The 144,179-nt window shown below is 43.7% G+C and overlaps 2 protein-coding genes across 10 annotated transcripts in view; both read right to left on the reverse strand.

The window, feature by feature from the left end:
• Positions 1-11,413: 11,413 nt before the first annotated feature.
• Positions 11,414-67,905, reverse strand: HTRA1 (HtrA serine peptidase 1). The gene is made up of 9 exons (XM_036828738.1): positions 67,326-67,905; positions 35,869-35,968; positions 35,251-35,455; positions 18,247-18,441; positions 17,178-17,210; positions 15,690-15,804; positions 15,025-15,082; positions 13,448-13,543; positions 11,414-12,130 (listed from the first exon to the last, which is right to left on the reverse strand). Exons 1-9 carry the CDS (start codon positions 67,888-67,890, stop codon positions 11,962-11,964), a joined length of 1,536 nt encoding a protein of 511 aa, XP_036684633.1. The 5' UTR covers positions 67,891-67,905; the 3' UTR covers positions 11,414-11,961.
• Positions 67,906-86,109: 18,204 nt separating this feature from the next.
• PLEKHA1 (pleckstrin homology domain containing A1) overlaps positions 86,110-144,179 on the reverse strand; it is a 58,176-nt gene continuing 106 nt past the window's right edge. Inside the window, exons 1-13 of one of the 9 annotated variants that reach the window (XM_036828338.1) lie at positions 143,996-144,179; positions 130,430-130,590; positions 118,010-118,066; positions 115,732-115,777; positions 109,597-109,694; positions 103,648-103,773; positions 98,783-98,926; positions 97,155-97,223; positions 93,616-93,680; positions 92,944-93,007; positions 91,179-91,268; positions 89,863-89,933; positions 86,110-88,563 (exon numbers count right to left, since the gene is read on the reverse strand). The exon at positions 143,996-144,179 is cut by the window's right edge and continues 103 nt beyond it. In XM_036828338.1, the coding sequence (XP_036684233.1) occupies positions 88,353-88,563; positions 89,863-89,933; positions 91,179-91,268; positions 92,944-93,007; positions 93,616-93,680; positions 97,155-97,223; positions 98,783-98,926; positions 103,648-103,773; positions 109,597-109,694; positions 115,732-115,777; positions 118,010-118,066; positions 130,430-130,570 (1,182 nt within the window). In that variant the 5' untranslated portion in view covers positions 130,571-130,590; positions 143,996-144,179 and the 3' untranslated portion in view covers positions 86,110-88,352. Of the gene's footprint in view, positions 88,564-89,862; positions 89,934-91,178; positions 91,269-92,943; positions 93,008-93,615; positions 93,681-97,154; positions 97,224-98,782; positions 98,927-103,647; positions 103,774-109,596; positions 109,695-115,731; positions 115,778-118,009; positions 118,067-130,429; positions 130,591-142,377; positions 142,399-143,418; positions 143,496-143,995 lie in introns of those variants that run through there. The other 8 variants (XM_036828339.1, XM_036828334.1, XM_036828336.1 and 5 more) reach the window with 8 other exon arrangements.

The following is a 144,179-nucleotide window of genomic DNA, read 5'->3' on the forward strand; positions in this document are numbered from 1 at the left end:
TGCCAGCAACTCTCTAATTTGCATCTGCTCCTTTAAAGAGACCCACAACCTTAACCCAGAATCTCTTAGTTCCAACCTAAAAAGCCAACAAATTGGAAAGCAGAGCTTGACACTGCATTTGTATGGCAATTTATAGAAGGCTGAATCAATTGCCTAAAATGAAGAATGGGTGTCCTCAGCAATGAACATCAGGGGACTTGGGAGGGAGGGTTGTGAAAGGCTTAGCCACTTCTCAGAGCTTCCAGGGCCCTGGTCCCTTCACTGTGCCAGGAGGCTGCTTGGATGCCAACTGCACTTTCCATGTGAATTGGGTGAAGAGATAGTTCCGAGAAAAGTTGTGGATGGGGGAGGGCCCTGAGCAGAAAAAACAATAGATGCTCAGTACAAAGTTGTTTATACTTAAGGCAGAAAGCATCCAGAGAGTGTACGCCATACTCGTTTCTGGCATACACTACAGTCCCAAACGTTTCAGCAGAAACTCAGCTCACCAGGAATCTCTCATCTGAGGCTGGAAACAGGAACACATTCAGAGGATGACCAGGATGGCGAAGGGATGGAAGAATGCATCCCAGGAAGGCCGCATCTCCCTCTTAAATTCTGGGTGGTTAGCCTAGACGATGAAAGGAGTAAGGATGGGCGTAGCTGCTGCCCTTAAATGTGCAGTGTGCTGGGGCTCACGGAGGGGTGGGATGGCCTATATGACCCCTTCAGGCAGAACTGGGGCAAAAAAGTAGAACTTAGCAGGACACAGATTTTTGACCCGATTTAAGATAGAGCTGCCTTTTAGGGTTCGGAAGGAATGGACAGCCCATGGTGGTAACTTGTGAAGGAAATTGGGTTAGAGGACTCATAAAATTCTTTCCAGTCATAGAGAGGAGCCCCCAGGGCTGACCCTGTTCACTGGGCCACAAGCCCTCCTTTTATGAGGCCTACCAGAAAGGTTGCCTTCGCTGGACATTGGGGAAGATACTGGACACAGTGTGTCCTGCAACAGGACTCATCCTGGGGGCTGGAAAACCACTCCCTGTAGGTCTTAAGAAGATTCTGTGGCCAAGGGCCATGTGAGATGCCTTCACCTGTGTCCCCTCACATAGGCTCCACAATGTGTGAGAAAGGTATAATGATTCCCACTTTACAGATCAAGACACTGAACCTTTTCACCATAAAGGTCCATCAATCAGGAAATAGAAAAGTTAATCCTGGCATATTCATATGATGGAGTACTACAATGGAGAAATAGATGCAGATATAGATATAGATATAGATATAGACCTATCAGGACCGGATAAATCTCAAAAAACAAAGTTGTATAAAAACAGTTATAGAAAAATACACACTATGATACCGTTAATGAAATTCTAAAAGCCTGTATGAAACAATACATATTGCCCATAGATATATATGCAATATACAAATGTATGAAAAAGTGACACATCAAATTAACAACAACAGTTGCCCCTGGGGTGAGGAGGCAGGAAGGATGGGATTGGGCAAAGGTGGTCAAAGGGAAGTTCCGATGTGTTTGTAAGGCATTTCCTTTTTATTCGTAAAAAAGCAAATATAGCAAAGTGGGAGCAATTATTAAACCTGGTCCAATGGAAGATGGGTGCTTGCTATACTGAGAGACAGAGACAGGAACAAACTGAGGCCCCAAGAGACTAAATAACTTCCAACATCACCTGGGACGTGGCCTGAAATGCACTTTCCAGGCTGTGCACCCAGCAGCGGGTGGATTCTGACCCAGTTCTGCTCAGTTCCCGCTCTGCCTCACGTTGGGCTGGAACCATCATGCTTGACGGCCCCCCTGTCTCCCCCCTATTCATTGTCCGGAACCCCAGCAGCCTCAACCTTTAACAACAGGGAAGCCTCAAAAGGTCCAGAGTGTGAATCACTGGCTCAGCATCCCTGCAAGGAGTAAGTAGCTCACATCAGAGCCTGAGAAAACATGAGTGCTGGGAGAGGCCCGGAGGCCCGGTGGGTGTGGGAACAGAGGAGGGCAGAAACGGCTGTAAATAAATGTTCTCAGCCTGACAATTTGCCACCCTGGAGAAGACCAGCTTATCATCTCCGTTCCCAGTATTTCTTGCTGGGAGGAAGAGGGCCCAGCATGAGGTGGAAACAGATCTGATCTCCCAGGCAGGGTTTCGCAGCTGCGGGGCCTGTTAGCATGCAGGTTCCCAAGCTCAGCTCCGGGTGGGTCTAGGGGTCATGAATCCAGGGTGGAGGGGATCCTCAGACCAGGTGTGTCCCTGTGAACAGATACACAGCAGTTTACACCAGGTCACAGCCCAGTGCCACGGGGGACACTAAGTCCTGCTGATCTTCAAAAATGGGAGAGATGCTTAGAAGTAAAGAGAACTATGACCAGAGGAGATAAATACAGCAGGAGAGGAAACCAGCTCCCCAAGCTGAAGATCAGAGAGGTGCTCCCACTGGTACTCCCTTGCCCCTTAGGTCTAACTGTCCCAAATTTCAAAGTACGGGAAGCCAGAGGCAGCAGGATGCTTCCCATTGGCCAGGAGGGACACAGCAAATGCCTGAGAGTGTGGCAGACGTTTCTCTACTGCAGCTCATTTTTTCACCACTCCTCAGCTGTTCATTTCCTACTCCTTGCCCCACTGGAGACGCTGTGCATAAGGTCCTTGCTGTCAGGGGGCTCGTATTAATATTTTAGCAGGAGAAACAGATAATAAAGAAGCAGACAAGTAAATGAGATCGGTGTGTGCGCACACGGAAGAGAAGGGGGCTGCTCTGGCTGGATCACAGAAGGGAACCGGGGGGGGGTCAGAGCTGCCCCCCTAGGCCTGGCGATGCTGCCCAGTCATGGCTGGGGGCAGGTGCCCACTTCCGCCCGCAGGCTCGCCGGCCGGTCCTCCCGGTTGCTTCCTCCAGGCACCCCTCCCTTTCACAGCCAAGTCCTCTGACACCTCCCTGGACTTTCATGAGGTCAGTTCACCCCCTAGTGGACACACCTACTCCGTCATCCCAGCCGTGATGTTGAATGGGACCTTTTCTCCTCTCCCAGCCGAGTAATGAATAGTTTAGGGGTTCTGGAGCTCAGATGTGATATGCCTGCTTCATAGGTAGAGAGGAGGTGATAAAATGATGCGGGAGGAGAAGAGGAACCCTGCGTGAGCAGGGACCAGGTGGTCCCAGACCTAGTAGCCCAACACTCCTAAAGGGGCTTGGCGGGGGCATTCATGGAGGGAAGAGAGCACATTAGCCGGACAGGGGCACCTGGGGCGGGTAGAAAATGCAAGAGGCCAAAGGCACTGCCCGAGAGCCCAGGAGGGAGGTGACGGTGGCTTCATGGAGTAGAGGCAGCTGTGGTCATCAAAAACCTCCTTGGTCCTGATTGGGCTCTGAGGGATTTTGTCACAAGGACAGGTGACTGCCACAGGAGAGGGGTGGCACCTAGGGGGTAGAAACGCACACAGAAGTGGCCTGCCTGGCGCACCTCACAGAGCCCCCAGCCCAAGGCACAGCGTCCCCCCTGCCCCCGGCCTCATTAGTCAAGAACAGACTTTCTCCCATCAGAACATGTGTTTCTGTCGCAGACAAAGGACGCGTCAGGAAGCCCTGGCAGAGCAGGTTGCCAGGAAGCGGGCTTGGAGCTACGTGGGAGCCACGTGGGGGCCAGCAGCGACACTCCCAGCACTTGCGATTGGGGTTTTCACTTTTATTTCAGGGATAACTCAGCAGGCTTGAGCCTGCTGGGGAATCTCTTCCTTGGGAGGCTCTAAAAGGCACCCTCCTCTCACCTTTGCCCAGAATGCCTGTCTTGGGTCTGCAGTCTGGGCGAAAGGAAGCAGAACGGGGCCAACGCTAGAAGCCAGTGTGGGTGAGCAGAATCTGGTCACTTTCTGGGTCAGGCATGTGCTTCCTTTGGCCCTAGGGCTTGATGGTGAGTTCATCTCGTTCAGATGTTTGTTTTTAAACTTTAATTAATGGACTATTTTTGAGAGCAGTTTTAGGTTGGCAGCAAAATCGAGGAGAAAGTGAAGTTCCCATACACCCCCTGCCCCACCCCACCCACAGGCTCCCCCCATCACCATCCCCCCCCCCCGACGGTACGTTCGTTACAGCTGGTGAACCTACAAGACACGTCCTTATCACCCAGAGTTCACAGTTTGTACTAGGGTTCACTCTGTGTCGTACATTCTATGGGTTTGGACAAATGTATGTGACCATCATTATAGCATCATACAGAATAGTTTCATTGCCCTAAAAATGCTCTATGCTTCACCCATTCATCCGTCTCCCCCCTAACTCCTGGCAGCCACTGATTTTTTTTTTTTTTTTTACCGTCTCCATTGTTTTGCCTGTCGCAGAATGTCACATGGTTGGAATCATACGGTAAGTAGCCTTTGCAAATTGGCATTTAAATAAGCATTTAAAGTTCCCCCGTGGCTTTTCAGGGTTTGATAGCTCATTTATTTTTAGCATTGGGTCATATTCCATTGCCTGGATGTTTACTCATTCATTCAACTACCGAAGAACACCTTGGTTGCTTCTAAGTCTTGGCAATTACGAATAAAGCTGCTAAAACCTCCATGTGTCGGTTTTTGTGTGGAAGTAATTGTTCTTTCTAGATGCTTTTGCTTTCACTCTTTGTGGCTTTTCAGCTTCAAGTAATTTGACTGGTGAGAAAGCTGTGCTGACAAATGTTTACCCCTTTTCCCACCCAAATCCAGGATAGGGACTGGGCGTGGGGCTCCAGACCACTAAGCCAGCCAGTATGGAAGATCCTCTGGGGCCGCCGCCGTGGGAGCCAGCACACGGGTTCAGTAGGCAAAAAGCCTGGTTTCGACCCTCTGCTCTGACTTTAGTGTGTCATCCAATGAGGAACGCTGCCCCTCGGAGCTTCAGTTTCCTCCCGTCAAAAGGGAGGCAGCACGGTTGACTAGGGTGCCATCAGAATTCCCCGGGACGGTGGCTGTGGAGCCTGAGCAGTGCAGGGCACAGAAACAGTGCGGGATAAAAGGTCGCAGGAGTGGGTGCGTGACCAAGATCAAAAGTAGAAACTGATGTGGTAAGCCCCTACCTCAGCTGCCCTGCCTTGAGAGGACACTCCCTCGAAACCCCCATTCACTTGGATCTACTTTCATTAGTGCAGGAGAGCAGCTCAGACTCTTTCATACCCACTCCACCTTTCTCAATTTCAGTCATTAAATGTCAGTGCAATTAACTCATGAGGGAAAGGGCAAGGATGATAAACCAGAAAACAGCTAAAAATGTTGAGGATTCTAATGAAAAAGAATGTAGGGCTTCCCTGGTGGCGCAGTGGTTGAGAATCCGCCTGCCAATGCAGGGGACACGGGTTCGAGCCCTGGTCTGGGAAGATCCCACATGCCGCGGAGCAACTGGGCCCGTGAGCCACAACTACTGAGCCTGCGCGTCTGGAGCTCGTGCTCCGCAACAAGAGAGGCCGCGATAGTGAAAGTCCCGCGCACCGCGATGAAGAGTGGCCCCCGCTTGCCACAACTAGAGAAAGCCCTCGCACAGAAACGAAGACCCAGCACAGCCATAAATAAATAAATTAAAAAAAAAAAAGAATGTATATATACGTATCACTGACTCACTTTGCTGTATAGCGGAATTTAACCCAACATTGTAAATCAACTATACTTCGATAAAATTAGTTTTTTTAAAAATGTTGAGGATTCTTGGTTGTCAGGATTTTTGATGAAGTTTGAGGTCAGTGCAAGTGTTTTACTGATCTTCTCTTCCTGGAGGTTTTAGGACGTGTTCTTTGGGCTCAGCGTCAGTGCCAGGCCTTCAAAGATGAAGCACGCTGCTTACCCTGGGTATGGTTTCAGACTTCGTGTTCCAGATCTAATGACTCATCAGAAGACAGCACAACAGAAAAGGCACGAAGGCAGACAGGCAGCTGGGAGATGATGCCCGGATCATCTGTGAACGAACGCGAGACAGGTGTGCCTCGGGCTCTCCCTTACTGCCCACAGCATTTATGACCCTTTCTGGGGGGCAATGCCCATGAGACCATGTGAGCTTTCCTGTTTTGCAAAGTCATTCTCACAAAACAGCCACGAACATCATTACTGCTTCAAGATGGGTGAAGTGAAAATTATACCACACTGGAAATGTGGGTCTTCAGTTACAAATGTCACTGGGCAGCATCAGCCAAAGGGGATAATGGCCGAGTGGTTAAGGGAGGGCTTGAAGCTCATGCAGCTCAATATCAAAAAAACAAACAACCCAATCTAAAAATGGGCAGAAGACCTAAATAGACATTTCTCCAAAGAAGATATACAGATTGCCAACAAACACATGAAAGGATGCTCAACATCATTAATCATTAGAGAAATGCAAATCAAAACTACAATGAGGTATCACCTCACACCAGTCAGAATGGCCATCATCAAAAAATCTACAAACAATAAATGCTGGAGAGGGTGTGGAGAAAAGGGAACCCTCTTGCACTGTTGGTGGGAATGTAAATTGATACAGCCACTATGGAGAACAGTATGGAGGTTCCTTAAAAAACTAAAAATAGAATTACCATATGACCCAGCAATCCCACTACTGGGCATATACCCTGAGAAAACCATAATTCAAAAAGAGTCATGTACCACAATGTTCATTGCAGCTCTATTTACAATAGCCAGGACATGGAAGCAACCTAAGTGTCCATCAACAGATGAATGGATAAAGAAGATGTGGCACATATATACAATGGAATATTACTCAGCCATAAAAAGAAACGAAATTGAGTTATTTGTAGTGAGGTGGATGGACCTAGAGTCTGTCATACAGAGTGAAGTAAGCCAGAAAGAGAAAAACAAATACCGTATGCTAACACATAGATATGGAATCTAAAAAAAAAAAGGTCATGAAGAACCTAGGGGCAAGACGGGAATAAAGACACAGACCTACTAGAGCATGGACTTGAGGACACGGGGAGGGGGAAGGGTAAGCTGGGACGAAGTGAGAGAGTGGCATGGACATATATACACTACCAAACGTAAAATAGATAGCTAGTGGGAAGCAGCCGCATAGCACAGGGAAATCAGCTCCGTGCTTTGTGACCACCCAGAGGGGTAGGATAGGGAGGGTGGGAGGGAGGGAGACGCATGAGGGAAGAGATATGGGGACATATGTATATGTATAACTGATTCACTTTGTTATAAAGCAGAAACTAACACACCATTGTAAAGCAATTATACTCCAATAAAGATGTTAAAAAAAAAAAAAAGGCACTTGAGTTCCAATGAAGAAGGTTTACCTTCCTTCTTGCTGTGTGACTTCAGGCTGGTTACTAAACTGCTCTGTGCCTCACTATCCTCATCAGTAAAATGGGGATCCTACAATGGTGGTGGAGGAGGAAGAGGAGATGGGGTGAAAGAGGATCAGGCAGCTCATGTACAAAAGCTTACCTGACCCAATGAGACACATGTAACAATACTATTTTCATAAAGCATCTGAACCACTTTTCAATTTTATTTTTTTGACTAATAATGCATTTGTCAGTGTTTATTTCATTTGATGTTTGCTGATTCTTGGCAGGCACCACACGGAGGCAACTTTTAAAGTTCTAAATAAAACAACTGCCTAATGGCAGGAAGACCTCTGCTCTCTGCATGCTCCACCCACATTTTGACGGAAACACCAGAGGACCATTGGCTCCGGGTGGGAGCCAGCGTGGACAGCAGTGCGTCAGCCCAGCTGGGCCCCAGAAGCAGGACACAGATGGGTTTGGAGGGCCAGGTAGCCAGGCCCAAGGTCTCCTGCAAAGACCGTGGCCCTTGCGATGTGGGCTTCCCACACACGGGCACTATTTGATTCCAGGAACGGGCCTTGTGCTTGGCAGGCAGACTCCTTCGTGTGAGCTGTGGTTCAGTGCATCCTGGGGGTGCGGGGGGACACATGCTCACAAGTGTCACCAACAACGCTTGTTTCAAAACAGGGGTGGCTTTTCAAGTGAGTATCCTGATGGTCCGCTCATATCCAGGTGGCCAACAGTCACATCCCATAGGCCAGTCCTGGTGACAGTTCTTTAGAACCACGTGGGGTCCCTGCAGGAGAGGTGGGCAGTGGCATGTGAACATGGCTCTGGAGAGCTACAGGAAGCGCTGTGGAGCGGGTGAGACACGGCAGCCAGGTGGACAGGCAATGGGGAAGAGGAAATGGCCCAGAGGGCAGGGGCCGTGTGACAGCAGGCCGCCCGCTGCGGCCCGCCTGTCAGTTCCATCATCAGAATGGCTCAGAGTGAACCCCCAACATCAGTTCTTTTTTAAAACACCTTTGCGCTGAGTCTTACAACTGGCTCAGCCCGGAGGACCCAGTAGAAACCTATTTGCCATCGTGGCACAAAGCCACTCTGGTGCTGCCATACCCCTGACCTACCTATCACCACCTTCAGAGGAGAAGGCAGCTTTCGTCGTAACCCGGAACCCGCGCCGGCTCACTCGCCCAGACACGGGCCCCCTTCCGCACAACCTCAGCGAGCCCGGCCCCGACTTGAGTGGCATTTACCAAAATGGGCGCAGCACCCTTGCCGGCCAATCAAACACCACCGTCGGAGGCTCGGGCCTGTCTAAAGCATTAACCAGGTGGAGACAAGCACTGAGCAAGTTCTCGTAAACACACGCTGCCCTTCACCCCGTCCACCAGACATGGGCATTCTTCCAAATTTTCACACAGAAAAGAGCGTGACCCTGTACAGAGCTGCTGGCGTGACACCCACTCAGCTGGGCCCGGAAAGCACAGCAAAGGAACTCTTGCGCTCAGAGCCTCTCCTGGCCAGAGCATCTCGTAAAGCATCCCGCAGGGCTGGATGGGGACTGGCAAGTGACGCAGATCTGCTGGCGAAATCCAGCCCCTGTGACTGGCAGCGTCGCTTGACGTTTCGCAAAAGCTGGCAGCAGAGGACTGGGGCTGGGGGCCGAGATTGGAAGATGTGTGCGTAAGCGGAAGGAGCTTTGCAGGAGACAGAGAAGAGGCGCAGCTGCTGATCTACCAGCCAGTGGGGCTGTTGAGAGACCTGAAAGGGCCAGGATGAGTCACCAACCCAGCAGTCCGCACGCCCCCATGACCACCTTCTAGAAGTGGTGATGGACCTAGGCTACACAGAGATGAAGGGGCCAGAAGGCTTGGTTCTAAGAAGGTAAAGATGGGCTGGGTGGCACCGTACAAAAGCCATGAACTCAGACCTCCTGGGCTTAAATCACAGCTCCCGCTTATTAGCTCTGTGGCTTGATCAAGATGCCGAATTTCTGAAGAGCCATTTCTTTACCTGTCAAAGGGGATAAATGTGGCATCCATCTCAGGGCTGATCTGAGGACTGAACTACTAGCTAATAAATGTAAGATGCTCAGCATGGTGTCTGTCACACAGCAAGCATCCAACAGACGTCTGCTACTGTGAGTGTCATTAAAGACCAGAACAATGGCAGGCTAATAACAACAAAAACACTAGCAGCTGTATTGACCTAGTGGCACGTGCCATCATGGTTAACCCTCACAACTCCAGTACAAGGGGGACATTATTATTGTTCCACATTTTACACAGGGGGAAACTGAGGCTCAAAGACAGCTAACATATATGTCGCTAGTATTTATGGAGTGCTTACCGTGTGCCATGTATTAGTTCATTTAATCCCCACAACAGCCATAGGACGTATTATTATTATCCCCATCTTACAGATGGGAAACAGGCACAGAGAGGTTACGTAACTCTTCAAATGTCACACAGCCAGTACAATGTAGACAGTAGAGTGAACCCAAGTCCATCTAACTTCGAAAGCCATGCTCTTTCAACTCAGCTCTGCCTCCCAGGTTTTAAGGCTAATTCGGGCTGCAAAAACCTCCGTCACAGCCCAAAGGAAGAAAAAGAAATATCTGTTCTGAGAAGTTCTGTGAAAGCTTAAAGGATGAGTATGGGGTGCTAGGATGAGCAGCTCCCACAGGACACAGGGCCCCACAGGTCAGTGCAGCCTTGTGACCAAACACATCATGTGCCTACAGAGTGCCAAGCGGTCCTTTCTGCAGCCTTGTATGTAGGCCTAAAAACCAAACATATGCAGGCAAAACTCCAACCCCACCCAGAGCCCTGTGGATCTTCGGGAGATACTGCTGAGTGTTTACAGACAATTCAGGCCCATCAGGCGCCAGGCCGATTCCTTCCAGAGGAACCATCTGTGATCTCCCGAGTGGACGACAGGCTGAAGACAGATGGGCTGGGGGCCGGGCGGGCTCTGACCTCAATGCCACCCAGCACATCCTCCCCACCTGTGGCAGCACCTCGGCCCCGGGGACCACCAGAGGAGCAGGCCCACGGGCAAAACATCTGAGGATGAACCCCTGAAGCCACAGGCCATTCTCTGAGTCACCACCTTTAACGAGAGGAAGGGAACGCAAAACACATTCCAGGAGGGAAAGCGTTTACTGGTTCCTTCCTGACTCTACAAGGTCGTCTAAGCAGAGAGCAAAGGAACGCACTGCGCTCAACAGAGCCCAAGCTGCTCGGCCGCCGAGCGCCAATACTGATGAGGGCTTGGCTTTGCTGCGCCTCCATTTCCCTGCGGCCTTTCACCTTCCACAGCCTCTCCAGTTACGAATTGCTCATAGAGATCTCGTGGTCGAGGAAGGATTAAGCTCTCAATCTACAGAACTGAACCTCCCTCCTGTCCGAGGCCCCTCTCTTGACTGCTGACACTTAGAAAGCCTTCAGGCTCTGCTCTGGGTGTAAGCAGGGTCCTCTGTGGTGGGTGCTTCCCTGCAGACACTCAGGCCTGTGCAAACTTCCAAGCTAAAGTTTGGCCGCCGTATTCATGGGTCCAGCTTCCCAAACTCCTGGAAGCTTTCATGGAGCTAAAAGTGCCCACAGCTGCTTAAGGCCGCATCTGTTCAAGGACACATCGAGGGGAGCCCTGCTCCAAACCCCACAAGGTTTAAGATCTATTTCAGAGCCCCAGGCAGCTGGAATCAGCTTCAACCTGTGCTTTCTAAAGACTCAGGACTGTTCTTGGGTCGCATCCTGGTCTCCTGAACCATCTCCCTTTCAGAAAGAGACCTCGTTTCTCAACGGAAGCTCTGGGGTCCCACTCTGCATTCACCTCTCTACCCGCGGCCCTGTGCCTTGCCTGGCACACAGCAGAGGTCCAGAAAATCTTTGCTGACTTATTGCACGATGTGCGGAGTTAACAGCCTCTCTTTAGTTTGAAAAGCTCCAGGTTCGAGGGCAACTGACCTCAGGCCTCTTTCATGAAGCCAGGGTGGCAAGGCACGGTGTTCTCAGCACTGGTAAACCCCCGGGATGATTTTGAAATAACTGGTGCGACCTCAAGCTCAACCCGCACGGACAACACCGTGTAATGAGCAGGCCGTTGACATTATCATCAATTCAAAGAGACTCCAGCCAGCCGTTCCCCGCAAAGAAGGACGCCAGAAAGCAAAGTATGAGAAGTATTTTAATAGCTCACACTCCAAGACACTGTGCTCCAAGTTCTGAAGAGATTCCTAAAAGAGGCAACTTTGGCCATTTTGGAAGCCAGCGTTCACCCTCCCGTGGTCTCGGCATCTCCCTCCTCTGGATGCTGACTCGGAGGAAAGCATAAACACGCCTGGTACCATCCTGGCTCCCATGGGACCTTCCTCTTACCTACACGTTATAGCAACAGCCTTAGCGGGACTAAGATGATGACTCGGTTAAAGAAGGAGACAAACGTTGACTGTCCGAGCAGGGGCAGTCCAAGCTGGCAAGAAAAAGCGCACTGTGTACATACGATACAGAAGGGCGAGCTTCTGCCTGCGGGTTTGCAACGTTACACTGGCTTTGCCTACGACCTATCAAGAGGGATTCTGCTGGCCAGTGTTTCTGCTGAACAAGCAACATGGCGGTCAAGAGTCTTGGGCATCCAGTGCCACCAGCCCAGAGTCATCATGCATCGTCCACTGGAGAGTCTTTGAGGGAAACATGAAGTCCAGCTCATGCCTCTGCCTACGGGTCGATTTCTTCGGGAATCACGGTGATCATAATGTCTTCATTGCCCCTGCGGACAACCATGTTCAGGGTGCTTTCCTTCTTAATGACGTCGCTGACGTCATTGGCGGAGACCACCGACTGTCCATTGATGCTAATGATGACATCATTTTCCTTGAGCCCACCACTGCAACACAAAGGGAAATGCTATTGTAATGTTTCCATTCCTCCTGGTCTAACTGCCACGAAAGGTGATCGACTTTACGTCGACAGAGGCACAGTTTAGGACCTAAAAGCCCAGAGCAAACAGGGTGGGGTAATAGTTAACTTATGTGAGACTGGCTTAAACAACCAATGGGTTGCATTATTTCCTTTTGAGGTTTTTAGGCCACATCATCAATCATGTCCATTGTAGAAATGCCTACCAGCACTTGTATGATCTTATCATAGATGGACCCCAAAGGAGATGAGGATGTACCATCTACCATGTACCAGGACCATGGCCAACTTGCTTGTAATGGGTGTTACAACTCAGAGAGCAGCTCCTATGGGGATGAGTTGATGGCTCTACTGTGAGACACGTGCTTTGTGCTCTTGCTGGAGCTGTAGCTCTTCTGTATGACAGTGTCCAACAAGCGGTTATGGTTCTTAATGGTCTAGCACAGGAGTCAGCACACTTTTTCTGTACGTGGCCAGATAGGAAATATTTTAGGCTTTGCAGGCCAGATGGTCTCCATCACAACAACTCAACTCTGCCGTGGTAGTCCAAAAGCCACCAGAGACAATGTATAATCTATTGGGCATGGCCGTGACCCAGTAAAACTTCATTTACATAACACTGAAATTTGAATTTCACATCACTTTCATGTGTCCTAAAATACTGTTCTCATTTAAAGTTTTTCAACCACTTAAAAATGCAAAATCTATTATTCCAGATCTGGTCCCCAGGAAACAGTTTGCTGGCCCCTCCCTGGTCTAGCACCTCTCTCTGGATATTTCGTCGATACAGGTAACAGACCCTGATTGTTAGTTGACCTACTTCTTTTCATGTTATTTTGACGTTCCCTGGGTTATTTTTCTAGAGGTGTGGATAAGTACGGCCTGATTGATAACAGACATAATTAGCGAAGGCTTCAGGAGGAGATGCATCCAGCAGCCTAGGACAGGACCACTGCTTGAGGTCTCCGGGACATTGCTCCTTCAAGCCCCTTTCCCCAGCCAGGCCTGTTCTGGAGACTCATAACAAGTCCGATATCACTCTTTCCATCTGATACCCCTCCTCAAGAGGACTTCTGAAGATCGGAAGCAGCCTTTTGCTGATGAGTCCTGAGCTGAACCGGGTTGGAAGTCCTGACTGGCAGGATGGACCAAGGACGTCCGACCATTTTGTCAAGGATTCTCACAATCACCTGAGCTGATACGAAAAGAACAGCCCCCTGCCCCCTGCCCCCTACCTTCAGGAAACACAAGGATATTAGGAAAAGGGAAAATCATTCTAACTCACGCTTCTGCGGGGGTATCAGGAATTACTTCGATAATATACGCTCCTGAAAGCACATCTGGGAAGTCTCGGTGGCGATCCTTCAGCTCTTTGGCCTTGCTGCTCAGGACAAACAGCACCTGTATTAATGTTAAGTAACAACGGGGCTCCTGCCCGGCTTCCCCTCCTTCCCTGATTCTAACGTAAAATTCCTCCAGGGGTTTTGATTCTGCTTCAAATTGCCTCTTTCCTAGAGTTACTGGATAACAGCAAGGGAAGTGTTTTATCATTATTATTATTAACTGATAGTAGCTATCACTTAAGGAGTCAGTACAATATAGTGGTTGGCCTGCTTTGGAGCCCCAGCTCTGCCGCTTCCTGACTGTGTGATCTTGGGCAGTTGCTTAACCTCTCTGCGCCTTAGTTTTCTCACCTGTAAAACAGGGATAACGACATGGGGTTGTCGTGAGAACCCGATGAGACCATCTAGGTCCAGCACCTGGCCCAGTGCCAAGCACGTGATAAAGAGTGGGCGGGGTCGCCGTGGCTAGTGACCACTGCCACCACCCATTCATCCAAGTTTTGATACGCATGAAATCACTCAGTCCTCACCACATACCAACATGCCTGCACAGCTATCCTCATTCCAGAGAGGAGGAAATTGAGGCACTCAGGGGTCAAGTCATCCCAAGGTCACAAACCAGGAAAACAGTAGAGCTGGGACAAGAACCCAGGAAGCTGGACCCCAGGGCCCATATTCCTTCCTTACACCTTCATCTCTCAGAGTTCCCAAACAAGACCTGATGCACATTTTAGTCTTGGCAAGCCAGCTGAGAAAGGTACCACCATTTATTACATGTGTCTAAACTATAGTCGTGTGTTCACAATTAATAGCTAATTAACTACAATAATTAATATATTAATATATAATATTACATTAATATTATATTATATTATTATATTATATTAATATTAATATATTAATATTTATATCAATATGTTCTGCTCTTTGCCAACTTTACCTACAAGAGTTTCAACCAAGCCATTAGGTACCAGGACTCCTACGATTACACCAGATTTTTTCATCAAGGTTAAAATACCAGTATGTTATGAGTCTGGCAGCCACATACCACAACGTCCACCAGCTCGGGAAAAACAAGCCCATCAGTCATGCTGGGCCTGACTGGCATTCCAGGAGCCTCAGGCCACAGGCGGCAGAGCTAAGGAAAGGCAGGGCGTTCTGGGGCTGAGGGAGGTGTTTGGGGCACTCCTGGAATGTGAGTTTCAACAGAGCAAGTGGTAAAAGGAAGGCATGGGGGAGTGACGAACACCCTGGCTCTTCAGGCCTGCTTTCAAAGAAGAGTGGTATCTTCCAGAAGGAAGGACCTGCTCAGAACCCAGAAACAAACATGAAGGATAAAACAAGAGGCCAAGGCTAATGGCCCTCCTCTCTTTCCTAATGTTACTTAACTTTAACCAGAAACTGAGCTGTCTTGAAGCAGAGTAAGGTTTCCCTTTTAGGGGTGCCAGTAAGAGTCTTCTGAAGTTCAGGTTTGTTTTAAATTTAAGACACAGACAGACACAGACATTCTGTTACCCACCTGGATGTCAGTGACATCATTCGGATGCCAATATACTTCTTCTTGGTGATGGCTTTGCCTGGTGTGACAACAAAAGGACAACAGAAGGTCAGCCCAGTTGGCGGCTGTGCCGGGTACACCACGAGCCATGGGGTTCAATCCCCCAGTTTGCCGTGTAGAGTCAGGACCATAGGGGGATGCGCTCGGCTTGTGGTTCAAATCCTGATTGGGACCCTACCTGCCTCCTCTCTTCCCCAGGTGGAAGGTAAACATCACCCCTGCAAGGGACCCTGTTGAGCCTCAAACCCCCAGCCTGACTCGAGCAGAAGGATCAATAAACGTTTGTGGAATGAATGAGCTCCAGAAATCTCAGTTTTCTCATCAGTAAGATGGGACTAATAATTCCCACCTGATCAAGCAAAGGAATTAAATGACATAATGAATAATGAAGTGAAATGATGTACAGAAATCACCCAGGATCATGCCTGGTACATAACAGATTGAACCATATGACACATTCATGATCATAGGTCGAAAATAGTCCAACACCTATGACCTAATACCACGGGCTTAATAGCGTGCATTCCATTCCCCTCTGACCTTCAGGGTGTCGTTTTCCCTGACCCAAGTCCCCCCGGGGCACCCCAGGCCTAAATCTCCCGAGGGCTGCCTGGGCCTTGCTCTACCTTTGGCTTGTCGGTCGTGGGATTCCGTTAGGAACTTTTTAATCTTATCAGATGGAATTGCAAAGGAGATACCAGCTGTCACTTTCAGTGTGTTAATTCCAATCACTTCACCATCCTGAAAAGCAAGATGGAAACAGCTTACTGAATCCATGAAGGTTCACCTGAAGATATGCACTAGAGAGTGGAGAATTTGCAAGAAAGGAGCCTTGGAGCTTCTTCAGAGAAATGTGTGAGGTGGGGGGAGCTGGAGGAAGGGGGCTCCTGGGTCATAGAGGGAGAGGCCTGACTTGGGCAGCGTAAGCCAATCTCAGCAACGGAAGAATCAACACCCACTCGACTCAGAGCTGAGTGATCACCACGCCGAAAGCACAGCAACAGACAGTTTCAAAATGCACATTTGCTCCTTTGGCATGGAATACGTTTCCAAAAGCCCCGGAGTCCTTTAGATGGCTGCCCACACCTTCCTGCTTCCCCCATTTCCAGTGATCTTAAGATTCCTCTGCTGACGTCAGGGAGAAACAACCTTAGCGCTTAGGGCGGACAGACTTCATCATCAGGAAAACAAAGCCTCACCTCCGAGCAGACTCGGGGGCACTCGGGGGAGGCAGAGGGCTCACAGTTGCATCTCACTGCCTCTGCTTGTCACAGACTAGCTTTAAATCATGGAGGAAGCCAGTCTACGGGGTGTGCTTCAATTCAAGATAAATTCACAGTTCAGTGAACGCCACACCATAGGAAACAATCCTGGTATAACGGTCTTGCCTCACACCATCCAACCATTATTCTGAACACTATCGTTAAAGGGTCGTTCAACTCGGACTTAGAAGGGAAAACTGCCAGGAGAGTTTAAGTCACTTCTTGCACATTTCCCGAAGCACTGAGAATTCAGTCCCCGACTCAGAGGGACCATCAAGAAGGCACTGCCATCCTACGCTTTGCTAAACAAGGCCTCGATTTCATCACCTGTAAATAAGAGTTGGGATGGGTGACCCTGAGCTGCACCTTGGCTCTGACTGTCTTATTCTAAGGCTTCCCTTTTCTGCTTAAATAAAATATAAACTTAGGTGACATCTTTATGAGTGGGGTAACTCCTCATTCCAGCCTGGTCTTAGAGGAGGGCCCCTGGCCAAGACAAACCTTGTGGATGAGCCACGCCAGCTCCTTAGGCAGCGTAGGGACAGGCCAGAACTGTTGACACCTTCAAAATAAAGACCCACTCCTTTAACCACTCCTGGATTGGACCTGAATTCCAATGCCCTTTACTTGTAACTTTGAAACATAAGCATGTCTGCTGGCATTGCAGTTCCAATCCAAACTCCCATCATGCTTTACTCTTTCCAGAAAAGATAAGAAGAGTAATTTGCAAGGTACAGTACAGTCACAGATTTCACTTTAAAAGAATTAGATAATGTGCTTTGGAAAGTTCATGTCTGAAAAGAAACCAAAAGGAAAAAAAAGACATGTACACAGATTTTTAAAAGGCCTTACCAGGTTTACTAATGGGCCTCCGGAGTTTCCATACTGAAATTAAGCAAAAATTAAAAGGTTATGAGTTTATGTCATTACATGGTCCAATCTACTTCCCTGCCTGGCCGGTCCCTGAGTGCAAGTTCTTGCCAGAGTTTTTTTCCTGTCTACCTAATATTTTTCTGGGAAAAAAAGGACCTTAAACAATTTTCAGAAAGTTTTAGATGTGCCATAAATGGGATATATATATAGATATAGATAGATAGGTAGATGGATAGATTTTTTTTTTTTTGCTCTGAGGCCAGAGGCCAACTACAAATTCCCAAAACACCCAACACATCTTCCTTGTCTTGGCAATAGGCTGGCTGCCCACTTGCTCCAGTATCACAGTATTTCAAATCTTCAAAGCCGCCCCCCCCCCCTACATCTATGTGACCCCTACTTTGCTGCTTGGTCTGGAAATCCACATGGTTTGCTCTATTTCCATTACTTCATGAAGATCACAAGAAAGTTTGGGAATAAAGCCTACCAGAGGCAGCGAGTGCACAAAACACGCTGTGTTTCTTATTTATTAGATAGATGTAGGGGAAAATGCTTTTTAGAAACGTTAATCCTATAGGGAAACAGCTGAAGTGGAAAAATGTGACTTAAAAAAGATTCCATTGATGAGATTGTGTGTGATAATCCCTTGACCTCATTAGACATCGAATGGGTCAGCCTGATGCACAGACTGCACTCCCCCCCCCCCACACAAGGCAATGCAAACTCCTCTGGGGGCTACAGAGCCTGTGCTGAGGTGAGCACCCCTCCTGCCACAAAGTTGAACAAGCAGCTCCATCCAGGGGTGGCTGACCCTGGGGCAAGGCGGCAGGGGGCATGGAGAGCTCCTCCGGGCTGCAGACTTCGGTAAATCTCAAGTTCCCGTCACAGGAGTCCCCGGAGATTGCCAACAGGCTGAGGACCAGCCCTCTGCCTCACCTGCTTTAGGGGCTCCTTGAAAGCACCTTGAGGATCCTGACTCCAGCCCTGGTTCCTAAGCCCAGCCCAGCTCTCCAAAACCCCACCCGACCCTGCAGCGGAGAGGGCTCACGTTGATGATGGCGTCTGTCTGGATGTAGTCCATGTCTGAGTTCCGGAGCCCCAGCTCTTTGCCGCCTCGCTGGGTGGTGCTGACGATCCCCGTGGTGACAGTGTTTTGAAGGGAAAACGGGCTTCCAATGGCCACCACGAACTCCCCGGGCCGCAGCTCCGAGGAGCGGCCGAGCAGTAGCACGGGCAGTTTCCCCTGGAAACACAAGGTTGGCACTGCGGCATGTGGTTAAGTGAACAGAACGGACAAACGCACAGATGTCGTGGAATGCCAAGCAAGAGACACCGCTCATACTCACCAGGCCTTGCAGGAAACCGAGGGCAGGCCTAGCATCCCTTGCCGGCTGAGGACCATCTTCCCTCCCACCCAAGAAAATCAGTGCCTCCTCGTAAGCTGCTGCAAGTCAAGTGCGCACTGCCGCTGCCACACGCCAAGGAAGACGTGGGACGGATACTGGAGGCCAACTCAGGGTCTCAGCACATCTTGAAGCTATCAGCACAGACTTGCTCTGAAAGCCGGAGGCCAGGAGACAGAGGGGGACAAGTTTAGGACTGGGGGCAAGCCTGACTGCAGCACTCTTAGAGAGCCACAGAGAAGGATCCAGAGCCCACACCCCTGGGGGGAGGGAAAAGGGTGGATCTGCCCCCACTTATCACAGGCACATCCCTCCTGGGTTCTGAAGAATCAGGAGCTCTGTGGGCTTGCAGCTGCCCTGACTCCGTCCGGTGCATCTCTGTGCTAAGCACATGCAATCCTGGGGAGAGGCAGGGGTGGGGCTGGGGGCAACAAGGCATCCAGGGCCCCGAAATGCCAAGACCCAAGAGGTGGGCTCTCTCCTTGCCCGGAAAGGCCTTCCATCAACCCCCTCTGCTCCCATCCCTGGCGGGCTGATAAACCCAACAAAGCCTGGTTGATCCCCAGTGCCCTGTGAAGGCCAGGCAGAGTCAGAAGCCCCAAACTACTCTTCAAACCCAAACTGGACAAAATAAAGCCAGCTCTTGTCACTAGGGCTGAGAGCTGGGCTTCCGTCTGAGAAGGCTCTAAGCTCTCTTCGCTCCGTTTCTCCCTGGAGCCAGGCAAACCGCCGAGTTCCTTTCTCCTTTGTTTCCTGAGACAAAATGAGCAGCTGCTCTGAACAGTGTGGACCAGCCCAGAAGGCAAAGAGCTGGCCCAGGCCTAGTGCTAATTGCGAGGTAAGAGCCCTCATGTTCGTCCACCTCGAAAAAGAAGGAAAGAGGAGAGGAGGCTGGGAGGGTGCAGGGGGTGGAAACCAGCGGTTACTTAGCACTTCCTTCGCCAGGGATGAAGCAGACACCAGCTGATGAGATGGGGAGATCACTGGGCCCATTTAACAGATGAAGAAACTGAGACACCAAGCAACTGGGTGACTTGAGACCGGCCAGGGATTTAAAAGTGCAACCCCGAACCCAGACTCTCATCCACCACAAGGTACTGAGTCACAAAGAACCCCCTCTGACCCCAAATAAGGAAGATGCTGGTCAGGAACAAGCTGGCTCAGAAAACTCAAGGAGGAAGAAGGGATACTGAAGAAGGGATCCAAGACCTAAAACTTTAAGGGGCTGCATGAGAAAGGATGCCCCTCAGATCACAGGTACTGAGAAGCCTAGAAGAGCACCACAGTGAAGAGCACAGACCTGGGACCAGGCGGCCTGATAAGATCCTGGTCCGAGCTTACAGCCACTCTGGTCCTCAGTGTTCTCATCTGGAAAATGGGAATAACGCAGCACACTCATCTCATTGGTGTGTTGTGAGAATTAAGTGACTTGAGACCTGAACGGCTCTTTGAAGAGCACCTGGCTCAGTTAAGCATCATATAATTGGGACACGTAAGCATCAGATGTATTGGTTATTGTTATTAATATCAGGGTCTGTGCAGACTCAGTGCGGGAAACCCCACCAATGAAACTCCCACAAAGTAGCGTGTGTCACCTAGCCCTCCACCTAGGAGGAGGCTGGTGGCACAGGCCTGCCCTGACAGTGACACTTTGCCCTTGTGGTCGCCTGAGGCTGGCGTGTGTGGTACTGCTCTGGAGGGGGCAGCCTGCAGTCCCCACTCCCCGAGCTCATCCAGAAGCACGCCAACGAGCTCAGCATGGCCTGTTTACCCTGGGCCCGTGCCAGCCGCCCCTGCCAGGAATGACTTCATCCAGTAGCCACAGCGGGTGGGTGGGCAGGAGTCAGGGCCCGTGATGGCCACTCTGGGGGAGGCCCGCCAGGGACACTACCACTGCTTCAGGGCCCAGGGACTGCTTTCAGGGCTGGGCTTGGGGGGTGGGCAAGGGGACACAGTGGCGAAGGCTCCTGGGCTGGGTTTGCCAGGCTGCCCAAGATTACAGTTGCTTTTCACCAGCTTCAAGGCAAGAGTTCAAGTTCAAGCACAGAAAGGCGGGCCCAGCCCACATCAGCTCAGCCACAATCCGAGAACCACATCAGAAAGTTACAGGGCAGGACTCACTGCGGAGGTCTGAATTAGCACTTGCTCATCCCCCACCCCTGCTCCTCCACCTCCACCCCCTAGGAAGGGGGCCAGATCCAGGTCCCTGCGTCTCAGGGGGTTTAGAAGGCACAGGGGCCCAAAGACAGCGCTCCCTGGAACTCCCCTCTTCCAAGTCTGAGCTCAGGCCCAGGGGATGGGAAAAGGAGGCACACGCTCTTGGGGGGCAGAAGCTGTGAGGACGGAGGGGAGAGACCCCCAGGAGGGAAGGAGAACACCCAGGGCCTGTCGCTCGCCTGGCTGCACTCACTGGGGAGGAACAGGCCTGTGGCCAGTAACGGGGCCCAGAGAAGCCTGTGGATGAGCTTGGCTCCAGCGCAGTGAAGTCACCACGCTGTAGTGACCATGCAGGCTTGGACAAGTGGACACCAGTGATAGGAGCCCAGAGTCTCCCCGAGGACCAATCCTCACTTCAACACAAGGGGAAGAAATTCAGATCACAAGTGGTCATTAAGCCACACCTGCACCAATGGCAACACCAAGTATCACCTTGTTTAAGTTTTTATTATTATATTATAAACATAAAATATTATGTTTATATTTATAAACATCTCCTAGATTCTAAAGGACAATCATAAGACAGAAATAAGCAAGTGGACACATATCAAGGGGGATTCTTAGACTATGAAGCTTGGACTGATGTGAAAGGAATGACACAGGTGACATTTTACCTCCCAGGTGACAAAGCACTTTCATGACACCTTTGGCAGTTAGAGCATGTTTCCTCCCATCTTACAGATGTGGAAACTGCGGCTCAGAGAGGGAGTGACTCCTCACAGCTCACGAGCAGCCTGGCTAAACGAGAGAACAGGTCTCCCACCTCCCCGACCTTCACTCCTTGTAGGTGTTAACGTGAATTCTAATCGCAGGCAGAAATCTTTGCAAGAGAGTGACGTGGGGCAGAGATGTGGGCCAGGCCAGATTTACAGCCCTTCATGAGGTCAAAATGCCTTTTGGGGGCCATTTGGCTCCTGTTTCCCGCAGGTGCCAGCGGGCCGCACAAGCATCAGGCTCTCCGGCCTGCTCCAGACCCAAGTGGGGCTCATTCTCAGCCTCCCTCCTCACCTTGGGCCTGTCTGCTCGGCGCAGCTATACCTCTGCTGGCCAAATTCCTATTTGGCAATTGAGCGTTTTATTCCACAGCTGTCTAGACACACGCTCCACGGGGGGACTCGGGGGGGAGATGAAAAGCAGATACGGCTGGAAGCGCCAAGGCACGCCTCGGCCTTGACCTGCGAGTGGGAAACCCTGGGGCCACCCGTTCCTGGTTTAACCCCGCGCTGCTGTCCGCAGGCTGGTTCCCAGGCCGCCCACATCAAAGCCGGCTCCAGGCTCCCTGCGGCAGACACTCCATCTGAGCCTCCCTGTGAAGCGGCCCAGCCACAGGCGATCTTGGAGACGCCCGACCCTCTCCTAACAGCCCACATCTCAGCATCCCGCAGGAGCCTCGCAACACGCCTACGAAGTAAAGGCGCAGACCTCCATCCTCCACTTGGCCGCCGGGAGGAGCAAGAGTGGGAAGGAGGAAGAATGGGGCGTGCGGCTCCTGTTCCTTGTCTCCAGATTCTCCAACCACTGGCGGGGAGGGAAGGTGACATGCAAGTCGGGTACACAGCAAAGCCGGGATGGGGAGCTTGAACGTGGCAGAAGCTCAACCCCGAGGCCCCGGATCAGAGCTGAGCAGGAGCCCTCGGGCCCCACCAGGAGAGCGTGTAGCTCACGTTGTCCCGATCCCTCCAGGACGAGGGGCGTCCCAAAGTGAGTCCATCACACTGCCCGTTCTCAAGGTCATGCTCTTGTTCACGAGAGGGAGGAGCCTGGGAGGCCAGTGGGAAAGAGGGGACGTCCAGGTTGAAAGGCACATCATCCTCGGTTCGCAAGTGACTCACTTGTGCTACATGCCGGCCTCACAGCAGAGTCAACAAGAGGGGCTGGAAGGGAACGCGGATCCCGAGAACAACCGGGTCGTCGGCCATGCCAGCCAGGTCGATGGAGACAGCCCAGACGAGGGTGTCAGAGTCCTGAGTGGGGACTCCATGTCCGAGTTAAACCACTAACTACGAGCCGTAGGCAGGATACTAATTGTGTGACAGATTTACTGCTAAAACCTGGAAGAGGCTGGTGAGTAGCATGATTAAAGAAGGCTCTTACCGTTCGTTTAGATGCCAACAAACAAACAACAACCAGCAGGCCTGGCATCACCGCTCCCACAAAACGCTGCCTACATGAAAGAGAACTTTCTCAACAAGCATTCACTGAGGACGGGCCTGGCACAGGGAACATGAAAGATCAACGAAACCCACCCGTGCCCTCCAGACTTACTGTCTGATGGTGGGGGGGAAACACACAAGCCAGCAGAACACACAGCAGTAAAAAGAGATAAAATCCATCTCCCTCCCCAAGGGCAGCTCAGCCTAGAATCTTCCATAAAGGCTAAATATAGATCAACACTAAAAATGATTTGGGTGCATCAATTAGGGTTTGTTTTTTTTTTTTTTTTTCAGCTGCAAGTAACAAAAAACCCAATGTAAAATGGAGTAAACATCCACCTGCCCAAGGGCGTGATGGCAGGGCTGATCACTTCAAAGGCTCAAGGACAACGTCAAGAAGAAGCTCCTGCCTTCTTTCCATCTGATCAACGGCAGCCTGGGCTCATGGTCACAGGAGGGCCACCATCATTCCAGGCATGACATAAAGATGCAGCAATGCCCACTGTAAGTGATAGACTCTTTTCTCCCTTGTGTGTCTCTTCAGAAGAGCTAAGGATCCAGAAGGGCCCAGCACATTCTTCCTCGTGGGTCATCAACCACTGTCTGGTCGTAACGTTATCCTCAACCACCCTTAGGCGGGGGGGATCGTAGCCCTGGTGACTGCCTTAGCCCCTCAGGATTTGCCTGAGTTAGGAATGGGGGGGTCAGGAGTGGACCTAAAACAAACTCAGGGCTGTGCCAGCAGGGAGGAGAAGGGCTGCGTGCTGGGCCACCATCAGAGTCCACCGAAGCTTCGGAAAAAATGGTTCCTTTTACAGTGGTGATCCTAATACGTGTCTGGAAACAGCTGTAGGTGTATATTCCTTCAGGCAGGTTTTATTTTTTTGGCAGTGGGGAGCAAGAAGAGCAGTCCGCTTCAAAGGAAAGCAATGGTCACACATTTCCAGGGCAGTCAGCGTGAAATACAAGTGGTCCGAGCAGAGCCTCATCAGTGTAGACAAACCTCCCTCTTATTCGCATGCCCTACATGCCTTGTGCTCTGTCCCATGGGCAGATGGGACGGGCATAGTGCCCGTTCCGCTCACCAGGGGACCGACGGTCCTGCAGCTGGTGGTGCTGGTACCGAGAGCCCAAGTGTTCTCACCAGTGCTCACTGCCCAGATGCTCAGGGTGCACAGCCAGCCACCAAAAAAGAGCCTCTCTGTGCCACACCTCGCCACGGGGCAGGGGCAGGAGACAGGAGCAGAGATGACACACAACAGGGCCAGGGAGCTGAAGGAAATCAGAGCAGAGGCCAGCCAGAGGAAGCCAAGGTCACACGTGCTCAGGGTGAGGGCCCAGGCCACGGTGTTATCCTCAGACAAGCCCCGGCTGTGTGGCGCTGCCTGCTTCACGGGCTCGCTGTGTGGCCTGGGCTCCCCCTGAAGGGGCATCACAACTGCTGATTCCCACAGGGAGGAAAAGGCCTGTGCTGAGTAAGGGCCCTGGCTGATGACTTGCTATGGGCTTATCCTCCAGCATCCCAGAGGGTGGTGCAGAGTGAAGACACAGACAAAACACACACACAGCACCACCTCAGCCTCCGCATAGACTGGGAGCACACAGCCCCAGGGAGCAGGACATCTGTATTAACTCACTCTGACCTTGGGCCACTTGACAGACTTCTCTGGGTCTCAGTTTTATCACTTCTAAAATAAGGGAGTCGAGCCTGGTGATGTCCAAAGTCATCCCAGCTCTGACAATTTAGGGATCTTTCCAGAAGACCTGGTAGATTTCAAAAAAAAAAAAAAAAAAACCTATTAGCAGACAATGGTTAAATTGGTGAGATCAAAATAAGCACCAGACGTACTTCCCTGGTGGCGCAGTGGTTAAGAATCCGCCTGCCAATGCAGGAGACACGGGTTCGAGCCCTGGTCCGGGAAGATCTCACATGCCGCAAAGCAACTAAGCCCGTGCGCCACAACTACTGAAGCCTGCGCTCTAGAGCCCACGAGCCACAACTACTGAAGCCCGCGCGCCTAGAGCCGGTGCTCCGCAACAAAGAGAAGCCGCCACAGTGAGAAGCCCGCGCACCGCATCAAAGAGTAGCCCCTGCTCACCACAACTAGAGAAAGCCTGTGCGCAGCAACGAAGACCCAACACAGCCCCAAATAAATACAAATAAATAAATAAATAAATTTATTTTTTAAAAGAGAAAAAAAACAAGCACCAGAGTCCTTAATAAATCTCTTTTCATACAACTTCACAAAGAGGTCAGATGATCCCTGCAAACTCTTACAGCCGCAAGAGGAAAGGGGATTCCTGGAATTCTCCAGACGCTGGCTCAGCCAGAAATCATCTAGAGCGGACCTAAAAACAATGATCCATCAACTTTTCAGCTTCTGGCCACCCTGGGTTTGGCCTAAAAGCCCTTGAGCGCTCCTCTCATTGCAACCTCATTCACTAAAGCTTGGAGAGAAGAGCAATAAAACGAACAAATAAAACTAAAAGAAAAATTGGCAACTTTCTTTTAACCTCATGAGGCAAGTCAACTACTTCTTTCTCTTCCTTGCAAAGTATAAACTGCTCCTGTTACAAAAATATTTTTGTTGCTGAATCTGCAGAAGCCACTGTATCCGCCAGCTGCCGAGCACACCGCTTTCAAGAGGCTGGGGCTTGCAGGCTGGTGTTGTGTGTTGGATGAAGTTTGCTTCAAAGGTTAATGTTGTAGCAACTGGCTGAGACTCAACTAAGTGATTCAATGTGTCTCCTGGAAACAGTTATGCTAACCTTTCATTTTCTTTAAAAAATATGCAATGGGGGAAAAGAGCACGTCTCCCGTGCGCGTCCCCCATACACAGCAAGAAGCAGTGCCATTGAACTTGCGTGCTTCCTAAGGAACAGCAAACTAGAACACAGAGTTCAGGGGGATGTTAGCAGCTAAGACTTGCCTGAGACACAGGGATCCCGCCTGGGAAAGGAGGGAAGTGAGCCCACGAGGGGCTGAGGGACAGGGAAATGTGAGCAGCTGGGTGGACCCAGATGAACCACAGATCTGCTACATAATTTGCAGGGCCCAGGACAAAATAAACATGGAGACCCCTTGTTCATAAAGTGCATAGAAAGTGCCATTAAAGGTACTAAAATATAAAGCCTTTTTTTTCCTTCTATATTCTCTCTCTCTCTTCATCTGTTCCGATGTTTTTATTTGCTGTTTAGTGTCACGCTCCCTGGGGCACAAAGATTTTCATGGGGTGAGTGCAGACCCAGGAGACTCAGACTCAGTGCTCTGCTCACCAGCTACTGGACAGACCCATGCACTGTGCCCGACCAGGGACAGGGTAGTAGAGCCAGGCCTCTCCCCATCCCAAGAACTCACTGCCCCAAGCCACAGAGGATGGACCACCCCCAAGGGCACCGCAACTTCCTTCGGCACCAGGATGCACTAGGTACCTGGATGGGGTGGAAAAGGCTTAGTTAGCCCTGCCTCGCTGCCGGCAGAATGACCTGTGGCATCATACACCCGCTGCCCAAGATGCTGTGGGGTGTATGTACCCCATGCCTGTACTCCCTGGGGGAAGGAGGGTGGCAGTGATTGCTGTGCGGGGTCAGAGGTCCCAGGGGCCAGAGGAGCAGGGAAGCCAAGAACCCATCCTGGGGAGGTAGGAAGGCAACAGGAAAAGGAACAGTGCGAGGCCAAGGCTCTAAGCCCCAGCACATACTCCACTGTCCCATCAGACTTCACTTACAAAGCACAAATTCAAAGATAAAATTAAAACAAAGACCTCAGAGCAGTAAACCCTCAAGCGGGGTTCCGTTCTGAGCATAGGGTCTGTAAGGGCACAGGTCACATGCCCATAAAGCAGCTGCGCAGGGGGAGGAGGAGGTGGACCAAGACTGAGATGCTTGGGATTCAGATTAGAGCGCGTAGAGGTTATCAGTGATGACAAGGTCAAGGGTACCACCCAGGGAGGGTGGCTGCAGTGAGCAGGTGAGCCGAGAGGCCGGGCCAGGAAGGATCTGCTACACAGCACCGAGATCACAACACGCGCAGAACTCGGAAGGACGGTGTAATCAAGTTACCCCCATCCGCTTCCCCAGATTGACATATTATCGTTGCTATACAGGGAGGGGAGGAGGGGAAGAGGTGGGATGAGTGGGAGGGTGGCCAGGGCGGGGGGATGTTCAGGTGGGACAGACAAGAGAAGTGGGGGAGATGGAGGGAAAGAGAGAAAAGGAACAGAGGATGGTTACGAAAAAACGAAACAGAGAAAGGGCTAATGAAGCAAACTTCCCCCTCACTGTTTATGCACACCACCATGATATTTAGACTCCTTTAAGCTACATCAAGAAACGCTGGCAATTTCAAATATTCCCATATAGAAATGTCAACATTTCTATACGGGAGCCCAACAGCCAGTGACTGTATATAGTCTGTGGCATGGAGGGTACGAGGAACACCATCTCATCAAGTGTAACTCTTGTCTTCTCATCTATCAGCCCCTCCGCTTTTATCTGGCGACTTCAAGTTAGCCACTGCTGCTACAACGTTGTTTGGCCAATAAATATTTATGAAAATCATTGGATGTGAAAGTGAATATATGAACAAATAAACAAATCAGATCTTAAAAGATCCATCAGGATCTTAAAATTGGGATTAGTCCAATGTTTGGACTAACCTTGGGGTTAGCCAGGGCCTGGCATATCAGTTTGGGTAAGGACTCCAGATGCAGCCTGGTTTTCAGCCGTCTATATGGTGGCAGGCTCAGGGCTCAGGTGGGTAAAGGGACAACTTATACCCACCAGCTCCGCAAAGGGAAGGGCTGTGGTCTCACTCTGTTTGGTAGGTTCAGTGCTCAACACACAGCAGCCACTCGGTAACTGCTGTACTGAATTGAAGGCACAGTGACCATTACCCATGACCACTCAGAGCTCATGTGGCTCCATATGCAGGATATATCATTCTTGTAAAATTTATTCTAAAAAATTCTTAAAGACATATAACCTCCTCTAGATAAAAATAATTTGAGATGGTCAATGACACAGGGCTTACTACAATAAGTTAATTCATATCTCTTTATGACATAAAATGGTGGCATAGGAAATATTCTAGCCAAAGGGCCAATGGTTTCTATGAGCTGCCCGGCAGCCAAAGCAAAAAGGGAAATACCCTGAGTCATATGTTCTCGTTATCAGATTCTGGTGCCTTATTTAACAAAAGTGACTTGTTGCTCAGCACATTTATTAGAATAATCAGTCCTCAGTTCACCAGAATGTCTTATTTCTGCCTTGCCATAGAAAGTAGTTGGTTTTAGGAAACCAGTTTTGGGAAACTGCCTCCATCCTGCCATGAATAAGAGGTGACCAGCTCATTATGAACCCTTTGCACTTCTAGACCCTCAGGAGATTGACTACATAAGAAATTGGAGCTTTCCAGAGTACGATCAGGAACCCCGAAGAACCAAGGCCAATAAGGTACATGGACAATATGCAGAGGAACCAACTAACCAGAAGCACTGGCTTGTGTTCTGGAGGCTCTAAAAAACTCACCGGGAAATAAGTTTGCACTGGGCCCCAGGTCCAGGTCCTCAGGATGGGCAGAAAAGGAAATCTAAGCAACTCTAGGTACCCCACTCTTCCCCTTGGCTGGCTCTGTCTGTCCTCCACGTCTCAGCTTGGATGTTACCGCCTCAGATAAGCTTCTCTGCCTATACTACCTTCAGGGTCTCCCCAGCCCCAGTGCCTTCTCCTGCGTCTTCTATCTGTTACTTCATTGTACCAACCACCATATTTATTCCAGTTTACCTGTTTCCCACACTAGACCGTAAGCTCCATGGCTTTTGCCCATTGCTGTTACATCCTCAGCACCTAACACAGTGTTTGGTCAAACAGATGCTCAATAAATATTTATAGACTCCGTGAATGAATAAGGAATAACTGAAAGAATGAACCAACGAGACCTTAAAAGATCATTAGGATTTAAAATTGAATAATAATTTGGAAAACATCTTCAAATTCACAAAATTCCTCTCTACCTATATTACAGAGAAATGGTCAACACTAAGGTCTCTCTCTGCTTAATCCGGCAAGACCGAAGCATCTTCTTCAGCAAAGAAGCACAGTCCCCACAAGAGCAAATGAGATCAACTTCTCTGCCCTTTCCCCTGTAGTGACCTTGTGCTTCACCCCACTTGGGTCTTAAGAGCATATTTTGGTCCAAGCACATTTCACTCCTTTAGAACGAGGTGTTAATCATCTCACACTGGGGTTGGCAAACTTTTTCTGTGAAAGGCCAAAGAGTAACTACTTTTGGCTTCACGGGCCATGTGGTCTCCATCCCAACTACTCTACTCTGCTGCCATCCAGCAAAAGCAGCTGTAGACTCTGCTGATACATAAGCAAATGGGCATGGCTGTGTTTCAATAAAACTTTATTTACAAAAGCAGATGGAGGGCCGGATTTGGACTGCAGGCCACAGCTGGCCAACCCTGGGCCCCAACACACTGCTACACACTCACTAAACTGGCAATGGATGCCCTCCCTCCTCAGTGAAGGGGACATTCCCGATGAGGCACCTACAAATTCAGTCCCGACAACCCAACTGCTTTGTCAGAACCATAAATAATAATCTTGGTCGAATACCCTGAGGAGAGTCTGCCAAAGTGAAAAAAAGCATTACCATATTAAGAGAAAAACATAGCCAAAGAATTTCCTTAACAATCAGCTAAGCTCTTGAAATGGGGCCAGAGAACACACAAGGGCTCCAGCTTTGACGGTTTGGGGAACTGAAATATTTTCACATTCCACGAGTAGCTGCAGTCAGAACAAGGAGAAGCCTCGTCCCCATGAGCCTCTGGACAAAGGCTGGCCCAGAGCAAAAACGCCGGCTTCCACGCCAGCCTCTGGATTGACATCACCTAATGCAATAGTGATTTGCATCCCCCTAAAAGTGGTAAAAATCAATACAGTAACAGAAGCCTCGTTACAGCGACAGGATCTGGGGCCTCTTTAACGAATGCAATGCAGGCCTCTCAGTTCAGGGAGAAAAAGAGGAGAGACCACAAAACGACCAGGACGGAGGGAGTGGGGAAAAGAATGCAAATGGAAAAACACAGAAGCAAAATACGAGGGTAACTATGGTAGGGCAAGCAGCATTCCAGCTCTTGGTTACTTTACAAGGATGAGTGACAGACTCCAGAAGATGGGGAGCTGGTCCAGCACAGGCTCTGTGTTATCTGATTCACTTTTGGACAAGCTCAGGCGGCTGAGTCAGCGCCTTCTGACAATCAGGTTGTCTGAGGGGAACTGGCTGAAGGCTGGGCGCAGGGTGGGGGAGTAGAGGGGCATGAGTCACACCCGGCACCCGCCACTCCCCTCCCCCACCATCGTCCCCAGGCCACCTGGACCCTCCTCACTCAGAGAAGTCGGGGCAGATCCACTGCAAGCAGGCCACGTTCCAGGAGACAGGCCCGGAGAGACCAGAGCCAGCTCAGCAGGAAAAGGACCCTCTGCCCACAAAGCAGCCCCCGTGCCCAGGGGTGTCACTCTTCAGCCACTTCAAACAGGGCCATAGGTGGCATCTGGCCCAAAGGTGGCCAAGGACGGATGCAGGTCTGGGAGTGAGGGAAGAAAACCACCTCACAAGCCTCGACCAGCTTGCTTCCAAATATTCCCCTGGGTGTTGGCGTCAGGGAAAAGCGCCCACAGGAAAACTCACCACCTCACCAGGGCTCTGAGTTACCAAATACCGCAGAGCGACGGGGGCCCCAGCAAAGCAACACGCCGTCCAAACCCCAGGCAGCCGTTGGGATCAGATGAGAACTGGCCTCGGACTCTGGGCGCTGCCGCTCTGCGACCAGCCTGCTGCGTGGTCACCTCCTCGCCGGAAAGGGGGCAGCGGACCAGCGCAGGAGACCCGGTGCCTTCCTGCTCCCCCAGCCCTCAGGGCAGCCGGCCTTGCCTGCTGCTGAGCGGAGGGCTTGCGATTCATACCCAGGACACTGCCGTTGAGCCTCTACCTCCTCACAAGTGACTAAGACAGGTGTGCCCCTCACACTCCAGCAGCAGAGAGAAACTGAAATCCACAAGGAAGTAAGACAATTGTGAGTTACGATGAGGAGGCGAGAAGGGAAAAATGAATGATGAGATGTGACCACCTCCGGGGTTCTGCATCCCCAGAGTGACGAGGGGAGGTTGGGACATGGGGCGCTCCCCGGGGTAGGGGGTCAGGGAAGGGCCGTCTGGGGCAGAGGCAGAATTTAACCCAAGGCCTGAAGGACAAGGAAGGTCACCTATGGAGGAGCTGGATGGGGACACCCCAGGGAGGGAAGGCCAAGGCCCCAGGAGAACAGCCCTGCATGGGGGGCGGGGGGGGGGGTGGGCAGCAGAGAGGGGGAGGGGCAGAGGGAGGAGTGCGGGGTAAAGTGGGGCGCCCGTCAGGCTGGGTGGCCCTCCAAGGCCCTGTAAGCAGTTACGATCTCTCTGTAAGAACAGAGAGCGTGTGAAGGGGTTTACACAGGGCAGACAGGACCCGATCTGAAAGTTGCAATCATCAAGGCGGGAGGACAGATGATCTTCTCCTGCCTGTTTTCTAATCAACACAGCGGAAAAGCAGCTGGGACAAAAGTAACTTTCCTCTCTCACCTTCTTCAGTATATCCCCAGGATTTCTGTCCTGCACTCTGGCCTAAAGAAACCAAATATTTCTCTCTCTCTCTCTCTCTCTCTCTCTCTCTCCCTGAACTACTCAGCAAAAAAACTGCAGAGACAAAATGCTGCCTTTGGAGAAAATTTTTAAATGTTCTGCAAACACGGCCGGTGTCATGTTCAGCACATTTGGAAACCGTTTTTATGTAAGGCTGAACTAGTCTGCCCTCAAAGCTGCTTTCTATTAAACCGTTTGCATGCACGCTGTCCTTCCTTCCTGCAGCTGGCATCCCCTCCCCTGACGAACGCTGGTCCCAGCCATGGTCCTGAGGAAAGGGGAGCTGCAAATCCTAGGACAGAAGCCCAGAAAGAGATGCCCGGGCCGGCTGTGGCTGGAGGGGATAGGCCTGCAGGGGGAGAGCCTCCTTCTCCAGCTTGGTGGGAGCAGCAGACCAGGGTAAGGCAGCCGCTCTGCTCAGTGAGCTTTCTTCCAAAGGTTCTCCCCGGCTCAAATCTCAGCGGGGAAAGTGAGTGCATATGTGTCTGCTCAGCAGTGAGAAGCAAAAATTCCTTTGGTCGCAAGCCCAGAAACGTCTCTGGCAACTTCAAGCCGAGGCAGGTGGACGGAAGATGCGAGGTGGGGCTTGCAAAATGGAAGGGAAAGGAGGCAGATCAGGCTCAGAAAGGGCAGGAACTCAGAGGGCAGCGGGGTCCCGGCAGCAGAGGCTACACCAGCTTCCCCCATGTTGTTTTTCTGTGGGTGGCATCCAGCTGCTGCTCCAAGCTGAAGATCTGCTCGGTCTGATGGGTCCTGTGTCCACCTGGCCCCGGAGGGTGGGGTGCCATGACTGGTGGCCCCCCCAAGACTTGCCAGTGCGGGAGAAATGGACCCCGAGGGAGATGCTGGCCTCTGCTCCCAGAAGAAGGGGGAACGGGGTGGGTGAGAAGTGGGCAGTGACAACAGATGTCCATGGTAATTTCCATTCATTAAAAGTGGCAAGAATAGCACGCTCAGGAAGGAGGATGGCTGTTTAAGTAATGGAGAGCCCTTCAAGTGAAATCCTGGTGCTGCGGGGAAGAAATGGGCCCAGATTATAAGGGACCAACTTAACCATTGGGCCCGTGTATGCGGGGGGCGGTCACACCTGTTCCACTGGGTTATTAGCAAATGGCCCTGGGGAGGCTGGGCCTTGACTTCACATGGCAAGCACCATTCGGAATGACTTCGATCCTCAAGTCCAATTTTTGTTGGTTCTGTTCTGCCTCCTCTGAGATTTCCTGCCCTGTTTCTTGCTGCTGAGGTGACACAGCGCGAGGCAAGCTCACCTCAAGCCCCAGCGCGGCCGGCACGTTTATCATGTGCTCGGGCACATCTGTATTCACCCAGGTGAGAGGCTCCTTCCAAACTGAGCCTCATTTCAAGCCAGTCCCCGGCCCCCTCTCCTAAATAATCAATCATTAAACTAAGGGAACAAAATGGAAAGAGCTGGAAGAGATGTTTTTACTCTCCCCACTTCCAACTACTACCAGCAAAAAAAAAAATAGTTTAGTCAGTGGAAACCAGTCTCTTGTGTGGGCGTCTGCAATTTAATATCCTCTCATTTCCGATTCCATTTTGAAAGGCCACGTTAGTTCGACTTTAAATTTTCAAGCTCCTTTTTCTTGGGCTAGAAACGCATCTCAAATAGCGTGCTGCTGGCAGGAAGGCTAGCCTCCCGGGAACAGCAAGAGCCAGGTCAGAAACACCTTACAAAGCTGGTCTGTCGAGATGGTTCACAGCCTGCCGGGACATGCCAGGGATGACAGAAGAATACACTCGCCACCTTGGCTCAAAAGCTGAAAAGAATATCCCCCGGCCAGAGCAGCTGCATGGGATGCACCCACGCGTGCCAAACATGAAGTTAGCCCGCGGGGGCAGCTCACGCAGCGTCCAGACCAGCGCCCTGCCTGCAGACAGCCCACAAGGTTGGCTGCTTCCCCAGGGCTCGGTGGAGCTGAGAAGTCCCGCGTGTGGCCACAGGATATGCTATTCTGGTCGCTTCCTTCCGGTGAGACTACCACATCCTGGACACCTGTCAAGCAGTGTGAACCTAAACCGGGGTGCGCCAGGCTCCCAGCGGGCTATTTAAAGTTGAGTCAGCCCATCACACCAAAAGGCCGGGCTGCATCCCTCCCATAACGGTCACAGGCTTGGGCACTTGGGGAGCCTGGCCGGCTTCAGAGGCTATAACTTCACCACAGCATTAGATGTGTGGCCTCAGGCAGGTGACTTAAGCTCTCTGAATCCCTGTTTCTTCCTCTATAAAATGGCAATAATACAGCTATCGTGCAGATTAAGTGAAAGTTACAAATGAAAGCAGAGCCTGGTCCAGCTTTGGAGCTTATCAAGTAGAAGTTATTATGATTATACTGTGACCGATAAACACATTTTGAAAGATTAGTTGTTACAGAAATTCCACGGTAACCTAACAGAAATAATACGCAATTGAGACCTCGCTAAAGGCCAGTTACCTAGTTACCTACACCAGGCACAGAGCCTGTTTCTGTCCCAATCAACAACACAAACATAAACAGCCTATGCTGTACCACCTGGGTCTGACTTCACAGCTCGGATCAAGTAAAATGTACAGAGAGCCGGAGAAGAAGATCCCTCCTGGCTCTTGGTCTATGATCTTTTCCTGGGCCAGAAATAAGATTCCAGCCTAGCCTGATTCTTCTTTCCAGATGAAGTCTGGAAAATGACAAGGGCATGGAGAAACCAGAAAACACCATCTCTCTAGGCACCTGCCACATAGCAAAACAAACCTCCATCACTAACGTACCAAAGAGTGGGAATTGCTGATGGTCTAAAAAAATTGGATTTAAGTTCAGGTATGAAGACTCTGCTACACAAATCAACAGAACAAAAATGCCTACATGGAGAATATTTCAAAAGAAAGCAAACCTTTTCCCAAACTGAGCTCTTCGTGTCTCAGTTTAAAAAAAAAAAAAATCTACACTCAGAAAATTGTAGTTTAGAGTACACACCCTTTTGTAGGAGAGTCATATGCACGTTAGCATATTGAAAGCTCTGAGAAGTGCTATGAGGACGAAATCCATTAGCTTTGTTTTAATTCACGGTTTCCAAAACTTTTTTGTGTGGAGTATTGTTTTAAAACACACCTAGTAACTCTGCAAAAACCCAATTTGGGAGACTTGGTTTGTTTTCAGAGTGGCTGTTCACATGCTAATGATGGCTAACTTCAAAACCCAGTAAATTCTCTATACGTGATGAGTGCACACATGAACAGAAATCTGTAGCCACAGTTGCCTCAGGGGTAAGAATGGGAGGGAAACTCAATTTTCACTGCTTACCTACTAATTTCTTTATAAACCTATTGCTTTCTTTTATAAAAATTAAAAACACTACTGTTAAAACTCTCACCTGATAGCCTGCTTATTAAAGAAGCTTCCATGAGCTCCCTCCCCTCCCCCACCCCAGGTCACACTCAGCATCTCCTAAATGTTCTCCTTTGGACCAGACTTGACTGGTTTGGTCCCGCTTCAGAATCTCATGAAATCAGGGAGTTCTGGTGCCTTCTGACCTCTCCAGATTTAGCCAAATGTCAGTCAAGGCACCTGAGAATTTGGTCCTGCAGGTGGGGAACACACTTACCTCGTGGTCAATTTTAATAAGTGCAATGTCGGCCTTCTCATCCACATCTTTGATTTTGGCCTCATGTGTGGCGCCATTCTTCAGCTCAACTTTGACTCGGTGCTTGTTGGTCACCACGTGGGCGTTTGTCACAATCAGTCCATCTTCGGACACGATAAACCCAGACCCACTGGCCACTGGCACTTCCCTCTTAGAAAAAGGAAGCCTAGAACCAAAAAAAGTACCTGGTTAAGGCTGAAACATCTTCAGATCAGCTCTGAGACACACTGATGAACTGATTCTGTAACAGCAGCATGCATCTAGCAATTGTTACTTGACACACTGGCTTTATTTAACTTTAAAAAATGGAACGTTAGACTGACTTCTATACGCATCCAAACATTCCACTTAGAAAATATTCTTAGGGAATCTCTTCAGAACCAGAGGTTCTTAAAACATCTAGAAGGGTCAAGAATGTAGATTTAAGTAGTCAAACAGGAAAACATCCCAAGGGAGAAATGCTTATCTTCCTGTAGGACTATATTCAGTGACACTTTAAATAGCTCTGATGTTTTGCTAATGGCAGCGGTTTCGGTGGGAGCTTCAGAGGCCGTGGAACAAAAGGAAGGCTCTCTTTACTTGCGAAACAGTTCGATGTGAACCACAGCAGGAGCAATCTTCTCCACCACATCGGCAATAAAGTTGTATTTATGGCGCAAACTGTTGGGATCTTCCTGCCCTGAGAACAGAAACAAAGACATGACACTTAAAGATGCTGTGCTCTGTGCTGTGGTCACCTGGAGAAAGATATAGGTTAGACGAGCCAAAAAACCTGAAGGAGGGTGAGGACAAGAGCCCTTTGCAACTGGGCTCAGTTGCAAAGATCTTTCTGGCTCTTGAGGAAATACCCACTCAGATAAGACGGCAAAACCCACCAAAGATGACCTCTTGGCTTGGCTTCCTTGCTCTCAATAGTTTCACCTCGAAAATGTTGAACCAGAGGCACCAGCAGATACACGGGCCTCCTACATTATTCCAAAGAGTTGGTCGCCCGAGGGTCACCTTGACACGGCACCGTCCACCAGTGTCCCTTCCCCAACTCCCGCAGCACCACACAGCCGCCCTTCTCAGCACACCGCCACTGTCGAGGGGAGGGCTGAGGCTGCTTTTGACAAGATGCCCATCAAATGTTACAGATTTAAAAGGCTACTATGAAAAAGCATTAAGGCAAAGGCACAGATGGTGTCTTTCCCGCTGTCTGTCCCCAGAGCAGCTTCCCACCACATCTTAAGCACTCACTCCATTTCCCCGACCCCAGGACATCCCAGGCCAAAAGACACAAGAGATGCCTTGACTCTGTTGGGAAAACAAAAGAGAAAATCGAATGACCATAATTCTCTCTATAAACATATGCACTGTAATTAGGGAACCCCCGTATGGTGGGCATTTGCAAAGCTCCTTTCAGACAAAGCTATCAATCACAAATCTGACTGTAGGTCTGTAGGTCTCCCAGCAAGGCAAAAAGTTAGTTACCACCAGCCCGATGTGCACACCCATGGCATCTGACTCAGAAATGAGCTCCTGGAGACTCAGGGACTGGGAGCCCCCATTCTGCGGGCACACGGTTGGCAGAGGCAGCCTGAGTCTCTTGCTCTGACCCCAAACCCGTACCACCTGCTGATACCCCTGAACAAGTCTCTCTGCTTGAACAGCAGAGGGGCTCCAGGCCAGTCCGCAGCCAAGAACCCCCGCACCCCTTCCTTTCCCTCCTCTCCGCCTCGGCCCGTGGGTCGAGCACAGGGCTGCACCCAGCAGCTCTGCCAGCCCCGCTGCCACCTGGCCCCATGCAGGAACTCACAGGGAGCTTCCAGAAACCTTCAGAGAAATTTGACGGAGAAATCTTATGCCTCTTGCATCTAAAAATTTTAAATTGGGGCTGATATTTTGTGTCTTTTTAAACTATATTTTGGTAGTAATTCATTTTTAGCGTATTTTACAAAAGTACTGATCCATGATGAGTAGGAAATAAAAGGAAAAGAACCCTGACCCTTCACCACAGATGGTCTGAGCAGCACTGGTCCACCTCCCTCACCATTCACACAGGGGGATTCGCAAGGAGGCCTGCAAAACTGCCCCTCGCTAACCAAAGGGCCTGTGTCCCCAACACACACACGCACACACACACACACACACACACACGCCCACACCTACACTTACACACTCATGAATATATGCTCACACACACTCTCACACTCATGATCGTACACACATATACATATACTCACATGTACACACACATAAACACATCCACACACATACGCACATACGCATGCACACACGCTCTTACATACAGACTCTGACTCTCACCAAAACACGTTTGTATACACACACGCTCTTACACTCACACACATACATACATTCACACAGCTACACTCGTATACACAGATACATACACTCATACACACACACACACCCCCCTCTGTGCCAGGGGTATAGCCGTTCTCCAGGTGCCGGGCTATGAAAGCTGTGACATTCTCAAGTCTTCTGTGGCTCTCAGAGCTGCATGTCCACAGGCGCCCCCAGTGGCACCGCAGCATCTGTACAGACTGGGCTGTGTGTCCCCACCAGGAACCTCAGTTCCCCAGCTCAATACCCCTGGGCACAGGGACATCCCGGGTACCAGCCTGCCTCTCCCAAGCTTTCCTTCTTGGAAGTGAGAGACCATCAATGAACAAAGGGCCCCTCTCTGTCACGGCTACTGGGCTCTGAGCTGCTTTATTTCAGCGCTGGAATCTGCTCTCTTTTTGCGTAGCTTGATTTTTGTAAGGTGCAGAAAAAGATCTGCAACTACTAAGCAAGATTAACTAATTCAACAAATTTATGGTAGCATCATTTTTATTATTTTTGCTTTCAGAATCCTTTCATATGGTATCATTGGAAAAGCCTTCCTGGGGCTTCTCTGGTGGTGCAGTGGTTAAGAATCTGCCTGCCAGTGCAGGGGACATGGATTCGAGCCCTGGTCCGGGAAGATCCCACATGCCGCAGAGCAACTAAGCCCGTGCGCCACAACTACTGAAGCCCGTGTGCCACAACTACTGAGCCTGTGTGCCTAGTGCCTGCGCTCCACAACAAGAGGAGCCACCACAATGAGAAGCCTGCACACCACAGCAAAGAGTAGCCCCTGCTCACCACAATTAGAGAAAGCCAGCAGGCGGCAACAAAGACCCAACACAACCAAAAATAAGTAAATAAATTTATTAAAAAAAAAAAAGAAAAGCCTTCTTTATGGTACCCTTCCTGTGGAAGAGGAAAATCAGATATTGTTCCCATATTATATTTAGAGACACTGAGACTCAGAGACTATAAATGACTTCTCTAGAGACACTAAATTTTCTTCACAGAGTGTATAAATAACAGAAAAATCTGAGCAAACCTACAACTTTTCCACATAACACATCTGCTGCCCTTCCAGGATTCCAGGTAGTGGTTATTTAACTGGTGTGCCTCCCTGCATTCTCCAACAGGAGATATAAATAAGGGGATCGGAACATTCCTTCCCAACACAGAACCTGGTGAACATCACCCAGAGACAACTGTAAACAAATGCATCTGGGCTCCCTCGGACTAGCTCCCTGGGAAAGGCCAAAAGGAGGCTTAACTCCAACAAGGCCAGCAACCCCCAGGGAAGTGTGGAGATTCTGAGACCCTCAAAAGAAAGACGATTACTAGAGTCTTGCCACTAAAAATCATTCACTCGCTTCCTCTTTCTACTTCCCACATAAGCCTGGGAGAATCTGCTCACAACAGGAATGAAAGTGAGCATGGGTTTTTCCAGCTAAAACAAGAAGCAGTTGCTTCCTCACACACACTAGAGAAAGTGGCTCCAGGGTCTGTCCACCTGGGACAGCAATGTGGGAGAGCAGGAAGGACGCTGGCCTGGACACTAGAAGGCCCAGGTTCCATCTGCAGTCTGCTGGGTGGTCTCCATTTCCCTGTCTGTAAAATGGGGCCAACTACCTCTAGAATGAGCTGTGAAGTCTGTTCCAGCTCCAACATTCTATGATCTAATCCCTGTCTCTCCCCCTCACTCCAACATGCTACAGCAAGATAAGGAGATTGTGGAATCTGAGATTGGGCACAGGACTCCCCTAATTCTGCAGATGAATAAACAGAAAGGAGGAACAGTGGGAGCACAGACCATACTGAAAAGCCCAAGTGACAAGCCTTAATTGTGCAGCTTAGATGAAAAAGCAACGGGTGACCTCTATTATCATTGGTGGGTCTGTGTCAATGGGAGAAATAAATAGAGCAGAAACAACTGAACTGAAGGAACTATCAACTAATAGTCCAAAGATGGGCAAAACGTCAAACCAAAGAAGTGTTTGTCTTCTCCAAATGCAATTTCAGAATGAGGAATAAAAGTGTTGCTAAGAGAGCTTGGCTCAATGCTAGGGTCCTGCTCCATTTAAAAGGTTGTCCATCAAGCTAAAGGAAGCTGCTGCTGCCTCATGGTCTTTAGAAACCCTGGCTGGCCCCATCTGCTGTGATTTCAACTGCGGGTCAACTATCTTCCTTCCAGAGGAGTCAACTCGGGTAGAGAATTCCAGAGATGGACCTAGGCTGGCTCTGCCACAGCCCACTCTCCGAGTGATGCAGACAGATGGAAGGCTGGGCCATCCAGGCCACTCAGCATGGGGAGGACAGGTAAGAGCACAGGCTCTGGTCTCAGAAGGATCAGAGTGTGACACTTGGCACGGGACTTACTGGCTATGTGACCTTAGTATGTCACCTTACTCCTCCAAGTCTTCTCCCCTTGTCCATAAAATGTGATGATAGTAACATCTACCTCCATGTGTTTCTGATGCTGATTTTATGAGCTACCGTATATGATGAAGTGCTTGGCCAAGTTATGGCATAGTTTAAAAATAAAAAAACAAGAGAACTGGTGGAAGTGCCGCTCAGTAGGCAGTTCTGGACAGGTGTGAGCACCACTTACCTCAGTGGCGCAGCAGAGGAGTAAAGGGAGCAGTGAAAGTGTCCAGAGAACCACTCTCCGCACCTTGGCAAATTTGTGTATGTCTTAGAGGCTCCTCCTAACAGGGCCATCGTGGCCACCAGTGCAGAGGCAGAGATCGAGGGGAAGGTGTGCGGTAAGCCAGTTTTTCTGGCTTTGACATGCACCTCTGTTCCCCAGCTTACAAGAGCAGCCTGCAGCCACTGGGAGACAGGGACTGCGTCAGCAGAATAGTCTAGCCTGAACTGAAGCCCAGCTGCACTCTCAAATTCCCATGGAGTAACCAACCTCACCAGAAGAAGACGAATATAACTCCCTCTATGAAGTGAGGGCCTTGTTTAATTATGCCAGAACTGATGTGGCAGAAGGTAATGAGGATGGGGAGTCTCAAGCAGGGTCGAGACATGGCCCTTCTAGCTACTCCATTATCATACAGAAAGCCGGAATTGGCTGGCATTCAGTAACAGCCTGCCATTTACAGAAAGATGGCAATTCAGAATTCAGAAACATGAAAGTAAGGTATTTTCTACATTCCTGATTAATGAAAAAAAGAGAAAAGACAAAAATGGCTAACATAGGGAATCAAAGAGGGAGCATCAATACAGATCCTACAGACAATAAAAGCATGATAAGGAAGTATCATGAACAAATGTATGCACATAAATTCTACAGCTTAGATAAAATGGACAGATTTCTTTTAAGACATAATTTATCAATGCTCACTGAAGAAGATATTGATAATCCAAATAATCCTATATCTATTAAAGAAGTTGTATTTGTAGTTAAAAACCTTCCCAGAAAGAAAATGTCAGGCCCATACAGCTTCACTGGCGAATTCTACCAAACATTTAAGAAAGAAGCAATACTAATACTTCACAAACTTTCTTCAAAAAAGAAGGTAAACACTGCGCAACTTATTTTATGAACTCAGCATTACCCTAATATAAAAGCCAGACAAAAATATTATAAGAAAATTATAGACTGCACTTCCCTGGTGGTCCAGTGGTTAAGACTCCGTGCTTCCAACGCAGGGAACAAAGGTTCAGTCCCTGGTCGGGGAACTAAGATCCCACATGCCATGTGGCCAAACGAAATGTCTTTTCTAATTTAAAAAAAAAGAGGATTTGGTTCAAGATGGCGGAGTAGAAGGACGTACTCTCACTCCCTCTTGCGAGAGCACCGGAATCACAACTAACTGCTGAACAATCATCGACAGGAAGACACTGGAACTCACCAAAAAAGATACCCCACATCCAAAGACAAAGGAGAAGCCACAATGAGACGGTAGGAAGGGGCACAATCACAATAAAATCAAATCCAGAAACTGCTGGGTGGGTGACTCACAAACTGGAGAACACTTATACCACAGAAGTCCACCCACTGGAGTGAAGGTTCTGAGCCCCACGTCAGGCTTCCCAACCTGGGGGTCTGGCAACGGGAGGAGGAATTCCCAGAGAATCAGACTTTGAAGGCTAGCGGGAGTTGATTGCAGGACTTCAACAGGACTGGGGGAAACAGAGACTCCATTCTTCGAGGGCACACACAAAGTAGTGTGCGCATCGGGACCCAGGGGAAGGAGCAGTGACCCCATAGAAGACTGAACCAGACCTACCTGCTAGTGTTGGAGGGTCTCCTGCAGAGGCGGGGGGTGCCTATGGCTCACCGTGAGGACAAGGACACTGGCAGCAGAAGTTCTGGGAAGTACTCCTTGGCGTGAGCCCTCCCAGAGTCCGCCATTAGCCCCACCAAAGACCAGGTAGGCTCCAGTGCTGGGTCGCCTCAGGCCAAACAACCAACAGGGAGGGAACCCAGCCCCACCCATCAGCAGACAAGCAGATTAAAGTTTTACTGAGCCCTGCCCACCAGAGCAACAGCCAGCTCTACCCACCACCAGTCCCTCCCATCAGGAAACTTGCACAAGCCTCTTAGATAGCCTCATCCACCAGAGGGCAGACAGCAGAAGCAAGAAGAACTACAACCCTGCAGCCTGTGGAACAAAAACCACATTCACAGAAAGATAGACAAGATGAAAACGCAGAGGGCTATGTACCAGATGAAGGAACAAGACAGAAGCCCAGAAAAACAACTAAATGAACTGGAGATAGGCAACCTTCCAGAAAAAGAATTCAGAAAAATGATAGTGAAGATGATCCAGGACCTCGGAAAAAGAATGAAGGCAAAGATTGAGAAGATGAAAGAAATGTTTAACAGAGACCTAGAATATTTAAAGAACAAACAAACAGAGATGAACAATACAATAACTGAAATGAAAAATACACTAGAAGGAATCAATAGCAGAATAACCGAGGCAGAAGAATGGATAAGTGACCTGGAAGACAGAATGGTGGAATTCACTGCCGCAGAACAGAATAAAGAAAAAAGAATGAAAAGAAATGAAGACAGCCTAAGAGACCTCTAGGACAACATTAAACAACAACATTCGCATTATAGGGGTCCCAGAAGGAGAAGAGAGAGAGAAAGGACCCAAGAAAATATTTGAAGAGATTATAGTCGAAAACTTCCCTAACATGGGAAAGGAAATAGCCACCCAAGTCCAGGAAGCACAGAGGGTCCCATACAGGATAAACCCAAGGAGAAACATGCCGAGACACATAGTAATCAAATTGGCAAAACTTAAAGACAAAGAAAAATTATTGAAAGCGGCAAAGGAAAAACAACAACTAACATACAAGGGAACTCCCATACGGTTAACAGCTGATTTCTCAGCAGAAACTCTACAAGCCAGAAGGGAGTGGCATGACATGTTCAAAGTGATGAAAGGGAAGAACCTACAACCAAGATTACTCTACCTGGCAAGGATCTCATTCAGATTCGATGGAGAAATCAAAAGCTTTACAGACAAGCAAAAGCTAAGAGAATTCAGCACCACCAAACCAGCTCTACAACAAATACTAAAGGAACTTCTCTAAGTGGGAAACACAAGAGAAGAAAAGGACCTACAAAAACAAACCCAAAACAATTAAGAAAATGGTCATAGGAACATACATATCGATAATTACCTTAAAAGTGAACAGATTAAATGCTCCAACCAAAAGACACAGGCTCGCTGAATGGATACAGAAACAAGACCCATATATATGCTGTCTACAAGAGACCCACTTCAGACCTAGGGTCACATACAGACTGAAAGTGAGGGGATGGAAAAAGATATTCCATGAAAATGGAAATCAAAAGAAAGCTGGAGTAGCAATACTCATATCAGATAAAATAGACTTTAAAATAAAGAATGTTACAAGAGACAAGGAAGGACACTACATAATGATCAAGGGATCAATCCAAGAAGAAGATATGACAATTATAAATATATATGCACCCAACATAGGAGCACCTCAATACATAAGGCAACTGCTAACAGCTATACAAGAGGAAATCGACAGTTAACACAATAATAGTGGGGGACGTTAACACCTCACTTACACCAATGGACAGATCATCCAAACAGAAAATTAATAAGGAACCACAAGCTTTAAATGACACAACAGACCAGACAGATTTAATTGATATTTATAGGACATTCCATCCAGAAACAGCAGATTACACTTTCTTCTTAAGTGTGCACAGAACATTCTCCAGGATAGATCACATCTTCGGTCACAAATCAAGCCTCAGTAAATTTAAGAAAATTGAAATCATATCAAGCATCTTTTCTGACCGCAACACTATGAGATTAGAAATCAATTACAGGGAAAAAATGTAAAAAACACAAACACATGGAGGCTAAACAATACGTTACTAAATAACCAAGACATCACTGAAGAAATCAAAGAGGAAATCAAACACTACCTAGAGACAAATGACAATGAAAACACGATGATCCAAAACCTATGGGATGCAGCAAAAGCAGTTCTACGACAGAACTTTATAGCAATACAATCCTACCTCAAGAAACAACAAAAAAAAAGAAACAACAAACATCTCAAACAATCTAACCTTACACCTAAAGGAGCTAGAGAAAGAAGAACAAACAAAACCCAAAGTTAGTAGAAGGAAAGAAATCATAAAGATCAGAGCAGAAATAAATGAAATAGAAACAAAGAAAACAATAGCAAAGATCAATAAAACTAAAAACTGGTTCTTTGAGAAGATAAACAAAACTGATAAACCATTAGCCAGACTCATCAAGAAAAAGAGGGAGAGGACTCAAATCAATAAAATTAGAAATGAAAAAGAGAAAAGTTACAACACACACCTCAGAAATACAAAGCATCCTAAGAGACTACTACAAGCAACTCTATGCCAATAAAATGGACAACCTAGAAGAAATGGACAAATTCTTAGAAAAGTATAACCTTCCAAGACTGAACCAGGAAGAAATAGAAAATATGAACAGACTAATCACAAGTAATGAAATTGAAACTTCACCTGTGAAGCCAGCACCAGATGGCTTCACAGGTGAATTCTATCAAACATTTAGAGAAGAGCTAACAACCATCCTTCTCAAACTCTTCCAAAAAATTGCAGAAGAAGAAACACTCCCAAACTCATTCTATGAGGTCACCATCACCCTGATACCAAAACCAGGCAGATATACTACAAAAAAAGAAAATTACAGACCAATATCACTGATGAATATAGATGCAAAAATCCTCAACAAAATACTAGCAAACAGAATCCAACAACACATTAAAAGGATCATACACCACGATCAAGTGGGATTTATCCCAGGGATGCAAGGATTCTTCAATATACGCAAATCAATCGATGTGATACACCATATTAACAAATTGAAGAAGAAAAACCATATGACCATCTCAATAGATGCAGAAAAAGCTTTTGACGGAATTCAACACCAATTTATGATAAAAAGTCTCCAGAAAGTGGGCATAGAGGGAACCTACCTCAACATAATAAAGGCCATATACGACAAACCCACAGCAAACATCATTCTCAATGGTGAAAAGCTGAAAGCATTTCCTCTAAGATCAGGAAAAAGACAAGGATGGCCACTCTCGCCACTATTATTCAACATAGTTTTGGAAGTCCTAGCCACGGCAATCAGAGAAGAAAAAGAAGTAAAAGGAATACAAATTGGAAAAGAAGAAGTAAAAGTGTCACTGTTTGCAGGTGACATGATACTATACATAGAGAATCCTAAAGATGCCAGCAGAAAACTACTAGAGTTAATCAATGAATTTGGGAAAGTTGCAGGATACATAATTAATGCACAGAAATCTCTTACATTGTTATACACTAATGATGAAAAATCTGAAAGAGAAATTAAGGAAACACTCCCATTTACCATTGCAACAAAAAGAATAAAATATCTAGGAATAAACCTACCTAGGGAGACAAAAGACCTGTATGCAGAAAACTATAAGACACTGATGAAAGAAATTAAAGATGATACAAACAGATGGAGAGGTATACCATGTTCTTGATTTGGAAGAATCAATATTGTGAAAATGACTATACTACCCAAAGCAATCTACAGATACAATGCAATCCCTATCAAACTACCAATGGCATTTTTCACAGAACTAGAACAAAAAATCGCACAATTTGTATGGAGACACAAAAGACCCTGAAGAGCCAAAGCAGTCTTGAAGGAAAGAAACGGAGCTGGACTAATCAGACTTCCTGACTTCAGACTATACTACAAAGCTACAGTAATCAAGACAATATGGTACTGGCACAAAAACAGAAATATAGATGAATGGAACAGGATAGAAAGCCCAGAGATAAACACACGCACCTATGGTCAACTAATCTATGAGAAAGGAGGCAAGGATATACAATGGAGAAAAGACAGTCTCTTCAATAAGTGGTGCTGGGAAAACTGGACAGCTACATGTAAAAGAATGAAATTAGAACACTCCCTAGCACCATACACAAAAATAAACTCAAAATGGATTAGAGACCTAAATGTAAGACCAGACACGATAAAACTCTTAGAGGAAAACATAGGAAGAACACTCTTTGACATAAATCACAGCAAGATCTTTTTTGATCCACCTCCTGGAGTAATGGAAATAAAAACAAAAATAAACAAATGGGACCTAATGAAACTTAAAAGCTTTTGCACAGCAAAGGAAACTACAAACAGGACGAAAAGACAACCCTCAGAATGGGAGAAAGTATTTGCAAATGAATCAATCAACAAAGGATTAATCTCCAAAATATATAAACAGCTCATGCAGCTCAATATTAAAAAAAGAAACAACCCAATCCAAAAATGGGCAGAAGACCTAAATACACATTTCTCCAAAGAAGACATACAGATGGCCAAGAGGCACATGAAAAGCTGCTCAACATCACTAATTATTAGAGAAATGCAAATCAAAACTACAATGAGGTATCACCTCACACCAGTTAGAATGGGCATCATCAGAAAATCTACAAACAACAAATGCTGGAGAGGGTGTGGAGAAAAGGGAACCCTCTTGCACTGTTGGTGGGAATGTAAATTGATGCAGCCACTATGGAGAACAGTATGGAGTTTCCTTAAAAACCTAAAAATAGAATTACCATATGACCCAGCAATCCCACTACTGGGCATATACCCAGAGAAAACCATAATTCAAAAAGACACATGCACCCCAATGTTCGTTGCAGCACTATTTGCAATAGCCAGGTCATGGAAGCAACCTAAATGCCCATAGACAGACGAATGGATAAAGAAGATGTGGTACATATATACAATGGAATATTACTCAGCCATAAAAAGGAACGAAATTGGCTCATTTGTAGAGACGTGGATGGATCTAGAGATGTCATACAGAGTGAAGTAAGTCAGAAAGAGAAAAACAAATATCATATATTAATGCATATATGTGGAAGCTAGAAAAATGGTACAGATGAACTGGTTTGCAGGACAGAAATAGAGACACAGATGTAGAGAACAAACGTATGGACGCCAAGGGGGGAAAGCGGCGGGGGGAAGGGGGTGGTGGTGGGATGAATTGGGAGATTGGGATTGACATGTATACACTGATGTGTATAAAACTGATGACTAATAAGAACCTGCAGTATAAAAAAATAAATTAAATAAAATTCAAATAAATAAATAAATAAATAAAAGAAAATTATAGACTAATATCCAGCATGAACACAGACTAAATGTTCTTAAATTTTTTAACAAATAGAATTCAGCAATATAAGAAAAAGGATACTATATCATGACCAGGTGGGGTTTATCCCAGGAAAGGATAAATAAGGTTGGTGTAACATCTGAAAACTAAATAGCATAATTCACCAAATTAACATACTAAAAAAGAAAACCCAAGCGATCATCTCAATAGACGCAAAAAAGATCTGACAAAATTGAACATCCATTCATGATAAAAAAATGCTCAGCAAACTAGAAATAGAAGAGAATTTCCTCAGTTTGATAAAAGGAATCATCAAAAAACCTAAAACTAGCATTATACTTAACAGTGAAAGATTACATGCTTTCCCTCTAAAAATGAGAACAAGGCAAGGACATCTATTCTTACCACTTCTATTCAATATTTTATTGAAGTCCTAGGCAGAATAATTAATTAGAAAAAGAAATTTAAAGGCATAGAGATTGGAAAGGAGAACATAAAGCTGTCTTTATTTGCAGATGACATAAGGGTCCACATAGAAAAAGAATCTATAAATATATTACCTAGAATAAGTGAGTTTATCAACATCACATGATAACAGGTCAATATGCACAATCAATTGTATTTCTATGTGTTAGCAGTAAACAATTGGAAACTGAAATTTTAAAAAATATCAATTATAACACACCATCAAAAATATTAAATACTTAGGAAAATGTTGAATAAAATATGTGCAAGACCTGTTCACTGGAAGCTACAAAACTGCTGAAATAAATTAAAGAAAACCTAAATAAATGGAGAGAGACATCATACTTGTGGGTCAGAAGACTCCTTATTATTAAGCTATCAATTTTCCCAAAATTGATCTACAGATTCAACATACTCCCAGTGAAAACTCCAGCAGGAGTTTTTGTAGAAATTGATAAGCTATTTCTAAAATTTATGTGGAAAGCAAAGAACCCAGGATATCAAATAATTCTCAAAAAGAGAAAACTGAATGACGTACTACGTGATTTTAAACAGAAAAATTCTGAATAACTAGGATTAGTAGAATGATGTCACAACATTTTACAAAGACAGATCTTTCCATTTCCCTAATAAATATTTATCATTAATAATTTTAAACACAACAAGTGACCCATTAAGAGTAGCCATTTCCTATAATTTTATGAGTTTTAAAATTGCCAGATTCCCATCCAAAGATAATAATGATTCATCTTTCCCCTTTATAAACTACTAGTCATGCACAAAACTCCACAAATGCTGCTTCCTTGGAACCATCATCTCTGGAGTTTTACAGATGATACTTCTTAACTACTTTCAACAACTTACTTACATGAGGAAAGAGAGACACACACAGTGTTGAAAAGTTTCAGTGATTATTATCAGAATCAGAAGTAACAGACACTTCCATTATTAAGTGTTTACTGAAAAAAAGCCAGGCAGTAAGTTAAGTACTTGACATACATTATCACACTGAAGAAAATTTGTTGCAGTGAAAATGAAAATCACGAGGGGACTACGAATCAAAGGACAGACTTTTATCTGTGTTTCTCTCAAAAGATTTAGCACACAATCGCACATGTGCTTTAAATACATCAAAGTGTGTGTTTCGTTCATCTTTAAGGCAAAAATGTCAGGTAAAGATGAGAGGTGAAGCAAGAAGAAAGAAGTCTTGCCGGTCCTAATGCATTTGTTCTCACTCTGCCCTGAACCACCCGAGTGCCATAGCAAACTCACAGGATATTTCACGTCTTCTGGGAAACACAGCGATACTTGATATCTGTTGGACACCTTGAGAACGAGCTCTAGGCAATTCACGGTTTCAAAATCAGATTGCACTACATTCTTTTGATGATTCCATATTTTGTGAATTTGGATTTCTGGTGGTCGCTGTGATTAAAAGAAAGTACTGTAAAAAATCAATGTTGAACTGGAAATGGGGTGGCAGTGTCCAATCTGATTCCAAGATTTGAGAGGCTGTGTGGCTCCCAACAGGTGTGCAAAGATCGTTTGTATTAATTTTGCAAGTAATTGTGGTTACTGAATAATGAGATTAAAATATCATTTTTCTTTTCTTTCTTTTTTTTTTTTTTTGTCAAATGACTAATAGGTTACAAGGACACAAAAACTTATTAAGGTGTTGGGACCTAATTATAGTACTTGATAAATGGAACTGTCAGATCCTTCTTTTGGCCTAGGGGGTGCCATGAAAAATTACTGGGACATCAAGGGTGCCCACAAACCATGAAGCTTTGGGAACCTTGGCCAGGTCTCCTGGGGTCTCTCCAGTGGATAATCCTGAATCCCAGCACAGCTACAATAATCCAAAGCATAAGTGGATTTAGAGTGAAGGTAAACAAGGCTTTGCCCTAGAGCCTGCCCGCATTTGCCCTGCGAGGGCTCTAGCAAAGCATTCAGCTGTCAAACGCTTTTGGAAAATCTGTAGAAGTGAAATATTTAAACTGCAGTTGGTTGAAACCATTGTCTCCTTCCCTCTGTCACACATTTCCTGTCCTGTCGGAGTGCTGTGGGCATTTGGGGATGTGGCTAAGAGAAAAGTAAAACTAGAGGGACCATTTTGCTTTGCGTTTAATTTATGTGCTTAGAAGTCACTTCTGGTTCTAGTTATCTATCCTGGGACAGAAACAGTTTCCAGGGGCACTGCTACTGCCACCCTGCCAGCGCCCCTACTGCAGGCCACAGGTTGTATGGAGTATGGTGATCTGGCCTGGAAGTATGTGGGTAGTGGAGAAATATGCCAGAGGAAAGACTAAACTAATAATAATAGTAGTAATAATAATAATGACAATAATAAGAAGAAATAATTCTATTCTCTTCAGAGGAAACATTACAAAATATGTCACACGAAAAGGCGATCAAAGAATCTACAGCCAAAAAGTACAGGGGGGCGGCGGGCAGGAGTATTTTAAAGGTGAAAGTGGATCTGGTAGTTACTAACAACATCATGACATTTTTCTGGGTTTTGTGGAGTTTGTAGAATTTGTCCACTTTAAAAAATTTTAACTTGTGGCAGTTTGTTTTCTCAATCTAAATAAGGAATCATTTCCATGCCTCCTGCTGTATTCATAATTGTGAATTTTTTTTCTTAAGAGGGTGCCCCTAATTGTCCACGTTTCAGATCCCATAAAACTGGACCAGCCAGGGGTAGGTGGGAGTACCAAATCTTGCCCAGGGACCGGGCCTGGGTCCCACCCTCGTGGCTCCCTGACCCCCTAGAGCACGTGGCTGGCTCACAGTGTAAAGAGGGGGATGCCCGAGTCAGGCCAGCAGGACACCTGAGCTACACCTACAGGGCACACTGCCTCTGCCGGCCAGGACTCTCAGTGACCGAAAAGTCACCATGGCCAGCGTGCCATGAATACACTTTTATTTTTAATTGTTTTTATATTGCAGTATAGTTGATTTACAATGTTGTGTTAGTTTCCGGTGTACAGCGAAGTGATTCAGTTATACATATCTATACGTTATCTATCTACATCTAAATCTATATATATCTGTTCTTTCTCAGATTCTTTTCCCTTATAGGTTATTACTGAATAATGAGTGTAGTTCCCTGGGCTATACAGTAGGTCCTTGTTGTTTACCTATTTTATACATAGTAGTGTGTATACGTTACTCCCAAACTCCTCATGTATCCCTCCCCCCAACCTTTCCCCTTTGGTAACCATAAGTTTGTTTCCACTGTAGAAGGACCAAGGCAGCCCTCCAGGGTGGCCCCTGCTCCACATCTGGCTACAGTTGTCCTAGAATTGGATCTGGACGCTCTGTCCCTCGGCCCCATCCCTTGGTCCCTTGTCCCTTCTCCATGCAGAGCTGCCCACCCTCTCCCACCCCAGTTTAGCAGCTCAGGTTCACAAACCCAGCGTGTCTGGGAGAGACAGGAAGGGCAAGCTGAACTCCAACCTCAGAACATTCCTAGCGGGGTCAGCAAGGCTGGGTAAGGTCGCAAGGCTCCTTGTTAATGCCAGAGTGACTCCAGAGCAGACCTGGCCTCCAGTCCCGATTCTCTGCCCCTCACAGCTGTGTCGCTTCAGGCAGCGGCTCTCCCTGTCCAAGCCTCAGTCTCCCCTCCTGCAACATGGAGATAATACCACGACTTCTGGGAGTTGGGAGTCCTGAATGAGAAAAGCACAAAAAGCACTAAACCCGATGCTCGTCTCGAGGCCACGAGCTGGGTTATCACCTCCCAGTTCTCAGCCCTGCGCTCAGCCTCCCCGGTACATCGCAACACCTCCAAAAGGCTCCTCCCACACTTCTGAAACTTCTAAGAATCCCACTTCTACATTCTAATTCGGGCAGGCCTGGCCCATTTTCGGTGTCTCCCCTGAGTAATTGCCACTTGGGGTGCATGAACTTAACCGCAGGACCCCCAAGGACATCCCCATCTCCTGTCTCATCTACAACTCCCTCCATCACGTGGCTTTGAGTCCCCAGCTCTATCTCCCAAGATTCCTTAATGCACACTCTCCACTCCTGCAAACCTGCAGGGAGGATCTTACCTCCAGTCTACAGAGATGGGGAAACAAACAGAGGATCAGAGAAGTCAAGCACGATGCTCAACGCTTCGGAGCTGGCGAGCGGCAGAGGCGGGAGCCATCTGTCTGGCCCCCCTGCTGGACTCTTTGCTCTGCCTCTGTGGCCTCCCTTCCAGGTCCCAGCCCCTCACCCAGCCTCCAGTCCCCCGCAGCTCCTGCAGTTGTGGGGACACACTTCGCACTTCCAGGCCTGAGAACTCAGAGCCAGGATTCAGGATTAACAACGCAAACTTCCCTTCCAGCAAGAACAATCGCGCTCTCCAAATTCTCAACAAAGCTGGTAAGCAGGGCTAATTGGGAAAACAAGACACAGTATATTCGAGGGAAAAGAAAGAAATCCTCCTTTATTCAACGGGAACAGCATGTTCTCAAAATTCAAATCAGTTGCAGGAGCAGATTGATCAAATCACTGGCATTTTAAGGCATTGTCCCACATTTAGGACCAGCTAGATAATTCGCAGAGCCCAGTGCAAAAGGAAAACGTGGAGGCCCCTTGTTCCAAAATTATTAAGAATTCCAAGCTGGTCACAGCAGAGCATTAAGCCAGGGGTGGGCTCCTCCTCAGGGGGTGGCACACTGGTGAAGCCGGCCCTGCCCGCTTTCCAAACTCATCTGATTTAAAACCCAAAGTGCACACGAAGTACTGAGAAGCGTCACACTTGCTCAGGACCTGATGGAGATGCTGCCTTAATCTGGCTGAGCCCAGGAGCCCACAGGCAGTCAGTCTATAGGAGCCGAGGAAACGTCCCCTATGCTAGGGGGCAGGCACCCCCCTCCTGTGATCTAAGATGCCCGGTTACAGCTCACACTCCGTGAGGCAACCCGTGCAACCGCAGCAAGCCCCTCGTGCCGAAGGTTCCTCCTCTTTAAAATACGGAGGCTCAATCGGGTGGCTTCCAAGGTCCCTCTCGGCTCCACAGAGAAAGGGAAGAACTCACTTGTGATTTTTCACCTAATTTCTTCAACTTTAAATGCCAGCAAAGACAGTCATACTCTAAAGACTACTAATCGTAGCACAGCCCGATCCTGACAGTCGACAAGATGCAGGGGAAAGGACAAAATGGGAAGAAAGAAGCTCAGCCAAAGTGATGGCTGGATTCGTCCAGGGTCTACTTGCCAAAGGACTGTGGCAGGCTGGTCAGGGCAGCCTCCCTCCTGCACGGCCCCAGGCCCCCTGACACTTCCAGGCCAGCCCTCTCTGCCTTCCGTGTGTGGACCTGGGCATAAGTGACAAAAGAAATAACGTTCTTTTCAAGGCAAGGGCACATATGCATTGTACAGAGGTTGGAAATGAAAGCCAATGAAAGCCAATATTCGCATTTTCATTTGAAGCACCAGAAGAAGTAATGACCCCTGAGGTGCCAGCTTGGACCCACAACTGCTCTGAACTCAAAGTCCTGCCCAAAAGCCTTGGGAAATTTCTCTTTTCACAGCCAGCCAGTCTCCCACAGGCTCAGAAACTGTAAATAAAGGAGCAAACACAGCAGGCTTCCAGTGGGGTGTCATGAAAACTTAAAATAGCCTTTGGGAATGGCTCAGTTGAGTGAGGGGGCTGGGATGCACTCCTCGCCTGTCATCAGCCACCCTCCCACAGCCAAAGCACCCCGAGCAGGAGCTCCCCATGTGAGGTCCCGTCTCTGGAACCCCATCCTCCAAGGACCAGCCTAGATTCAGGCCTAGAAACCAGCGATACCTCAGAATGCATTGCCATGGGGGTATACGCTGGAGGCTGTCCTCTTCTTCATCTTTAGAGGGTCCCAGGGTCACATCTGAATATTTCTCTGTCCCTAGTATGGCGAGATTAAAAGTAACTACAAAGAGCCTACTTGCTTGGTAAATAAATCCAGGCCCAAATCCAGAGGGGATCCCCCAGGAGGAAATGATTACACGCCAGGCACATCATCCACACGGGCCCAGGGGTCTGTTCTCACCAGTCCCATTCCATTCACTGTTGGCACCTTTACCTAGAGGCCAAGAGGAGCCTGGTGAGGCTGGGGTGTAGCCTGGTGAGGCTGGGGTGTGGGAGTAGGGGGATGGGAGCGTTGGGCACCACACTGCCCTGAGCCAAAGGTCCCCCTCCTTCTGATGGGGATAAAACAGAGCAGAGAGAACGAGAGGGCTGCAGGCCAAGGCCAGCGGGTGGGGAGGCCAGCCACTGGCACGGTGGAAAGAGAGAAGCTGGAAGACTGAGCTTTACCCTGAACGGCGGGCCCTGCCACGACTTTTATTTATTTATTTATTTATCTAAATTTGACACTTTTTTTTTTTAACATCTTTATTGGAGTATAATTGCTTTACAATGGTGTGTTAGTTTCTGCTTTATAACAAAGTGAATCAGTTATACATATGTTCCCATATCTCTTCCTTCTTGCGTCTCCCTCCCTCCCACCCTCCCTATCCCACCCCTCTAGGTGGTCACAAACCACCGAGCTGATCTCCCTGTGCTATGCAGCTGCTTCCCACTAGCTATCTATTTTACGTTTGGTAGTGTATATATGTCCATGCCACTCTCTCATTTTGTCCCAGCTTACCCTTCCCCCTCCCCATATCCTCAAGTCCATTCTCTAGTAGGTCTGTGTCTTTATTCTTGTCTTGCCCCAGGTTCTTCATGACCTTTTTTCTTTTTTTTTTCTTAGATTCCATATATACGTGTTAGCATACAGTATTTGTTTTTCTCTTTCTGACTTACTTCACTCTGTATGACAGACTCTAGGTCCATCCACCTCACTACAAATAACTCAATTTCGTTTCTTTTTATGGCTGAGTAATATTCCATTGTATATATGTGCCACATCTTCTTTATCCATTCATCTGTTGATGGACACTTAGGTTGCTTCCATGTCCTGGCTATTGTAAATAGAGCTGCAATGAACATTTTGGTACATGACTCTTTTTGGATTATGGTTTTCTCAGGGTATATGCCCAGTGAGAGGGTGTGGAGAAAAGGGAACACTCTTGCACTGTTGGTGGCAATGTAAATTGATACAGCCACTATGGAGAACAGTATGGAGGTTCCTTAAAAAACTAAAAATAGAACTACCATACGACCCAGCAATCCCACTACTGCCACGACTTTGATGGCAGGATTGGAAGGTGGCCTCCACAACTCTGGCCAAGCGCAGGCACCCCAGGCCGAGTAAGACACCTGTGCCAGGTGTGTAGGCGCGCGGAGACAGGGCCAGGAAGAGGGCGGTTAAGTAACCCGACACTGCACAGCTGGGAGAGGGGCTCGTCCACATCCAGGGAAGGCACGGGGATGCCTTTTCACTAAGAAAGGCTCTCTTTGTGAGGTTGCATGATGAATTCGAGAATTACCTTGAGGGGCACAGGAGGAGAAGGCCAGACCAGCTGAGGGGGACACAGAGCAGCAGGGAGGCTGCAGTTAAAGGAGCCGGGACAGCAGAGAAACACAGAACGCTTCCTCTTCTGCTGAACTTTGACTGCTTTCTCCCTGAGGGTCAGGAGAGAAACCAATTTAAACAGGTCCCTAATGGCTAAGGATGCATGAAGTGCAAAGGGGATGGGGCCTCCTTTTTGCAAGAGCGGTTGCCTGGGGGAGAAAAAAAAAAAAAGCATAACTCAGTGACCGCAGCAGAGATGCCCTGCGAGACTCATTTTCTCCATGCTTTCAGTTTGAGTGACTGCATTCTGTCTGTCCCACTCCATTAAATTCCAAGGAAACTTGTCAGCCACGGCTCCAACCCAGAGTCTGGCCCAACGCTGATCTGGAGCGTGGAGACAGCAGAAACAGAAGCGAGACCTTGCACATTCCAGGAAACCAGACCCCCATTCTAATCGGTGCTGCGGCTGCAGATTCCAGGGCAGAGGGGCCCGTGCAGCTCGGTTTCTCTGAACCCTGCAGGGAAAACCCTCAGGAGAGAGAGGCATCACTTGGCCGTGGCCAAGGCAGCCGACTGAGGTCTAAAATCCACCTGAAAGTCCTGTACATCATCAGGGCCACCATCTGCAAATCTAAGTGAGACAGATCGAAGCAGAATAAGACACAGCTTTGGAATCAAGCTTCCCATGGCCAAAGGCCCTCAGCCCTATTTTTGCCAAAAGAAACTGAATTCGCAGGTAGCAACCGTTATTTTTTTTTAAAGATGCATAATTGGATGATGGACCACTACACTCTCTGTCTGTTGCAGAGAAATAAAGAAGTAAAATTCAGGAGAGTTACGTGTGACCCATTTCTCTGCTCCTAGTGAATAAAGGAGGAAGATGGGGAGGAGCCCGGGAGCCTGGCCTCAATTTCCAGCCCACACTGGCACTTCCAGGGCCTGGCAGCCCCTGGCTTTCCGGTGCAGTCTCTCAGACGGCTCAGAGTGGGAAAAGCTCGCCTGACGCCAGGCCTCAGACTGCAAACCCGTCCCCCATATCCATGGGCCCTGAGCGAGTGACTGTTTGCAGGGCCTGGGACCAGGCTGCCACCGATGATGCTGGAAAAGGCTCGGGCAGGTGAAGTGAAGGAGGGGAAAGGCAAGTCGAAGACAGCCTCTCTGGAGGAGGAACAGCTTTCAGGGGGCACCCGGCCAGCTGGCTGTCACTCATAAGCACGGCCCAGTTCTCTGCAGCTTCAGCTTTACCGGTAAAAGATGCCTTTTCCAGAACAATGCGTCTATGTGAAAAGGTGCCTGTTATTGATAACCGCTTTTCAGTCTCACTGGCAAAAAAAAAAAAAAAGTCCTCGCTTGCATACTCATGGTGAATGCTTGGGTTTGCTGGGTATTGTTGCCTTTAATAGTTTTTTTCTGACCTGTTGGATGTTAGAAAAAAAGTTTCCAATCAGTTCCACCACACGATTTCTTTTTTCAGAAGTCTCCTGAACACCCCAATGATGTGTCTATTATTATCTTTGGGGAAACAGCTGACTGCTCGGCTCACAAAAACACTATTAACTTTCCTCCTGATAAGCATCTGGCTCCAGTCTCGACCTTCCCAGATTTCTCAGCTGGGTTCCCTTCCTGCTCCATCTCCTCCTGGTTGTTGTGTCTGAAGTGGCCAAGGCAGCGCAGGCTCCCGAAGCCTCCAGCTGCAAGCAGCGGGCTGGGAGGTGACGGGCCCATTTATTAAGGGTCTGGGACGCACTCCTGAGCTGTCAGCAGACACCCTCCTGTAGCCCCTGGTCGGGGAGGGTGGGCCTGGGGCTTGGGAAAGTAGAAGGGGCGATGTGATGGTGAACCAGGACCCTCCGTCCGGGAAGGGGACAGTTCTTCCTGAGAGGTACCCGCCGTCCGGGAAGGGGACAGTTCTTCCTGAGAGGTACCCGCCGTCCGGGAACTGAGACAAAAGTCAGAAGGAATCTTTGGCTCAGGTGAGAAGTGAATAGTGGGTCTTAAGACCCAAGACAAGCCACTGTCCCTCTCTGGGCCTCAGTTACCTCATCAGTAAGACGAGGGGCAGACTAGACCATTTCCGACATCCTTTCCAGCTCCAAAAAAACATTGTATGATCTAATAAATCTGAAAAGGGCATTTCCTGATCTTTTCCTTTCAGTATGTAATTCCCATCCTTATAGAATATTCTTATTTTCCAGGCTGGCTTCCTGCATCCTGTGCTCCGGTTTCTTCGGAGCCACCTCAGCCGTCTAGTCACTTTCAAGGTGACTTCTGGGGCTGGGATTAGGATTTCCGCAACAGGAAGAGGAGATAAAATAAAAGTCTGGCCTTAACTACGTTCACACAACAGAATATTATTCGGTCATAAAACGGAATGAAGCACGGACACACGCAACGTGGATGAACCTTGAAAACATTACGGTCAGTGAAAGAAGCCAGTTACAAAGGACCACAAATGTATGATTCCATTTATATGAAATGTCCAATGTCCAGAATAGGGAAATCCATAGAGACAGAAAGCAGATTAGTGGTTGCCTAGGGCAGAAAGGAAGTATGGGGTGACTGTAGCCGGTACCGGGTTGCTTTTTGGAGTGATGAAAGTATTCTAGAATTACACAGTCATGATAGTTGCACTACTCTGTAAATATATAAAACCTCTGATCTGTCCGCTTTAAAAGGGTGAATTTTATGGTATGTGAATAATATCTCAATAGAACGGCATTAAAAAAAAAAAAAAAGAAAGAAGTCACTGTTTCTTTTTACTTCTTTAATGTGGCTACTAGAGAACTGTATTTTATATATGTCGCTCCAGTTGTATTTCGGTCTACGTGTAACCAAACAATCTAATAAACATATTGCTCACTTTTCCAAACAAGCACAAACAGTCTGGCCTCCTCCTGCATCCTGGACAGAGCTGGCATCCGGGAGGCTGAGTGCAGAGAGCCGTGGGCTGGACGTCCAGAAACTCAGAGTCTCTGTCACAACCTGGCTTGTGACCTCGGGCTTTCACATCCCCTCACTGGTCCTGGCCCCTCAATGAAAACCCAAGTGTTGGACCAGATGACCTGACGACCTGACCCTTTTAGGTCAGACAGTCTGTAATTACAACTCCATCCGCAGGTAAAATCAAACTTTAAAAGTTCTCATTCTACCCCAAACATTGCTTATCTCCTAAAAGCAGTCAATCTGGGAATAAAAGTCACTTCAAGACAGACCAGGTAATTTACTGACTGAGCAGAGTGACCGGATTGCTACCATCCTATTCCATTTATCCTGAAGGATTTCTTTCGGGAGAATTTCTTCTTGGCTTCTTCTGCCCCAGCTGTCAGTGACTTAGGAGGTGGGTAATTCTAGAGCTGATGGCAACGGATATGGGTACAACCCCCTGGAAAATAATTTGGCAACATACACCGAGGGCCATAAAAAAAACTTAACCTTCCATCCAGTCATTGCACTTCTTAGTATCTATCCCAAAAGAATAACCCTAGATTCAGAAATAACCATGAACACAAAAATGTTTGTTTTGGGGCAAACGTGGCCCAAATGGACACAAAGAAGGGCTAGTTAACCAAATGGTGGTAATGCTCGGGACAGAAGTGATGAAGCTGCTGGAATAATGGTGGAAGCCTGAATCTTTTTTCTTCTTTTATTTTTGATGTGATTAAAGTATATTTATAACTTTCAAAAACTGGCATAGTGCAGTATGCCACCAAATGTATAAATGCATTTCCCATGATGTCTAAACAGTATGGTGAAAAGAGATTAAAAAGAGTATGCTGAGAGAGGAAAATCTTGGAATATTCATCCCAAAGAAAATCAGACCACAGCTTAAAAGACATTGAAGCATCTCAGCCCTGATTTATCTGGTGTGTCCACCACTATATTTATACTAATTTTTTTCTTTTTAGAAAGAGCACTGTAATTATGGTTCAAGGGCATTAATAGGTGCTTAGAACTCTTGAGAGGAGCAGTCAGTCATTATATGGATAGCTTTTTGGTCATCTTCCAACCCAAGGAGATTATTTTTGGCAGGAGTTGGGGAGGAGTTTTCTTTAGCATCATTTTGTAATGGGAGACTAAGTGAAAGCACCCACTGTTTCTGCCTCATGGGAATCGTGTGCATGGACCCCAGCCTCTCCCAAATAACCCCCTGCTTTAGCAGGAAAGTACAGCTGAGGAGGGAAGGGCTCAAGGGCTCTGCCTTGGGCCTCAGGATAGAGCCCACACTGGCCCACCATCCTCCTGCCTCGATGAGCTAAGCATGTTGTGAGAGTCGTGTTCCCTTTGCGTGCCTCTCTCTGAAGTGAAGGCTTGGGTTATGGGACCTGCGAGAACCTTCCACACTCAGATATTATGGGCTGGGATTCTGTCCACAGCCAACTGGTGTCTTTGGCCAGTCAACAGCGTCTCTGCGAGGACGGAGGTGTCCTTGTCCACAAAATCCCAGAAAACATGAAAATGGAGAGTTGATGTGGTTAGAGATGGGTTGTGGAAGGTGAGGGCACAGCTGTATTTTTCAGGGATCAGTGCGTATGGGGCCTTTCTAGATGGTCTCAAACTCTTGCCCTTCCTCCTATACCTTCTGTGCTATTATCAGACTTCTCCTCCTGGGTTTTTTCCAACGAGGGCTGAACCACATTGGGCTACATTTTCCAGAGCCAAAAAGGTCAAATTGGTGGAGAAATGTCAAACTAGGACCTAAGAAATCCCAACTCAGGCCATTTCTTGACCAGTAAATGTTCACTAGAAACTTAGCCTGAAAACTCAGCGTGCAGACCACAGGCTCCCTGGTAAAGAGCACACGCTCTCTGTGGTGGAGACACAGAGATGGTTGTGTGGTCAGAACCCAGGTTTCCAAAAACTAGGAGGCCATAAAGGAGACAACAGTTCAGGGCTCCAGAATAGACTCCAGAGACATCAACACCCATCTTCCAGGAACTGACAGACCAAGCAGGCAGAAAATCAGTAGGATATAGTTGACCTTATCAATCCACTAGACCTAACTGATGTTTATGAAACACTCCACCCAACAACAGCAGAAGATTCTGCTGTTCACATGGAACATTCACCAAGAGAGACCGCATCCTTGACCAGAAAACACATCCTAACAAATTTAAAAGAAGACCAAAAAAAAGAAGAAGAGAAATCATACAAAGCATGTTCTTAGACCACAGTGAAACTGAACTAGAAATCAATAACAGAAGGTGAGCTGGAAAACCCCCAAGTATTTAGAGATTAAATAACACGCTTCTAAGTAACATCTGAGTCAAAGACATCTCAAGAATAATCTGGGAGTGAGGCAGACTTGGGTTCAAATCCTGGCTCTACCTCCCTCTACTGGGTAGCCTTGGACAATTATCAGTCACTCCTTGGAGCCTCATCTCTTCTCAGCTGGAGAATGGAATGATGCCCCTCCCTCCCTGGGTGGCGGCGAGGGAAGCACAAGTTTGGCCCATAACACAAAGAGCACAGTGCCCAGCTCCCAGAAAGCACCCAGTGGTGGCAGCTCTTCTGGTCATTGTTCTGCCCACTGATGTTTCCTACCACCTGGCTGTCCTGGAGAACACTGCCCCTGTCCCCCCCACCGCCCCCCCAGGCTAGCTCACTCTCTGCCAGAGAAAAGCACACGTGACTGCTGAACGTTGAGCCTTCCCTCCTCTGTATCCCGTTGGCAGCCATCGGCCTGGACAACCCCAACTGGCAGAACCCTCTGTGTCCATCCATCCCCACCGAGCAGGGATGCCACTTGGAATACTGGCACCAAAGAGAGAGCTCTCCGAGTCCTGGGGTGTGAGATGACTCAGCTGTTGGATGATCTAGTAAAGTCTCGCCCGAGACTATGTGAAAGGGAAGTCGACCACAAATCTCACCAAACTCTCAGAAAAAAAATAATAATAATAAAATAAAATAAAACAGTTTATCAGGCAGACAGGCCTACCGTCTTCTCCTTGAGATTTGATTGCACAACTAATGAAAAAGATGTTTCCTGAGGTTTGAAAATATTGCACAAGGCTCTGACTCATTAAGACAGGGCTTATTCAAATTTGAAAATTATCAAAAAATTCCAGCCACAACAATACGCCCTCTGAAACCACCATGTGCCCGAGGAAGCATGATTATCTCCTGGTGAGGGACCAGCTGCTGTCACGGGACGCTGTGGAGGACTGCTTTTACAGAACACACTGACTTGACAGTTTGTCCTAGGAATCGAAAATAGTAGGGTATCCGTGGGCTCCCGAACTTTTATTTTTTTTACCTTAAGATGTGACAAATCTTTCCTTGTGAGGAATTCCCGAAGCATGGAAAACAAACTAAGCATCGTTCAAGCAGGTCTTGGGGCTGCTACACACTGCTCTCTCCCGCGCGTCACATACGCTAAGAAGGGTTAGTGAGATGACATGTGTAAAACCCCAGGCATGCAGCTCTTCATTCAAGAGAAGTCACACACTTCTCAGATGGTACAGACAACGACTGGGGGTTTCCGAGGGTGACGACAGGCAACGTGGTGTCTGAGTCTCTCTGCCCAGAGAAGCTTTTCTAACATATTTGTTGGCAAACCCCAAGTCAGCCTCCAGGACACAGGTCCTGCATCACCGTCCTTCTCTGTGACGCCTTCTTTAACCCACTCACGCACCTTATCCCCAGGGAGACATCATTACAGCGCTTCCTCTACTGAGCGGACTCCTTGACGATGATGATGATGATTATGATGATGATTATGATGATTATGATGATGATGATAATTATTATTATAGCTAACACTGATCCAGTTCTAGTAATGCACTGGGCACAGTTCTAAGCACTAAGTTCATATAATGAGGCGTTTCCATCTTTCAACAATCCTATGACATAGGTATGTACGCACCATTATTTTTCTAATGATTTTACTGATGAGGAAACAAACTTAGAGAGTTTAAGTCACATACGAGAAGTCATCCCTTTAGAAAGTGGTGATGTGACTGACTCCTTAAGCCGGGTGTGATATGACCTACTACGAACTTCTTGAGATCATGGGCTACCCAGCCTTTCTCACCTCTGATTCCTTCTATCTGGACCTTCTAAGTACGTAGAAGGTGCTCAATAAATGCTCTGAATTAACTTAGAACTCATGTCACTAATTCCAAAAGCTGAACTCTGCCCTTCCAGCAGCAACAGACATGCCTCTTCAATGGGAGCCATTTGGGATGGCTACACTTCTCATTTTCTCTGCTGACATTAATTTTCTCTCTTTTTGTTAACAGCAGAGAAGATGGGGAAGGAAGGAGAAAGGGCTCAGGAGGGAACTCACTCCAGAGGATACATGCAGCCCAGCCTCGGAGCCCCTGGGAAACAGCAAGAGCCACTAGGTTCAATGGAGCTCACCTCCTAGGGCTGGGCATGTCACCACAGTGGTCATCTGGGGACTTACAACAGCTAGCACAAAGCTGCAGTACGAGGCAACCAGACCCAAGTGGGCCACAGGCATTCAACTCGAACCCTGGCTTTAACCATCAATAACTTAAGAAAAAGAAATAACTCGTAAAGAAGCCAGCCCAGGCTTTAAAACAAGGATGAGGTTACCACAATTCTTCAGAGACTAGTTTTCTTCCAAGAATCACACACCATTCCAGCTGGAAGAGCCCTCAGAGATCACCTGGTCCAATCCCCTCACTGTTGAGGCTCTGAGGGTTCGGGGGCCTATCACCTGGTCAGGTAACAGCCCAGGCAGGGTCAGAGGCAGTCTCGGCCTGTCAGTCCCTCCACCCCAGCTGGCCTTCCAAGGAACCCTCACCCACTGTCAAGCTTGATTTCTTCTTCAAATTAAGCCTCACCACAGCTATTTATTCACTTGAAATATAAGCTCATGGAAAAGTCTGATTTCTCAATCCAAGGCACGGAACGGCGTCCAGGATCACACAACTCCAAATGGACTCAGAATCCAGCCCTGCAGTCCTGAGGCTGTCGGACGTCAGACCACAGTTAGCTCATGGTCCCCGCCATAATCACTTACTGAATGCAGTTATTTTAAGTGCTAATGCAATCTATTTACAGCTCCTCTGGATGGAATGAAGTTACTCAGACACTTGGCTTCTATACACTTGGCTTACTAATTTTACGAAACCTTAATATTTTAACTCTTTAGCAAAACCAACTGAGAACAAAAGAAGATAACCAACCAGAGTGAGCAAAGCCTTATAAACTATTCAAAAGACATCTAAGCCAGTGGTGGTTCTTCACCAGGAATGCATGGCCGGCCTCCACCTTCAGAAGCCCTCCCTCGTCAGGCCTGGGGTGAGACCAGGACAAGGAGTTCCTGGGCTTGGAGACCTCTGGGCTTGGGGCTGCTGGGGTTTTTTTTGGGGGGGGGGGCGGGTAGCTTTCCTGGAGAGTGTATTAGGAGGAGAAAAGGACTAGGCTTCTGATGCTTGAGGAGCCTTTTTCAGGCCTCTTTTCTGGCTTCCTGTCCTTTTTTTGGCAGAAATCTGCTACACATCCTGGCTAGTTTTTTGCAGTGTCTGGGAATCCAGAGGAGCCTTTCTCTGCCCAAGAGCAGTTTGGGGCCTGGGGCTCTGGTTTGGACGCATCTCTGCTACAGCCGCTTCTGCTTTTTTGCTTTTTTTTTCAGCAAGGGCTGCCTTGATGGCAACTGGGGGCAACCATGTCCTCAGACTCCTGTGCCTGCGGAGTGAGAACTGTGACGTGTCCTTTGTTTCTGTTTCATCTCAAGGCCATGGCCATCTGGAGCTCTGTTTATTCCAGCTATTAGCTTCGGCTTAGCTGGGGTTGGCTTATAATCTCGGTTTCTCTGTCAACAGCACAGAGTGCTTATGAATGGGCTGTGGACCAGATGCACGGGTTCAAGTCCTGGGCAAGGTACTGCTCTGTGACTCTGTCTCCCAGCTGTAACCCGGGGAGGATTACAGCATGCCCCTTATAGGGTTGCTAGGAGGATCAAATGGGTTAACACAGGCCTGGCACAGGATAAGCATGAAGTATATGTTAGCCCTTATTATCAGACTATTAGTAATTGCAATTCCTTTCTTTTTCCGTAATCCCCTGACCAGTATAGAGTTTTTGCTTTAAGCTAATCCAAACTGCCCCTGGTGGAAGACGACGGCTCTTTTGATCTCTGGTATAACTGGACACTTTCCCATCCAAACCCTGACAGCAGCATTGATTTCTGAAATAGAGGATTTGCCTTCATTTCCAGAACCATGATTAGAGACCCTCTCTGAAGTCTTTGTGAAACAGCTTACAGATAAAAGTGCTTTCTTTCGAACGGGGGCACATTCCGCCATCCCAGGATCCACTGTGGCTCCCGAATGCTGCTCGGCAGCCTGTCCTACCTCCCTTGCCCTCGCTCTCCACTCCAGACAAACCCTCTTCGTGATCTCGTGAATCGGGGAGCCGATCCTTCCCCACGTCCTCGCACGGCTCGCTCCAACTCCAGGCCTCCAGCGCCTCCTCCAAAAGGCCTCGCATGCGCACTCCAGCTAAAAGAGTGCTCCTGCCAAGCCTCACAGCTGCAGCAGGCGGCCAATGCACAGCAGTTAACAATGACATCAGGTGACCTGCTTGTGGGCGGGGCTTCGACTGAATGAAGTCTTGGCTCCCAGGCTCCTGTCCTCAGAGGTACCTCCAGGAAGTCAAGGGTGGAAAGCTAGATGGGGGGGAGAAGGGCGGCAAAAGTGAAACCTTCTGTTGAGGAAAGACTGGGTGGCCGTGTATCTCCAGCACCTCTGGTTTCTTCCTTCGTTCACTTATTCATTCAACATCCCCCCACGCATCTGCCAGGTGCCTCCTATGTGCCAGGCAGACACACACACACACACACACACACACACACACACACACAGTGCCGGATGCACCGTAGAGCTCAGTAAATATTTGCAGAAAGAAAGAAGGACAGAGAAGAACAGTTCTGCACCCTCTGTCTCTCTCTCCTTTCTGGGCCACCACGCTCATCCTTCCGTGGCTGTCCCCTCGCTGGTTCTCCTGGGAGCCCGCTGTGGGCCTGACAGCCAGTGGGAGAGGACCTGTTTCCCTCCACACACACAGCGACTATTAATGACCTGAAACTTACTCAGTGACTCCACCTCGCTGGCAATAAATTCGGTGCTTGAATACCGCAAGTTACTCAGGACCCCGCGCAGCGAGACTACAGTGACAGCTGGCTTGTTTTTGACAAAAACACACAATGTGCTTTTTGTATAGTCATCACCTCACACCCAAACTACTGCACTAGCCCGAACTCCGTGCCCTGGCGTGTTCTGCATTCTACTGCTAGCTTCGTCCTACCCAGGTTTTTTTGGTTATTGTTTGGTTTTTTTGTTTTGAGCTGCCCTGGCTCAAGAACATCTGAGAACACTTTGGCCCTGGGGCTCTGCACCACCAGCTGGGTCACCCCTGATGCCCCCCACCCCAAGCATCCCCAGTCACACCAATCTATTCACCAAACAAGACTTGGCTCAGCCTGACCCCCACACTCCACATGGGATGCACTTCGGGCCCTCCCCAAACTTCCTTTACCCAGCCTGACCTCCCTTCCCCAGGCTTGGGGTTAAACACTGGGTTGCTTCTGAGTAAGGCTGTCCGGGTTCAAACTCCAGCTGAGTGGCCTTGGGCAAGTAGTTCAACCTCAGTTCCCCCACCTGTAAAATGGGAATGACAGCAAAGGCTCCCTCCTCTCGAGGCTGTGAAGGCCGAGTGCAGTCACACGTGTAACACACCAGGCACACGGACTGGGGCACAGGGTGGGCACCCAATATGCACGCGTTGTCATGACCATATCTCAGACTCTGCAGGTTCACTTCTCTCTGGAATATCTCTCCTCCACCCTCTAATTAGGCTGTTTCCTGAGCGCGGAGGCTGGCTCCCTGCTCCTGTGCTGGCGGAATACACAGTCTCCGTTTCACCTACAGTGCTCTGGCACCTTCCTCTCTGTGTCGGCCAACCTGTGCCAGGCCCTAGTGCTGGACCGTTTTCCTACAAAGAAAACCTAGAGCAGCCCCTTGCACTGGGCTCCCCTCTTTCCCTTTCCACGCACCGCCCGCGGTGAAGAGGCACCATGTGGCTGCAACCAAGTGTACTGCCAAGCAGGGCTGGCCCATCCCCACACCGCTGGATTGGCCGTAGCTGAACTCGGTATTGTTTTTCCACATGGTCTCTCTGACTGGAGAGGAGAAGCATCCCTCTGGAAGGTCCCGCGAGAGAGTTAGACGATTGCTCCACCCTTTGCCCCATCACCACCACCTCCCCTGCCAGGATGGGTCTTGTTGATAGAGAAAAGATGCTTAAGGAGGGAGAGGGGTACACTTCTTCCTCATCCCTAACCCTCTCGCCTCACCCCTAACCCTCTCGCCTCACCCCTAACCCTCTCGCCTCACCCGTGCGTCTGCATTTTCTGTGATCCAAAACCACATTCAGCTTGTTCAAAAAGAACCAGTTTCATTTTTGTGGGGTTGGCTCAAAACACGGGAAGCAAGGCGGCAGCAACGCCGCTGCACCGCCTAAACTGGTGCATGGCCAGGGCGGCGGGGGGGGGGGGGGGGCGGGGGGGACAGGGAGGTCATCTGGGGAAACTGGGGAGCCTGACGGGCAACACCGTCCCTTTCAAATAAAAAGTCAATGTTTTCAACGACAGTATCCGAAATAAAAATGAATGCATGGTTAATTTTAAAGGGGAGGGGGGGCAGATGCAGAGAAAGAAGGGAAAGCCACAGAAATTAGACCCTGTGGTCCCAAAGCCTCAGATTCACGCAGCACAAGGCACCTTTTTCAGCCCCGAACTTCTCAACTCTCTTTATGCCCGCATTCCCGTCTTGTTTGTCCCCCAGGCCCTGGCGCGGTGTGGTTCCCCGCGGGGCACCCAGCAGCCGGCCAGCGGGCGGGATGCCCCGTCACCCTGGCTCCGGGCTTCTGGACAGGGCACGTCCAGGACCCGCCGCGCGCGGAACAGACCCTGGGCTAGGCGCAAAACTCGGTTCCGACGGAGCCCGCGCAACGCTGCCACCGCGGGGGCGGGTGCCCGCCTCTCCCGGCCAGTGGGCGCTCGGAATACCCCGCCCAGCTTCGCTGCCCCTCTGCCGGCCCGTCCGTCCCGCGGGGGCAGGTCGGGGCCGGGAGGCGGAGAGCGGGGAGCTCCCCGGAGCGCAGGTACCTTGGCCGCAGGCGCCGCGCTGCAGGACGATGACCGGCGGCCGGTGCAGACTCTCAGAGCGGCGGCTGGCGGCGCGCAGCCGGCACAGGTTGGCGTAGGTAGTGGCGTCGCTGCCGCACACCGGCTCGCTGCTGGCGCACACGCAGAGGCCGGCCTGCGCGCGCCGCCGCACCGTGGCCGAGGCGGGCACGCCGAACGGCACCACGCACTGCAGCCCTTCGCCGCACGGGCCCTCCTGCAGGCCGCACTCGGCCCCCTCGGGCGCGCCGCACACCTCGCAGCAGCCGCACGCGTCGCGGACGCGGCCGCCCTCGCAGTGTCCCGGCGGCGGAGCGCAGCGCGCGGGCTCGCAGCGCTCGGGACACCCGGCCGCGCCTGGCGCCGCGAGCAGCAGCAGCAGCAGCAGCGGCGGCGGCGGGAGGAACGGGGCGCGCAGGGGCTGCATGGCGGCTCCGACGGCGGCGGCGGCGGGTTGGGCGAGGGCAGGAGAGCGGCGCCGGGGAGAGCGCGGGAGGGACTCGGGGCCAGCGGGCGCGAGCGCGCGCGGCCGCGCGGCCCAGCCCATTGGCCTCGCGGCGGTGACGAGCCGCCTTGGGGACGGGCACTGCGCCCGGGAGGGGGGCCGGCCGGATGGCGGGAGGGCGGGCGGGCGGCTGGACCGGGGAGCGCCCGCGGCGGGGGCAGGGCGGGCGCGCCGGGGCACGGCGGGGCTCGTGGGCGCGGGCGGGGCGGCTCGCGGGTGGGCCCGCCGGCCCGCGGGGCCCCGTTTCCCGGTTTCCACTTCCCACGTATCCGCCTCCCGCGGCTTCCCTCGCCGCGATTCGCGACCTTAAAACTAAAAAGAGGCTCTGCACGGGGGAACCTGTGGTGGCCCGGCGCGCGAGCGCCCGGGAAAGTTCCCGCAAATTGCCGAGTTGGGGACCCGCCCCGGCCGCGGGAGGGGCCGTTGCCCAGACCCCGGGCGGTGGCACCGCCGGCCCCGGTCACGCGCTCTAGAGGAGGAGGACGAGCATCTCTCTGGAACTGACCCCCGTGCTCGGCACGCGCGACCGGGACCGTAGACCCTGTGCAGCCCTGCGAAGAAGGCGGGGCCCGCGGGGCTGGCAGAAAGCCAGCGCCCAGATGCACCATTAAGTGAAAAAAGCAAAGAGCATAAGTAATTAGAATATAATCGTTCGAGTCAGATTCTTTTAAAAAGTTGTTATGGGCAGGATGCGTGCTTGTACATGCGCAGAATAGCTCCTGAAGGAGAAGCGAGAAGCTGCTAACGCGCGGGGTGGGGGGGAGTCTTGGGTGGGAGAGGGGCGTTGTACTGTTTGAATTTTTCACCACATGCGTGATTCTCTCAAAACGTTGTTATTGAATAAAAGAGCTCGCCTTTGATCTCCCACTTGAGAGTCTTCGGTGCGTCATTTGGGACAGACGCCACTCTAGGCGTCGTCAGGAGGAGCAGGGGCGACCCTGAGGTGGGTCCCCGTGCCCTGGCGGTGGGCAGAGCTTGAGCCGGAGGACCCTGTAAGAGGCAGGCTCACGCAGCCCTGGGCCCGGCCAGCCGGGCAGAGGCTCCCAAGGGTGGGTGGGCACGGGCCTGAGATGACCGGCCTTAGGGGGGCTTAGCGACTTTTCACTATTCTTCTGTGTTTGGGTTGTTCCCTTGGGCACGCGGTACTTTTCCAACAAAAATAGTTTAAACGTAAAATCCAAATATGTGTAACCCCCGCTCAAAGCACCTCCCAAATGTGAGGCATGTTAGCGTCCAGGGTCCAGAGGGGTCCCTGGGACCAAGAGCCCGGAAGCAGGAGGTCCAGGAACCCGGGGCATGACAAAGATGTCTTGGTCCCCAGCCTGTGTCCCTAGACCCCACGGCAGTGTTTCCTAAAGCCAGAACCTCCTTCTTGTGGGAAGGGAGGCCTTCACTCAGAATTCACTCAGCCCTGGATACCAAAGGAGGGTGATACCTCTGCTCATTAGAGGCCCTGAGGGCCTGACTGGCTGTGATTACCCAAAAAGGGGCTGGGCGGGGTGCAGGAGAGGAATAATTAGCAAAGTCCATCAGGAAATAAAAAGACTCTCCCCACTGCAGGCCAGTGAGCAGATGAGATAAACAGGGCCTGCGGTGGTGGATAAATTGGTGAAAACTCCTTTTCATCCAATACTTGTATTTTACAGATGAGAAAACTGAAGGCCAGGAAAGGTAAGTGACTCCCCAGGTCACACCACAAGTTAAGAGTGATGGAGCCAGAGCACCTTCTAAACGGTCTGTGCCTGCAAGTTCCCGTCCTCCTACCCTCCAGCCAAGTGACCAGACCGCAGAGTGAACTAGATGATTCAGAACAAAACATGACCACAACTTATCCGAGCTCCCTTCTTGTCAGAGAATAAGTCCCTGAGGGTCCCACTGAGTCCCCATCACGCTCGCACCCCGTTCTCCACTCCATCCCCCCACCACACACACTTTGCTCCCCCAGAGTTGAATAACTTGCATTTTCTGGAACATACCTTCCTGTTGAAGGTTTCTCTGCCTTTGCTCATGCTCTCCTCTCTACCTGAAGCGCCCTTCCTCCCTTCCAGTGTGAGTTAGTGTGACCTAGTGAAGCAGGCAGGAGCCATGTCATCTGATGGGCTTGGATTCAAAATCCCGCTTCTGGCCCTTAATTCTGTGCTTTCTGTAAGTTGCTTAAGGACCTCAGGGACCTTCACCAGGAAAATGGCCGTGACAACGGGTCTCCCTGGAGTAACTAACCTAAGAGCGTTTTTGGCAATGGAACCACTCCTGTGATGGTTCACAACCTAGAAGAGGTGTTTGTGACTGTGATGGTCAGAAATGCAAGCCACATAGGCCACAGGGCTGTACTCCTAGGGAAGGAAGATAGCACCTCCCTGCTGTTGGAAGCCATGCTGGTGGTTTCATCAGGAGGAGTCAACCGAGGGAGGAAAGGAAGACCGAGCAGAAGCTGAGAAGCGGTATTGGAAATGCCCAAGGTTTCAGAAAGACCATGATCGCATCACGATCACCCCCCCAGATAACGCGGATCGCCAAGGAAACAGCTTGATCCAGGGGGCCCAACAAGTCCACGGACTCTGAGTTAGAAAATTAAAGTCCCACTGAAAGGATTATGGGGGCCCTGAACCGTCCACGTGGGAGGGTGTTGTGTGTGTGCCATGTGTGTCCACGAGAGGGCACGTGTGGAAGAACACAGAATAAATCAGGTGAAACCTGGCCTCAGGGGCCCAGCATTGACCTTCCCTTTGTCCCAGCATCTCCATATCTAGAAATAATGCTTTTGAACTGAAAGGGTTACTCTTTCTCTCTTTTATTTCTTCCTCCTCAGCTGCCATTTATAAAGACAGTTTCTTAAAAGATGCATTTTTTGAATACATCATGAAAAGTCATTTCTCACTCGCCAGGTCTTGGCACAGATTCCTAGAGAGGACTTTTCCAGAGAAAAGGGGACAGTTCTGAAGCCACACAGGCGAGTTCTCTGCCATCCCCTCTGCAGGCCAGATTTGCAACATGTAAGCTTTCATTTTGAACAAAGTCAAGTCTATTCATGGAGAATGAACAATGAAACACCACGGCTGCCAAAGCCTGGGTTTGGAAATGCGGCTTCTGAAGTGGAACCATGGCTGCGCTTCCCAGAAGGAGAAGGATCTCCGACGGGGCCACCCAAGTGCATGAAGGACCCAGGGTGGTGAGGACCCTGCTGCCTTTCCTCATCCGCAGGACCAGAAGCTAAGGAGGAGTGGTAATACTTTTGGCTCTTCCTAAAGTCTTGTCAGTCCCCTACCCCCTAATTTCCCGGTCTCTCAATCACAGTCAAATGAAGTCCAGACTTCATGCCCCATGCTCTCCCCGAAAATGCCCTCAAATCAGGCTGCCCTCTGGTCCCAGGGCGGCAGGTATCCTGAGTTCCCCCGTAGCGCCCATTCTCACTCTCTCTGTAGTAACAGAACCCTGGCTGGCACATGCCACCCAGATAAAAGATGACCTCTGAGCTGGTTTGGGCTCCCTTCCCAGTACCAGGCACGCTCCCATCACCTCCCGCCACCCCACCGTCAGAAGGCGGTGACCTCCTGACAACAGGCACACCCTGGTCCTGCTTCTCTGAAGACAGTCTCACGTCCGATCGGTTTGGTTTGGTTCAGGAGAAACTTCTTGAGCGTCTGCCATGTGGTGGCCACTCTACTGCCCACCGGAGATGTGGTGTTGAATGATGGAGCCCCTGCCCCGCAGGAGCTCAAAGTCTAGAATTTCCTGCCGTGATGGAAAGGCTCTCTCTACTTTTGCTGTCCCAGATGGTCGCCGCCAACTAAATTTTTTATTTTTTATATTTTTATTTTTTTAAGCATTATTCATTTTAATTAATTAATTTATTTATTTATTTTTGGCTGTGTTGGGTCTTCGTTTCTGTGCGAGGGCTTTCTTTAGTTGTGGCAAGCGGGGGCCACTCTTCATCGCAGTGCGCGGGCCTCTCACTATCGCAGCCACTCTTGTTGCGGAGCACAGGCTCCAGACGCGCAGGCTCAGCAATTGTGGCTCACGGGCCCAGTTGCTCCGCGGCATGTGGGATCTTCCCAGACCAGGGCTCGAACCCGTGTCCCCTGCATTGGCAGGCAGACTCTCAACCACTGCGCCACCAGGGAAGCCCTTGTCTTTCATTTTAATTCATTTAATTGTAAACAGCCACGTGAACGCACTCCGTGAGGCGCATGAAACTAGTGCCTGTTACTCAGGAGAGAGAGGGACAAGAAAACAAATGCAGGGGGGTTGAAGGACTTCCGTGAGGGGCAAATTGGGGCGTTAGAAAGGTGCTAACAGAGCTCCATCTTGAGGGATGGGGAGGAGCAGGAAGCACATCGTCCACGGGGGTGGGGAAGGGGGCGTGATGTCACGAGTGTGCCTAGTTGGGAAAATTCTAGTGTGGCTACAGGCAGGAAAGGGGTCCCCGTGGGCAGGAGAGGCAGCTGGAGTAGGGGGCCAGGTTGGGAAGGGCTCCAGCTGTCCTCCTAAGGAAGCTGGGCTTACACTGATGCTGATAAGTTCCACTAGGCTTTTAAGGAGCTGTGTTTTGGTAAAATCACCCTGCTGCAGTATGGATGGTAGACTGAAAAAAACAAAAAGTGGATTCAGTAACAGACATTTAAAACTATAGATACATTATTCGATTTTAGGTGAAGGAGAACTTTGAATTATATTGAAGATGCAGTTAGCATAACCCAATAGGATAAGAAGCAAAGAGATTCCATTAGCTTTGTAATAGTTAATTCATTTCAGCCATGACTTCTTCAGTGCAAACCCCTCCTTCAGAAATAGTGCAAACGGTATGGATGTCTAAAATATTCTGGAGAACTTCTGAAGCACTTTAGGAATATTAGGATTTCTAATATCAAGTCACAAAACATTCACGGCTATTAATTAAAGAAGGATTCCCCCCCCCCCCTAGAAAACAATCCCAGACCTGGCTATTGCTCTGTTTCCTTTCAAGCCCTCAAGATATCTAATTCAGACCTTTCATTAATTTAGACTAACCTGTCGCCTAAATCAACTGCAGAAGACCAACGGTCCACATTTGCACTAATTAGCTCTTTCCAGTATATTTGCTTTAGAAAACTAAAAGTGCAAGGTGCGTGGCCAATTTTTTCCACTCTCAATGACCAAATATCAGACAGACACAATTTCAAATAGACCCACAGGCAGGCACCAAATTGTAATGAATGACAGCTTGTCGATTTTCTGTTATTCAGGAGCTACATGAAATGCTGAACAAGGTCACATGTACAGCATGCCGCCTTTTAGGCAAGATTGTTCGCGTTTTTTCTTTTTGAGGAGAGGAAGGGAACAAGCATTTATTGAGCATCGGCAGATTCCCAGCAGTTTAAATATACAAGCTTGACAACAACCCTGTAATGTAGGTATTGTTATCACAACCTTGCTTTTGAAATAAGCAAGGAAACTGAGACTTGGAAAAATCCAGTAAATTATCGAGGTCATGAGTGTTAGAGGTGAGATTTGGTACCCAGGTCACTCTGTCTCCTCCCAGTTGTGTGTGATTAACTCTTCCTAGCCGCATTGGAAAAGGCTTCATGGAGGAACTGACATTTGAAAGTAGGCACAAGAAGTATGTCTAAAGGCACAGAACTAAGACAAGGCTGTTTAAAGAGCAACGAGGAGCCCATTTTGTCTAGACAGGTAGGAAATAAGCATGGGAAGGGAGCTTGGGGCAAGACTGTGAAAGTTCATATGCCTTACTAAGGAGTTTGGATGAGTCAACACAAACCAGCAGCACGTCACAGAAAACAAACAGAAATGCAAACCCCGTCGGTGGTGGTTTGATGATGTCATCTTTAGGTAGAGAAGGGAGTATCCTGCTACCCCCTTGGGTTAGTCACAAAATGAACCCTGGAAAATATCATTCAGAAATCAGTTGGAAAAAGCACTTATTGGAAAAAACAAAACAAAACAAAACCTGCCTTCAGAAAAGGGTTTTTTGTTTGTTTGTTTTTTTAAGAAAATATTTTTTAACATTTAAGAGGTTTTTTTAGAATGTGTAATCTTTTTAAGGATATTTCATATTTTTATTGATATATTTATTTTGGACCTCAGGTGCACAGGATTGAGTAAATCATACTTTTTATATTTTTCTATTCAAGGCCCCTCTCTTGTTTTATGTATTTATTTATTCTCTTTTATCCACATATCCATCTCTCCACATCCATCCCACTCTCAGTCATTCTGATGGTTCATTGTGTATCTGTTTATTTGCACGTATTAGTGCAAACAGGTATTGGTTTGGATGCATGCATTTTTACTGAGGTGCTATTGACATATAACATTATATTAGTTTCAGGTGTATAACATCATGATTCGGTATTTGTATATGTCGTGAACTGATGGCCACAGTAAGTCCAGTTAACATCTGTCCATCCTCATGGAGAGTTACAAAAATGTTTTTCTGTGATAAGAACTTTTAAGATTTATTCTCTTAGCAACTTTCAAATATGTAATACAATACTATTAACTGTAGACACCGTGCTGTACATTACATCCCCAGGACTTATTTATCTTATAACTGGAAGTTTGTACATTTTGACCTCTTTCACCCATATGGGAACCATATGTGACCCCTTCACCTATATGGGAAAAAGTTCACATATAGAACGTGCTGTCTTTTAGGAAAGATGGTTCAACTTTGACTCAAGGAAATTACGAGCCAGAATTTTAAAGGTACTCGTAAAAAGACTTTTTAAAAGGGAGGGGTCTTCAACCTTTGAGTTATCTCACCATCTAGTTATATAGACACTAAATTATCCTCAAAGTGCCAAAGTTGTATAAGCGTTAAAAAGCATGCACTGTTTATTTATCAATAGGATCTCTAAGGTGCTTGGAAATCAAAGTTTAAACCAACTTGACCTAGAAGGCCCAGATTCTTCTTCTACAAACTTGAATTGTTTTCTTACATATATGGCCAAGTGTTTTTTTCTTTTAGTTTTTTTTTTTAAATCCTTAAACCAATGGGAACCATGAGATGTGTAAAGCTGTGAGAATATAAAAGAATTATGCAGCTTTCTCCATGTCTACTCTAAAAACCTGGACCAGAAGTCGCTGACAGCTGAGGTCTCTGCTCCCATCAGTATAACCCCAAGCCCTGCCACCAGCTCAAGGGGCCACCCAGATGGCCTTCCACGGGCTTTGGGATTCCCGTCACCCAGTCACATTCTCCCACCCAGGCCATCCTCCTGTTTCCTTTGTCTGGCACAGAATAGGTTCATTGGAAATATTTGTCGATATTCTTGATTCACCAGCTGTAAAGAACGTGTGCTTTGAATAACTTGAACCAGAGAAGGGCTGGTCCTGCCTGGACCTCCCTGTGACCATAGCTACTAGGCCAGGGGGTCTCAAACCTGAGCGTGCATCAGAAGCTCCTGGACGGCTGGTAAAAACTCAGATAGCTGAGCTCCAGCCCCCGGGAGTTTCTGTTTTGTAGACCTTAAACAAAGGTAGGGAAGAGCAGAGCAGAGACGGTCACTGCTCCCATTTATTGAGGATGGAGGAACTCGGGCTTCATCTAGGGATGGGGTTTTAAATCAGGAATGGGATGTGGTCAGATTTGTGTGTTAGAAAGACCACCAGGACCAGAGTGGAAGCGGGCCTGAGGGATAGGGAAGTAGAGGGAGGATTCTGGCAGGAGAGAAGAGCGAACGGTAGGTAAATCGAGTTCAGCTAGGATTTTAGCAGCTGGGCTCACATTGTGCAACAAAGAGTCTGCCGCTCTGCCTGCAGCCAGCTCCCTCCGCTCCCCACTCAGATGTCAAGCGCAGACTCTCCAAGGGCGGAAATGAAGGGCACACAACCAACTAAGCAGAACAGACTGGCTGTCCCAGGCCCTCAGGAGGCCGGCCTCTCCCCTGACCCCCTCCTCCTTGGCTACAGCCAGTCCTGGATGGAGAATGCGCCCTGCGCTAGGTGCAGGGGGTATGATGCAACGACAAAGGTACTGTCTGCTCGCAAGCCGGCTGCCCACCTGGGTCAGCTCTGGGAGAGGCGTCTTTTCCCAAGTCACACGAAGGTGCCCCAGAGGATGGGTGCCCTGAAAACTCTTTCCTAAATCGTTAATGACCTGAGGGAGGACGTTCTCCTCCCTGGCTTTAATGGTCTTCCTCGGCGAGAGGAGGTGACAGAGATCCCTGGTGTCCAATAGAATCACCTGGGGAGCTTTAAAAAAAAAAAATGCTGGTACCCAGGAATTTGGCAAAACTTGGATAAATTCAGTAGCCGACAGTATTGAGTCTGTGTTGATTTTTTGGTTTTGATCATTTTACTGTGGTTGCAAAAGGGAAAGTTGTTTTTTGTTTTTGTTTTGTTTTGTTTTAAGAAAATACACACTGAAATATTTAGAATTAAAGAGCCTTCATGTCTGCAACTTAGTCTTAAATGTTTCAGAGATAGAGAATGATTAAGCACATGTGGTTAACACCTGGGGAATCTGGGCTAAGGGTAAATAAGAGTTTTGTCCTATTTTTGCAATTTTTCTCTAAACCTAAAATTATTTCCAAAAAAAAATTTTTTTTAAGGAAAAACAATAAACACCAGCAAGCCCATGAAAAATTCTCAACATTGTTAGTCATCAACAAATCAACACCATAATGAGATGCCACTTCACATTCACTAGGGTGACTAGAATCAAAAAGCCAGGTGAGACCAAGAGAAGGCAAGGATGTGGAGAGATGGGAACCCTCATACACTGCTGGTGGGAATGGAAGTTGGTGCAGCCGCTTTGAAAAAGAGTGGCTGTCGCTCAAATAATTAAACAGAGTGACCAGCAGTTCCACTCCTAGGTATACACCCAAGAGAAACAAAAGCATATATCCACACAGAAACTTGTACATGAATGTTCAAAGCAGCTTTATTCATAATAGCCAAAAGATGGAAATAACCCAAATGTCCAATTGATGTGCCATGTCCATATAATAGAATATTATCCAGCCATTAAAAGAATGAAGTACTGATACATGCTACAACATCGATTATCCTTGTGAAAGATTCACAAGATCTTTCTTGGGATTACCTGATGATGGATTGCCCTGAGTGAAGGAAGCCAGTCACAAAAGACTACGTATTATAGGCTTCCGTTCGTATGAAAGGTCTAGAACAGGGAAATATACAGAGACAGACAGTAGATTCGTTGTTGCTTAGGGCTGTGGGGAGGATGAGGGGATAGACAGGTAATGGCTAAAGCATGCAGGGCTTCATTTTGAAGATATTTAAAAATTGACTGTGGTGATGGTGGCACATGTCTGTGAACATACTAAAACCCACTGAACTCTACACTTTTCTACAGTGAATTGTATGCTCTTTGAATTATTACTCAATAAAACTGTTTTTAAAAACCCCTCTAGGGGGTGTGGTTGAGCATCCCTGGTGTCTAGTTTTCAGGGCCCTCCAGGGACTCCAATGAGCAGCCAGGCTGAGAACCACAGGCTGTTCCTATGTAGTGATGCTATGTGAACACATGTTTAAACCGTCCAGTTATTCTATAACCAGGGTAATGTCCTTAGAGATCCAAATTTCGGTGGCACTGGGAATTCCATTTGTCTAATCCACAGCCCTTATTGAGTCAACCGAACTGTGCTTGGATGGGTCACCCGATGCCACCCCCCTACAACTTCAGCAGGCTGGGAGCTGCCTGGACCAGTCACCTGGCCTGCCCATTGGGCGAGACGGCGCCAGCCACAGAGCAGACACAAGTTGCACACTGGCTGAGTTAGAGGTGCTCGCTTGCAGCAGAAGCCAGGTATTGCATTGAAGTAGTACATTTTCATCTTGATTTTCATTTACACTCTTCCCTTCAGCTTGGGTCCGTTTTTGATAGGACCTCCGCTGTCACTGTCGGTACTCCTGGATGGTGGCGGCGGGGCACCAGCAGCACGTTATCCGTGATGAGTCACGGCCGAGGTGCTTTTCCACTGGGCTCACAGCCACAGCCCTTCTCCATCCTTCCATAGAATCACCTCACACCATGGACACTTGCCTCTCTCTCTCCTGCTGGACTCCACTTCTTAGGGACAGTTTCTGGGTGCTCAAGCCTATCCCAGTGCCTAGCACCCAGTTATTAAATTGACTCTCTATTCCTTTAAAAAAAAAAAAGAACCACCACTTTTAGAAATCAGACTGAAAACTCAGTCTCTTGCGTTTACACTAGCCTTCCTGACGTGAAGACCTGCAGCTTGATAGGAGTGGAGGGAGAAAAAACCAGAACCCTCAATTTCAGGAAGACCGAGCCCAACCCCTGTGATCATTCAAAGAGATTTCAGGAAATCCTCCACTAATGGCTCAATTTCCCTGGCTTGAGATTCGAGAGGAAACAGAAGAAAGACCCAGGGGGTTACTTATACACTGAACAAGAAATGCAGGATATAAAACTGTGCATGCTGTTTGCTCCTGATTGTTTAAAAAAATAATCATCAGACTTAAACCTGGAAGGAACAAAACCTGAGTGTTAACAGTGGTTCATTCTGCGTAGAGGGGTGATGGGTGATGGATGATAGTTTCTGCTTCTTTTTATTTTTTGCACTAACCATTAATACTAGGGGAGAGAGTATTAAAATGAAGGACGGAAAGGTCAAGAAAGCCAAAGCCCTGTTAGGGGGCAACCTCCCGAGTTGTGCTCTCCTTAAAGCCGAGGCCCCCTCTTCTAGGGCCCCTCAACCCTGGGCTGTGCTCCTTCCTGGGGTCACTCCTAGTCCCTTAGGCACTTCAAACCCACCTTTTCCCTCCTCTGAGCTCAGCGTCTGCTCCATCCATGACTGCCTTCTATTCACTGGGCACATGGTAGAGTGTGTACCAAGTGCTTAGCACTGAATGAATACAAAAAGATTACAGATTGTTCTAAATCTATATTTTCTGACATTTTAAAATGAGGATGCTTTTCTATGTTTTTTAATCCACCAAGATATCTATACATCTTTAAAAAACAAAAAACCTTGAAGTCTTTAGATAAGCTCCTTCGGTATCTGGACGTGGCTTATCCACTCCCTTTCTCTTTTCCCTGTTTCACTGTCCCCATCCCTAGGGGCCAGTTCTCTGTGTCCTGGCACAAGGAAATGGCCTTGCAAACTCTATAGAGGTGGCAACTCCCAGGATACCCTTGAAGATGGTGTTTAGGAATCACAACATAATTTAACGATAATCAGGACAGCTGGGTATTGGCATATGGATGAAGGTATAGATCAATGGAACAGGAAGGAGCCCAAATCAGACTCATACAGACAAATAGTCACCTGATTTCACAAAGGCATAACTGCAATTAAATAGGGTCTTTTCAATAAATGGTGCTGGATGAATTGGCTATTCATATGGGGGGAAAAAATGAACATAGGTCCCATACAGACATCAAATGTAATTAATTCAAAGTGGATCATAGACCTAAATTTGAAAAGTAAAAATAAAGAGTCCAGGGACCCTATGGCCTGCAGAGCCTAAAACGTTTCCTATCTGGCCCTTTACAGAAAAAGTTGCCAACCCCTCATTTAGACAATCAGTAAAAGAATAAATCAAGCCTTAATTTGTAACTTGCAATTTGCCAGCTTCTGTGGTGTAAATGCTCCCCCTGTGGGCACGTCACACTGCCAGTGTAACATCACTGAACACGGAATTGGAAGGAGAGGTAGGGTGCAAAGCATCACACAGTCCATCAACCACCCAGGTCCAGTAGATGTAAATAACCCCTAGAGCATGGGTAATAGTTAGATGCAGTAAAACAACCAGGAAGTGATGAGTTTTGAGGTTTTTTTATTACCTTTGTTCCTAATGTAATTTATATAATTGTAAGTTTATGTCTAATTTTCAATAATGGCTGTTTGACAACCAGCTTGCATAATTCCCCAAAATTCAACAGTTGGCTCTCCTGAGCCAGCCCCCAGCACCTCACCGACTGAAGTGACCAATGGCCTGGCAGATGTCAGTTTTGCGGCTCGTGTCCACACCGGGTTCCACAGAACCGGGGGGAACACCCTTCTCTGTGCCCACTCTGCCACCTGGTCCTGAAGCGGGGCCACTTCTTATCATCCTATCTCCAAAGGCACGTGTTACTCACAGGCTTCTCTGTGTCCAGAGCCTCCACCCAGCCTTCCTCTCCCTGCACGCACATGGCCTCCTCTCCGCAAACCTCCTTCCCCCAAATGCAAACAGCTACCAGGAAGATCCCCGGTGGGGAGACCCCCTGCCCACAGAGTCACCCAACACAGCTACTATCACATCTCAGTTGTAACAGGGGCACCTCACAAAACTACAAACTTGACGTAATTCCAATTTTTAAAAAGTAAGCTATTTTGGAACTCCAAGATAAAGATTCAGAGTTTCAAAAATTGAATAGAAAAACATTTCTATGCTATTAAAATATATTGTTAACTACAATTACTCATATTGTATGATTCTGGCAGAGAAATATCCATATTCATGTTATAGGAAGTTCAGAAATGGACTCCACTCTGAGTGATTACTGCCTGAGTGCTATAACCTGAATGTCTGCGTCCCCCCCAGGTTCATATCTTGAAACCTAACCCTCAAGGTGATTGTACTGGGAGGTGGGGGCTTTGCAAGGTGATAAGGCCATGAGGGCTCCACTCTCACCCCATCAGAGACTCCCGAGAGCTCCCTTGCCCCTCTGCCACGTGAGGACAGAACGAGAAGACAGCTGCCTATGAACCAGGAAAAGCGTTCTCACTAGACACCAAAACAGCTTGATCTTGGACTTCTCAGCCTCCAGAATGGTGAGAAAGAAATTTCTGTTGTTTATAAGCCACTCAGCCTAAGGTATTCTGTTGTAGCAGCCCAAGCTGACTAAGACACTGATAAAAGTCTTATTTCAAGTCAGTGGGAAGAAATAGATTTTTAATACTAACAGCTTAGAGAAAACTGGACAGACTCCTGTGCTAGTGTTCAGGACATTGATCCCATCTTACTCAGTGTCCCTTGTAACACATCCATACAACAGAAGCTTCTGAATATTCAATGCCTGGTTCTCTGGCTGAGTAAAGGTGACATGCTTCTGTGCATCAAACAACAGACTTACAGAACTCAACATCTGCTTCTTCCATTGCCAGGAGGCTCAGAGTTAAATGGTATAAGCACCTTTCCTAGATTCCTGATAAAATTCTGTCTCTATAGAAGATATCAAATAAAGAAAACTTTTAATTCTCATCTGAGTGTAATCTCTCAAAGCAGGTGGACGCAGGCAGCCTTTCTCAGTGGGGTTCCTCTACTGAACCCCAGAACACAGATGGTGATATGGGTGACCATTTTCTCAGCTCTCCTAAGGAGATGCCTAGGAGAGAATTCACGACACGCAATGGATGCTTTAGGGCAGCGGGTCTCAGACTTCATGGGCACCAGAATCACTTACGAGGCGTTAAAACAGATTGCTGGTCCCATCCCCAGAGGCTCTGATTCACTAGCACTGGGGAGGGGCCGATAACTTGCACGTCTAACAAGTTCTCGGATGACAGTGACACTGTTGGTCTGCGGACCACACTTTGAGAGCCACTGCTTTCGGGAATTAGAATTCACTTTCTCCCACTGCAGGCTCAGAAGAGCAATGGGGCGGTTATGGGTGCTCCAAACTTCAATGTAAAATCGAATGTGATGAGCATGAAAGGGACCCTGGACCTCTGACAGCTGTGAGTGACTGCTGAAACCACGCATTCTCGCAGCACTTTCACAGAGCCGCCAACACTACCAGGATCTGTTTAAATTTTGTTTTCTGTCTTATGTTCTTCTCTTTTGGGCCAATCTAATCCACAAACCGCTAGACTGAGGCTGTTTCCACTTTCTAATCTCTTCCAAATTTTGAAGTCATTGGCTTTTTGAAAAGACTGCAGCGGTGAGAGAAAAAGCTATACAGTCAGCCCAGAGTTCAAGCACAAAATCTTAAAATGCATTCCAGTTCCAATTAACTGAGTTGAATGTTGGCACAGGAAGGGAGAGGGAATCAGGTATTTTGCGGCCATCGTGGCTTGTGCTGTGGGGAAGCTGAGAAAGCAAGTCCAACATCTCAAGGAGGAAGTTGCATCTTAGCGGAAATGGAAGGATGAGTGGGATTAAACAGCACAATGGATCAGGAAAGTGGCATTCTGGCAGAAGGACCAGCGCGAATAATGACAGGGAGGTAGGAAAATCAGGAAACAAAGAATGGTTCCGTCAACTGGCGTGTAGGATATACAAGAAGCACTGTGTGAGAAGGTGGAAATGTAAGCGCCTGAAGCTAAGAAGTTTAAACACTTTCCATAAGGAGACTGTTTCTCAAATGGGAAACCCAGACTTGTTCTCCTGGGATCACTGATTCTTTATGAGAAATTACATATGTCACACTTGAATTTTAATTTTTAGACGACCCATACATTTGATTTAGATGGCCTCCTTATACCTGAGTAGCACCACTTTACTCTGGTGCCCATGTTTGCATTTGTAATCACCTTGGTGCCAAGTAAAAATCAGATGATATCACAACTTGCCATATAAACAAAGTGTTCATGTTAGTTCGAGTTGAAGACAAAGTGAGTTCTCACACTGTGTGTTTTTCTCAGCTCCATGCAAATACATTTGGAAACTTAGAATGTATACTTTTCTAGGAATATAATTTATTAAAACTGATTCCAGGGACTTCCCTAGTGGCGCAGTGGTTAAGAATTCTCCTGCCAATGCACGGGACACAGGTTCAAGCCCTGGTCCGGGAAGATCCCACATGCCGCGGAGTAACTAAGGCCATGCGCCACAACTACTGAGACCACACGCCACAGCTACTGAAGCCCATGCACCTAGAGCCCGTGCTCTGCAACAAGAGAAGCCACCGCAATGAGAAGCCCATGCACCGCAATGAAGAGTAGCCCCCACTCGCTGCAACTAGAGAGAAAGCCCGCGCGCAGCAACGAAGACCCAACGCAGTCAAAAATAAATAAATGAATAAATAAATATATACATAAGTAAATAAGTAAATAATTTTTAAAAATTAAAAAAAAAAACTGATTCCAGAAAAGATAGAAAACCTAAGTGCATCAATTTTCATAGAGGACATGAGGAAGCTGTCAAATGTAGCCCCGCAAAACAGGTCCAACAGGTTTCACAGGGAAAGTTCACCAACTCTTTAGAGGAATAATTCCAAGTCTTTTTCAGCTGTTCCACGGCCTCTTACTAGACCTGTGAGCATCATTTGACACATCTGAGTCCCTCCTCCTTGACTCATTTTCTGCCCTTGGCTTCCAATTGACTTGTAGTCACAACTTCTCATTTTCCACCGCCAGTTCCTCTTCGGAGCTCTTAATGTGGGAGCACCCTGTCCATTCCTTGGTCCTCTTTTCTCCTTTCTTCACCTCTCTAATCCAGCCTCATAGCTTTGAATAGCACCTAGTATGTTGAAGGCTCTCCAATTTTTATCTCCAATAAAGATTTCTCTCAATTCCAAATTTGTATATCCAACTGCCTTCCTGACCTTTCTCCTTGGTATCTAACAGGCATCTCAAACCATCACACTCAGTACTGCAATCGCAACCTTTGCCCTCAAACCTGCTCTACCTGCAACCTTTGCCACCTCAGCTCAAGGGCTCTCTGTTCTTCCAGTTGTCCAGGCCAAAAAACTTGCCGTTATCCTTAAAGCATCACTTCCCTTCACTAGCCATTTCTAATCCATTAGGAAATCTTCCACTTTGGAAATACAGACAGGCAAAAGGAGAGTGCGAATAAAGGATAACACGAGTGATAACATGAACCATGACATGGAGCATGGTGCATATGAAAGTCACAAAGGAAAAGATGTCACTGGGACCAATGGTCTCTATTTGGAAATAATAAGGTTCCACAGGGAAGAGATTAAGTCCACATCGTGAAGGTACCAAAGCCAGGCAAAAGTGAGTTTTGATGTGGTTAAGTTCCTAAATCATGGAAAGTTCCCCGCATTTCCCACCCACTCATTCTCTCCTGCCCCAACGCCGACCAATGCTGAAGAAAACCAGTATGACAGGTAAAAGTACTGTCATTTCGAAGGGAGAAAGAGGCAATGAACCTTCAAGAGAACAATTTAAATTTTATGCACGAATTTGGATACTTCAAATTCCAAATCATCATTTCCAAATTTATTGTCATGTCACATAGTTTTCACTTATAAGGCCCTTTTTCTCTTCTGGGACCTTTCCAAATCCCCTCCATCACTATGCTTCTCTTATTACCCACTCCACCATTACCATCTCAGTCTCTGGATGTGTAGTTTTCCATGACTGATTTGATCACATATTACACTTTATATTTCTTTTAGCAAACTCCTTGTGAGTGTCTTTTTCTTAGGTTTCCTGTGCACGGCATATTGTACACTGAAGACACCCATTTGACCCAAGACCTCATCAGAAGGTCAAAAGTTTCTTCTCATGGAAAAACACCTCACTCTTACCCTATACCCAGTGGCTATAACCAGTTTCTGCAACTCCTTCCAATTCCAGAATCTGGCATCCTAAAATAAAGCTATTTTAAAATCCTTATTCTGATAACCTTATTAATTTACATGTCAAATGTCAGGGCTAAAAATCTCTCAGGGAGGTTGTGATCAGGATATTTATCTACTATCGATTCTCAAATGTTAAATTTAAATGCATGTATAAAGAATCTATCATTTAAAATATTATGGTTCTGAAAAATACTGAAAATAGATTGAATGGAAATTCAACTCATTTAATAATTTGGAGATAGTACAATATAAACAAAGAATGATTTTCAAGACTTCTACTGAGGCAGCAGTACCATAATGGTTAAGAGCCCAGACCTTGGAATAAAAAAGATTGGATTGTAAACCTAGTGTGATTTTAGACAAGTGACTTTTATTTCCAAACCTGTAAAGTGGGAGGTAAATGTGATTATAAAAGGGCCACAATGAGAGATCCTTGTGATGATGGAATTGTTGTTTCCTGACCATATCAGTATCAATATCCTGGTTATATTATTTTACTATAGTTTTTTCAATGTTATCATTGGGTAAAACTGAGTAAAGGGTATACAAGAGCCCTGTATTATTTCTTACAATTACACGGGAATCTACAGTTATCTCCAAATAAAAGGTTTATTAAAGAAGTCATTCACAAATGTTGATTTAAGTTTTATATTAATTTCCAAACTATCCTAGGCAATTACATATCTTCTCTAATTTTCTGTGAGTGAAATAAAGTGAGATTTCAAATTTAACAATGATGTAACCAGAAGGTGGCACTATTACTTCATGAATATAACATAGTAAGGCACTATTCATGTTATGTCATAAAAATAAAACGCTAGGATTTTGTCAGTCAAAATTGTAAATGTTAACTCCATTCAGCACTATTTTCAATACGCGTCTTATGTGAGGTTTGACAAAAATACAATTTTCGTTAAGTCATTAAAAAATAAACAACATATACAAATAACCAATTCTGGATCTGCTTAACAGGGAAGTTTGCAAATGGAAAATACGAACCCATCTAAGTGTATTTTTCGCTGCGTCATATGTGGACTGTCAAACCTCCCATGACAAGGAAGATTCTTACCAAGTCTGGTACTAAGCTGGTATGTCATTCCATTTTTATACAAACATTTCCTGCCTCACCAACTGTTAGAACTTCTGATAAAGACACAGCACTACTTTAACTAGAAGTAAAAAAATGGCTGAGAAAGGGATCTTTTTTTTTTTTTTTTTTTTGGTGAAAGCAACAAAGTTTAGAACTTCCACATTTTTTTAAAAAAATAAAAACATTTAAAATACTTTTCAGGGAAAGAAAATTAAGTTGCACCAGTTAATAAAAACTACCAAGACAGAGTTGCATTATTACTAGATGCTGGATACACAGCAAGTGTGAACTATTTGTTACTAATAGTGGGTTTGCAAGAAGCAGCCTGTAATACTTAACAGGGCATTTTTATGAGTGCAGGTCTACAGCTCACCTGGGGATCAGTATGTCCTCTGCACTCATCCTTAGTCGTGTCACACCGATCTAACCAATAACCAAACACCGCAAAAGCAGCCTGGATGATTCAAACGATGCTTTGAAGCCAGCATAATTGATTTTGCTTTTGAAAACATGTTTTCTAATTAAGCAAAATAAGCTCTTTTCCCCCAAAAGACTCATGTTTCCTTGTGCAATTTCATATCAAGTTATACCCTTCCAAGTCTACCAAATAATGTCTGTCCTTAAATTCAAGTCAATTAACCAAACACATTTTGTACTTGTTCTATTTACTTGTTCACACAAGAACTGAACCAGACCAAATGAGAAATAAGTTAGAATTAATTTTGAGCAGTTTATTCTCAAGTCATTACAGTGTTCAACCAGTTTGATGTATAAAGATATCAGACATAAAAGTAAACAATGGGAAGCACACATATATTCTCATTCTGAAAGAAGACATGTTATATATACAGAAAAAAATGCAGCAAATATTAAGGTATTCAAAGTAATTCTTTGACAATTCAGATGGGACATATTTACAGGAAAAGTATAAGTTTTAAAATAATTAAATAATTTTCATAGAATTATAAAAGTATTGAGATAAATATTAGGAGACTCTGACAATCACAAGACCATTTCCCTATGCTATTCTATACAAGGGTAGTTCTATAAAAAGTCCCAAAATAGAGCTAATATTTTGCCACTATGGAATATATCAAATTACCAATACCAAAATATTAAAATGAACATGCAATGTAGAAGCTGTACCAAAGAAAACAGCATTAGGCTCCTGAAATAGCCAACTGTCTACACAAGATTTCTTAGGTGTGTTCATGAAAAAAGAGCTTTCTAAAAGAGCTGCTGTAATGGATATATCTGCAGAGAAAGTGATAACTACTTAAAACCTTTTCATTCTATCATTCTCAAATGTAGCTGCAAAAAAGGAAAAACCTAAATATAACTTCTAAAAATATTAGCTTATGAATAAAAATGTTGAGTGGTGCATTCTTGATGCATTCGGACTTTTAAAGTGATGCTATGATAATTCTAGTATAATAGATAGTAACCTCTGGACCCCACCACTGTAATAAGAAATCCACCCTCCCCTCTCTTTCTCAAACAAGAAGTCATCTTAGAAAATGAAAAGGAGAAACAGTGACATTTATGAATTCAAAACAAAACAGTACTGTAATACGGCAAAATATCATAAAAATAGCAGCATGTGAAATTCAAGACTATTTTCTTAAAGCAAATGTTTAAGACTGAACCGTAAAAACAGTACTTGGTCAAACTGGTCTATTAACACCTGAAACTAACGATATTTTAGAGAGGTGCTTATATTTATGATATTCCCATGATTAAATGTAAAGTCAAATATGTGTTTTAAAACATATATTGCACAGATAGTAGAACAACAACATTCTGGTATCTCTAACACAAAATGGTATGTTATTTAGCACATTAACTTATGCTACTGAAAATTAATTTTATCCTAATTGTTTAAAACCAATCATGTAGGAGTTTTGAGCACATTAATCTCAAAATATTCCTAAACAAGATGAAAAAACACAGGCACTTGAATACAGGTTATTAGTGACAAAACACAGAGGTTACAATCACATGACTAAGGGCAGTATGTCTTTACACATAAACTTGAGGTCTTTCACTGATCCAAATATAGAAATAAGAACTATTTTACAAAACTCTGACAAGAAAATCAGATCTCCAAGAAATTTCATATCTAATAATTTTCACTGAATAAAGCAATGACTGCTGCACGTCTTGATTAAGCTTTTACAAATAAATGTCCGAGATAGGCTGTTTGAATTCTAACTCTCCCCTTTTCCCCACCCCAGTACAACACACGACCCTCACTAACAGTCCAATAATATCCTCTATGCAAAACTCACCACTCACCATGAGATCCAGAGCATCAAAAATGGCTATCATTTCAAAACTGTCCACACTGTACTATAAATTTTACAGCACCACAGACGTCATGAGTTTAGATATTTTTGTCTGGCAATATTTCATTCAACAATATTAACTGGTAAGAATGTGTAGAGATTGAACATTTAATTGGAAGTCACAGTAGCATTTTTAAAACAACCAAAATAATTAATAAGCATTTTTCATGTTTTAAATTGTGAAACATTTAAATTGTCAAATTCACTTGGAAAAAATATCACACATACACTTTTATCATCCCAATGAGAACAAAGCTTCAGACAGCTGATACTTAGATACTTAGGGCTTTTTTCTTTTTCTTTTTTTTTTTTTTTTAAAGAAATTGCATTTAGTTTGGCCATGCCCTAGCTTCTTGGCTTACCAGCTTATAAAGAGAACATCGATGAGGCAGTATACTATATGCATTAAAGCCCCTTTCCCCTTTATCATCTTTGGCGAGAAGCCTCTTGAAAGGACACTGAGGGCGGATGAGGCGGGTCAGGCTCCACGTGCTTCCATCTCACACATCACTGACTGGAAGGCTTGCGTCATCCAAGTCCACGGGGTCACAATCTTGTTCCTGAGGGCCATTTTTACTTTGAGGTTTTAGCAGAGCTTGTTCAGTCACTTTGGTAGCTGGTTCTCTTGGAGAGACAGTCTGGACCTTGAAGTTCCCTGGCTTGACCTTGGCAAGAGATTCGTAAAATCCTCGCTTCTCCATGGTAAAGCTTGAGACCAGAGAGTCGCTGCGAGAGGCTGTGGGTCGCGGGGTGGCTGCTGTGGCGCTGGCAGAGAGGAGCGCGTGTCTGGGTTCGGAAGGACAGCGGGAACGCTCCTGCAAAGAGGGGTGCTGGTCAGACACGGGCAATCATTAACGGCAAGGCTAGTAACTCAGTGTGAGACTTTATTCTCTGAAAAACAAACAGAACAAAACACACACACACAGCAGAAGCATGAGCCATGCAGCATACAGGTGCAAGTTCCTTCCCAAAGCAATGCATTTTTAGGAGTGAGTTTAGAGCGATGACAGCCAACAACCATTCCCACTAAGAAACCAGTTCTGCCACCAAAGCCAAACTTGGTAGCTCTGACACTTTGAAGACTCAGTCAGCCTAAACGGGAATGCAGTGTGCCAACTGCAACTGAACTGTGTTTAACAGGGGGCCTACCAGCTTTACCATTTTATTTAAGAGTTTATTCTCAATAAACACTAGGAATTATTCCACACATTTTAGAAAGATTAAAAAATGAAAATGCAGAATATAAAAATAAAAGGCCATTATCTCTTTAATAAGCAGAACTCAACATTTTTCAAACTTATTATTTTGTCTGGCAGCCTCACGAACTTAAGTTTTTGGTTCCCTGAATTTCACTGCAACCAATAATATCATAGTCTTTCCACTTCTTATTTAATTGCATTTATTTATTTTTGCATATGGCATACATTCATATGGCTTAAGATGTTAAAGGCAGGGAAGGGTACATATTTAAGCATTTATTAAAACTGTGGTGAAATAATTTCAGTTGTGAATATTAATTTCAATATGCTTCTAACTAAATCAAATCTGAAGATAGCCTGAAATAGGACCATTCCAAATGCATTGCCATATAGTTCCTAATATATTGTGTTCACTTGTGACATTAGTGGCTCTGAAAACAAAGTGCTACAAACCACTAAAACACTCTAGATTCCCATTAGATGGCTAAATTTCACCTGAGGTTTAATATACCATGCACACTATACTAATGTAGAGTTTATCCAATGCATGTGCACCCGTGAGTTTGAGCAAACTGTTAGCACAAAGGTGCATTTTAAGTGGTGTAGTATAAAAAATTTCAAAATACACGAAATACAGAAATTGAAACTCTTGTGGCAATTCAGTAAATTAAGCTTTAGTAGATATGACTTTTTAAATTAGTAAAGTTGTCTTTTTTTTCATTATTTATTTATTTTTTAATATCCGTATCCAACCTGATGACTGTAGTGAAATAGTTTGCGTTAGTGTTGACACAGTCAGTTATGATAACTGCAGAAGGCAGTTTGGTTAACTCAACTTTCCAGAATCAGTTGTTAAGTAGTGAGTAAGTCCGGGCCCTCTAGTAAGAAGGCACGTTTGCGTGAGAGCCCACATACGTGCTGCATTCCCCAGTTCTGGACGTATACCTCTGTATACAAGGATTCGACAGCCTTCTGGCCTGCCGCATCTGGAACACAGTGCAAAGCTAAGATTAGAGTTAACCTGTACTGGAGGGGGGGAAGAGAAAGTTCCGCTGATAGTTACAGCTTAGAGAGTCCAATCTGCCCCCACCACAAAGCACAAAACACAAACGCCCTTCTCCAACTTTTCCTCTTCCCAACAGACATTGTTTTTGCAGAGAGTCTCATACTTGACTGCTGAAAAGGTCACATAAAACACAGGCAGTTACAAAATTAACACCTATGAAAATAATTTCTGAGACATTCCAAACAGGCTATAAGAAGGATAACTTTAAAAGTGAGAAAAATGGATTTGTATTTACTGATCTAGAGTCATTTCTAACAAGAAACGATTAAAAGACAATATTACTGCAATAGTAGAAATGCAGGAAAATACTGGAAGTGCAGACTATCAGCATCAGTGAGTCTAGATAATAGCGGCTGTCATGCTCCACATTAGACCGCCTTCTGCAGACCAATGTGCTGCATTTCAAGACGCTTGAAAGTTTTTCATTCCTTAGTAGAATTTGTATTTTCAGATCAGAGATCAGTGACCAAAGTATTCCAAAGCTAAATCTTATTCCTATGATGAACTTGTACATGACAAATTAAAAAGTAAAGACATTTTCCTTACTATCTGAGAATGTTTAGCTGTTTTAATTTTATTATTATACTACCAAAAAGATAATTAAGATAGTAAAAAGCAGCCTTTTAAATTAACCTAGTAAAAAATGAGAATGAAATGGAATATACTGACTGAGAACACTAGATTATATTTAAGGTTCAAGCTGCTCAACTGTCTTACAGCACTATTAAGGCAAAAAACCTAAACTGAAATTATAGGAAGTAAAAAGGAAATTGAGACCTTCACAAAATTGTGTAATGCTACAACTAAAGGTGCCTTACATGATTAGGCCAAATACCATACTAAGAATTGGTAAAATTATACCAAATCTGGACCTACTGACAAGTAAGAACTCCTAAAACAAAACAAGGAAATGTTCATTCTTTAGTTGCCCTGCTTGTGCATTTAAGACAATACAATGCACAGAAAGTTATGTATACATAACACTACAGGAAGCATTAAATTAGAAATGCATTATTTTTTTGCAAGTCCAATTGGTATGAAAGTCAACATGCAGATAAATCTCAAAACAGAAAGAAACTGAAAGGATTAGGGGGAGAGGAAGAAAAATAACTTGACAGGATCAGGGGACCCAAGGGAGTATCACCCCAGAGAACAGGAAACATACAGAAGACGCTGATCTGCCAGGTCCCCGCTGTGCTACAATGGCACCAGAGACTGCTTTAATCCAACTGTGCATCTCTTCAGGGCTATCAGCCTAAGGGGAAGGAAGGATTCATTCAATTTTTCCTCAAAATCAGCTCCTATGTCTATAAATCCAATGTATTCATTTTGGTAATTAACAGTGTCAACAACAAAATCATTCTAAGGCAATGGTTTCCAAAAACTTTTAGAAATCACTTTTTTAAACCAGGTTTTGCTGGGTAACTTACAGAGATGTAAGTTGGGCATGTAATGTTTTAAGATGAGACACATCAAAAAGTGTCAATATGAATAATTCTGGAGAGAAAACAAGAAGAGGAAGAAGTTAAAGAAAGACCTTCTCATTTCTACTGCTATATTGTCTGAATTTTCAAGATGAATATTTATGTAACTGTGCAGTTAAAAAACCACTGTGACATCATTTTATATGTTATTTTTCTAAAAATAATTTCTAACAGTACCCTAAGTCGTCATATTCCAAAGCATCATCTTCCTTGATAGGACCATGACTTCCAATGTGAATTAAAAACGTTACTATGACTTTAATCCAATTAAACAAGGCCCTCAGAGGGGTGGAGAGGTACTGCCCTTTACTTCTGGATTCTACTATCTAGTAGTTTAAAATTTTTAAAGATACAAGTAATATTTTTGAACCAATGATATTAACAAAGAGTTTTTAAAAGGAAAAACTCGAAGTAGGCAAAGATAGAGTATACTTTCATTCACTACAAACAGGAGCACCAGTCTAGAAGTCAATTTGGCAAAATAAAGAGGTTTAAAAAAGTTCATGCTCTGATAGTTATACTTGATCTAGAAACTCGATCTAGTATTGTAAAGAAGTAAGAAATTCAGGCAAATTTATGCACAAAATGTTCACTACCACATTAAATCACAGTAAATGTACAAAAACTATGTAAATGAGTGATCAGTAACAGTACAGTAGAGAAAGTTTAATTGTGAAACATTCATATAAGAGAGCATAGTTCTAAAAGGTTTTCAGAGAATTTTTGATGTAGAAAAAAATGACTATAATATAGTAAACAAATAGGATATAACACTATATTGATATCATATAATCCCATTTGTTATAAAAAGATATGCTCTAATAAAGGAAAAAAAAAAGAAAAAAATGGTTGCCTGAATGTGGAATTCTATATGTTTTATAAAACACTTTTTTCTTCATATTTCTCTGTATTTTCTAAAGTTTCTGCAATAAGCATATGTAATAACTTTTATAAAACAAAACCAAATGTTCTTTTAAAAAACTTCTAATCTAAATAAACGTGTTAAGTAAAAAGTGTATTTTAAACTTAAACATAGGATACTATCTACCATTAGTGAAATGATAAGATACACTGTGCACTTTTATTATGGATATTTGAGCCCCCCTTCTTATAAAATTACCAAAAGGTGATATAATTAAAATTCCAAAATATGTGCAAAAATAATCCAAATTGAAAGTACACACTTAGCATCTAACTTAAATAGCATTTCCCTTCCTCCAAATAAAACTTAATTCCATTTGACTTACAGCAAAGAATACCCCTATTTGCTGAACATATGACCTGCCAATAATGTTATATATAACATTTTTTATTAAATTGGCAATTATATTTGTCATATTTTTTGCTTATTTTTATGAGCAACACACATTTATTTATGTTTATTTCACCTCTAAAATTATTAATTTCTTGTTAGGAGGATCTATAATCTCCAAAGAAGTATCCTACCTGCACATAGAAAGTTCGAGACGATGTTACAATTTCAAAGAGGTTGTCTCTCATCATTATGTCACTGTTAACAAAAAAAATTTTCCAATTGTACTTAAATAGCAGTTGTTTGATAGTTTTCCTTTCACTTCTTTACCCAGTACCAAATATGTGTCAATGAGAAAATAAATATTAGAGATAAAATACTGATTTAATTGAGAAATACTAAGTGATCATTTTCCAATTTATTTTTGCATTAAATTTTACATATTTTATATAGTTGTATGTATTTTTAGAAAGGTTCATAAAACAACTTTAAAATTCAAAGTTTTCAACTGTGAAGAAATCAGTTTGCTCAAAGAAACAATGGCACAGTTAACATTCTTATAAAGCTCTATTCTGCAGCACCCTGAAATACTAGAATTAATAATACATCAATTTGTCAAATATGATAGCTGTTCACATTAAATTTTGTCCTTTCCATTAATAAGCTTAAGAACTGTTTCCTAATTTGTAGTTTTCAAACAAAAAAATCTCAATACTCTATTTAATCTGAAGGTTTTGAAAGTTTTAGCATAACCCACTAGCAATAACACAGAAAAATATCATCTGTAAGTACCTCAATTAAACTAAGGAACTATATATTGTATAATAATAAGTTGCGCCAGGCACCAAGTCAGAGGTGGTGCTTACCTTTGCTTACATTCCTGGACTTTATGAACCTCTTTAAGTGGTATTACACGGAGAGGTTCCTTTTCCTGTCAAAAAAAGCAAATAAACAGATACATGACATATATTCTTAAAATCCTTTTAAGCATTGTTTTATGTAGAGGTCTATGCGAAAATCATGCTTCTTTCCTGAAGCACATCTAAGACATAAGTCTACCTTCTTGAACCATCCAGCATCAGAATAGCTCAAATACTATAACCTGATACACACTGTGATTTGAAACAAGGAAACTGGCATATAACCCATGTTCACATAATTTATGTGCTAAATGACAGTGTAGCTTATTAAAAACCATTAACCATCAGACTTTTCCTCGATGAACCCCTATATACCCAGTAAGTGGAGTACTTCCTATTTTGGAATGTTATTTTCATACAGAGGGTACCAGAGTAGTGAATACCCAGCTTCTTTGAGTTAAATTTGTCATTTTAGGAATATCACTTTTATATGAATACATCATTTTAACAAGCACAATTTATTAAACATTTACTAAGTGCCAGGACATCTGCTATGTTTTAAATGTGTTATCTCACTTTCCACAACCCTAGAAAACATGCACTATTACTCACCTGAGGAAACAGGATTAGACATATTAAGTACCTCACCTAAGGTTACAAAACTAGATATAAGATTCAAATATAAGATATAACTAGCTTCCTATTTAGCACAGTACTTATGGTAAACATTTCATGAAATACTATATACTGTATTTCACTGAAAACGACACCATGAGTTTAAGACATACCATTATTTTATGCAGTACTAAAAAAATAATTAAACCATGGCTGAACACTTTTTTAAAACCAAAGTCTTTTTTTTAAGTTTTAGAAAATAACTCATTTTAAGCTAACCTCTAGGACGGCCTCTTCGCTCTGCTTGGGCTCCGACTGCCCACACCGGGCTACTCCAGACACCCCTGCTCCTGCACCACTACCGCGGACACCTACACTGATTTGCCTCGCCTACAAAATTAACATCTGAATTGTTTGGAACTGATGGGAGGAGAAGAGGGAAAACAGGGTGACGAAGGATCCCGCCAATTTTTAAGGTTCTTTACATATTACAGATACTAATGTTTTATCTGTGATACATCTTATTAAATATTTTCTCCAGTTTTTCTTGTCTGCTGAAATCTTTTAAAGCTACTGAAAGAAACTTTTAAATTCTTATCTTTCAGAGAAACATACAAAAATATTTACAGATGAAATGATATGCCTAATATTTGCTTCAAAACAGGAAGGGGGAAGTAGGTGGTGGTACAGAAGAAACAAAACTAGTCATGCGTTGATAATTATGAGATCTGGGTGATGGCTATATAGGGGTTCAGAATACTATTCTATCTATTTACTTTATGTTCAAACTTTTCCATGATCAAAAGGTTTTGTAAAAGAGCCCTTTTATACTTTAAACATCAACTTTTATCATATATTATCCTTGAGCATATATAAAAATATATAGGCAAAATAAATGGGTTAAGGTTTTTTAAAACCTCACATTCAGATCCCAGCTCACTTTCTGACTAGGAGCCATCAATGTCAGTGTTTTTCACTCCATACTATTCTCTGGGCCAGAAAGAGCACTGGTGATAATACAGCATTTCCTAAGAATCTCCCACTGTGTCCCTGAGATTTTCTTGCAACTGCCAGCACCCTTTTCTGCAGGTTTTGATGCTGGTGTCTTCTGATCTTACCCAAAGGTGCTGTGCACACACAGGCAATGACAACTACAGCACAGCTGCCGCCTGGCTCCCTCACCTTCAGCAACGCTAAGAGACCTGAAGATTTCAGAAGTGTTAACATGGGGGGAGGGGATGTGCAGCTTAGTAACTGGTAAAGGTCAATAATTATATTTAAAGTGTTCAGCTTTATCTGTGTTTGCTAAATACTTAACATAGTCCTGAATACACATAATATAATTTCCCTACCTCCTATGATAGTTCAAGTATTCTTTCATCCCAAACTTTACAGCATAATATCCACATGCAGGTTTTCAAATTATAGTAAATATTTCTATAATAGTTCTTGTCTCATTATAACTACTGCGGATGACAAGGGGACATGTCAATTTCTCCGGTAAAACTGAACTCCTGAAGGCCAGAACATCACTGACTGCCCTCTTTATTCTCAGTTCCCAGTGCACCAGGGCCATGGAGAGCTCAGTGAATGTCTGGTGCAGGAAGGACTCCTCCCAAGAGGACTGGCATTAACTGAAAGCAACGAATCAACCTGCCAACCAAGCACAAGGGTAGCTTCTGAGACACCACGGCTGGTACTTTTTGAACCAAGAAACTACTGCTTCCAACTGAGGCTCTTAGGTTTTGAAGTCTAAGAAAGGGTCCCATGCTAAAATGGCTATTCTTGTTATGCTATGTCATTTTTTTATTCATTCAAAAACACTTATTGATTATTTTCTAAGTACCAGGTGCTGTGTTCATAAAAGGGTACAAAAGAGAATCTTTGCTCTCAAGAAGCTCATGCAATTAACTGGTAAAGACAAGTATGCAAACAATTACAAAACACAGTGGGAAGTATTATGACAGAAGTGGGCATCAGGTTCCATGTATGTAAAGAGAAGCCACTAAATTCAGAGTCCAAAAGCTTTCCAGAAGAACAGACACCTGAGATGAATCTTAAAATATTCCCTTCCTATTCTCCAGTGCTCTGTTGTCCAATAGAGTAGCCACTAGCTATGTGTAACTATTTGAATTTATATTAATGAATACTAAATACAACCGGTTTTAATTTTAAAATTAAATACGGTCAGGTTCCTCAGTCACACTAGCCATATCTCCAGTGCTCAACAGCCGCGTGTAACCAGTAGACCTGGCCAACGCAGATAATGGAACATTTCCATCAGTGCAGAGTACAGCTGGACAGTGCTGTTCTGGTACCGTCCTTCAAATACAATGTATGGTTCCCCCCTCAAATGTCCCATAAAAAGAAGAGGTAGAATCGCACTCAATTTATCCAACAATCTATTGCAGAACTCAGGTCACATGACAAGAGTATTTTAAATAAGGATGTTACTCAAACAAGTGAAAGACGGACCTTCAATCTTTGATTCTACCTTCAGATAGGACAAAAATATCTTATATGAAGAAACTTAAAAGTCAATCTGAAATAGGAAAAGAAAATATCAAGAGAGGGCAGGGAAGAGAAGGCAGAAATACAGAGGGTCAAATGTTGACTTTCAGAGACTTAATTCTTTCTACCACCTCCTCCAATGACCATTTAGAGGAAATCTGTAGACTGAGGGGTTCTGATATTTTTAATTCTTTCAAGGTAGAATGCCTTTGAAGATACACTCTTTTTATTTAAGATGTATTTAGCAAAAATACCATTAACCAAAAGCATCACAACAAAATAAACTGAACTGTATATACCTCTCAAAACCAGAATTTAATTATTTTAAAAATAGAAAACAGGACAAGAAATTATATAATCACCACAGCGTAACACTCGTAAAACATTTTTAAAGCAACATTTATGACACAGCAACATACCAGTTCAGATTTGAAGTAGCCTATTGTGTTTTCATCCAATTGAAAATATCTTCTCTTCCAGTTTTTCATCTATCAGAGATGAACACAGATATAAAACTTCTGTTTCTAAGAATGTCAAATGTTAGTAACAACTTAATTATTCTGATATGAACCCAAAATCAGAAATGTCAAGCACTGGAAAACCTTACTACCCTCCCTTAGTGAGGAGATACAGGAAATTTCATCTCTTTTGCTACTCAGGCCTTGAACTCCTAATTCAACTCTGGTGGCTGGCTTTCAGCTCTTACTGTATGATTTTATAACACGGTCTTATATTTTTCATGCTCTAAAAGTAAAAAAAAAAAAAAAAAAAGCACTTCCCCATCCCCCACAAAGTAAATGCTACCAAGAGTTCAACAGCAAGCACAGGAAACGTTATTAAACCACATCAAACTTCTCATCTGTAAAATGTATGAATCCTTCTATAGGTACTTTATAATACTAAGAACGAAAGCAACACATATTTAATAAAGTGAATCTGCTTTGTACAAATATTTTCTGTCAGTGAAGTATAGTTTTTGTGAAAGTACTTCAATATCTCTAAGGGTTAGTTAGTATTTTGGATTTAAGAGTAAAACAAAAAGAAAGGAATGTCTCTTTAAAAGCCCTAATTAACACTCGACCTGATGAGAATTCTGATTTTACCCGTAGACATGCGAGAATGAAAAACCTTCAGCCCTTACCTTCATTTCCCTTAGCCTAAAGAAGATCAAACAATTAGAGCTGAAAGAACCTTCCTCTGGTTGACCTAAGCTAATTAGACTTGCCAGGAGTGATGTGAGGTCAAGCAGAACTGCCAGTAGACATTTAAGTACTTCTTTACTCACAGAAATTTTTAAAATTTATTTTTAAACTTTGAAGTTTATTTTCTCATGAAAGTCTATAGATTTAGTTCACATTTTAGAAAGGTATTCTGGATTCATAAATACTGGTAAATTTACTTGCTCTTCCCATAATTCATCATTATGGATCTGGTTGTGTGAGAATATCTGGGCCAAGACGTAATAGCTCTTACTAAGGACCAGGTGCCATGCTAAGTGCTTTCTATTTACATCTTTCAAAAAAAACCTCTGGATGGTAGGTTTTACAATATAATTTTCCATAAAAAGAAACTGAGAGCCTGAGAGGTTAAGTAAGTAGCCCAAAGTCTCAGTGTTTTCAACTGGGGTCGGCCCAACCCTGTATCAAGTAAGTGATCCTTCCACACCCTGCTCCCCTGGTCTCCCCTTTCGTGCCAATCTCCCTACTAAAGCTCCCTTTCCCTGACTCATTCCCAAGGGGGTAAAAAAATCAACAGAAAAACTTTCTGGAATAAATTTAAGCTGTTAGGAAGCTCATTTAAAATTGAAGGTTAGTGGTAATAAGCATTAACTTATCCAGCCACCCACAGACCAAGAAAATAACAGCACTGAGTTTTGAACACAGAATAACCCGTATTCTATCCGATGACTTCTGGTCAGTAAGCTGGTCTTTCACTTTGGATCTGTCACAAAACAAAGCAAACCCTAACCCTAACCCTAACCCATGTTGAGAGTTTGCTAATATATACTCATTTTTCATTACTTCACATATTTTGTTAAACTACTCACCACTGCTCCTTGTTTTACACAATATCCAGCTTTGATAACTGCACTATCTGAAGACGGTTTAGGAGTAAAGTAAGGAAGATGGCTTTGTGACCGCTTCAAATTATTTCTGTCAATACTTTCACCACCTTCATTTACTTCTTCTTTCTAAAATGAAGCAAAATAAAGATATTCTTTTTTTGCTTGTTTACCTTCAAAGCATACTTGTAGTTCACGGTGTCATTCTAGTAGAAAAATCTTAAAATCTATCTTAGTTCAGTTAGAAACACGGATCTTGGAGTAAAGAGTTTTCTAATTAATTTGAGATACTTAATCATAACTTTCAATACCACTGATTAAACCACAGATTTCTATTTCTCTTTTTCTGCAAAAGTCCTGCCACCAGTGTTTTTTGGTTTTTGTTTTGCTGGGGGGGGGGGTGCTGGATGGGGGGGTATAACTTTTAATTTTGAAATAATTATAAAGATTCACAGGAAGTTGTAAAAAACAATGTACAGGAGGTCCTATGTACCCTTCAACCGGTTTCCCCCAACAGGGAAACTGTATAACTATAGCACATTATCAAAACTGACACTGAAACGTTTTGCAGACCTTATTCATATCTCACCCGTTTTACATGCATTCATTTGTCTCTGTATATATCATTCTATGCAATTTTATTGCCAGATCTGTGTAACCACCACCAGCGCCAATGTACAGAGTGTTCACGATAGGCTCCCCTGGGCTACCCCTTTAGAGCTTCTATCCCCAGTTCCTTGGCAGCCGCTAATTTGTTCTCCATCTTTATTATTTTGACATTTAGAGAGTTTAATATAAATGGAATCATACAGTACGTGAGCTTTTGAGATGGTCTTTTTTCACTCTGCATTCACTCTGGAGATTCATCCAGGTTGGTCCTTGTACCAACCGTTTGACCCTTCTCATTGAGAGTAGTATTCATGGTTTGGACGTACCACTGGCTAATTCACCCACTTAAATGGCACTTGGGTTGTTACCACATTTGGGCTATTAGGAATAAAGCTGCTGTGAACATTCACACTGTTTCTGTGTGAACATTCATGCTGTTTCCGTGTGAACGTAAGTCTTCATTTCTTTAGGATAAATGTCTAGGAGTGCAAATCCTAGGTTAATATACTGATTGCAAGTTTACTTTTATAAAAAACTGCTAAATTCTTTTCAGAGTGGCTGTACAATTTTACATTCCCACCAGTTATGTATGAGTGATTCAGTTTCTCCTCATCTTTGTCAGCATTTGTGTTATCATTAATTTTTAGTTGAGTCATTCTGATAGGTACATGGTGGTATCTCACTGTGGTCTTAATTTGCATTTCCTTACTGGCTAATGATGGTGAACATCCTTCCTAGCACTTATTTGCCACCTGTGTACCTTTTATCTTTTGATGAAATCTCTGTTCATGAATTTTGCCCATTTTCTAATTGGACTGTTTGGTATTTTTACTATTGAGTTTTGATAGTTCTTTATACATTCTAGATACAAGTGCTTTGTTGTATATGCGGTTTTGCAAATATTTTCTCCCAGCATGGTGCTTTTCTTTTAATCCTCAACAGACAAAACATTTTTAATTTTGATAAGGTTCAATTTATCAATTTTTTCCTTTTATATAGATTGTGCTTTTGATGTCAAGTCTAAAAACTCTTCACCTAGTCCTAGATCCTCAAGATTTTCTCCTTTGCTATTTTCTGAAAGTTTTGCAGTTTTAATTTTTTTTTTAACAGTTAAGTACAGTGCTTTTAAAAAACTAACTATAAAAAAAAAAAAAAAAAAAACTAACTATACTCAGGTTTTCATGTTCCCCAAAGCATTAGCTTCCTGTTTATTTATAACGTACAACACAGGTGATAATCTATTCTACAAATCAACCAAATGTGTATTTTCAAGAACTCCTAAATCTCGAGAGAAAAACTAAGTACTCAAGTCATATCTTAGGGAATTTTCAATCTGTTCTACATTTAGACAGGTCAACAGCACTAATTATGTACTTAACTTTGTAATCCTAGCACTTAATCTGCTAAACCAATAGTTACTGAATAAATTAATCATGCAAATGAGATGTCATTTTGTTAATGTTATCTGAATGCTTTTATAATGAGTAAATACTACTTTAAATAAACTATATTGTAAAATGATAAAGCAATATAATTCTTTGGGATCTTTTTAATATTGCACCTGCCATACACTCTTAGAGCCTACTTGAATAATCGATACCAAAATTAAAACACAAATCTTAATTCTATACAAAATTAAGACAGCCACAGATACAAACAACTACAATATCTTAATACAACTAAAGACAAATTGTCTTAGCTCTTCTATCAACACAAGACATAATACAGGTGAAAGCAGCTTAGTCTAGCTCTATCTTAACCAGAAGTCTTACAGGTTAAAATCATCACTTTTTTAAAAAAGTAAATACACGCACACACAAATTCCTAGTTTATTTTTTATCCAACTTTGGTGAAAAATGTAACCTCCCATTAGGGCAGGGAATTTTTGCTCATTAATACATATATCCTCCGCCTAGCATAAAGAAAGCACTCAATAATTAATTAACTAATAAGTCTTCTAAGTACAAAAAGGCACACAGGTAATGAAAATGCCTAACATTGGCAATATCAATTAATTGCCTTAAAATTCTTAGTTTCTCAACTGCTAGTAATTTAATTTGCATTACAAACTCATTCACTTAATAGCAATCCAAGAAATTTAAGTGCATACAAGTTTTAATTTCATCAAAAACTTTAAAATAAATTTATATTTTCCATAATACCCAAGAGTAAGAATTAACTCAGCATACCGGTACTTTGGGGATAGAACTGACTCAAAATTCCAGTCCTCTGTTTAGTTCATCTAGGCCAGGTTGTAGAAAAACAGGTTTAAAAAATTACACGTATTTACAAACACTTTGACTTGGCAATTTTCTCTCCAGGAGTTTATCCTTTAAAAAATATTATCTATGGCTCTAAAGTTTATGCTACAAGCATGTTCATCAAAGCATTTACGAGATAATGGAAAATATCTCGTTCCCCCCACCTGCCCCACCCTTCCTGGCACAGAGCTCCTAAAACCCTTGCAATTTCCTAAGTGACAAGAGCACTAGAAGCATCTTTTGTTCTAATATTTGGTCTTCGACCCTGCTTCCTGACAAAGAGTTCATAAATCCCTTGGAACTTCCTGGGTGACAGCATGTCTTTTGTTCTAATAAGGTGACTCTTGGTGGACTCCTGAATGGGGGATAGTCACCAGAAAGACCAAGTCATGATTAAAGGCTTGGAATTTTCAGCCCCATTCCCTGCTCTCTAGAGAGGGGAGAGGGCTGGAAACAGAGGGGATGAACAATCATGCCTACGTGACGACGCCTCCATAAAACCCCTACAATATGGAATTCGGAAAGCTTCTGCGTTAGTGAATTCATGGAGGTACCGGGAGAGTGGTGCGCCCAAAGAAGGCACGGAAGCTCCACACCCCTTCCCACATACCTTGCCCTACACACCTCTTCTATCTGGATGTTCATCTGTATCCTTTATCATATCCTTTTACAATAAACAGGTATACAGTAATTAAACTGTTTTCCTAAGTTCTGTGAGCTGCTTTAGCAAACTAATTGAACCCAATAAGGGGGCCACAGGAACCTCGAATTTATAGCCCATCAGTCAGAAGCACAGGTAACAACGTGGACTTACGACTGACATCTGAAGGGGGTGGAGGGGCAGTCTTGGGGGACTGAGCCCTTCACCTGTGGGATCCAGATAGGCAGTGTCAGAATTGAGTTAAACTGTCGGACACCCAGCTGGTGTCACAGCATTGCTTGTGTAGGGGAAAAAACCCACTCATCTCGTGTCAGAAGTGTTGTGAGTGTAGCAGTGTGAGAGTACAGGAGAAACACAGGAGGAAGAGTGGGTTTTTCCTACTTATGTTAGGGGAGCCACTGACCAAAACCGCCCACCTTGGCCAGGCACGATAGTAACCACTTGCATGAGTTATCTTACAACAGGAGGTCCTGGTATGGAACACAGAACTAACAAGCTACCACCAACCAGAAGAATTCGGGAAATGTCAAAAGGAGAGAGGAGACGCCAGTCCGTATACCCTACCAACCTCCCAGAATCCTTCTCACTGGAATTCATCTTGGCTGAGCAATGCGCGCGCCACCAGGAAGAACCCTGAGTCAGAGTGATTGGCCAGAGACAACCTGAAACTAACCCCATCACCATAAAACCCGAGACTGTGAGCCACATAGCAGAGCAGTTCTTCTGGGTTCCCTTACCCTGCCGCTCTCCGCCTGGGCGCCCCCTCCCAATAAAGTTTCTTGCTTTGTCAGCACGTGTGTCTCCTCAGACAATTCATTTCTGGGTGTTAGACAAGAGCCTACTCTTGGGGCCTGGAAGGGGTCCCCCTTCCTACAACACTTACATTATTTGTAAAAGAAAAAAGGAAAGACAGAGGAAAAAGAACTCTGTCCAACAACAGAGGGCTTGTAATTTATAATAAATTCATGGCAAAACTACTACACAGTCATGAAAAATGACATGAAATAATTTTTGATGACTTGGAAAATGTTTGAGATGTAAGTGAAAAAAGCTGTTTACAAAGTATCCCCATTTCTAGGGGCAAAAGTACACAGAAGAAAGGCTCAGAAGAAAACATGAAAAGTGTTGAATGTTGTTTATCTATGCTTTCCACATATTTTACAATAAAAACATACTTCTGAAATAAGAAATAAATATAAAATTTTTGTATTAATTATTGCATTAATTCAGTAAAGATGTACTCTTTGACTTTTGATAGCAATACAAAAATCAATATGCAGTAGTTAAACCATCACACGATAGAAGAATTAATTTATTACCTGAGTTGGGGTAATGATGGGCACACCACCAACAATGTCAGTTCTGTAAGACACTTGCTTCTTTCCACATTCACCTTGGCGACTTGGGTTATCAGAATGAGGTTGTGAGTCTGACTGCTTTGGTACCTAAGATAATAAGTCAATGAATCATTTTGCAACAAGCATTATATATGAGACCCTTTTTATCACAGAATTTCCAACTGATCATCAATTTATATATAATCGGCATATATAAAAATTATTTTTAGTATATGTATATACCCCTTTAATTTCTCATACTAATTTTTCTTTTACAGTAATACTTTATGACACAGCCATCATTTACTGAGTGCTTACTTGGGCAGGTACTATTTCATATATTTTCCCATTTAACCCTCCTGTCAACCCTATGCATAGGGGGAGCATCGCCACCGTAGCAGTAAGAAAACAGGCTCAGGGGCATTAGGGAACATAATTTTTTTTTTAATCAATTAATTTGGTTGCTCTGGGTCTTGGTTGCAGCAGGTGGGCTCCTTAGTTGCGGCTTGCCAGCTCTTTAGTTGCAGCACGTGGGCTCCTTAGTTGTGGCATGCGAACTCTTATTTGCGGCATGCACGTGGGATCTAATTCCCTGACCAAGGATTGAACCCAGGCCCCCTGCATTGGGAGTACAGAGTGTCATCCACTGTGTCACCAGGGAAGTCCCAGGAACATTAAGTTTAGATCCTGGCTGTTCCACGTTCTAGCTAAGTTTGTGTAACTCTCTTCTACACTTAACCACTATACTACATCCCTAGTTTATCAGAGCACTTGACATTGCATTACATCTCTGTGCTGTTACCTTTCCCTTTCCTCCATTCCTGCCCAAGATTTTGCAACATCCCGAGGACAGGGGATCCTGTCCCTTTAGATGCTTCCCCTAATGACTCTCTCCCCAGGCCTTAGGCCAACCCTCCTCCCTCTCTCCATATTTGAACTACAATACCAGTCGTGGGCAGAAACAAAAGAAAGGGGGCTTCCCTCGTGGCACAGGGTTAAGAATCCGCCTGCCAATGCAGGGGACATGGGTTTGAGCCCTTGTCCGGGAAGATCCCACGTGCCACAGAGCGACTAAGCCCGTGCGCCACAACTACTGAGCCTGTACGCCTAGAGCCCGTGCTCTGCAACAAGAGAAGCCACCGCAATGAGAAGCTCACGCACCACAACTAAGAGTAGCCCCCACTCACTGCAACTAGAGAAAGCCCATGTGCAGCAATGAAGACACAATGCAACCAAAAACAAATAAATAAAAATTAAAAAAAATTTTTTAAGTTTAAAAAAAAAAGTAACGAAAGAAAGAAGGAAACAAGAAAGGCAGAGAAGAGAAATGAATTCTGGAGGGGAAAGCCTGAATTCTTCTAAGAGTTTTTTTCTAAGAGGTTGCTCATTTTGGAGTGCTTTTTAAAGGCAATATGATAATGGGCAGAATTTTACTTGACGAGATTTGTAAAAATACTTAAGAATGAAAGGGCTATAAAGTTCACTGCACCCAGAAACAATTTGCTAAGGAAGTCCCAGTGTTTTCTAATGAACAGTATCATGTATTTCAATTATTTTGACAATGTGGCCAAGTTATCCTTAAGAACAGAAAATAGCATTAAAAGAATTTGAAACCAGAGACAGAATTATCTATTCAACTTATGTATTAGCTGAAATGTGCTGTTAAAAGGTGACCCATATAAAAAGTGGCTATTCCCTCTCAAGAAGTTGAGGATTTAATCATACACGAGAATATCCTAAAAAATACCTTTAATATCACCCTAAAAATATACTAAAATTTACATTGGTTTTTGCATTTTTCTTCTAGAAATGACAGTATATTAAAAATCCTTGCCTATGCTGTTAAACCTACTGCTTCTGATTTGTCCTTATAATAAAATAAAATGCTAAGTATAGCGTAATTCCAATGTTACAGTTCAACAATTAACTTAGAATTGCATTTTATAATAAAAATTATCTAAATTGTAAACATTTTATTCCCTAAGAACAAGAAAAATATATGCAAAATACCCATGAATATAGTAACTCCCTTAAAAATTCTGAATGAAAAGTTAGTCTCAATACAGTCATTAAAATAAACATATTTTCAGGACCAAAAAAGCCAGTCAGGCAACTGTTTAATGAGAATCAGAAAAGTGACCTCCCTAGACAGATGGCAAATGTCAAAGACACTGAACATGCTTGGTTTCATTGCCTATTGCCTTTTTTCCCTCTCCCTTGCTTCCCTATCCTTTATTGTTCTGATTGTTGTTTTGTGAGAGATTTGAATGTATTTTTGGCAAGCATTTGCACATGATCCTAACAGTAGGAAATTCTAATAGCAGAAAAAGAAAAGGTAAAGATGACTAGAGAATAGATGAACAAAATGGAGAATAATGGCAGGGCTTAAAGACTGAAACCTAAAACATTCAAGAACAAACTCTTGGGTGTTAGGATCTTTCTGAGGGCTCTACCCACGACCTGCAGGCTGAAAACCACAAGTATAAGGCCTTATACTTTGGGCCACATACTTTTGTTAAGACTAAAGTCCTGTATTCAGCTTATTCTGTCTACTCCCAGTTGTCAATTAAAAAAAAAGTGTAGAATTTTGGCCGTAATTTAAAAACATTAATTTTTAGATTAAAATCTAATATTGAGGGCTTCCCTAGTGGCACAGCGATTAAGAATCCACCTGCCAATGCAGGGGTCACGGGTTCGAGCCCTGGTCCAGGAAGATCCCACATGCCCCGGAGTAGTTAAGCCCTTGTGCCACAGCTACTGAGCCTGCGCTCTAGAGCCATGAGCTACAACTACTGAGCCCGCGAGCCACAACTACTAAAGCCTGCGTGCCTAGAGCCCGTGCTCTGCAACAAGAGAAGCCACAGCAATGAGAAGCCCGTGCACCGCAACGAAGAGTAGCCCCCGCTCGCCGCAACTAGAGAAAGCCCGCACGCAGCAACGAAGACCCAACGCGGCCAAAAATAAATAAATAAAATAAATAAATTTATTTAAAAAAAAAAAAAGATTTGATTTTCCAAACTCTAGTCATCAATACTTCCTTCAGGGTTCGTTCCTCTACTATTGCTCTCTCTTTTTTTTAAATAGGGGGAAAATTTTTTAATGGTAGCCACCAACACACACTCAACAAAGACTTCATGAAAGTAAGGAAAGCCATAAACTATGGTGTTGGATGATGGTCCATTAAGATGGCAAGGTACTATAATTAGTAAGTAGATAAATAATCACCATTCCCTTACCCACTGCCCTCTAATGACCTCTATTCTGAAACCACATACCTCCAAAATCTAATTTTGGATTTCCAAAACTTTTGAGTTTATATATTACATTGTACTCAGCAGACTACTAAATTACTTAGGTTCACCAAAATGTCATTTGGAGTGACTCCACAGAAAGGTAAACTGCACATATATTAAAATGTAGACTTGAAATATTCAAAGAAATCTACATGTAAATCACCAGCAATTTCCATAGTAAAGTATGACAAATTAAAGATTCTGCACTTAAATGTGTAAAATGCATATGCAATTAAAACTGGTAAGATTTTTTGAAGAATAAAGTTAAAAATGTATCTTATTAAAGCATGGGAAATTCTTTCATTGCTATTCCATGAGTTAATGTGTAGCTATATAAAACCGATTTTTAGTAAGTGCTATCAATTCTATACTCACTTTAATATAGTTATAGTTGACTGGCTATGGATTTCTATATCTTAAATTTATATTTTCTAAATGTGAATTATAAAAACACAAGTATCAACAGATTTATCTTAAAAACTATAAAAATTTCAACATGTAACAGCTGCAAGACCACAAGAGCTATTTAAAAGTCCACATACTTTGAAACATTACCCAATTCCTAATCAGTTTCCCTTGCATTTGAATAAGCTTAAAGTGTCACTTGTGTAAGATGGTTTCATACCATTAATAAATTAGATACAGCAATTCAAGAACCTCCCAAATGGTAAAAAGCCTGAGACCATTCACTACTTTTTCTCTTAAAGCTCTAAGAAACCAGTGCTGCTTATCATTGCAAATGTAAAAAAACAGATTAATTCAGTAAAGCTACTACATATTGTCGTTCTAAAGAAATTTTCCAAATAGGGAATATTTATTTATTAGGAGTCAAAAACAATCAGTTAGAACCTTTTAAGAAAATGTACTTCTGAATCAGTTTAAAAAATTGCTTTCCTGAAACGGCATGAACCTAAAATAACTGCTGCCCCACGTACAGATGAGACGCAGCGCGTGGCCATTTTCTGTCATGTGGTAACAAGCTGTTCTGGTGCAAGATAAAAAATCGACTTAACTCTGAGAACAGCTTTAATTATATTAACTCTTTATTGTGCTGTGTTATAAATACGGAATCATTTATTTAAATGGAAACGAACATATGCTGACTGTCAGGGAATATGTTTTTAAAGAGTAAGTCGTTTAGGGTCAGTAAATAACCTCATTTTAGTAAAAATACACTTCAATTTACACAAATCTCACACCGGACCTCCTTGCCCACACTTCCCATGCGGGCCTGCTGTGTGTGTTTTCTCCACTAGTGTGTAAAGAGGAGAAAGGGAAGGAGAGGCTTCATCAGGGAACAGTTCCTGCCTACTTGCTCATCAGCAGCAGTAGTAAACTCTCCCCAAAGTTTGTTTTCTGCTTGAGAGTCAAAGAGTAAGGAAGGAGGCTCTTTTTTTCAGGAAGTAGTGAGGTGCTGCACTTCAGGGTTAGGTTCCAGAGTCAAGCAGATGGGGTGGCTCCTGGCTCCACAACTTACCAGCCATTTAACCCATAAAAGTTACTCAATCCTTCTAAGTCTCACTTTTCCAGATACTTTAGGTAGAACCTTCAGTGCAAGGCCTGGCACACTATAAATAATCAAAACATATTAATTTCATCAGAAAACCAAGAAGAGAAGCCCAGGTTGGAAGCAGGAAGCTACAGCACAGGAGAAAAGTGCCCGGGAACTGGAGGGAAAAAAGCGATGCCTGAGACAAACCCCTCAAGGACCATGCAGGCAGGACCCTCTGCTTGCCACAGCTCTCCAGATCAGTCCCTATCCCCATATGTCATTTCTAAGCCCTTCGCCTGCCTTGTCCCGCTCCTATCTTCAACTCCTACCTACCTAACGCCAGTCCCAGTCACGGCTTAGAGGAGAGACGGAATGCCACTCCTGTTCCCTGGGTAGGTGGCAGAAGTCTCTTAATCTTCCCTGGGGGCAAAAACATATCCTCAAGGTAAAACTCTACATGCATTTTCCCCTAGAAACACTACTGTAAAGAGTGGTTAAAATCTACAGTAAGGGACTTCCCTGGTGGTCCAGTGGTAAAGAATCTGCCTTCCAATGCAGGGGACACAGGTTCGATCCCTGGTTGGGGAACTAAGGTCCCACATGACGCGGGTTAACTAAGCCCAAGCGCCACAACTACTGAACTTGCGTGCCTCAACCACAGAGCCTGCATGCCGCAAACTACAGAGTCCACGTGCTCTGGAACCCTCACGCCACAACTAGAGAGAAAAAACCCTCACGCCACAACTAGATAGAAGCCCGTGCGCTGCAAGGAAAGATCCTGCATGCCTAAGCGAAGATCCGGTGTGCTGCAACTAAGACCCGACGCAGCCAAAAATAAATTTTTTTTTAAAGTTAAAAAAAATAATAATAGAAGTATCATAAATAATTTTTTTTTAAATCTACAGTAATATAGACCCTTATTAGGTGCACAATGGTTAAAAAGGCATCTATGGGCTGATTTTAAGGGCCAATAGTTACCATGTACAAGAAAATGCATTCACATTATAACCTGTCTTTTAAACAAACTTTGAGTAACTCTGGGACAAACTGTTGGTAAGCTGAAGACACTCAGTAGGTATCTTTACAAACTGTAAAGATCACATCCACACATTAAAGTTTTTTCACACAAAAAGTACAAATACTTACTGTAATTTTTATAGCTTTGTTCAACACATTTACCCATTCTACTAGGTCCTGCTGATCATTGGCTTGTAGGAAATATTTCCTCATCCCTGCATTCATAACTGTTGAGAGACAAAACAAACTACAACACATGAAATTTTGCACTTGTTACCTCTAAATTTATGTCTGCAGCAGCTGAAAAACCTTGCTAGCTTCAGTATTGTGACTCTCTTGAATTTGACAAAATGTTAGACCATATATGATACTGCTTTTATCACTCAATAACATAGGTAGAACTCTCATTTTTAATGGCCATGTTTTCCAGTAACTGTAAAAATACCACAATATATTTAGCCAATCCTCTATCGATGGACATTTAGGCTATTTCTGATTTTTGAAACTATATAAAATATCCCAATGAAACATATACATATACTTCTCCACACTTGGGATAGCATTAGCATAGGATAAATTTCCTAACATAGGCTTATTGGGTCAAAGAAAATTTAACATTTTTATAGATGTTAGTAAATTGTCTTCTCCAAAGGCTGAATCCATTTACATTCCTACCAGTAGTGTATCCAAAGGCCTATCTTGTCTAACAGTCCTCACCAGTACCTCTTGTTTTCAGCCCCAAGGCTCTGTGACATGACTTCCTAGACTTCCTTGCCAGCATGGGCCATGTTCTGCCGATGGGAGCTCCTGGCGGGAGACCGGAAGGTGGGAGGGAGGTGGCGGAGGGGACGCCCATGCAGCTTCCCGCCCTTGCTGGTCTCCCTCCAGCAGCAGCCAACACACAACAGCCACTGCTGCAGGCTCTTCTGCTGCTCGCTCCCTCCATCAGCCTTGCAGTCCCCTCACAAAGTCCTAGGAGCTGCTAAGACCACCTCTTCCCTTTCCTCTCTCCAGCCCTGGGGATGGCAGCTGCTTCATGCAGGTTCTAATTTGTGGGTTACTTCAGCATTCCCTTTGTGCTCCTTCAGCCTTTCAACATCTGGTTATCCAATTCCCTGTAACAAATGCCCTGGGTTTGAAATGCCAAGTGTGGTGTGTTTTCCTGACTCTCTGTCAACCTAACTGGTGAAAACTTATACCTTGTTTAAATATGAATTTCTCTGATTATTGAGACAAATTAGTTTTATACGTTTATTGGCCACCTGCATCTGTTTTGTGAGCTGTTTATTTTCTTTACCCGAGTTTCTTTACCCGAATTTCTCTGAGTTGTTTCTTTACCCGAATTACCCGAATTTACCCGAATTTCTCCCGAGTTGTTCATTTATTTTTTACTGATTTATAAGAACTTTTGTATTAATCCTTTCTGTTTTATCTCAAGTACTTTTCCCAGTCTATCATTTGTCTTTTCACTTAGTTCATGGTATCTCTGATCAATCAGAACCAGTCTATCAATCTTTTTCTTTTCCTTCTCCTTTAATGATTCTAGCTTTCACATCATATTAAGAAAGTCTCTCCAACTCAAGATTATAAAAATAAACAGCTTTATTTTTCCAGCACTTATGCATTTTCTTTATGTTTATAACCTTAATACATTTGAAACTTTTTATGCAATTTAATTTACATATACTCCTTTAGTGACTACCGACTTCTATAAAGCAAAGCACACTTGCATACAGTTGTTGACAAACTACTAGTCAATGTTCAAATTAAAGCTTATTAATTATACATCACATGATTCATTTTTAAAAACAAACATTATTCTAGGAGCTAAGGCATCTGAATAGCTACAGTGTTGCAATTTTTTTTGGAAATATACAAATAACTTCCAAAAGTCTCCATCAAAATTTTAAATGGTATACTAACACTCAGTTGAATGTGACTAAGGGAAGGGGGTAATGAAAACCCTCAAGGGAAAAAAGCTTATTTCTCAAATACACAAGATTATGAAATTGAGACTGAGACCAAGACACTAAACAAGAGCTTCCTTGTATTGATATGAGAGTCTTATCTTGTGAAGTGCTATAAATCAATTAGTTTGGACCTAAAGAAATTTAACACACTATAAATCTGTTCTTTTATCACTTACTAGAGATTGGAGAAATTATAAATGTCATAAATATAAATTAAGATAAATTAGTAACTCACTAAGCTATTATGTATGTCAATATATAGCTTCTGTTTTTAATTTCTAACAATCAGTAAAGCATCCTTTCATAATCTTTTTCCAGCTCAGGCTGAAGCTGAGCTCTCCTCATAACAGCTATTTTCCCCCTCAATGTTGTTTTGGGCAGCTACCTAGAACATCTCAAGACTTCAAAAATCTAAGCTCTTGGTAATACACTGCACCTGCTATAAAGTGCTTAATACACATATTTTTGAATAAATGACATTTATATAAGGATCTCTCTGAAGGGAAAGAAGAGAGGCAAATATACCTCTACAAAGACTCTCAGCACACTTTGCAGTCTGAATAAAACATCATGTGCTTTAAGCATTATTTCATGGGAGGAAGAGGCACAGCGATACGACAGGGGGGAAAATCAGAGCCTGGAGTTGGCAGACCTGACTAGCTCATGCACTTACTAGCAATACCATCTTGTAAAATGAATTTAATCTCTGACTCTTGTTCTCCTCATCTATGAAATGGAATGCCACCCATCCCTTCCTTGGGGGGGGGGGTGGAGGTGATCTGTGTAAAGAAACTAGCACAGTGCCTGGGATAGAACAGATATTCTTGTTCACCATCTTCATCACCTTCATCATCATCATCATCACCATCATCATCACTTGGAGGTTTCCAAGTAAAGAAGTATTGTGGAAAATGTAAAGCAAATTACTAAAAACTGATATTAGCAATGCTGGGAGAACAGTGGACAGGGAAAGAAAGGAAAAAACTTTTAATAATAATAATAATAATGAACTGTATGAAACCTGTAAGTTTCCATGCTTTTAAAGCAAGGGTTTCATTGTGTATAATGAATGCATAGCAGAGGCTTGTGTGCTTACTATCTTTTCACTTAAGTACTCCCTTATTTCATTTCAAGTCTTTACCATCAAAGTTAATGTACCAAATGGATAAAACCTGAAGCATAAACATTAGCTTGACTCCAAACAAAAATCATTTCACAACCTAGGATCAACTGGTTACGGTTCAAATATGGTTATGGATCAAATGGTTATGAGACGTTTTATTATATTTCTTTGCCAATTTTCTCCCGTTTTCTCTATCTCTACTCTTTCTCTATCCTTTCCTTCTCTATTAGTCAGACGTTGGCTTTCTTAATGGAAACTCTAATTTAATTTTCTTATTTCTCTTCTACTATCTACCTTTGTTTTATTTTTAGCTTTCTTTGACTTTTTCTTCGGAGTTTTGCATTGTCTCATGTTCTTTTTCCTATTTGACAGTTCTTCCTTCTCAAATGTCATGCAATCCTGGGCTGGCCAAGACCAGGACTGCATTTTGGTACCATATTTAAAAACAAGGTAACAAAAAACAGACTGGAAGCTCTCTTGAATGTATGCAGGGTTTCTGACTGGTGGGCTTGGCTGTACAGCAAGCTCCTCTGGTAGAAATGCCCAGCTGTCAGTACCTATGGCTCTCTTCTCTGGGGTGTTCAGATTCTTGCCCCACCTCCACCTGGCTGCCCGGTGCTCTGGGCCTGGACACAGGAAAGAGTTGCATTCAGTGTGCAGACTTTTTCATTTAATCCTCCCATTTTCCATTTCATGCCTCATCCCCCCCTTCTCTGAGACTACTGTCCCCACGCACACAGCCTCACCGATTCTATTTCTGGAGGTACTACACATGCCGTTCCTTGCTGGGATGGGGGAAGGGTGGTTGCCTGCCGGAGCCAGACGCAGGCAGGGACCAGAGGTTGTTTCTACATGGACACTCAAATAAAGTCCCTGTGTTGGGTCCCTCCTCCCTGCTGCTTCCCCAGACCAGAGCCAACACCTAGTCTATCCAGAGCTGGCGTGGGGGCAGGACGTCGAAATAGCTACCTTCCACTGGTCTCTTCTACTCTGTTAAGTCATTTACTCCTCCTCCATCCACTTTCCATCTTTATACACTGTGGATTATAGAAATCTGCTAGTTTCAGCAAAGATGATTTGGATGTTTCTTGTTCTCACTGTTTGGGGGCAATCTGAGAGGAAACAGGGAAGGAAAGTCTTTATGTTGCCATTTTGAATGGAAGCTGTAGTTCCATTTTAGAAGCCAGTGCCTCTCTCTGAAGGCAAATATTTTATGAATCTTTACTCCCTCTAATAGTAAAGGACCAATAAACTGTTGGCAGACCAATAAATAACTAATGTTAATCTCTGGTTTCAACTAAAATCACTCATTCTAAATACCCCAATAACTGAATATCAAATCTTTTACTGTATATTGCTAGCCCTTCAAACTGTATGTTTGAGATTTTACATTAAAGACTTGTCAAGAGTACACACATGATACACTCTAAAATATAAAGTTCTCTCTCGCTTGACTTGCCCCCAGTAGCCTTCCATTCAACAAGGTTCTGAGGCACTTTCCTATTTAGCACCCAAAAATTATAAATTTGTAATAAATACATGACTTTTTATTAGTTTCTTAGTGGTGATAAAAGCATTATAGAGGATTCTCTGAACAGATATACTACATCCTGCTCATATCACATTTTTCTTACTGGACATATATGATTGCCATCGGATGCTACCCCTAACATACTGCCTACAGAAGAAACCTGCCCTTTTCAAGCAAAAGAAAACAAAGAAATTTAACATCAATTCTACCCCAGGAAGTATCTTTTTTACTTTAATGTAAAATAGTCCCTATTGATGTCAGCTGGAAACTCTTAATTTTCATCCCTTTCATCACTAATGTCCACTAACATACTCTCTAACAGCATATCGATTCTCCCAGCTTCAAGTACACCCACTATTTTAACAGATTCTAAAGTTCTCCATTCTTGATCTTCAAGTTCCATCCAGTCCTCAATTACTGTCACCAGAATATTTCCATTTGGACGTTTCCCCACCATTCAAACACCTTACCGAACATTTCACCCTATCTAACCTGCTCTCCTGGATCCCTCATTTCTTTCCTTGAAGCAAACCTACCTGACACCTCTCTCTTCCCTTCAACTCCCACATATCCAGTCACCGAGTCCTTGTGCTTTTCCTTTTGATGTTCTTCATCCCTCCTCTTTCCCCCTAATGCAGGCTCTATGTTAGGAACAGCAGTTCAAAAGCCACTTAACTAATGTACTTGCATCAAGCTCTCCTATCTATACAAAAAAAAAAAACTTCCTTCACCTTATATCTACTTTCTAGATGCTCTCTAATTTCTCTTCTCTCGTTTTCCAGAAAATAAAACAAAAAAAATCGCTTGTGAACACATTACACCCCGACTCCTGTCTTTTTACTTTTCAGTCTCTCACCATTCTCTCCAGCTTTACTGAGTGTTCAGTTCTCTGCACACACCTTGTTCTTCTCCCCTGCACGCCTCTGTCCAGTGGTCCTCCCATCTTTTCTCCCCAGTGATAAAGGATGATCAGGTTAGTCTCATCCAGTGTGGCTCCCTTCACTCCCAAGATCCCCAAAAAGGATCTGAAGCTCTTCCTTGAATAGACCGTACATCGCTTTATCTACCGCCTGTGATAAATGCAATGATAACTCCCTGGTACTGTATCTGTCTGTGAGACAGCCAGCCTGTGAGATTCTTAAGGGCAGCAATTGCTTCTTATTACCTCATAGCCCCATGGCAAGCACACTGCATATACCAGACATTCATTAAATGTTCACTGAGCACTTAATCAAATACCCTCAACTACCCCTACCCCCAAACTGTAAGCTCCTCATTACTCATAAGCTGCAAACTAAATCCTTTCTATTATTTAAGTATTGAATATCAAATAATATCAGGTAGAGCGTTTAAAATTAATCTCGCTGGATGTGATCACTATAAATGTCTAGATAATGATTACACATGGGCTGAGTGGGAGGAGGTTGTGACTGGGATGGGACACAGGAAAGGGGCTTCAGGGGTTGGGGAGCAGCTTTATTTCTTCACCAGATGATAGTTTCAAGGGAATTTGCCTTAGAGTAATTCCTTACCCTATAGGATTGTGTTGTGTGGTTTTCTGTGACTGTTTTTTCCTACAATATGATGAAATTATATTAGTCTAACTTAAAATAACTAACGTATAAAATATGGCTACTCACCAAAACAGAACTCAGCCTTTGGCCTTAGCTTAGTTGCATCGCTAACCTAACAAGAAAGAGAGATGAATCACTCACTTCTTCATGTGCTACTATAACCAACCTTAAACACTATGTGAATTCCACATGTATGATTTCCCAGTAATCATACACATTTAGCACACAGATCTAAAATTAAACTTTAAGGCAACTGAAAAAGAACTGTAAATTAAATTTAGAATATGGGTCCCAACTTTAGGATGTTTAAAACAAATGATACTTCCATGCTCTCTTTGAACAAAATTGTTTTTTCTTCAAAGGTAGTGCAAAGAAATTGAAAATAAACCATTAAGTTTTATGTCACACATACACATATTTTTGGTTTAATGTAATTTTCAAAATACCCTCAATGAATACTCCACAGAAACTATGAATTCTTCCCAAATTGCATATTTCTAAATTAGCTGTGAACTGCATGAGGAAATGGCAGTGGGTAAGGGGGAGATTGTATATTTAATAAAGTCCAAAAATCCAGAAGGCATTAACCTGCAATGAGGAAATCCAAATGGCACTGGATCCCCACTTGTACATTAAAATACCCTAGGATAATGGGGCCGCCCTTTACTAAAAGCAGCACGTGGTTCCGTTTAGAAGGTGAAGCAACTAGTTGCACCTGGTTGCTGCTGGCCCTTTAAATAAAGTAGCTCACATGGAAGCCCATTCATGACTGTTGCCATGCTGTTGCCCAGTGTTAGAACTTACAACTGCAGCATCTGTTCTGTACCTTCAGAAGGAATTCTAAGTCTGGGGTTCCTGACTGATCTCAACTACAAATTGAGCACTGAGTCACAATGAAATTTGTTCCAGGAATAAATTCTGGGGAAAAAGTGGCATGTCTAAAGTAGAGTACCAGCTGTACAATTCAAACTTCAGTAAGCTATGGGACAGAGATGAAACCTAACAGAACTACACAGGGAAGGTTATATTTTAAAAAGGAAGCAATGGAGGAGGGGAATGCAGCTGGCCAGTCAGTCTGCCTTCTTTGCTGAGTTAATACCTTAATTTTTCAAACAACCAGGCAACAAGCAATTGCAAAGATACAGGCACATGGGCAATTTCTACCTCAACTGCCTATTCCAATAAAACAGGCCTTTCCACATCACTTCATTAAGAGTCAAAGATCCCTGGCAGCATATTTACATTGTAGTATACCTTTACTGTAGGCAATCAAGTAAAGGGGGAGGTGGGGGCCGGAATTATCTACAATTTATTCTACAATGGAATTCTACACTTGCTTCCTAATGATAGTCTCTATAGAATTTAGGCTGTAAGATACCCTGAAGTATTACTAAATGTCTTAAATTTACAGGAACACTTGAGATATACTTCAACAATATTTGTCTTTTGCAAATTTACATAATATGGCTTTAACATAAAATGGTTCTCTTTAAATATGTAATTTTTTTGGTCAATGAGAATGAATAGTTCTATTATGACGCTGATAACAAAGCTTTTTATTTATCAAAATATCTTTCTTTTAAATAGAGGCACACTTGTAAATTGTTCTTCTGTTGAAGACCTTTGCTAACAAATCTCAGTGTATGCATAATAGTATGTATATGCATATTAATCATACTGAGTTGCTACTTTTCATATCTCATCTTAAGTCATCATCGAGCTTATTACTTTGTGTAAAACAAAAGTAGTTCCTCAGCATCTATCTCAGTTCCCAAAACACTAAGAAAAGACAATAAGAGGGAAAAAACTACCTAATACCAAATCTAAATTTCTGAAAAGAAAAACAGTATTGCAAAAATTCCAGAAAAATCAACAAACAAGAAAACAAGCTAGTAGAGACAAAGTCAAATGAGGGAAAAAAACCCATCTTTTATCATGAAGATGGTTCATATTTTCCTCAGAGTAAAACATAAAGGAACAAACAAAGGTAATGAGATTAAAAATTACAGTTTAAATAAATACAGACTTAGAAAAATCTTCTCCAGATTTCCCAAAGACAGAACCTAATTGTTAACAGATGAATCTCCCCTTCTGACGTTCATATAGCTGATCATAAAAGTTAATGTTAACTTTTCAATTTGCCACATCCTGTAATTTAACTCCATATTCTTCCTAATTTTATCAAAGAACTTCCTAAACATAGTAATCAGGTACTGTTTTCAATGTAATATGAACCAGAACATCATCTTAAATGACAAAGAGAGGAGATGGCTCCTTTTATTCACACTCTCATTCTAAGGGATTTTAATTCATGCATGAATGTAAGACAATACAGAGAGACTACCTTTGAAATGTAGGTAAGTTTAATGGCTCCAACACGTGATGATCCAGAAGGCAGGTTCTATAAACAGATTATTAATATATAATTATTATCCAACATTACAAATTTATTTCATATAAAATGTTCCACACACACTAAAAAAAGTTAAGAAATCAGATTTTTTTAAATGTCACACTTTACAAATTAACTTTTCAGTTCAAGTATTTACTAAGTCTGAAATCAAGTGGACAACATGGATAACAAAACTGAACTCTAGTCTGTTCCACCACAATGCATTTTATAACTAAAAGGCTATTTTGTTAGCACTGCATCTAAACTTTTCTTTTTCATAAACAAGATCAGATTTTGTTCCAGAAAGCAATGGGGAAAAATATTTAGACATAAAACAAACACAAATGTAAGAAATTTCAAGAGTATACATGTTACTTTGTTTTATTAAAATTTTTAAATCAAATGTATCTCTTGAAAAAGACTGAATTTTCCCTCATTTAAATTATATTAGTATTTATTACGCCATAACTAATCTACATTTATATCATTTTTCCAAAAAATTATTGATACTTTTAAAACCATATTCAGGGAATGTACATATTGGCACTTTCATAAAAAATATTTTTATTCTTCCCTTAACAAGTTTAGGATGTAGTTTGTGTCTTAAAAGAGCTAAGGGTAAAATTAAGAAGAAGGAGAATCATTTCATGCTGAGGCTATCAGGAAAGACTCAGTGAAAGAATGAAAGGCTTTTAAGCTGGACTTTATTAAAGAAAAATTCTGAAACACAAAAAGCAGGAGAGAGAATACTCCAGGCAGAGAAAACAGATGAGCTACAGCAAGCAGATGAGGATGGCCAGAAGCTCTGTACTGAAATGGGAAAAAGGCTGTGTTGGGCCATAATATAGAGTCATATAGGGCTGAAGAAAGAAACAGCAGTTTAGGAACTTCAACTAAGAACCTAATTATAGAGGACATAAATAAGAAACAAAAGTAGCAAGGAATTTATACTGTTAAGAATTTGAAAACATTAAAGAAAGAAGGCTTTGTGAGCAGTTCTGTAATCAAACTGTGTTTTAATTAATATATCTTTTTTTTTCCTATTTTTTTAAAATTTATTTATTTATTTATTTATTTTTGGCTGTGTTGGGTCTTCGTCTCTGTGCGAGGGCTTTCTCTAGTTGTGGCAAGCGGGGGCCACTCTTCATCGCAGTGCGCAGGCCTCTCACTATCGCGGCCTCTCTTGTTGCGGAGCACAGGCTCCAGACGCGCAGGCTCAGTAGTTGTGGCTCAAGGGCCCAGTTGCTCTGCGGCATGTGGGATCTTCCCAGACCAGGGCTCGAACCCGTGTCCCCTGCATTGGCAGGCAGATTCTCAACCACTGTGCCACCAGGGAAGCCCTAATTAATATATCTTACAACAAACTGGATGGATTATATAAAGGCGGAAGATGGAGGTGGGAAAATCAGATAAAAGAATCTGGAAAAAAGTAATAAATATAAACATAAAGACTGATAGATTTCAAAAGTAAAAGTAAAACAATCTTGATTTTGAAAGTTTCCTCCACTGTAGATTAAGAATCAACCTTCTGGGACCTTCAAGATGGCAGAGGAGTAAGACGTGGAGATCAACTTCCGCCCCACAAATACATCAAAAATACATCTAGGGCTTCCCAGGTGGCGCAGTGGTTGAGGATCTGCCTGCCAATGCGGGGGACATGGGTTCGAGCCCTGGTCTGGGAGGATCCCACATGCCGCGGAGCGGCTAGGCCCGTGAGCCACAACTACTGAGCCTGCGCATTTGGAGCCTGCGCTCCGCAGCCGGAGAGGCCGCGATGGTGAGGGGCCCGCGCACCGCGATGAGGAGTGGCCCCCACTTGCCGCAACTGGAGAAAGCCCTCGCACAGCAACGAAGACCCAACACAGCAAAAATAAATAAATAAATAAATTAATTAATTAATTTAAAAAAAATAGTGCTCCTTTAAAAAAAAAAAAATACATCTATAGGTGGACCAACAACTACAGAATACCAACTGAATGCTAGCAGAAGACCTCAGACTTCCCAAAAGGCAAGAAACTCCCCACGTACCTGGGTAGAGTAAAAGAAAAAAGAAAAAACAGAGACAAAAGAATAGGGATGGGACCTGCACCTCTGGGAAGGAGCTGTGAAGGAGGAAAAGTTTCCACACATTAGGAAGTCCCTTCACTGGCAGAGATGGGGGTGGGAGGGGGGTGGGCAGGGGGGAAGCTTCAGAGCCACGGAGGAGAGCACAGCAACAGGGGTGTAGAGGGCAAAGCGGAGAGATTCCCGCACAGAGGATCAGTGCCGACCAGCACTCACCAGCCCGAGAGGCTTGTCTGCTCACCCGCCGGGGCAGGTCGGGGCTGGGAGCTGAGGCTCGGGCTTCGGAGGTCAGATCCCAGAGAGAGGACTGGGGTTGGCTGTGTGAACATAGCCTGAAGGGGGCTAGTGTGCCACAGCTAGCCGGGAGGGAGTCCGGGAAAAAGTCTGGACCTGCCTAAGAGGCAAGAGACCATTGTTTCAGGGTGTGTGAGGAGAGGGGAATCCTTCCCTGTCTGCCCACAGAAGGCAGAGCACCGCCTTAACGAGCTCCAGAGACAGGCGCGAGCCACGGCTATCAGCTCAGACCCCAGAGACGGGCGTGAAACGCTAATGCTGATGCTGCAGCCCCAGGAACCCTGTGTGCAAGCACAGGTCACTATCCACACCCACGCTCAGGAGCCTTTGCAGCCCGCCACTGCCAGAGTCCCAAGATCCAGGGACAACTTCCCTGGGAGAACACACAGCGCGCCTGAGGCTGTTGCAACGTCACGCCAGCCTCTGCCGCCGCAGGCTCGTCCCATGTTCCAACTGTAACTACCGGACCCCTCCTTCCCCCTGGCCTGAATGAGCCAGAGCTCCCTAATCAGCTGCTGCTTTAACCCCGTCCTGTCTGGGTAGGAATAGAAGGCTGCGGGCAACCTACACGCAGAGGTGGGGACAAAACCAAAGCTGAACCTCAGGAGCTGTGCGAACAAAGAAGAAAAAGGGAAATTTCTCCATGCAGCCTCAGGAGCAGCAGATTAAATCCCCACAATCAACCTGAGGCACCCTGCATCTGTGGAATACCTGAATAGACAACAAATCAAGCCAAAATTGAGGCAGTGGACTTTGGAAGCAACTGTAGACTTGGGGTTTGAGGTCTACGACTGACTTGTTTCTGATTTTTACGTTTATCTTAGTATAGTTTTTAGTGTTTATTATCATTGGTGGATTTGTTTATTGGTTTGGTTGCTCTCTGTTTTTTTATTACTTTTATATTTTAATAATTTTTTTTAATTTTAATTATTTTATTTATTTATTTACTTACTTTTTTTCTCCCTTTTCTTCTGAGCCGTGTGGCTGACACAGTCTTGGTGCTCTGGCCTGGTGTCAGGCCTGAGCCTCTGAGGCGGCAGAGCCAAGTTCAGGACATTGGACCACCAGAGGCCTCCCGGCCCCATGTAATATCAATCAGCAAGAGCTCTCCCAGAGATCTCCCACTCAACGCTAAAACCCAGCTCCACCCAACGGCCAGCAAGCTCCAGTGCTGGACACCCCATGCCAAACAACCAGCAAGCCAGGAACACAACCCCACCCATTAGCAGAAAGGCTGCCTAAAATCATACTAAGTGCACAGACACCCCAAAACACACCATTGGACGTAGCCCTGCCCACCAGAAAGTCAAGATCCAGCCCCACCCACCAGAACATAGGTACCAGTCCCCTCCACCCGGAAGCCTACACAACCCTGAACCAACCTTACCCACTGGGGGCAGACACTAAAAACAACGGGAACTATGAACCAGCAGCCTGCGAAAAGGAGACCTCAAACACAGTAAGTTAAGCAAAATGAGAAGGCAGAGAAATACACAGCAGATGAAGGAGCAAGATAAAAACCCACCAGACCAAACAAATGAAGATGAAATAGGCAGTCTACCCAGAAAAGATTTCAGAGTAATGATAGTGAAGATGATCCAAAATCTTGGAAATAGAATGGAGAAATTCAAGAAACGTTTAAGAAGGACCTAGAATTATAAAGCAGAAGCTAACACACCACTGTTAGGCAATTATACTTCAATAAAGATGTTTAAAAAAAAAGAAGGACCTAGAAGAACTAAAGAGCAAACAAACAATGATGAACAACACAATAAATGAAATTAAAAATTCTCTAGAAGGAATCAATAGCAGAATAACTGAGGCAGAAGAACGGATAAGTGACCTGGAAGATAAAATAGTGGAAATAACTACCACAGAGCAGAATAAAGAAAAAAGAATGAAAAGAATGAGGACAGTCTCAGAGACCTCTGGGACAACACTAAATGCACCAACATTTGAATTATAGGGGTCCCAGAAGAAGAAGAGAAAAAGAAAGGGTCTGAGAAAATATTTGAAGACATTATAGTTGTAAACTTCCTTAACATGGGAAAGGAAACAGTCAATCAAGTCCAGGAAGCGCAGAGAGTCCCATACAGGATAAATCCAAGGAGAAACACACCAAGACACATATTAATCAAACTATCAAAAATTAAATACAAAGAAAAAATATTAAAAGCAGCAAGGGAAAAGCAACAAATAACATACAAGGGAACCCCATAAGGTTAACAGATGATCTTTCATCTGGCTTGAAACTCTGCAAGCCAGAAGGGAGCGGCAGGACATATTTAAAGCGATGAAAGCGAAAAACCTACAACCAAGATTACTCGACCCAGCAAGGATCTCATTCAGATTCGATGGAGAAATTAAAACCTTTACAGACAAGCAAAAGTTAAGGGACTTCAGCACCACCAAACCAGCTTTACAACAAATGCTAAAGGAACTTCTCTAGACAGGAAACATAAGAGAAGGTAAACACCTACAAAAACAAACCCAAAACAATTGAGAAAATGGTAATAGGAACATACAAATCGATAATTACCTTAAATGTAAATGGATTAAATGCTCCAACCAAAAGACATAGACTGTCTGAATGGATACAAAAACAAGACCCATATATATGCTGTCTACAAGAGACCCACTTCAGACCTAGGGACACATACAGACTGAAAGTGAGGGGATGGAAAAAGGTATTCCATGCAAATGGAAATCAAAAGAAAGCTGGAGTAGCAATTCTCATATCAGACAAAATAGACTTTAAAATAAAGATAATTACAAGAGACAAAGAAGGACACTACATAATGATCAAGGGATCAATCCAAGAAGAAGATATAACAACTGTAAATATTTATGCACCCAACACAGGAGCACCTCAATACATAAGGCAAATGCTAACAGCCATAAAAGGGGAAATCAACAGTAACACAACAGTAGGGGACTTTAATACCGCACTTTCACCAATGGACAGATCATCCAAAATGAAAATAAATAAGGAAACACAGGCTTTAAATGACACATTAGACAAGATGGACTTAATTGATATTTATAGGACATTCCATCCAAAAACAACAGAACACACTTTCTTCTCAAGTGCTCATGGAACATTCTCCAGGATAGATCATATCTTGGGTCACAAATCAAGCCTTGGTAAATTTAAGAAAATTGAAATCATATCAAGTATCTTTTCCGACCACAACGCTATGAGACTACATATCAATCACAGGGAAAAAAACTGTAAAAAATACAAACACATGGAGGCTAAATAATACACTACTAAATAACCAAGAGATCATGGAAGAAATCAAAGAGGAAATCAAAAAATACCTAGAAACAAATGACAATGAAAACATGACGACCCAAAACCTATGGGATGCAGCAAAAGCAGTTCTAAGAGGGAAGTTTACAGCAATACAATCCTACCTCAAGAAACAAGAAACATCTCCAATAAACAACCTAACCTTACACCTAAAGCAATTAGAGAAAGAAGAACAACCCCCCCCTCAAAGTTAGCAGAAGGAAAGAAATCATAAAGATCAGATCAGAAATAAATGAAAAAAATGAAGGAAACAATAGCAAGGATCAATAAAACTAAAAGCTGGTTCTTTAAGAAGATAAACAAAATTGAAACCAGTAGCCAGACTCATCAAGAAAAAAAGGGAGAAGACTCAAATCAACAGAATTAGAAATGAAAAAGGAGAAGTAACAACTGATGCTGCAGAAATATAAAGAATCATGAGAGATTACTACAAACAACTATATATGCCCATAAATCAGACAACCTGGAAGAAATGGACAGATTCTTAGAAAAGCACAACCTTCCAAGACTGAACCAGGAAGACATAGAAAATATAAACAGACCAGTCACAAGCACTGAAATTGAAACTGTGATTAAAAATCTTCCAACAAACAAAAAGCCCAGGACCAGATGGCTTCACAGGCGAATTCTAGCAAACAGAGAACAGCTAACACCTATCCTTCTCAAACTCTTCCAAAATCTAGCAGAGGGAGGAACACTCCCAAACTCACTCTGCGAAGCCACCATCACCCTGGTAGTAAAACCAGACAAAGATGTCACAAAAAAAGAAAACTACAGACCAATACCACTGATGAACATAGATGCAAAAATCCTCAACAAAACACTAGAAAAGAGAATCCAACAGCACATTAAAAGGATCATACACCATGATCAAGTGGGGTTTATCCCAGGAATGCAAGAACTCTTCAGTATACACAAATCAATCAATGTGATACACCATATTAACAAACTGAAGGATAAAAACCATATGATCATCTCAATAGATGCAGAAAAAGCTTTCGACAAAATTTCAACACCCATTTATGATAAAAACCCTCCAGAAAGTAGGCACAGAGGGAACTTACCTCAACATAATAAAGGCCATATATGACAAACCCACAGCCAACATCATTCTCAATGGTGAAAAACTGAAATCATTTCCTCTAAAATCAGGAACAAGACAAGGATGCCCACCCTCACCACTATTATTCAACAAAGTTTTGGAAGTTTTAGCCACAGTAATCAGAAAAGAAAAATAAATAAAAGGAACCCAAATCGGAAAAAAAGAAGTAAAGCTGTCACTGTTTGCAGATGACATGATACTATACATAGAGAATCCTAAAGATGCTACCAGAAAACTACCAGAGCTAATCAATGAATTTGGCAAAGTAGCAGGACACAAAATTAATGCACAGAAATCTCTTGCATTCCTATATACTAATGATGAAAAATCTGAAAGAGAAATTAAGGAAACGCTCTCATTTACCACTGCAACAAAAAGAATAAAATACCTAGGAATACACCTACCTAAGGAGACAAAAGACCTGTATGCAGAAAACTATAAGAAACTGATGAAAGAAATTAAAGATGATACAAACAGATGGAGAGATATACCAAGTTCTTGGATTGGAAGAATCAACATTGTGAAAATGACTATACTACCCAAAGCAATCTACAGATTCAATGCAATCCCTATCAAACTACCAATGGCATTTTTCACGGAACTAGAACAAAAAATCGCACAATTTGTATGGAGACACAAAAGACCCCGAATAGCCAAAGCAATCTTGAGAAAGAAAAATGGAGCTGGAGGCATCAGGCTCCCTGTCTTCAGACTATACTACAAAACTACAGTAATCAAGACAGTATGGTACTGGCACAAAAACAGAAATATATATCAATGGAACAGGATCGAAAGCCCAGAGATAAACCCACGCACATATGGTCACCTTATCTTTGATAAAGGAGGCAAGAGTATACAATGGAGAAAAGGCAGCCTCTTCAATAAGTGGTGCTGGGAAAACTGGACAGCTACATGTAAAAGAATGAAATTAGAACACTCCCTCACACCATACACAAAAATAAACTCAAAATGGATTAAAGACCTAAATATAAGGCCAGACACTATAAAACCCTTAGAGGGTAACGTAGGCAGAACACTCTATGACATAAATCACAGCAAGATATTTTTTGATCCACCTCCTAGAGTAATGGAAATAAAAACAAAAATAAACAAATGGGACCTAATGAAACTTAAAAGCTTTTGCACAGCAAAGGAAACCATAAACAAGACAAAAAGACAACCCTCAGAATGGGAGAAAATATTTGCAAATGAAGCAAATGACAAAGGATTAATCTCCAAAATATACAAGCAGCACATGCAGCTCAATATCAAAAAAAACAAACAACCCAATCTAAAAATGGGCAGGAGACCTAAATACACATTTCTACAAAGAAGATATGCAGATTGCCAACAAACACATGAAGGATGTTCAGCATCACTAATCATTAGAGAAATGCAAATCAAAACTACAATGAGGTATCACCTCACACCGGCAGAATGGCCATTATCAAAAAATCTACAAACAGTAAGTGCTGGAGAGGGTGTGGAGAAAAGGGAACCCTCCTCTGGAGCCCATGCACCACAGCTAGAGAGAAGCCCAGATGTGGCAACAAAAGATCCCACATGCCGCATCTAAGACCCCGATGCAGCCACATAAATAAATAAATATTTTAAAAAAAATCTATGGTCTTGTTCTCAGGAATGATTAGGAGGTACCTTTCTCAAACCTCTGTAAGCTTAGCAGAAACAGTTAATTCTATGGAAACCTAGACATTTAAAAGACTTAGGATTCCCAAACATGAACTGATTGTTGTTTACAGGGACAGGTCTTTTCAAAACCTGTAGTTTCTATGTAAACTACAACTCTATTACGTTCTGCTTTAAACTACAGACTGTACAAGCTTCCAAATTTAAATCTACATAAATATGTATATAAAATAAAATTATAATTTTTAATGTATACCTTTAAATGGTTGTGTTTTTATATAAAATGTTTTATGTTTAAGGTTTTTTTTTTAATTTTGGATAAGAAAATGAAATGTTAAAATATCTTCAAGATCTCCTAACCACTACCAAAGTGATTTTTTTTCAAACACTGCTATCCTTCCATTCAAAATCATTATTTTTCTTTTAAGTCCTCAATAAGTCTATTATTTGAACTAGCTGAATACAGCTCTAATCCCGTGTGTGAGGAAGAGAAATGAGCAACTATGTCATCACTGCATGACATAAAGGGTCACAGATTAAACAGTGGCACAGTACAAAGAAATATAAGTAGCTGGGAGATAAAATGATATCCAAAATACCTAGTTTCTACGAACTGGTACGATTACTGCCAAGTTCAACCAGAAAAAATGTGGGTTTCAAAATTTGTTACTTGACAATGAACAAGAAATAATAAACCAATATGACATTTGAGATAAAAAGGAAAGAAACCATTTGTTCTCATGAGTTCCTGTACTCATTTTGCCAAAATACTCTTTCAAGTTTTCTCAAATTCACTTCCTGATAAAGCTACTTAGTCATTAATTCTCCACCACTTCTCATTCCCTCAACAAAATACAGAAAGCCCTGGGACTTCCCTGGTGGCGCAGTGGTTAAGAATCCACCTGCCAATGCAGGGGACACGGGTTTGAGCCCTGGTCCGGGAAGATCCCACATGCCGCTGAGCAACTAAGCCTGTGCGCCACAACTACTGAGCCTGTGCTCTAGAGCCCGCGAGCCACAACTACTGAGCCCATGTGCCACAACTACTGAAGCCTGAGCGCCTAGAGCCCATGCTCCACAGCAAGAGAAGCCACCGCAATGAGAAGCCCACTCACCGCAACAAAGAGTAGCCCCTGCCCGCCGCAACTAGAGAAAGCCTGAGTGCAGCAACGAAGACCCAACACAGCCAAAAATAAATTAAAAATAAATAAATAAATAAATTTATTTAAAAAAAAAAAACAACACAGAAAGCCCCAAATTGATCCCTAGTAATACACTACAATGGATTTTTAAACCAATGGTTAGTGGTAAAGAAAGCAGTGATCAGAGGAAGAACGGCTCCCTAAGGACAGGTGAGCCAAACTAATTTCTTTCATTATCAGGGTTACTATGATCAGTAAAGCAGTGTTACAGCACGTAACATAGCAACCAGATTGAATCATATGAAACTGCCATTTTTTAGTAGATCAAAATGGTGGTATATTGGCAATTTCATGTGGTTCAACCACAATAATCTTATCAAGACATTTTACTAAAGTTTTCATGAAGAGATGTCCCTTAATACATTTTAAAGTGACACAAAGGTGGTACTGATGGCTAATACACTGGACAGTAGAATGCAGACTGTAAAAGATTCTTATCAGTTGGAATGAAGAGATAAAATTATTAAGAACTGAATAAAAAGACAGATTTAAAATGCTATACTACATTCAAAAGCACTAATGGGCTAATTACACCACAGAAATCTGGCTTTAAAAGAGTTCATGTGAAAAAGATCTAGCTGAGTCCAAACTTTAACATATACCCTCCCTGCTATAGCCAAAGTGAACTATTTTCCAAATACACTACAGGGTTTCTTACTTTGATTTCTTGCCCATGCTATTCTTTGAGCACCAGAATACCCACTTCTCCACCTCTTGGCCAAAATCATACCCATTCTTCTAGATCAATTTCAAATGTTACCACCTCTGTCAAGACTTTCACTCCCTCTGCTAGCTATAATCACACCTTCCCTCTGAAATCCAAGTTTATGGTTCCTTCAGTGTAATAAACATATTCTATTTTGTACTTTTCTTCTTTTTAGCTCTAAGTGGGAAGTACTGACAAAAGGAGAAATTCTAAGGAGAAGACTATTATATATAAAGACAGAAAAACAATCAAGGAGTTGTAAATAAAATTCAGGAGAAACTATATACGAGTCAGCCAGATCTTAAGAAGACAAATGAGGGAGAGCTCACAGGCAGGACTGAGCAATGGTTTGCATGGGGGAGGAAAACCGAAACTGGAATCTAATAAACTGTAATCAGAGGGAGTCAAGGGGGCCTAAGTTACTTTCCACCTTGGGAAAAGGAGTTTGGGAAGGGATTGTGCCACAGATAAAGGGATGGGTAGTAAAAGGGAGGAACTGGATTTATGTTTTAAAAAGAGGAAAAAGAAGGTAAACATGAACTTTTGATTTCTGCTGACTTGTTGCTTCTCCCAGTGACTCTGGTCAAGTAAATAAAGGTATTAATCATGCAGTTGCATGGACAGGTTACTATCACCCAAGAAAGCTGGTCACACCCAGAGATAAGGGAGTAAAATAGGGTGTCAATAAGCTCAATAAGGATAAGGAGAGAGAAAAGACAGTTCCTAGCAAAGAAAGTCTCATACAAAGTCAGCACTCAAATAATATAAACTGAATTAAAATACAAATTCTCTTCCAAAATTTGAAAGGCTGCATGTGGATCAAGGACTAAATTTATAGAGAATCAGAGGGCAAAAGTAGGTCAATAAGTAGAAGATCCAAGGAGAGGATGAGGGGATGTTTGCTTCCTGACTGGACTTGCTTTTCACAAAGTCCTGCTGGGGGTTACTCAGTACCCTGTGGCCTTCAAGGGTATTGCCAACTGATTACTTTTTCAACTGTCTAGTATTTATCCTAGTTGGTTTTTTTCCTTTTTTATTTTATTTAATTTTTTTACTGAAATACGGTTGATTTACAATGTTGTGTTAATTTCCGCTGCATACTTATATGCCATATACACACATATATATACACATTCTTTTTTATATTCTTTTCCATTATGGTTTATCTCAGGATATTGAATATAGTTCCTTACAACTCAAATTCTATATGAACAAATATAAATGCATTAGCATATATTTATTTTGTCTAACCTAAAATCAGTATTGGGGAGAAAAGAATACCAGACCAGTTGTTAGGGGATCTGGTTCCTGCTCTGTGAAACAGAATGGAACCTCCTACCAGTCCCTGCTCCTCCTCAACTTTTCATTCCTCACCTGCACAGGTCGTCCACTAGACCAAATCAGCTTAGAAGTTTGCTAGGGACTCATCTCTTGCTTTGCACATGCTTCCTTGCAACATACTTCTCAATTTGAATAAAGAGTTTCACAGGTAGAGAAAATTTAAAACTACTCAACAGATGATCTCTAATCCCAGGCCACTCACAGATCTTAAAACTGGGATTCTAATTTTTAATATATGACATTTACCTCCAATAATTTGCAAAGCAACAATAAAATCAAATTCACGAGTGGCCAACACTCAAGTCTGACACTACAAGATAAAAGGACTATACATGTGCAAGAGTGTCAACTCGTTTAAGTAGTTTATTTACCAAAAGATAGTAGTCTCTATCTTAGAGACAGTATCTTAAATTTAAACGATTCAAAAATTTTCTACCAGAGTTAAGAGTTGTCCCTCCCAAGGAAGGGAAAACATAAATACATGCATAAATTTTTATCAAATAAACTGAGTTTCATCTTCTGAAATTTATTTAACACAGTAGGCGTTGGGGGTACAGGGCAAGGAGAATACAGTCAGTAGAAATAAATCTAAACATATTTTGTTTAGAAGACAAATCCTAACACCTCCATAGTATATCAAATACTTTCATAATTAAAACTCTTGTATGCTGTTGAAGAGGTAACCCTTTGGATTTTTACAAACCTGTGGATTATCCATGTACCATACAAAACTATCTTCTCTGGTATCCAGTATGAAGTACCTCCGAAGAAATTTCCCACTGTTTTCATTTTCTTCAATGTCTAGAAAACCACAAATGCGATTCTGACGATCCACATAAGGCATTTCTGTGCTTGAACATTACACTGTAAAATAAAAACATTAACAGTAAGTACTTCTCAGTGGACTTCAAGTATAAAATGTGCTATGGTATGGTTTATTCAACAAAGAGCCTACTTTCCAACATGAGGTGGGGGCTGGTTAATGTGAATACATAAATCATGGGCAAAAATCACTTGAAATGAAGCTTATTGTGAGTGGTTACCAAATGCAGCTGTACAGAACTGATGCGGACGAAGGACAGCTATTCATGTCAGCTGAATAACTTACTTAACTTCTCACTATGAGTAGGCATCATCATCCCCATTTCACAGGTAAGAAATGTAACACTGAGAAGGGCAAGTGCCTTTCCAAGATTAGTGAACTAGCAGGTAATGAATCAAAACATGAACCCAGATTCTTGGACTCCAGAGCTTATATCTTAATGTTTACATCATCCTGTCACTCTAAAACCCTTGGTATTATTAAAACCAAAATGAATCAAAATAAAGTAAGCTAACATCATGAAGAGAGAGATAAGCAGGTATTATGTGCCCCCGAATGGAAGACACAAACATCACCAATAAAGAGCATATAACAAACAAACAAAAAAAAAGGTTTATCTCAATTTGATCAAGTTTCTAGATTTCCCTAAGTCCAGCTTCCAGTTCACAGGAAACAAAGAACACAGAAGAACATATTAAACTTCACCACAGGTATTCAATCAGCAAAAGTGGACCGTGGGAAACATCAGAACCAAAAGCCCAGTTTCTTCAGCAAATAAATTACTACAGGAAAAAAAAAAAAAGGAGAGAGAGAGAAAGAGAAGTCACAGATTAAAGGAGACTTCAGAGGCATATCATATTCTGATTCTGAAGGACTGAAATTTTTGTTATGTTCATTAAAGTTAAAAACCATGGCTTGGATAAAAAGCAGTGTTTCCATCCATTTTTCTCTAAAAACTGTAGATATGTGATTCCCTCCTGATGCGATGCAAATCTGCAGACTATTCCTACTCCAAAGGTACTTCTACAGCCAGCGCCAACATCTTTCGGCAGGTTGAATTATTTACGTAACTATTTTTTCGTTTAACTCACAGTGAAAATACAATTAGAATACACCCTGATATACTGCTTATCTAAATCACTACTCTGTATGCAGCCAGAGAAATGGTGAAACACGCCAAAAAGTTTTCTTTAATTAACTAATTTATTTATTTATTTATTTTTGGCTGCATTGGTTCTTCATTGCTGCACACGGGCTTTCTCTAATTGCAGCGTGCAGGGGCCGCTCTTCATTGCGGTGCGCAGGCTTCTCACTGAGGTGGCTTCTCGTTGCGGAGCACGGCTCTACGTGCGTGAGCTTCAGTAGTTGTGGCATGCAGGCTCAGTAGTTGTGGCTCGCGGGCTCTAGAGCACAGGCTCAGTAGTTGTGGTGCACGGGCTTAGCTCCACGGAATGTGGGATCTTCCCGCACCAGGGATCGAACCCATGTCCCCTGCATTCGCAGGTGGATTCTTAACCACTGCACCACCAAGAAAGTTCCCCAAAAAGTTTTAAACAAAATTATAAATTAAGTTTGTACATGTGTGTTATTACAGATCTGGCACTTGGAGATAATTTTTTAATGAACTTACCCAAAGTTCTAAAAAATTTCTAAAATGTAATCAAAACTTGGAAAATTAATACACTATACTAACACATACTGCAGGTAAAAACTGTCAACTTGTGTGGTATGCCATAAGGAAAGACACAGGCCAAAGGAATAGAATTGAGAGCCCAGAGACAAACCCATACATCTATGGCTAACTGACTTTCAACGACAGTGCCAATATCATGCAATAGGGAAAGAATAGCCTCTTTAACAAACGGTAATGGGACAACTGGAGAGCCACGTGCTGAAGAATTAAACTGGACCACTATCTTACACCATATACAAAAAGTAACTCAAAATGAATTAATCTAAATATAAGAGCTAGAACTATAAAACTTCAAGAAAACGTAGAGGAAAATCTTCATGGCCATGGAGTTGGCAATGAATTCTTAGATGTGACACTGAAAGCACAAACAACAAAAGAAAAAATAAGACAAATTGGACTTCATAAAAATTAAAAACTTTTTTGCATCAAAGGACATCAAGAAAATGAAACAACAACCTACAGAATGGGAGGAAATATTTGCAAATAAGGGTCTAATATCCAGAATATACAAATAACTCCTACAACTCAACAACGAAAAAACAAACCCAATTAAAAAATGGACAAAGGACTTGAAAAGACATTTCTCAAAGAAGATAAAACAAATGGCCAACCAGAACAAAAAAAGTTGCCCAGTATTATTTGTCATTAGGGAAATGTAATCCAAAACCACAGTGAGATACCACTTCACACTCACCTGGATGGATATAATTAAGAGAGGAAAATAATAAGTATAGGCAAGGATGTGCAGAAATTGGAACCCACCTACATTGCTGATGGGAATGTAAAATGGTACAACAGCTGTGTAAAACAGTTTGGTAGTTCTTCAAAAGTTAAACATAGAATTACCATATGACTCAGCATGTCCACTCCTAGGTATATATCCAAAAGAATTGAAAACAGGTACTCAAACACTTATACGTGAACGTTCATAGCAGCACTATTCACAATAGCCAAAAACTGTAAACAACCCATATGTCCATCAACAGGTAAATGTACATACATACAATGGAATATTACCCAGATACAGAAAGGAATGAACTACCGATACAATATATCCAATCAAAATTCCAAGATATTTTATAAAAACTGACAAGGTGGTTCTATTATATATACTGAAATGCAAATAGCCTAGAAAAGCTAAAAGCTAAATCTATTTCCTAAAGAACAGACTGACATTACTTGATTTCAAGACTTACAACAGAGCTACAGCAATAAAGATAGTGTAGGATTGGTGAAAAGATATAATAAATCAATGGGACAGAACAGCATCCAGAAACAGACCCATACATATACTGTTAATTTTCAACAAAGATGCCAAAGCAATTCCAAATATAGTCTTTCAACAAATGGTGCTGGAAAAATTAACTATGCATGTGGAAAAAAATTAACTTGAAATGGATCAGAAACCTAATGTACAGTTAAGCTTCTGGAAAAAAAAAAAATATATATATATATATATACACACACACACACACATATATATACTGATATATTCTTTTAAAGACATTTATATATACATATAAATAAAGTCTTCATGACTTTAGGGGTAGACAAAGATTTCTTAGATAAGACACAAAGAGCCTAAACCATATAATGGTTGATATAATGGACTTAATCAAAATTAAAAACTGCTCTTTGAAAGACACCAATAAGAAATCAAAAGATGAGCCACAGAACAGGAGAAAATATTCAGTATACATGTATCTATCAAATAACTGATATCCAAAAATAGGCAAGGAATTATTACAATTCAATAAGACAAACAACCAAATAGGAAAATAGGCAAAAAAATTTGAACAGACAAGTCAACAAAGAAGATATAGTTTTTTTAAAATAATAAAAAAGAAAGAAAAAGGAAGACATACAAAAAATAAATAAGCACATAAAGATGCTCATCATTAGTCAGGAAGATGATACAAATAAAAACTGTGAGATATCACTACATACCTACTAGAATGGCTAAAACAAAAACAAACAAATAAAACCCTGACAATACCAAATGCTGACAAGGACGTGAAACAAATGACCAGTCTCTCATATTGCTGGTGGGAATGCAAAACGGCACAGTAACTTGGGAAGACAGTTTGGCAGTTTCTTAGAAAGTTAAACGTACCCTTAACAATATGACCCAGCAATGCCACTCCTAGGTATTTATCCAAGTGAATTGAAAACTTATGTTTATACAAAACCTATATGCAAATGTTTAAAGCAACATTATTCATAATTGGCAAAAAGCAGAAACAAACCAAATGTCCTTTAACTGGTAAATGAAGAAACTGTGGTACATCCAATACAATGGAATACTACTTAGCAAGATAAAGGAACAAAGTATTGATACACACAATATGGGTATTTTGTTAAGTGAAAAAAGCCAGACCAAACGGCTATAGGGACAGAGAACAGATCAGTGAGAGGGACTGACTTCAAAGGGTAATTTATGGAGTGATGGAACTGTTCTGTATCTTGATTGTAATCGGATACACAACTATGCATTTATCAAAAATAGGCTCAAATACCACACAGAGTAAGCTGTATTGCATACAAATTTAAAAAAAAACAAAAACAAAAACTACAGTGATAAAAAACAGATCAGAGTTGCTAGGGCTTGCGATAGAACAACAAGAGAGAACAACAAAAGAGAGAAAGAACAAGAGAGAAATTTTTTTTGGCAACATAGCTATTGCATATCCTGATTGTGGTAGAGCTTATATAATTACATGTATCTGTCAAAACTCATAGAACTATACACTAAAAGAGATAAAATTTACTGTATGTAAAATTATACCTCAATAATGCCAAATTTCTTTTAAAAAAGATGCCATATATACTCACCAGAATGGCTAAAATTAAAACAGATTGACAACACCAAATGTTATCAAAGGTGTGGTGCCTCCAGAATTTATGTACTGTTGATGGGAATGTAAGATGGTACAATCACTATGGGAAAAGTTCTGGCAATAAAACCAAACATACACCTACCCTATGACACAGCCATTCTATTCCTAGGTATTTACTCAAGAGAAATGAAAACATATATTCATGCAAAGACTAATTCACAACTATTAGTAGCAGCTTTATTCATAATAGCTACAAACTAGAAACAACCCAAATGTCCTTTATCAAAAGGTGAATAGATAAATAAAATGTAGTATGTTTATACAATGGAATAGCAGTCTACAATATAAAGGAACTCCTACTGCATTCAACAATATGGCCAAAACTCATCAAATTGTAAACTTTAAATGGATACAGTTTATTGTATGTAATTTAAACTCGAAAAAGTTTTAAAAATCCAGCAGAATAAAAAATTCATTAATAAATTTGACTACAAATAACTTTTTAAAAAATATTTTGCATGGCAAATCCTGATCAGCAAGTCAAAACCAGTAGAAAATACTTGCAGCTTTTATTACAAAGGGTTCATCTCCCTAACATTTAAAGAGTCTGCAAAAAATGTCAAGGGAAATATATCAAAAACTTCAACAGAAAAGTGGGCAAAAGACATGAACATTCTACAGAAAAAGACATAAAAATGACCCTCAAACATACTGAGACGCTCAACTTCACTCATGATAAGAAAATCCCAAAATGACATATGATACAGTAGGCACTGCTACCGACACCACAAAAAAAGAAGACAACCAGACTTCATGTGTCTCCTTGTGGAATTTATACCATCTATAAAACATTTATGAAAAAAAAATGTACAAATACCTGAATCTAGATCTAACTACCAATTTATAGGAAATAGAGAAGACAGAGAAAGAACACATTAAACTATATCACAAAGATTCAAATAGTAAAATTCAAACTATAATTAGTTTCTCAGGACAAACAACATGGCTTCTTCAGAAATAAATTCCAAGGGAGCAGGGAGAAAGGAACTGGAGGAAGAACGTATAAGTTAAAAGACCTGAAAAGACATAATCACAACATGTGGGCCTTATTTAAATCTTGTTAACAACAACACTGAGTTATCTAAGGAAATTGAAAATTTGAATACTGCCTCATGATATTAAGGAAACAGATATATATTTTTTCAGCGTGGTGATGGTATTGCGGTTATGTTACTAAGAAAATGAATCCTCATCATTTAGAGGTATTTATTCATACAGAGGCAAAACATTATCTGAATACTCTGGAAGGAGGGCTGGATGAAGGAGGGATGGCCTGGGTGGGCAGTTGTCGGGGCTAGATGATGGGTACTGTAGTTATACAATCCTGTCTACTTCTGTGGAAGTTCACAATTCTTCATTACAAAAAGAAAGGTTAATAAGAACTTTTTTTCATGAGAAAAGTTCAAAGAAAGTCTATACTACACAGAGATACCATTTCTCATCTATGAGACTGGCAAAAATTCAAAAATTTGACAACCTACAATACTAGTAAGGCTGTAAGAAAACAGTAACTCTCTTATACTGCTGGTGGGAATGCAGAATGGTAAGACCCTACTGAGATGAATCTGGCACTATTTAACATGTGCATTTACCCTATGACCAGCAATCCTACTTGCTACTGTAATTCTGAAACAACTTTATGTAAATGATAGTACTTCAGGTGCATCATAGGACAATGTAAACATACTGATGCTATGATTATATTTAAAGTAAAATAAAACAAATTTTGTTATTAGGAACCTAGATTTTCACAGTAAGAGAAAAAACGTACAAATACAAAACAAAAGGAAAAATTCTATACAATGCATCTGAATTAGAGTTAGTATGAACTCATGATCTTTGAAAATATGATAGTAATAGAAAATCATCACTTTGCAATTCCAATATAATCACTGATTTAAGCAAGAGTCTTCAATGAATACTAATACCACTAGAAAACAGGTTGTTAGGAAACAGAATATTCAGTCTCAAAATTTCACCCCAGTGTTCTCACCAATTACAAAGAGGAAAATGTACGTATATGTATCTTCACAGCGGTGACATCTTACAGCCCCCACCTTTACCAAATGATTTAGCATCTAATGAATCTAGAAGCCAGGGACTAACAGATATCACTTCTCTCTAAATAGACCACACACTGTATGATTCCACTGATCTGAAATATCCAGAATGAGCAAATCTATGAACACAGAAAGTAGATTAGTAGTTGCCTAGGAGTATGGGGGATGGGAGGGAATGAAGAGTTGCCTAGAGATGGGAGGGTACAGGGTTTCTCTTTAAGGTGATAAAAATACTCTAAAACTGACTGTGATAACAGTTGCACAGTTCTGCAAATATATTAAAAACCACTGAATTGCACACTTTGAGTGAATTATTCCTCAACCAAGCTGTTTAAAAAAAAAAAAAAAGAATTATAATTGTTTTTTATCTTTCATTCCAGAGCACATCAGAAACCTTAAAAAACATTTCCTCTCCCAGACCTCTGAATGTTGTAGTGTCCCAGGGGATGGTCCACGGACCTCTTCTCTATTTACACTCAGTCTCTTGGTGAGCTCACTCATTCACATAGGTCTAAATACTGCTATCTCCAGCCCTGGACACTCTGCTGGACTCCAGACTCATGTATACAACTGCCAACTCCGCGGATCTACTTACTTACCTAACAGGCCTCTCACACTTAGCAAACTGAGCCCAGATATACCCCCTCAGCAATCTGTTCCCCTCTGTCCTTCCCATCTCAGTAAACAGTCACTCCCTTCTTCCAGCTGTTCAGGCAAAATCTGGAGTCACACTTGATCAAGACTTCTTTCTCTCATTCCATGTCCAGTCCATAAGCAAATCCTACTGGCTCCACCTTCTAAATATATCCAGAATCCCACCATTTGCATTGCTGCCACTCTGGTCCAAGCCACCATCACCTCTTAGCTGGATTATTGCAAGGGCTTCCCTGCCCCCTTCACTCCATTTTCAATACAGCTGTCAGAGTGATCTCATTAAAACATATGTTCGAGTGTTTATTCAATATTTGCCAAGCAAATATTTAAAATTAATTTAATCCTTATAACAACAATTTTACAGATGAGAAAACCAAAGCACAGAAGATTTTAAAAATAACTTGTCCAAGGTCACATGATTAGGAAGTGGCAGAGCCAGGATCCAAACCAGGGGAATCTGGCTCTAAAGCCCATGCTCTCCAGTACTATAAAATGTCACTCTGCTCAAATCTCTTCAACTTTGGCTGCTTATTAAAATTACCTGGGAGTTTTTTGAAAATCCTGATGCCTAGATTAGAGCATCCAGACCAATTAAATCAGAAACTCTGGAGATGGGATCTAAGCATCAGTACATTTTTAAAGCTCCCCCAATAATTCCCACATTCAGCCAAGGTTAAGAACCACTGTTTTAATGCAACCCCATCTCATTCAAAGTAAAAACCAAAGCTCTTACAAAGACATACAGGCTTCACCTACCCCCCACCCCAACCTGTCCCAGTTCCCCCACTTGATTACTCATCTAGCCACTGACGCTGACTACACTAGACAAGCTCCCCACTCGGAGCCTTTTAACTCAAATGTCACTTTCTCAGGGAAGCCTTCTTGACGTCCCATCTAAAACTGCAAATGCTCCAAACTGTCCTGCCACTTCCCATCTCCCTTCCCCACTTCATTTTTCTCCTTAGTATTTACTGCTAACAAACAATATCATTTACTTATTTACCTATTTCTTGTCTGTTTCCCCACACTGGAATGTAGGTTCCTTGAGAGCAGGGATTTTTTTTCTATTTACTATTGTTTCTCCAGTGCCTAAGACAGTGGCTGGAACATGGAAGGGACTCAGTAACAATCTGTTGAATGAAAAATTAAGGGACCCATAATTATTGCATCAAATATTAATGTTTAAGTTTACAGACAGAAAGCCGCTTTTGCCTCATCTGATGAGAAATCGCCTAGCAAACGATTTAATCGACTGGTTTGCTTAGATGATGGAAGGAAAAAGGTTCGATACTATATTTCTGTTTGGATTTATACTTTCAGTAAAGCTAGTATGAGGTAAGAACAGATAAAACTGTGTAATTAAAACCTCCACAAAATCTATCCTTCAGCTTTACTTGTGCTCTAAGGGGGCAGTTAGATCATACAAACATTCATAAATTAACACACACAGTTAACACTTCATCAGTCAGGAACCATGAAGTAAGTCAAAAAAATAAAAACAAAACAAAAATCAGAAAGAGACAAAAGAAAAAGAAAAATTAAATTCTGCACAGTGAGACTTCATTAGGCCCACAGGACTTCACTACTGAAGTCCTGATTAGACGCTGAATGAGACTAGTCTTGTCCCAAAATTGTCAACAAACACAAAGCTTAAGATATACAGACATCAAGGATCAAACATCTGTGGAGTCTGGCCCCAACACCCCACACACACCTCAGGGCTAGGGTACTCTAACCAACGTCTTACCGTCATTCCACTCTACACGAGCAGCTGACAGAAGAGAGGGGAAAAAACGACAAGTATTCCAAGTGTTCAGGGAGAAGGAAGGTGATGGTCACCCAAAAGCAGTGGTAGGGGGCCCCAAGAGAATCATTCACCAAGATCAGAAGTGCCTACAAGAAGGAGAAATTGTCACCTCTTTCTCCAGTTCAATGTCTGCTTATGAAGCAGACTGAGTGACTGACCCTGTGCCTATTTGAGCAGGGGGACAAAGAGAATTGATGAGAAATGGCAGGGCACAGAAAGGTAGCAGACTTAAGCAGGCTGCAGGCCACCATTTGACAGCAAAAGGAAGTAAGTTTCCAGTGGATTAAGTGTAAATTACAGAAGGTAGCTGGACTTGAGCTGTTTTGCTGTTATCAAAAAATCTGGCTGCAGAGAGAAACCCACCTTACCCCCAAACATTCATAGGAACCAGCAAGTAGACTGAGAGGACAGAAATGAGGAGGAGGGAGTGTAGGTTGGTAAAGGTTTACCCACAGCAAATTTCATATCCAGGGACTGCGCAGTGGGGAGTCTCCCTGCAAGATCTCACCAAAAATTCCAGTTTGGAAGCCTACCACTAGACATTAATGGCTCGCCACTGTTAATCAAGAAAAGGCTTTAATAACAACAGGTAAGAAATAGTTGCCTCTTCTAACTAGTCTCTGTTCAAATACATCCACAAAGAGGGAAAAGAAAGAGGTATCCAGGGAGCATACCACAATCCCTCCCCACTCCAAGTGCTTCAGGGAATAAGTGGCCAGATACTGGGTTAAAGGAGGAGTGGAGCTTTAATAGGAGATTGAAGGTTTAAACTGAAATAGATTAGACTGGAGCTTTTAATCGCTGTAAATGATAGCAAAGCTACCATTTGCCCATGAAATCATGAGGAAGCAGGGAGAGGGAAGATCCAACAAAGCATAGTTGAAAGCAGTCAATGTTGAAAAATATAACTGTCTTAAGTTTGTTCTCACCAAGCTCAGACTGCTCAATAACCTGACGACATACGGAACAGCATTACTGCCCTCAGTAATGAGAGGAACACCTGATGTGGAAATTCCCATGGGGGATTTACTGTACCCAGCAAGATGCTACATTACAAGTCCTCTGAGACCACTTCCAGTTCTAAGTGCCTGTGATTGTCCTTTCTTCAAGAAGAGGTTAAGCTGAATCCAGAATCCAGATTTCAAGGGTTAAACTATTAAAGGCTAGGCTACCCGAAGGAGTAAACCCACAACTTTCTGAAGAATAAAATTATCAGACTGATAAGTCTGATAAGGGTTCCATGTAGGAAAAAGTATTTAAGACTTCAATATTTTTAAGACTCTAAAGACTTAAGTGTTAAAAAAATATCCTAAATGACTTTGATTTTTCTTTTACATTCAACAGAAATTCCAGTTCAAAGAATGTTTATGACTTAAAATCCTCAAAATACCATCTTCCTGAATCAAAGCAATTCAACTAATCAGAGGCTTACCAAAATAAACAGCAAGCACATGTTTGCTTAAATATCTTCTAGGAATTACAAACTCACGTGTTCTTTATCATACAGCAACTACTGGGAAAAAATATCACTCAGAGTTCAAATGGTTTAATGTCACTCATTAAGCGTAACAAAATCCTATTGCTGCAACAAATACCAACAATTTTTATTTTTAAATTAAAAAAATTCCATACATTTATGTTTCTAAAAATAATTAAGCATTGCAGACAAGCATCTAAAGCTACCGAAAGTTTCTACCCTAAGAACTCTTTTCTGATACCCGTCAATAAATTTCCAAATGCTAGGTACTTACAAATGGTCAAAAGAATTAAAACTAAATGTTAATATTTATCTCCTAATAAAGCCATTTTATTGTGTCATTGCAGATCTAAATGAGAGAATCACCTTGAAATTTAAAATCAAATTTTAATATTATCAAAAGCAAAACGCTCAAGCATGTGAAAAAGTAATAAAGCTGAGGTAGTTACTGCTATAGAACTTGATATTTTCTGTCTAATAAAGGCAGAGTGTGAGTAACTACTGTCACATCTGAATAATTAACTACATTTTATTCAGAAAACTATTTATCTTCCTCATTCTTAAATGACAGTTATTTAAACAAGAACAATTATTTAACATCAAACAGTACTTCAATGTCAAAGCCCGACTTAAATTATGCTAATAAATTACTTCATGGATTTCATTCTGGATTACAAATTATCATCAGTAGAAGTAACTGTGGGTTTTGCAGTAGGAATGTAAGAACTTTCAGGCTTAAATAAAAGTCTTTTTTTTAAAGCTGCATTAAATGTTTTTTGAGAAAAAGCCCTATAAAAATATAAAATGTTTCCATCTTTCCCAAGTTATTCTCCTAGGAGTTTTCAATATCACAACCTATATATTAACAACTGACATGTGAGTATTGCCCACAGTGACTTTTTAAAGAAAATAACTCTGTGCTATTCTTAATGTCCTTAAACAATTCTAAAACAGTCCTTCCGGCTTATGAACTCATGGCAGTTTCCTAACAATTGTATACTTATCCTGTTTTACTGTCTCTCCTAGTCTATGACAAACTCACATTTACACACCACCTCTTTCCTATTTTGCTACATTGCTAAAACTAGGGGGGAGGGGGATACAAACCTGCTACTTCCCCCCCTTTCTCAAAAGCAACAATAAAAATACTAATTAACAAGATAAAATGAGGTATGAAGCAGTTTCAATACATATAAATCACATCTCCTTAACGTCACCAAGTTATCCTCTGTAAGCTTACCACAAAGGACAAATGCATGGCCATATCCTTTGATACAGGTACACTCTTCAAGAGAATCCTGTCAATGGATACACTGCAGGGTTTACAGCGCTATAAAATAAATTAACTATTAACTCAAATTCTGCTAAGCTTAAATACTCTTGTTTAAATACATAAATATTCTAAAATGTAATTTCCCCTGGGAAGACATGGCCAAGTTAAGGATTTAAACTAACTCTACCTGGGGAAATATCTTTTGCCACAAATGTGTTAATATGAAATTTTGAGTATGAAAAGCAATAGGCTTTTTAGTCAGAATGAACCTTACTATTTTTTAAATAACAATTCTTCAAGTTCTTCTGTGAAAAAAACATTTAGTTTTACAAAATGATTTTTTCAAGTTTTTCTCTGAATCATATAAAGCTTACCCCAATTTTGCTGTAGAGAGTTTCAATGGCATTAAACTAACATAGAAAGTGTGTAAGTTGAGTGCCTGGGGGGAAATAAAGCAGACAGATCAGTAGTTCTTGGATAAAAGACTATGGTATAAACCGCATAGTGCGCTATTGGTTCCAGTCGTTAAGCACACAGGAAATAAGATTTTCTAGCTAAAAAAACGAATTGACAAACGGAAACGACTCCGTTACAGCAAAGAAAATCTTATCAAAACCAACAACGATCAATCATAAAATAAGAAAACAAGCATTATAGGATTGTAAGGTGAAATCGGAGGGGGAAAAAAATGGCCCAAATTGCCTGACTATATCTTCTATAAGCTCCTCTTGGACCTGCCCCCAACAGAGCGATCGAGTTTCATTATTTAGGTGCCCAGCCGGGGGCAAATGCTCTGCTGTTGGGCACAGCATAACTAGAATTCTACCAAAGGCAGTAAACACGACTTTCATTATGACAACACTTTCCCCTCTGATGGACTATCCAGGAGAGTCAATAGAAAGCATCTGAAATAAACCACAAACCACTCAACACAGTCCCAAAGCGGTGAGACTGGCAGCTGGCCTCTAAGCTTAAAGACCTGGGTTCTGGTCGCCTCCTTGGTCCTACCTGCGTGACCCTGGACAAGTCACTTCCAACTTTCGCACTGGTCACTGCACCATTAAGGTGCGAGGGTAAAGCACTAATACTGCAGGATGCTAGGGCACAGGGCGGAGTCGACTTCTGACTCGGCGAGTCCTAAAGTGAAAGCGCATTAAAATAATACAAGACGATGCCCTAGGCAGCTGAGCCCCCGTGAGCTCAGCCCTGAAGTCGAGCCATTCGACAGGCGTCGCCCGCCGGGAATCCCCCGACAGCTGGCCGGCCGCGCGTCCGGGAGGAGGGCGCGACGGTACTTTTTAGCAGAGCCACCGCACGGCTCCTCGGCGACGGCGACCGCCGCCGGGCTCCCCACCCTCCTCGGCCGGACGGCGCCGAGGACCGAGGTCAGGAAAACAATAAAGGAAGGAGCCGCGGGAAGACGCCGCCGCCGCCCCCTCCCGCCACCCAGAACTCGGCGCGCGCAGGTGAGCCGGCCCCGCGGCCTCTACCAGGTGCAGCCGCGCGGGCCGACCCGCCAGGAGAGAGGCCTCGGGGGCGCAGCCCGGAACCCCGCGCCCCCCACTGCCCGCGGGCCCGCACTTACCAGCGCCCGCCGGTCCCTCGAGCCTCCCAGCTCGCTTCAGCCGGCGCCGCGCTCCCGGAGCCCGGCCCCGCTCACCCCGCCCCGGCGCGGCCGCGCTCCTCACGCCGAACTTCACGGCGGCCCTCGCCCCGGAGCACCGGCGCCGCCGCGGCCCCTGGTCCCACAGGCACCGAGCTGCCGGGAG

This window comes from Balaenoptera musculus, chromosome 16, assembly GCF_009873245.2.
Source record: "Balaenoptera musculus isolate JJ_BM4_2016_0621 chromosome 16, mBalMus1.pri.v3, whole genome shotgun sequence".
Taxonomy (NCBI): domain Eukaryota; kingdom Metazoa; phylum Chordata; class Mammalia; order Artiodactyla; family Balaenopteridae; genus Balaenoptera; species Balaenoptera musculus.

What these genes read in the sequence shown, in the direction of transcription:
- HTRA1 (XM_036828738.1), bottom strand. Translation starts at nt 67,890, where the DNA reads ATGGGCTGGGCCGCGCGGCCGCGCGCGCTCGCGCCCGCTGGCCCCGAG. An exon ending in GCGCGGCGCCTGCGGCCAAG is followed by an intron (nt 35,969 to 67,325) that starts GTACCTGCGCTC and finishes TTCTGTTCTCAG; the next exon opens with GGCAGGAAGATCCCAACAGT. An exon ending in GAGGCCCATTAGTAAACCTG is followed by an intron (nt 15,805 to 17,177) that starts GTAAGGCCTTTT and finishes CTTGCTTTTCAG; the next exon opens with GATGGTGAAGTGATTGGAAT.